General features: G+C 33.2%; 11 protein-coding genes and 1 non-coding gene across 24 annotated transcripts; 6 read left to right on the top strand and 6 right to left on the bottom strand.

Moving 5' to 3' along the window:
• The first annotated feature begins 31,213 nt into the window (after positions 1–31,213).
• Positions 31,214–35,136, top strand: LOC105763010 (DUF21 domain-containing protein At2g14520). Of its 4 annotated transcripts, none has more exons than XM_052625405.1 (11): positions 31,214–31,630; positions 32,010–32,086; positions 32,172–32,255; positions 32,537–32,650; positions 32,768–32,854; positions 33,185–33,324; positions 33,411–33,498; positions 34,103–34,176; positions 34,303–34,424; positions 34,501–34,829; positions 34,906–35,136. In XM_052625405.1, exons 1-11 carry the CDS (start codon positions 31,453–31,455, stop codon positions 34,948–34,950), a joined length of 1,338 nt encoding a protein of 445 aa, XP_052481365.1. In that variant the 5' UTR covers positions 31,214–31,452; the 3' UTR covers positions 34,951–35,136. The 4 variants fall into 4 exon arrangements, with proteins under 4 accessions (XP_052481365.1, XP_052481364.1, XP_012436486.1 ...); XM_012581032.2 differs by having other exon boundaries at positions 31,218–31,630; positions 34,573–34,829; XM_012581031.2 differs by having other exon boundaries at positions 31,218–31,630; positions 34,573–35,136.
• On the bottom strand, positions 35,008–37,815 carry LOC105763012 (proline iminopeptidase). Its single transcript, XM_012581035.2, has 11 exons — positions 37,632–37,815; positions 37,313–37,515; positions 37,116–37,214; positions 36,924–37,034; positions 36,762–36,824; positions 36,557–36,650; positions 36,214–36,311; positions 35,952–36,053; positions 35,713–35,826; positions 35,492–35,566; positions 35,008–35,312 (listed from the first exon to the last, which is right to left on the bottom strand). The coding sequence occupies exons 1-11, from the start codon at positions 37,753–37,755 to the stop codon at positions 35,208–35,210; spliced, it is 1,188 nt and encodes a 395-aa protein (XP_012436489.1). The 5' UTR covers positions 37,756–37,815; the 3' UTR covers positions 35,008–35,207.
• Positions 37,816–38,735: 920 nt separating this feature from the next.
• On the top strand, positions 38,736–39,317 carry LOC105761932 (uncharacterized). Its single transcript, XM_012579865.2, has one exon. The coding sequence runs from the start codon at positions 38,736–38,738 to the stop codon at positions 39,315–39,317; it is 582 nt and encodes a 193-aa protein (XP_012435319.2).
• An 11,793-nt stretch (positions 39,318–51,110) lies between these two features.
• Positions 51,111–53,154, bottom strand: LOC105763011 (uncharacterized). The gene is made up of 3 exons (XM_012581034.2): positions 52,925–53,154; positions 52,494–52,844; positions 51,111–52,127 (listed from the first exon to the last, which is right to left on the bottom strand). The coding sequence occupies exons 1-3, from the start codon at positions 53,033–53,035 to the stop codon at positions 51,309–51,311; spliced, it is 1,281 nt and encodes a 426-aa protein (XP_012436488.1). The 5' UTR covers positions 53,036–53,154; the 3' UTR covers positions 51,111–51,308.
• A 252-nt stretch (positions 53,155–53,406) lies between these two features.
• Positions 53,407–53,480, bottom strand: TRNAV-AAC (transfer RNA valine (anticodon AAC)). Its single transcript has one exon. It is a non-coding gene; the product is annotated as a tRNA-Val (tRNA).
• An 18,358-nt stretch (positions 53,481–71,838) lies between these two features.
• On the top strand, positions 71,839–74,142 carry LOC105763009 (L-galactose dehydrogenase). The gene is made up of 5 exons (XM_012581030.2): positions 71,839–72,256; positions 72,371–72,599; positions 72,750–73,049; positions 73,541–73,669; positions 73,824–74,142. Exons 1-5 carry the CDS (start codon positions 72,081–72,083, stop codon positions 73,953–73,955), a joined length of 966 nt encoding a protein of 321 aa, XP_012436484.1. The 5' UTR covers positions 71,839–72,080; the 3' UTR covers positions 73,956–74,142.
• Positions 74,143–75,444: 1,302 nt separating this feature from the next.
• LOC105763006 (soluble inorganic pyrophosphatase 6, chloroplastic) lies at positions 75,445–77,151 on the top strand. The gene is made up of 6 exons (XM_012581027.2): positions 75,445–75,791; positions 75,881–76,041; positions 76,157–76,257; positions 76,379–76,560; positions 76,679–76,777; positions 76,872–77,151. Exons 1-6 carry the CDS (start codon positions 75,534–75,536, stop codon positions 76,962–76,964), a joined length of 894 nt encoding a protein of 297 aa, XP_012436481.1. The 5' UTR covers positions 75,445–75,533; the 3' UTR covers positions 76,965–77,151.
• Positions 77,152–77,224: 73 nt separating this feature from the next.
• On the bottom strand, positions 77,225–78,275 carry LOC105763007 (peptide methionine sulfoxide reductase B5). Its single transcript, XM_012581028.2, has 3 exons — positions 77,959–78,275; positions 77,650–77,806; positions 77,225–77,570 (listed from the first exon to the last, which is right to left on the bottom strand). The coding sequence occupies exons 1-3, from the start codon at positions 78,273–78,275 to the stop codon at positions 77,412–77,414; spliced, it is 633 nt and encodes a 210-aa protein (XP_012436482.1). The 3' UTR covers positions 77,225–77,411.
• A 129-nt stretch (positions 78,276–78,404) lies between these two features.
• On the top strand, positions 78,405–81,271 carry LOC105763005 (protein RMD5 homolog). The gene is made up of 3 exons (XM_012581026.2): positions 78,405–78,589; positions 78,932–78,961; positions 79,929–81,271. The coding sequence occupies exons 1-3, from the start codon at positions 78,414–78,416 to the stop codon at positions 81,109–81,111; spliced, it is 1,389 nt and encodes a 462-aa protein (XP_012436480.1). The 5' UTR covers positions 78,405–78,413; the 3' UTR covers positions 81,112–81,271.
• Positions 81,272–81,309: 38 nt separating this feature from the next.
• LOC105763008 (uncharacterized) lies at positions 81,310–82,015 on the bottom strand. Its single transcript, XM_012581029.2, has one exon. The coding sequence runs from the start codon at positions 81,866–81,868 to the stop codon at positions 81,395–81,397; it is 474 nt and encodes a 157-aa protein (XP_012436483.1). The 5' UTR covers positions 81,869–82,015; the 3' UTR covers positions 81,310–81,394.
• A 22,394-nt stretch (positions 82,016–104,409) lies between these two features.
• Positions 104,410–108,361, bottom strand: LOC105763004 (uncharacterized protein At1g10890). 10 transcript variants are annotated; one of them, XM_012581016.2, is made up of 7 exons: positions 108,274–108,361; positions 108,050–108,096; positions 107,857–107,956; positions 107,523–107,739; positions 106,340–106,558; positions 105,025–105,244; positions 104,410–104,809 (listed from the first exon to the last, which is right to left on the bottom strand). In XM_012581016.2, exons 4-7 carry the CDS (start codon positions 107,663–107,665, stop codon positions 104,543–104,545), a joined length of 849 nt encoding a protein of 282 aa, XP_012436470.1. In that variant the 5' UTR covers positions 107,666–107,739; positions 107,857–107,956; positions 108,050–108,096; positions 108,274–108,361; the 3' UTR covers positions 104,410–104,542. The 10 variants fall into 10 exon arrangements, with proteins under 10 accessions (XP_012436470.1, XP_012436473.1, XP_012436479.1 ...); XM_012581019.2 differs by having other exon boundaries at positions 107,904–107,956; XM_012581025.2 differs by having other exon boundaries at positions 107,523–107,668; positions 107,904–107,956.
• Positions 108,362–126,015: 17,654 nt separating this feature from the next.
• On the top strand, positions 126,016–127,544 carry LOC105763002 (peroxisome biogenesis protein 3-1). Its single transcript, XM_052625169.1, is given in 8 exon segments — positions 126,016–126,131; positions 126,329–126,347; positions 126,507–126,569; positions 126,798–126,876; positions 126,879–126,968; positions 126,971–126,998; positions 127,084–127,281; positions 127,385–127,544. Coding segments are annotated over 8 exon segments (753 nt in total).
• The last annotated feature ends 1,372 nt before the right edge of the window (positions 127,545–128,916 follow it).

Below are 128,916 nucleotides of genomic sequence, written 5' to 3'. Positions count from 1 at the left end.
GATTAGAAATTTGGATACATTATACCAAAATATCCAACCTCCTTCATTGGTAGTGGATCCTTAATTTTTGCTGAATCACGGAAGTCAAATTTTGTTTCCTAGGCAGACAGATTTATTATTTATATCAAATTTTCATAAATATATACTTCCCTTTGCCACCTAAGTTTATTCAAATTTAAATATTTAAAATAAAATTAAGTTGACGTGGTGTATGATGTAGGAATAGTTATATGAAAATGGAAAGAAACCAGTAACGTGGCACCTAAACTCCATTGGTTTTAAAGCTAAAATAATAATTTTTGTAAGCATTGTTAATTTTTTAATGTTTAGAATCAAATTGATAGAAGTGTAACCATTAAAGGGCTAAACTTCTTATTAGACAAAAAAGAAAAGAGCCCACATTAGCGCTTCTCTCAAATTTGAAGCGGTTGTTAACATTCGTTGACCAATAAATTTAATTTTGATTAACTTAGTGACTAAATTGAAAAAATTTAAATGGGCAATTATATGCTCAAACACGATGCAACAATTCAAAAAAAATATTTTTAAAATTTTTATTAAAACTGAAAAATAAACATATATACACGCCAAAGCAAAAAAGAATATCAATTTCTATGTATTACATATTACCCCCAATGTGTTTCCAACTAAATATATGTATTTAGGATAAAGCTCGATTGAGTGGCCTACATAAAAAAACAAACCCACTCAAACATAAAAACATATACAAATAATAATAATAAAACCAAAAACCAAATTCAAAGTTTAATAGTATCATATTTTAAGTTACATGCCCAAAACATAAAAGAAATGCAACATTCAACCATCTTCGTAGTTCAACTCCGTCTCCACAATTATTTGCATGTACTAACTTGTTTGTATACTCTCTAGATCAAGCGATCTCGTGGTATGAATAACTACCCCTTAGTTGGCCTCGATATAATATTTTAACAATCTAATCATTGAATTTATCAAGATAATTTTGAATTGGCCCGATACACTATTATATTGATCTAAAATACTATCTGTATTAATAAATATTTAATAGTTGAAAGTTTTTTACATAAAATAAGTAGAAATTTTAATTTATGTCAAACTTGACATGCATGATATATGATAATTAAATAAAAATCTATAAAAGGAGGTAAAACCACATGAGTTTTACAATGGTATAATGAATCCTTCCCATTTAATACATACTTAAAATTCCAAATAGTGTGAGAAAAGAAAATGGTGGGCAACATTAGGAATTTTGTATACCCAAATATGTAGCGGTATCCCTTAGAAGTAATAGTTAAAATTTTGGATTATAGCATTAGAAACTATGGTAATAAACCCATGATTATTATTTCCTTTTATTTAAAATGTCGGTGGAATTATTTTTAAAATATTAAAGATTGATAAAATTTTATAAATTCCAATTACTCTTAAGAAAAGCATTGACTCTAACATTAACAAATTTTGTATAAAAAAAAATGTCGAGCTTAGAATTTAATGATTTGATAAAATCCTTCTTTTTTTGGGCCACGAATCATGCACACAATTCATTTGTATCATAAAAAAAAAAACCTGATTGTTTTTCAAGGGGTGCATGAATCTAAAAAGATTATTTTGTTAGCGTAAATAAATGCAGTAACAATGGCGCCCCAAGTCGAGGTTGGAAACGATTTATGCATTTTAGTTATTTAGATTCAAATCCTTACAATTTGGTCATTGAACTATTCAAAAAATTTCATTTTAATTCACTAGGCTGTTAAAATCGGTGTTTTTCTATTCCCACTACCTGCACCAATCAAAAACTCTCTCTCCCCTTCTCTTCTGTACTTCAGTTTCTTTCGTGAAACAACTTTGAGCATCACGAATTTGCGAACAAAAAATCAAACAACTTTTTTTCGATCTCCAACACTGGACATTTGATCAATTTGAATCAAAGGCATGTTTTTCACTCATCTATGGGAAGAATAGTTCAGTGACCAATTTGTAACTTCTTAACTTACGCAAAACAGTATGAAATATGATAGTCTAATTATAAAAATATTTAGGCTAAAGAAGTATATAAACCCTTGAAATTTAGCAAAAAATTCAATTAAACCTCAAACCCTCAAATTGCATCGGCTAATATTTTTCTTTCTTTGACTGTTACATCACTGATATGATAGTCCATGTGAGCAAAAGATGAGCTCTTGAATTGTTTTAATGGCGAAATAGAAATAATAGTTTAAATAAGAAAAAAAAGTTAATAGGAAATAGAAATATAGGTATATTTGAATGGCCACAAAGTTGAGTGCGTGATTAAAGTGGGGATCCTGTAAATGAAAAGCAAATTTGACAAAACTTTCAATAGGATTATGAATTTGGTTAAGTCATAATTTGTGTACTTTATTAAAGAGACGAGTTGTTTGTTTAATGGTTTTAAATTCGATTTAGTTTAGAAGTATTAATGGAATAATTGTACTTATTGGCTTGAAATTCCTTCAAAATCTTACCATATAGTTTAATCTAATTGTAAATTGTTTTGTCTTTAAATTTACCGATTAAGGGATAAACCTGTTTCGCAAAATAAAATTAGTAGGTGGATTATTGTCTGTGCATCACCGTTTCTTAATCTTAATCATACAATTAACATTTTTACTATCAATATGCCAAACAATTATATGACATCTGTATGTTGATTGAATTTTAAAAATTATTATTTGCACTATTGATGAAAATGCTTGAATTTCATCTTCATTTCTATATTTAAAATCAACTATAATCAATACAAATAAGATATGACATGAGAAAAATGATTACGAAATTACAAATATCTACACATCTATGTAATAAAATTTATTATTAGGGCCCTAGATAGGAAAAATTAGCAGAAAAAGTCAAATTAGAAAATTAGGTTGATTTTCTAAATTTTAGAGAAATAGGTCGATTTTGGAACTAACAAACGATGGTTGGTTCACATTGATGTGGTTCGCTAATCCTTGAATTAAGGATCCAAATCACTTAAACTCCCAAAATGACTCCATTTTATCTCTTGGTCTCCGTTCTCTCGATCTCATTGGTTAACCTCATTTGCCTAAATGTTCCCTCGGGTTGTCAATCCTAAGTTTCTAACTTCATTCAAATTAGTCCAATTTATTACGATTTGATCCTTCATCCAAAAAAATCAGCTCACCTCATGTCCATCAACCAACCCCTTAAAGGTTTAGCTACTCATGCTGGAAATAAAACTAACAACAATGAAAATGAAAAGCAAAGAAACCATTAAAGCAGAGCTTGAGAAAAATATAGAAGTTGAGATTTTTATACAAGAAAACTTAAATGGCAAGTAAAGAGAATCATTTAACTAGAAAATCTAAAGCAATAAATATAAAAGGAACAAACTTTAACAAATGTAAAGTAAAAGAAACTAAAATACATTAAACTAAATCTAAAAATGTATTACAACCAAGGTACATGGACTAAAGGTGTAAATAAACCTAAGCTACATTGATAACTAACTTAACTAACATTAAGAACAACTAAAACTAGAAGAAAAATTGTTGGGAAATGTAAAATCTATAGCTAAAGAAATGAAAATAAGAAGACCTAGAAAAAGAGGAAGAAAAGCTGAGAAAACCTAAGGAAAACTAAGCCTAAACTACGGTAATGTGGCCTCCTTTCTCTCTCAGCCAAATTTTCGATGATATAATAGTTATTCTGACCTAATTTATGTGCCAAAAATACCCTTGAACGAGCCTTCAATGATTGGTGCTTCGGGTGGACAAAAACTATCATTTTTGTCCAATTTTGTCCCCTCACGATATCAGTATCGCAATACCTCGAACAGTTCCGAAGTTGGAGGTCTTATTGGAGGGTGGATTGTTATAGTATGCCCAAAGACCAATCATAAGATGATTGTAATTACATGTTTTACCTTGTTTATTAATATAATGCATTGCTATTATTATTTCAGTTTCTTTTTTTGTGTATATAAATAAACAAAATTGTAATAAAGTCCTAAGAAAATATGATCATTCTTAAAAGGTCCTTAGTCAAGTATTATTGTGGGTTTGGACAACAATAATGCATTGAGACTAATGTGTAGTTAATTGATGACAAAGTGTTGTCATTGACATAGGATTGTCAAAATCAATACATTAGTATGTGTTAGAGAACAACATATTGAAATAACCTGCTACGAGTATGTTTCTTGGATTATTATGTAATAGTCACAACATTACTCAAAGTGATAACTATGTATATGATCCTCAAACTTGAGATCATCATTGTCCCAACATTGTGAGTCGTATATTTTGATACAGTCAAACGTCTACCGTAACAGGTTGTACTATAAAGACTGATGTTGGATATACCACAACGCATGTAGTGGGATATGGTTGATCAAGATAAGATTTATCCCTCCTACATAATAGGAGCAATATCTTAGGCCTCTTGATGGAGTGAGACTAGAAATGCATGGCCATGTGCGAATAAGTTGATATGAGATATCACACTTATTTTTTTATTGTAATCTACATAGAAAATCAAGAAATATGAGATTGTACAATACAAATGTGACTATTCCATGACTTGTGTCCAATCTAGATATATTCACATTCATTTACACACAACATTTCCATGTATTAGTCAATTAGTAATAGTTTGAAAACTTAGAAACATGAAACATAAAAGTGGGCTCTATCACTACACATTGGATACACGAATCTCCATCACACTAATGACTCAAAGAGTCTAACATATCCCATAAGTGTAAGTTAAAGCTAAACACTCTCTAACACACCAACATATCCCAATGAATGGAGCTTAGCTCGACATTCCCTTATCTCTCTGATCTGTCTGTAACACCTCAAACCCGACCTAGAAGTTAACACTGAATCTGGAGGTGTTACACCAACACATTGAAAAAAAATTATTTTAGTGATTCTTCAGAAAATCTTCAAAAAAATTTACTTGATTAGTAGTGAAAAATCTTTTCGGAGTTTTAATTTTCTTGATTAGTAGTGAAAAATCTTTTCGGAGTTTTAATTTTCGAAAACCAAAATCCATTTTTTTGACATGAGTGATTTTGTAGTTTCGCGGTTGAGAATACCTGTCACTGACGAATTAATAACAACCCAAAAACGAGTTCAAAAACAGATTATAAACCCAAAGTTCAAACCAAAATAATTACGAAAATCATCGCATTTTCATACTTGCAAAAATAATTCGAGCTCTTACACGTCGTCCAGTCCTAAGTCAGAGGATTACCTGAACAATCGAGAACAAACAGAAGGGTGAACTATAATGCCCAGTGAATAACCCAAATGAAATGAAGATAAAACAAAACACAATATACAAATCAGAGTAACGCAAGTAATTTAAAACGATCATTTAACCAGAGCGAAAAAAAACAAAAAATCACAGAGATTCCCATAACAATTGTATAACAAAATAGAGGATGTATGAGTATGCCAATGCAGTATTCTTCAAAAAACAGAATGTAAGTTTTTCAGAAAACATCCTACCCAACTCCACTACATACCAAAGTAGAGTTTCCCTTGAACTCATCCAACCAAAACACACCAAATAAGTCACTTCGGGTTGCCTGGCAACGATGACCCGCTCAGGTTGCCCGCTAACGATGGCGTATCACATTGCAGTTAAACTGTCAAATTAGATACAAATTTAGTCAAGCCACTATGTTGCAGCCGAGCTACCAAAATAGATATTGTGGATAACCGACCAATTAGTGCAGATCATTAAACTGCCAGAACTACCTCCTTTCACATTATCTCAAACCCCATGCAATGTGTCATGGCATGCAAATACAGAATCAGAATGATAAGCATGTAGGTCATGCTATCATACAATAATAGAATCAGAAGGCATGAGAGTCCATGATTTATGTTACAGATTTATCAAACCTCAATAGACCATATCGGATTTTCCATGAAGTCACATGCATGGTTATAAATAAGAATCAATATCAAACAATTCAACATATTCGAATATCACATACTCTTAATCAATAGAGTAACATAGAGGCGTACCATCAAACTTAACAGAATGCGGATCATATTTGGATAAATCGCATAAATTAAACAAGAGCATATTACACACTAACATATCATACTTACTTAGGTTAAAACATATCATACATACGTATTTAGCAAGATTTTTTCCTAAAAATATCAACTAAAAATCATATTTAAACTATTTATAGAATTTTGACAATTTCAAAAAAATCTGATTTTAACCAGTCAACCACTAATTCTCCAATTCTTTAATTGGGTCCCCACTTTGCTTTTTGTTCCAATTTAGCCTATTTTATTTGATTTTAAATTTTGGCACTCCAATTTCGTCTCTGATAAGAAAAACACAAGTTTAGTAGCATCTTATTAAAAAAATTAGCCAAAAATAAATAAATTAAAAGCATAAAATTAACTTGCTATCATTTATACTCGAAACTTAGGATAGAGGTTTAGGTCACTCCTAAGCTCCTAATTAATACTATGAATCGTATCTATTAGCAGCGATTCCAAACACTCACCGTTCATGCTTTCGCCTAGTCGCCTAAAGCTTAAACTAGCTTTTCCTTGCCTTTCGCCTTACTTAAGGATGGTCCTAACGACTTCGAAACTTCACCAAAGTAAATCACACAATAAACACAATTAATTAGTAGCCATAACACACCTTAAACAAACAAAAACACAGGTCTAAGGCTAGTTCCTCTTAGAATTGAAATTTTCGACTAACAAACTTGAAACTCAATATCATAATATTTACTCATTCCCATTTGCCTATAATCAATTCCAGTCATCTATTTATACATCTAAGAATAATTCTCATCATCTATTTATACATCTAAGAATAATTCTCAACCCTCAAACCACACAAAATTACACAGATTCATGGTTCCAAAATTCTGACATAAAATAGCCATTTTTCATAAAAACTCATTAAAATATTAGATTCTCTAAACGAGACTTTAGGGAAAATTTAGAAACCTTCTAACCTCATCAAAATGAATTGAAAAACACTTTGAAATATCGATTTTATACAAAATCTCGAATTTCACCATTAACGACCCAAATTTTGGCATTTATTTAAAACTTTTGATTCAATAGATAAAAACTCTATTTAAAAGACTAGATATCATCAAAAACTAATAGGAAATTGAATCGTTACCTTCGATGGAAGAAAATCAAATGTTTGGTTGAAAATCTGAAAAACCCAGAAGTGGAGCAATGGTGAAATTAATGATGTTTTTAAAGCTTTTTATGGAATTCTAGGGAAGTTTAATGATTTGGAGATGATAGAAATCAAAGGAATTTATGTTTGAAAAATAAAATAAGTGAAAGGTGATTGGGAAAATCAAGGGATTGTAACAAAAAGGGTGAAGGAAGAAACTATCATAAGTTTAATGTAGATGGTGGGGAAAATAGGGTATTTTTAAAGCTTTAGTATAATTGCTTTAAAACCACTCCTAATTTAAACCCTTTTAGAAAACAATCTTTTTTTCAAAATTGAGGAACTTTCCTACCTTATTTTCAAAAATTGATATGATTTTTAAAAAGCTATAGTCAAAAATAATTTTAGGTTACCAGAATTCAATATTTCCGAACATATTCCAAGCCAAAATCCCTAAATTACCCTCGAAACTACTAAACTCAATTTTGGGGTGTGACAAAATCCCAATGCAACAGTATGGCAAGTTATCGATGATAATAGTAACAACAGTAGAAATACCAACTAGTTTCTAGCATGCAAACAATAACAGTTTAATATTTCAATAATGACAATAGGCACGTGACAACAGTATCTCATGCATGCAACAGTGATTACTTAACCAACTAGCAAAGACCAACATAGAATCACAAGTTATCCACGTTACAACACATTAATACAGATGACAGGCTTCAGAGTAAAGATGGTATGATATCACAACATACATTACCACACACAATTGCAGTTTCAACAGTGTCGAATTTTCAGACTTTCAAAATCCTGAAAAAGGTCGTTACCTTAACAAATTTGGTGTTCTAAGCCAAAAGAAAATGTATTAAGATCATTTAATCAGTTTAATATGAAAAATCAGCTGCATACACACACGATTTGGGGACCTACACATTCGACCAATACATAACACACACAGTTTTGACACTACATCACATGTAAAAACACACACGAAACTAGGAGTGAGCAAAATTCGATTCGACTCGAAAAAATCGAAAAAAATTCGAATTTCGAGTTAAACGAATCGAGTTATTCGAATCAACTCGAAATTTTTTTCGAATTTCGAGTTCGAATCGAGTTGAGTTTTCGAATTGAATAACTCGAATAATTCGAATAATTCAAATATCAAACTATAATATTTTACGCTTTACCTAAACTCCCAAACTTTTTACTTTTCCTCAAAACTTTTACTCCTTCCCACTTTTTCCCCAAAACTTTTACTTCCTCCCTCCCAACCCCCAATCTACCCAAAATTCATTTCCCACCAAAATTTTACTCTTCCATTCATTTTTTTCAAAATTTTACTCTCAAAACCCTCAAAACTTTTATTTTCCCCAAAAGTTTTACTCCTCCCACTTTTCCCCTAAAACTTTTATTCCCTTCCCATCCCACCTCCCATCTACCCCAAACCCTCCCCTCCAATTTTTTTAATATTTTCCTCCAAAATTTTACTCCCTATTTACTTTCCCTCAAACTTTTATTCCCCAAAATTTTTATTTTCCCCTAAACTTTTACTTCTCACCCTTTACTCTCAAATAAAAATCAAAATTATCCAAAAAATCACTAAACATAAATAGTAATAATTTTATTTATATATACTATTTATATTATTAAATTAAATTTCACATTTTATATTATTTATATTATTGAATTGTTTAGTCATATTGAATATTTATATTAAAATTGAATTCTTAATTATGCCATAAAATATTCGTGTTAAAATTTTATATTGGTATCAATTTCAAATTTTATTTTTAAAATAAATTTTATTAAAAATCATATTTTTATATTTAATATATTTTAATTCCAAAATACATAGTGACAAGAATCCGAAGATAATTGAAACAACTAAGCAAACAAATAAGCTAACCAGTATATAAAAAATTAATAAATAAATTATGAGGTGATGAAAGTTAATAAAAAATTTGATTAATGTGGACAAATTTTATTACGATGGTTGACAATGGTTACAAGGACCCAAAATTATTTTTTAAAATTTAACTCGAACAAATATATTCGATTCGATTCGATTCGAATTCCATCTCACTCGACTCGATTCGAGAAAACTTCAAATAAAGTTAGGATGATAAAATGAGATTCGAAAACTCGATTAACTCGAAAATTTTCGATTCGATTCGAAACACACAACATTAGATTCACCCCTACACGAAACACACAACATTAGAATCGGTGGCAAAGATTCCGGATGGATCTAAAAGAAACCAATTAATAAGAAAGAGAAGAGCAACCCGCAACTCAATTACGAATAAGATAATGGAGTCTTAACCAACATAAGAGATTTCACTTGCCGAACTGCAACAAATGGGTACTGAAGTTATCGTCGACAGTCCTACACACCAATGGGGTTCGAATGAATAGATTATGATTCGACAAAGAGGATGAGATTAACAACTTAAAGGTGGTGAAGTATAAGACCAAAAAAAAAGAGTAATACAAGATTGTAGGTTCGGTGGCAGGAAAGAGAAGAGAAAAGAGAAAACAGCGTTAGGGAGGAAAAGAGAAGAGAAAGAAGAGATACGGCATAGAAAAAGTAGAAGTGAGGATTCAGAAAACCAAGATTAGGGGCGACAATAGAAACAAGGGAAGTGGAAAAGTGAAAAAGGAGGCTGACCAAGCAAAAGTGTTTTTAAATACCTAGGGTTTGAGGAGCACAGTAGGAGCATACGACATAACTAAGGTCTACAGCAGAGGAACATGCGACATACTAAGGTTTAGAATACAAAAATATGCGACACACTAGGGAAGAGATGAAAAGAGAATTAGGGTTTTGGATTTAAGGTTTTTTAAAAGCTCTTAACAATCCAATCCCATATAAAGGCCCAATTGCACCCTCAAATAGGAAATAAAACAAATTTGACAGTTACAAATATAACCCAGAAAATTTAACCTACATTTCGGGGTGTGACACTTGGGGTGACGACAGAATACTTTATCAATCGATCAGATTCGTGCATCTCGATTGTTGAAAAAACTATCAATGGCACTTTGACATGCTAGATATTGCAATTCGCCAAAAATTCGACCGAGATGCATTATTGAATTCTTGGATCAGAGACTGACATCTATTCAAACTACAGTATAAAATTGTAAATTTTATTACCTACCTAATATTAAATTTCAAATCCTTACATAAATATTATATATTTGAAATTTTCAAAAATTAACCTCGATTTTTGATTGTTGATCTAACAATAGTTGAATATCTTCGAGCTCGTCCAGTATACTCACATGACTTGCATCATTGTTCCACCTTTTCAAATAATATGTTATTTCAAAAATATGATAACTACATTATTAAATGAATTTTACCTTATTACGAGTGGGAATTCATAAAGAGCGTTTACTCAGAGACGTAAAAATGGTAGGTGGTACCATGCCTATGACTAAAGGAGTATACAACCTCCGATTTTAATTTTTTATGTTTTTAATTCCCGACACATATCTCGATACAATCTCGCTAACATAGTTAATCCTCAATTAAGTTGCCCCACTTCTTTTAAGTCGAGTAGATGTGGGAGCCACCTTATATGTACCAGATTTTGAGATTTATTTGACATTAGAAGACCCTCGTTTAACCTTAGGATGAATGCTTAATCGTATTTTTGTCTTTCAACGGCACTAGCGCAGTTGTTGATATATGAGAAATTATCTTCTAAACATTTCATCTCTATCCGACTATCACTAAACTTGTCTAACACTTTGCCTAATAGTTCTCACAAATTGTGCTCCAATCGCCAACGCCCACTACCCCCGCAATGACTGTCCCATCAACCGGTAAACTGAGTTGTAATGCTACATCCTTGAGTGTAATTGTATACTCACCGCACAGAAGATGGAATGTGCGTGTTTCGTGTCTCCATCTTTCCACCAAAGCACAGATAAGTGCGGGATCCAATTTAGTCCCCCGAGCATACGAGACACGTGCAGGAATCCCACCTCTTGCAAGTGTTGTTCAATAACACGCGGTATTCTCGCACGTAAATTGTGTATATACATCTTGATAATTCAATCTTCGGTTTGATTATATAAACATAAACAAATTATAAAATTAATAATGTTAATAACTTAATAATTATTTTAATTAAAATAAAAATAATATTTTCTTACCATTTGCAATTAGACGCCAGAAATGTGTTTGTCATGTAAATGAATAAGAAGTATTGACATTTTAAAATTATAAAAATCAAGTAAAATCAAAGAAATTACGAAATATAAAATTAAGACAACAAGAATTTGAGAGAAATTGAATGAAAAATCGAGAATAAAATAGTTGAGAGAATTGAGAGAATATGATTTGAATACAAAAGAAAGAAAATGAGTTGAGTATATATAACAAATAAAGTGACTAATTTACTTATAAAGTCCTATTTCCAAGTATATTTACGGAAATGGGCCAATTTCTGCATTATTTACCGGAAAGGACCAATTTTTGCAAAATGCGTCCAAGTAGGAGCGTTTTAGGGTGAAATTTTAGCAAAACGTGCCACTAGGGGAGTGATTTTGCCATGTCAGCTCAAAACGCGCTGACATGAATACGTTTTGCTGATGTGGCAAAATCGCTCCCCCAGGGGCGTGTTTTGCTCCGTGTTTTTGTCCCCAACGGCTATTTTTGCTCTCCCAAGGACAGTTTGAGGGTCCAACGGTAAAAAAAAAGTATAAAACCCCCTCCTACTATTTCACACAATATTTCTTCAAATTTTGGCAAAAAGCTCTCAAATTTCCCCTAAATTTCTCAAAGCTCTCTTTAATTAATTATTTCCTTTTAATTTTTTTCTAAATTAGTATTATCTTTTTTATAATTTCAAAAATATTTGATTGTGTTAGCAATGACCGGGAACTAATTCGTCTCTATCATAAACATATATCCGTGGAACAAATGAAAATAATAAGGGTTAATTTTAATTTTTGAATATTATGTACTATTTTTTTCATTTATGTAATTTTAATTAATTTGTATTGTATAATTTTTTATAACAGTCTGTAGATCGGGTGTTACAATGTTCTACTTGTAATATGTTTGATCCTCCAACACCGTTGATAAAAAATTATTTGAGGGAAGCGGGTCTTTGGCACATGGCCACTGCCGAAACCATTTTTTATTATTTGAGAAATAGAAATCGACTGTTAAAAACAAAAATGGGAGTCGCCACCGATCTTTTATTAAGGTGTGATCGGTTCACCATTAAAAATAAATTTTAGGTCTGCGAGATTTGAGAAAAAATGTCTGGGAGTCAGTTACGCACGAGGAAGGGTTAGCACCCTCATAACGCCCAAAATTGGTACTGAATCGATTGTTTAATGTCTTAGTGTCAAAACTTTAAAATATGATCCTTTTATCTAGAATAAAATGAATTGGATAATAAGGTTCAGTTACTTCAAGGAAATAAATTGTCACACTCAATAAGTTAGAGTGCAACATTTCAAATCCTCAAAATTAAGTTTGACTTTTAAAACCTATGCATTTTGAGAAGGATATTTGATTATTTGGGTCAAATGAGAAAATCAAAACCCAGTAAGTTAGGGTTCGATTTCACAAAATTCCTAAATATCGAAATTGCCTTTTTTTTCATTTGTTAGAAAAATCCTCGTCTCGAGAAAACAACATGCCATATCCAATGCGTTAGGACACAACGTATTGAATTCTCGAGAATGAGCTTTTTATTTATGTTTTGATTAAAAAGGATACTCGGTTTCTTAGATTCACCGAGAAAGATTGGAATCCAGTAAGTTAGGACACAATCCTTTCGAGGATCCCAAATTCCGAGTGTCGCGGCATTTTGAAAGTCTTTTGTATAAAATGATTTTGATATTTAAATAATATGAAACGTAGCCTTTAAAAATAATGAAATAATAATGTACACACGAAATGGTGATTCGTAAATTAAAATGTACGCTAATGAATGACAAAGAACCAATAGATGCGAGCAAGCAATACAATACACGTAAGAGCAATGATTTCACATCATATACAAATTACTAATATTTTAAAAAGGTTAATTGAGACATCAGGTAAATTAACACACATGAAATTGCGCCAATATAAAATCAAAGATGTAATATACAAAACAAGATACATATTAACTTAAGCAAGTATTACGTATTAAAAAACATAATAATAATATAAATGATAATAGAGATATATAATAATGTTAGCAAAAGGGTTGAAATAAACCAAATATGTAAAGTAGGGTTTGAAAATAAATTAGGTAGATTGATTTAAAACATATAAACATATTCGAAAGAAAACTAAGGGTCAATAGTTATAATAATATGAAATCCATAATATATTCATAAAATAAAAATAATTTAATAAAAATTATATACATATATAATGGTATGGTGTAAAAGTTTTGTCATATAGATTTTTTTTAAATATATAGATATAGAAGAGAATTTAAAAATAAATATTGCAAAACTATAAAAAGTGTACAAATTATATTTAGTTAATGTAAAATTAAAATAATAAGTATTAAATTTTAATAATATATATGAAAACTTAGAATAATACACGAAAGAAAAACTTTTAGATAAGGGTTCAATAGATTTAAATAGTATCAATAATGAATTTATACTAATAAGTTTAATTATTAAAATAACATTGGGTCTAAAACTAAAATATATTAAAGAGAACAGAACCAAAATATTTAAATTAATTAAAATAAACAAATTAAACTAGAAATTAAAATGGATTTAATACCTAATCGGAAAAGAAAATAAATAAAAAAAGAAAAAGAAAACAAAATTAATAGGCAAAATGAAGCTTGCGCATTACATGAGGGATTAAATGGGAAATATTCCCTATCCTTCAAAACGCATAGCAGTAGTATGGGCCAAAACAAGACAACGTCAAAAAGACGGGGAAAATTTAGAAAATAAAGGAAAACTAGATTAAAACAATGAAACAAATCAGGAGGATTAATGGCGCAAATATTCCCTCCGAGACCAAAGCACGCGGATCTGGAAATGCACGGGTCGGGTCATCGGGTCAGTGCCAATACGGCACCGTTTTGGAGCCACTGAGGCAAGGCCCAAACGGCACAGTTTTATGCTCAGCATAAATGCCCTATTAACCTGATCAGCAGCCCCATCTCATTTTAAAACAAAGTTAAAGAAAAAGGAACCCTAGGCCCTCTCATGCTCGGGTCAAGCCTTCCGGGGCTCTGTCACTCTCATGACATTACATCATTAACGGTGATCGGGCTGCACCCAAGGGCTTTTAGCTCATTCTCGCGCGGATCTGGAGGCATTACCAGGTATGAGTTCTAACTCCCTCTTTTTTTATTTGCTCTATATATACATGCTTATATATGTGGTAAATAGCAAAACAGAAAGAGGAAAGAAGAGCAATCGGAAAATAAAAAAACTCAATCAAAAAAAGAAAACTTTTTCTTCTGTATTGATTTCCTTTTTTTTGATACAGTATGAGTGTCCCCCCTTTTTTTTACAGATTTTAATTGGCCTTCTTTATAGCCGAACAGAGAAAAAGAAAGAGAAAAAAATAAAATGAAAATGAAATCCCCTTCTCTTTTTTTTTTTTACATTTTCTTCCTATTTCTGCTAGTATTTTCTCTCAATCTGTTATTGTTGCCCCTTTCTTTGCTGTTGCTATCTGTTTTGTTGCTCGTTTGTTTGTCCTTTGCAGTACATGGTCGTGAGAGGCACAGCAAGACGCAGCGCGGAGGCTCGCGTGAGTCTGAGAGGCTTGGCACGCTTGTGACGAGAGAGGCTAGCTGCTGCTACTGGGTTTGCCCTAGGGTTGCTATGTATTTTTTGTGTTTTGGGCTGATTTGGGCTAGGTGTAATTGGGTTTAGTGTTTGGGCTTGGTATTTAGAAATTAGGCCTATTGCATTGGATTAGACTTTATTGTAACCAGACTTTATGGACTATTTTTTATTAGATCTTTAATTTGGTTCTTTAATTTCTGAACTGTATGTGGGCCGGGCAAATTTGGGCTATTACAGCTGCCCCTCTTTGCTCGTTGTCGTGTGACGGGAACGAAGAAAAGACCAAAAAATGGCCAATTTGCCCGGTCGTGCGTGATCTTAGTGTTCTTCTTTATGTAGCCTCATTCCATCCTACTGCATCTTCAGAGGTATAGGAATTGGTGCTTCGACACACTCCACCACAACGTCGGAGAGATAGGATTTGTAACTCGTAACTTTAATCTATTTAACTGTAATTTTGGGGAAGTAAGATTCGCTGTTGTAGCTTCAATCTGTGCCACTACACCGCTAAGGAAGTGAGATTCTCCGTTGTGGCTTTAATCTTTTTAACTGCAATATCGGGGAAGCGAGATTCACCGATGTGGCTTTAATCTGTTCCACTGCACCGCCAGGGAAGTAAGATCCGCTGTTGTAGCTTTAATCTTTTTAACTGCAATGTCGGGTAAGCAAGATTCACTGATGTGGCTTTAATTTGTTCCACTGCACCGCCAGGGAAATAAGATTCGCTGTTGTAGCTTTAATCTTTTTAACTGCAATGTCGGGGAAGCAAGATTCACCGATGTGGGTTTAATCTGCTCCACTGCATCGCCTGAGGAATAAGATTCGTTGTTGTAGCTTTAATCTTTTTAACTACAATGTCGGGGAAGCAAGATTCGTCGTTGTGGCATTAATCTGTTCCACTGCACCGCTTGAGAAGTAAGAGTTGTTGTGGTAGCTTTAGTCTTTTTAACTGCAATGTCGGGAAAGCAAGATTCGCCGTTGTGGCATTAATATGTTCCACTGCACTGTTTAAGAAGTAAGATTCGTTGTGGTAGCTTTAATCTTTTTAACTGCATGTCAGGGAAGCAAGTTTCACCGTTGTGGCATTAATCTGTTCCGCTGCACCACTTGAGAAGTAAGATTCGTTGTGGTAGCTTTAATCTTTTTAACTACAATGTCGGGGAAGCAAGATTCACCGATGTAGCTTTAACCTGTTTCACTGCACCGCCAGGGAAGTAAGATTCGTTGTGGTAGCTTTAATCTTTTTAACTGCAATGTCGGGGAAGCAAGATTCACCGATGTGGCTTTAAACTACTCCACTGCACCTCCAAGGAAATAAGATTTCCTATTTTCAGTCTACCCCACTGTGACTTCAAGGGGATAAGACTTGTTTTCTCAACATATTCCACTGCTGACCAGGGATATAGGACTTGTGGCTTAAATCTGCTTCCTTAGACTTGAAGATAAGATTCGCCGTCTTCGATCTGCTCCGCTATTGCTTAGGGAGACAAGATCTGTAATTTCCCAACCTATTCCACTGCTGACCAGGGAGCTAGGTTTTGTGATTTCACCGATCTGTTATCTGGGAAACATGACTTATATAATTCATTTATGAACTTAATTATGCCTAGTGATTAGAATGTCATGATCAGAATGAATCAAATGCTCCTAACTGGACATGTGTGAATAGTGTTTGCATGAATGCAGAATTTTATTTTTTTGAGAATGATCCCGCTTAGGTCGTCATTACTCGAATTTTATTAAGGCTTTGTCACTGAAGTGCTATAACACCTTCCTTCTCGACTAGCGTTTTCTGAAGAAACATTTAGCCAGGTTGCCCCCCACTGTAAACTTCAAAGTTATATCCATTGGGGCACAAAATTTGTACTATCATTCTCCCACCGTAATCCAAGGGGCAGAAATATATGGCTTTTCCTCAATCCTCTTTTATTACAGGATCCAACTCGTTCTGGTTCCTTAGACCATTCCCAGGGTGTCGTACTAAAGACTTATGCGCAGATAAAGGCTCTCTTCTCCGAGGTAACCTCTTCCTCTTGCCTGATGATTATTGTTTTCTTGTTTATTTAAGCTTTGTCATTAACCCGTCATCTTATCATTTTGTTCAATCAATGCATTTGACAATAAAATTCAAAGAGAGTCCAAATTTAGACTCTTCATTCTCAAATTTCCAACCTTTAAATTTGGCGTGTTCTAAACAATAGTCCTGTTTCAGGTTCCTATATTATTTAGAAACTTTTCAGAGTAATATGCAAAAATTCCTTTGTGAAATTTTTATTAGTCCATTGATCATTATTCCAATACAACATGCTTGAAAAAAAGGGTCATGACAATGGATAAGAATAAAGCTGGCTCTGAGCATAGCTCAGAAGGAATAAATTATCAAAAATAGTAAAGAAAAATAATAAAGAAATTAATTAGGAATATATATCTTGGAAAAGGAATGAAGTAAGAACAAATTCAATATAAATAGCTTGAAAATTGGGTACCCCAAACATCGCAGCTTGAACTTTTCTGTACAAACTTTCTGAAGACCATTTTGAGTTTGACATGTGTTTATGAGATCTACAGTGCTTTGTCGATGCCCTAAGATGTCGCCTACTCTTACCTGTTGATTCAAGTATAGCAAGATCACCACATGCCCAATTTGATCAAAATTCGAGTTGCTTTGATTACCTCATGCCCCATTCTGATCAATATTCTTTTCGGGTTTTCAACTCAAATCCCCTTTGGCCTAAGATGTCATTTGCGGGTTTTCACCTTGGCCTCTCCATTTTTACTTTTCATTTTGACTTTGATTTTGATTTTTTCTTTTTTTGTTTTTGCTTTTGATTCTGATTTTTTTTAAATTGAATTGGATCTGAACTCATAGGATTAGGCAAGTCCTTGTTATCCTTTTTTACCAGAACCAATATTTTTCTTGATAAAGTCTCCCACATAAGATTTTCCACATTCATCTTGTATGCGAAAAACCTTCTTTGGTATCAGATTTCTTTCATAGAGCCTTTTGGGGTGCAACTACGACAGAAAACTTTGGATCTTCCTCTTTAATCAAAGTAAAATCCAACAACATCTTGAAGGGATGGAAACTTGACTTCAAATGGGCAAAGCTATGCTGAGTCAATGAGAGAGGCATTGCCCCGGCAAAGAATGGCATCGTTCATACTACAAATTTTGACATCGTGCTGTTATGCAGATTTCTGTATCAGTGTTTAACCCGGGCATATCCTGGTATGATCCTACAAAGACATCTTTGAACTCTAGAGGTAACTCAACAAGGTCTTGCTTCATTTTTGCGGTCAGGTCAATTCTAATATTCACCAAGCTCACAATTTCTAATGATTCCTTATGAGGTAGGATCTGTCTATCCTCTTGTTCAACTATCCTCAAGAAGTCCGGAGATAAGCTACAATCTTTGTCATTTTCAAAGTTATGAGATCCCTCTAAACACATGCCCCGCTCAAAAGGGAAATCTGGGTCCGTAGCAGAGTCATTCACGTAATTGATATCTGGGGACCCATAATAAGTACTGAAGAATATACAAAAAAATGTATAAATTCATGAATAATTATTTGTACCATATGATTATGAATGAATGAATAATAATTAGGAAGAAAATCCAAAAGAATGAAAGAATCTAAAATTGTTTATAAAGAATGAAAATATTGGCCCAGTAATAATTGCAAAGATGTATTTCATTAAAATAATAACGTTCAGACATGAGCCTATTTCACAAAGGAAATTTCTATCATTTTTAGGCTAAAAACAACAAAAATGTTCTGAACATTACTCTAAATAAGTTCTAAAAACTACAGGGCTTTCTTCCGCAGCCCAATTGCTTAGAACACTCCCAAATTGATAAGGGCAGATATCTAACAAGGTCCCTTCTTTAGTTACTTTTCGTCGATGTGAACATTTCCCACTCTTCTTCATGCATTGCATTCACTCCATTATCAATTATGATTGGGTAACGGATTTTCTGCACTGGGGTCATCAAACTTGACAACACCCATGTTGATGAGCCTTTCAACAAGCTTTTTAAAGATGGTGCAATTTTCTATCGAATGTCCCCCAATTCCCGCATGATAATCACACTGTACATTCGCATCATACCATTTGGGGTACGGAGGTTGCAGGGGTTTTGAGTAGAAAGGGGCAACAAATTTTCCAGGCCCAATGCCTCAACCGAAGACACCCACACCACAGCCCCTTCAGGATATGCCAGGTTCGTATCTTAACCCTTACATGTATCATAATCCTTAAATGTTTCCTTTTTCCAATCCTATGCCAGGTTAGAATACATGGCCAGTGTATCTCCTTTCTCGATAACTCCGTCTGAACCGACAATATATAGGCCATTGTTGCCGGAGGGATCGCACGAGGCACCGTCGAGGAGCTCATCTCATTACCAATCCCCATCGCCTTATGGGATTCAAACACCTCCGCCGTGGGTGATACAAACACCTCCACATTCTTTATTCTACCAATGTGGGTCATTCTCCCAACACCCACAACCGGAGCAACCACAACCCCCGCCAGAAGTTAAACCAAGGAGGAATCCAGCGCGTAATTGTCGACCACCCTCATGTGGCACTGATTCTGACCGACACATACATTGATTTTTTTAATATATTTGTAAAACTATTTTTATATTGTTTCAATTAATAAAATAAAAGTTATTTTAAATATTTTAATAGTAAATTATTTTTATATTTTTAATAAAATAGAAGTTCTTTTGAATAAGGTAATAGAAATAATGCAACATAGTTTCATTACAACAATTATCAACTATTTCAGTTTGGACATGATCGAATTAGATGACCTGGGTTTCTACTTAATAGAAGCACAAAATCGATATTTAATAGAAGAAACCCTCATTGGAGTCATTCTAAAGATTTTGTGCCTAATTCTTTTACGAAATTCTGTCAAATCTATAGTCTGGTTAAAAATCAGTGGCATTGTGCTCTCCGATAAAAAAACAAAACCGTTCTTGGTGTCACGGACCTCACCATCATAGTAAATAACAACACTAATACGTTCACTCATCTTCAATTTCTGTTCTGCTCAGCCTCTCTAATTTTTCTTACTGTAACTTATGCAACCTGAGAATAAAATTTGGCTCATTTATAGCCTAAGGCCAAACATGAACTACTGTAGAAAAAGAGCGTCAACGTTTGAGCTTTTTTCATCAATTTTGCTGACAGTGCATCCTGCTTGAAGTGTTTTTGACAGTATTTGTTCAGAACCATCTTCTTAAAATTATTTTTTCAGGAACTACTGTAGAAAAATAGCGTCCACGTGGGAGCTTTTTTCAGTAATTTTGCTGACAGTGCACCCTTTCTTGAAGCGTTTTTGACACTAGTTATTCAGAAACCTCTTCTCAAAATTATTTTTTCAGGAACTACTATAGAAAAAAAGTGTCAATGTGAGAGCTTTTTTCAGTAATTTTACTGATAGTGCATCCTGCTTGAAGCGTTTTTCACACTATTTGTTCAGAACCGTATTCTCAAATTATTTTTTCAAGAACTATTGTAGAAAAAAAAATCCTTATTGTCAATATAATTTTCTCAAAACCCTAAACCTAAACATAATATTATTTTTTTTAAAAAACTAAACACTAATTTAATGAATTTTCTTAAAAACACTAAACCCTAATTTAATTTATTTATTTAAATCCCTAAACTCTAATTTAATTAATTTTTAGAAAAGAACACTAAATCCTAATTTATTTTTAAAATTTCTAAAACCCAAAACCCTAAATTATTTTAACAAAACCCTAAACCCTACAAACCTAAGCCTAAATTATTTTAACAAAACCCTAGCCCTACAAACCCTAAAAACCCTAAACCAAAAAACCCTAGGGACTAAACATGCAAAAAGCCCTAACCTAGAAAAAAACACGAAGCAAAACGCGTCCTTAGGGGAGCGATTTTGCCACGTCAGCAAAGCGTGTCTACGTCAGCGCGTTTTGTGCTGACATGGTAAAATCGTTCCCCTAGGAGCGCTTTTTGCTAAAATTTCACCCTAAAATGCTCCTACGTGAACGCGTTTTGCCAAAATTGACCCTTTTCGGTAAATAATACAGAAATTGGCCTATTTCCGTAAATATACTTGTAAATGGGCCTTTATAGATAAATTATTCGTTAGATAATCTTTAAATGATTTATTTATATTTTTAATAAATTAAGAAAATGAATTTAGGAAAAAACATGAATAAAGGCACTATTTAAGTGGCTTTTAATATTTGAATATCTTAACTAAACCATTCTATGGTGAACTACAATAACAATAGGAAGACAAACACAAATCTTTTTCTAAGTGTAATCACAATGATAAAATTGTTCAAACACTAAACGAATTCATATATAAATAAAAATCATACAAAAATAATATAAACATGTCAATATATACATAAACTAAATTATTAATAAATGAACAAAATTATATAAAAGTAGAATACTTTAAACACACACATTTTTTTAAAAGAAGAAAAAATCTTTCCTTCTTTCTCTTGTTTCTTTCTTTAAAGGACACCCTTATTGTCCTTGAAAACCAAAGAGATAAAAATTTGTACAAATGTGAAGCAAATATATATTTTTTGACCATTTCTTTTAATCATAGGTATAGTTACTGAGACTTTGCACACCTCAAATTGTTGCAACTTGTAAGCTGGTACTAGGTCAAGGTGCCCACACAAATTACCTCACTAACTTAATAAAATAATGGAAAACGAGAATGTTTAACTTCTCTCAATACTGCCTCTCCCTATTTCTCTTTGCAGCCACCAACTTTGTAGTCACTGTCGTCTGCCCTCTTTCCTTTGCTTTAGGGTGAGTTTGGATGGGCGGTGCGTTTCCTTGCGGTTAGTGTAAAAACAGCGGTGGCGGTGAGATTAGATACTGTAGTGGTACTATAGCGTAAGACAAAAAGTAAGCTAAACGCACCGCACTGCACCCAATTGCCCATCCAAACTCACCCTTAGGTTTCTTCTTTTTTTCCTACTCTTTTACCAAAATAAAGTCCGCACCTTGCCTCTCCTCTTTCGTCGGTCTTAGACCAGGGACATGAGAGGCTTTTCTCCAACAGCTTTTGGTGGCTCCTCCCCCCTTTTCGACGTCAGGCTTGGACCATTTGGCTTCCTCTAGCATCCTTGGTGTTATTGGGCAGAACCTCTTCCACCTTGACCTCCCTGGTTTGAAGTGTGACGGAGATCGAAAAACGCTACTCCAAAACAGTACATGTTGTCGGCTCTTCTCCAACCCACAGTGGTCGAAGGTGCTTCCTGTCGGAGGCATTACAGGTCGGTGATAGATTGCAGGTCTTCTGACCTCCCCGGGCACTATCCTCCAGTGATGATGGCTCAAATGTGTTGATAGCTAGGGGTTTTTTTATTTGCTTGTGGCTTTAGGGTTTGTTGGCTCTACGTCCTAAGCTTTTGACTTTTTGTTCTATTTTTGTAGGCTTTTTTTTTCTACCTTATCTCTTTCATTTATGAATGCCAGATGTTGGGGGGAATAAAACTACCATATCAATACATGGTTACATGATAATAACAATAATAATAGGTAAATTTAACACTGTTGATCCTACTCAATAATCTTCAACAAAGATGATTGCATGACTTGACCTTTTCGTTTTTAGTAAGACCACAAAAGATGATCTTATTTTAAATGAAAACTATTTAGATATATTTATAACTAAATTCAAAATTATTCATCAATTCTATATGCTAGATATATATATATAAAGCTTCGGCATTCCTTTTCTGACATATTAATACATTGGTGATTAAATTTCAATTTTAGTTTTTCTATTTTTATGTTTAATTTTTATACAATTTTATTAGTTAGTCTAAATACTTAAACATTTAACTTAAATTAAGATGATTTTAAATAGCCATTTTTAAGTTAACTCTTATTACTATTTTTAACTCTAGTAAACAAACAAATAAAACCAAATATCCAAAGGATTTTGAACCCTAAACCCTAAATATTAAATCCTAAATCTTACCCAACTTTAAACCTTAATCTCGACCCTAAATCCAAATCCAACCCTTTCCCTAAAATTATAAACTTTAAATTTCTAAAGCCATCATATTATAAACCATAAACCAAATTAAAAAATAAACAAGTTACAAACCTTGAGGTATTATCATTTGTTAATTTTATTTATTTAATCAAACATTAAGGTTAAAATATTGTTAAGGAAAATTGATCTAGTGTTATTGATGACATTAATTAAAAAATTTAAATGAAGTGATACATTTTATTGGATGCCTAAAAAGTGAATTTTTAGGGTTATTCTAACACAATTTAAACTCAATATTTTATTCTAATCAAAATATTGAAATGAATTTTAAGAAATTTTAACACTTTAAAATTTTCTGTTAAGTTCAAGTCTATTATAATATTATTTTTTGTTATATGACCACGGATTAGTATTTATTTTTAATTTCAATATGTTGCACTAATGAAATTAACTGAAAGTAAATAAAATCTTTACAGAGGGAAAAATAATGTAATAAAGGCTTGTCGGATTCGGGTAGAATTTTGTTAAAAATAGTAAGCTATATTAAAGAAAGGGTGAAATAAAAAAAAGTAGGCTATTTATATTAGTACTAGGCATAGCCAGCCAATTTATGGATTACATTTATCTTAGAGAGGCCACTTTCTAAGAACCAAATAATGTTGAAAATAAAAATAGCTTGACAACATGCATTTATATCATATATATGTATATATGTATTTAAGGTACTTTATATTGACATAAATTTTAATATATTAATAAATCAGAAAAAAATTTACCATATCTGGAGGAAGCTAACACCATTGCGTGTCTCTATCCAGGGGTTAATTAGACGAAAAAGCTGCTTTTAAAAATTAATTAGGAAATTAGGTTATTTTTCTTCAAATTTAGAGAAATGAGTCGGTTTTCGAAAGAAAAATAAGACGCGTTTTCGTTCAACGGTTAAAAAAATCCAATGGCTAATTATCAATGGTTTTTTTTTTCTTCAAACGGCTAAATTTTTTTAAACAGCTACTTTATTCGACCAATTTACCTATAAAGGCCCATTTTCAAGTATATTTACGGAAATGGGCTAATTTTTGCATTATTTATCGAAAATTGTCGATTTTGGCAAAATGCGTCCACGTAGGAGCGTTTTAGGGTGAAATTTCAGCAAAACGCACTCCTGGGAGAGCGATTTTGCCATGTCAACACAAAACGTGCTGACGTGGCAAAATCGCTACCCCAAGGGTGCGTTTTGCTCCGTGCTTTTTCTAGGTTAGAGCTTTTTGCATGTTTAGTCCCTAGGGTTTTTTGGTTTAGGGTTTTTAGGGTTAGAGTTTTGTTAAAATAATTTAGGCTTAGGTTTGTAGGGTTTAGGGTTTTGTTAAAATAATTTAGGGTTCTGTATTTTAAAATTTTTAAAAAATAAATTAGGATTTAGGGGTTTAAAATAAATTAATTAAATTAAGGTTTAGTGTTTTTAAGAAAATTAATTAAATTAGGGTTTAATTTTTTTAAAATAATATTGTGTTTAGGTTTAGGATTAAAGAAAAATTATATTAACAATATTAATTAAATAATATTGTGTTTAGGTTCTGAACAAATAGTGTGAAAAACGTTTCAAGCAGGATGCACTGTTAGCAAAATTACAGAAAAAAGCTCCCAAGTGGACACTATTTTTCTACAGTAGTTCTTGAAAAATAATTTTGAGAAGACGTTTCTGAACACATAATGTAAAAAACGCTTCAAGCAGGATGCACTGTCAGCAAAATTACTAAAAAAAGCTCCCACGTCGACGCTCTTTTTCTACAGTAGTTCATGTTTGGCCTTAGGCTATAAATGAGCCAAATTTCATTCTCAGGTTGCATAAGTTACAGTAAGAAAAATTAAAGAGGCTAAGCAGAATAGAAATTGAAGATAAGTGAATGTATTAGTGTTGTTATTTACTATGATGGTGAGGTACATGACATCGAGAACGACATTGTTTTTTATTGGAGAACACAACATGACTGGATTTTAACCAGATTATAGATTTGACAAAATTTCGTAAAAGAATTAGGCGCAAAATCTTCGGAACAACGCCAATGAGGGTTTCTTCTATTAAGTATCGATTTTGTGTTTCGATTGATCCCATGACATATGACTCATTTGATATCAAAGGTGGTTGTAGCTTTGAGGCGATGGTGCAGACTCATCTCGCTAGTGGATCACCCTATCTTGAGTTATATGTACAATTTTCATTTCCAAATAAAACATTTGCGACTTCAACATCTACTGATGTTCGAGAGGAATACACGACCCCTACCCGACACTCTGTTAGTGGGAGGCAGAACACAGAAGTGCCCATGTTTAGTGACAATATGAAATACACAACTCTTGCACAACACTCAGTTAGTAGATAGGACATGCATATCGGTGGATCGATGTTCGATGCTGGAAATACGTATTGGGGGATGACATCAACTTCTAGTGGTTGAGAATCTACATCTGATTGGGGACATTACGAAACGTCTACAAGAAGGGATGATGTACTCCCTATGACATCCACCGACGAAGGGACCTCGTATGTTGTAGATAATGATGGGTTGGATGATGAATCTGATGTGGATCCACTTCAGGAGCCCAACCTCGATGGTGCAGGAGTTACATTATTTTCTGAACCGGAGCTTGTTCCATCCGAACCTGAAAATGTTGAAAGGGGTTCAGATGAAGAACAAAAAGATCCGCGATTCAGGGCGTAATCACCTCCAACCCACATACATAATGTCGATATATCGGTAGATGATGCGTTGAAGTTTCCAGCTCTATCACATAGAAGGTGTGACCATACAAGTTCGTAATTGGATTCGGGTGAATTAGAAGTTGGTAAGGAGTTTTCCAGTAAGGATAGTTTTCTTGGTGCATTGAGACACTATAGCATCAATCACGGGGTTAACTAAAACATGGTTAAATCTAAATCCGTGCAGTTCGAGGCCAAGTGCGCGGTGTAAGACGGTACATGTTCATGGAAAATCATGGTTTCTTTTAGGAAGAAGACAGACTTGTGAGAGATAAAAAAGTATAAATGTCCACATACCTGTGTTTTCGATACAGTATCACTGGATGTTTAAGGTTTTTGAATAATAATGTTATTACTTAATGTTGCATTATTTAACGTACTTCGTTGACAGGTGTTTCACAAGATCATCCCAAGATGGATTCAGGTATGACAGCTAGCTTAATGCTACTGATGTTGAAGGCGAATCCTAAGACTTCTATGTCGGTCTTAATTGCCAATATTCGTAGCCAATTGAGGTACACGCCCTCTTACCGCAAGGCTTGGATAGCTAAGCAGAAGGCATTGGAAAAGATGCATAGTGGGTGGGACGCTTTATATAATGAGGTATGGCAGTGGTGTCAGGTGTTGGAGAGGTACGTCCCAAGTTACATAAAAGACCTTGAAATAGTCCCTGCGTACTACAATGACCAATTGCTCCGTCGATGCCAAGTGTTCAAGCGTTTATTCTAGAGCTTTAAGCAATGTCAGGGTGTATTTGTGTACTGTAAGCCATTGGTACAAATTGACGGTACCTTTATGTATGGTAGATATACCCATTGGCTATTGCTAGCTGTGGCACAGGGTGGCTGTGAGAGAATCCTTCTAATTATGTTTACAATAACACCGTGAGAGTCAGGTGATGATTGAGATTTCTTTCTTTCTAAGTTAAAGAGACATGTATGTCCCCAACCTGATATTTACATTATACCGAATCAGGGCACTAGAATACTAGTCGCAATTGAGCGGCAGAGAAGCCTATGGGATCACACACACCATCGTTATTATCTAAGGCACGTTGCGTACAACTACTACAAGCAATATCGATTTACCATTTAACGACGACAAATAACCAACATGGATATTTAATCTCTATTAATATAACTTTGTTTGTAATATTGAATTTATTTTGAATAGAATAGTAGTAAGTAATTTTCGGTATCAATTTATATTGGTAGGGTACGAGATCAATAAAGACCGTTTTCATGAGATATTGGGGATTTTGCGTCCAGTTAACAATCAATGTGCATACTACCTCTATAACATACCTTTCGAATACTGGACACAAGCATAAGATGGTGACCTACAATATGGTCATATGACCACAAACCTGACTAAATGCATAAATTATGTTCTAAAAGGAACACGTCATTTGCCGATAACCTCGGTTGTGCGAGAGACATATTTTCATTTGGCGGCACTATTTCCAAAACGAGCAGTGAGTTATAAAGGCCAAATGTAGGGAGGCCATGTATGGTTCTGAAAGTAGGGAGGCCATGTATGGTTCCGAAAGCTATTGCAAGAAATTAACAAGGCAAATGGGCGGGCCAACACCATGCACACAGCGTGTCACAATCGCAACAACCTATGGTTTCGTGTGACGAAGTTTGATAGACCGAACCATTGTATTACCGGCGGGCAATATCGTGTACACCTGAGAAATAGGACTTGCGTCTATGGGACGTTTGACGCAGTTCGTTATCCATGCGGTCATGCAACTACAGCTTGTTAAAGTCTCTATTTGAATCCTATGAGATATGTCGACGAAATGTACAAAATAGAATACATGTACAATGTGTAGAGACACGTATTCCCACTGGTCCTAGATGAACGTAAGTGGCTGTCTGTATCGCTTGCTCCGTTTAAGTTGTTACCGGATAGAGAATTGTGTCGCAAACCAAAAAGTTGGCCTTACTCGAGTGGAATATGTGATAATATGGATATCCGGGAAAGAACGAACCAACAGAAGTTGTGCGGATGGTATAGGAACCCAGGTCATACATTTCGATCATGTCCAAACCAAAATAGTTGATAATTGTTGTAATGAAATTATGTTGCATTATATCTATCGCTTTATTCAAAAGAACTTCTATTTTATTAAAAATATACAAATAATTTACTATTAAAATATTAAAAAACTTTTATTTTATTAAATGAAACAATATTAAAATAGTTTGTACAAATATATCAAAAAATTAATGTATGTGCCGATCGAAATCAGTGTCACATTGGGGTGGTCAATGATTGCACGCTGGATTCCTCCTTGCTTTAGCTTCTACCGGGGGTTGTGGTTATTCCAGCGGGGGTTGTGGTTGCTCTGTTTGTGGGTGTTGGGAGGATAACCCACCTTGATAGAATAAAGAATGTGGTGGTGTTTGCATCACCCACGGCAGAGGTGTTTGAATCCCATAAGGCGATGGGGATTAATAATGAGATGAGCTCATTGACAATGCCTCGTGCAGTCCATCCAACAACAATGACCTATATATCGTCGGTTGAGTCGGATTCATTGGGAAAGGAGATGCACCGGGCCATGCATTCTAACATGGTATAGGATTGGGAAAAGGAAACATATAAGGGTTAGGATACATATAAGTGCTAGGATAAGTACCTGACATAATCTGAAGGGGCTGTGGTATGAGTGTCGTCGGTTGAGGTGTTGGGCCCAGTGAATGCGTGGGCGCTGTTGATGGGCCTATACCGTCATCCCTTCTCTTGGATTTAAAAGGCTTCGTCATTCCGTTCGAGATGGATTTGCCAACGCCTCTGCTCTTTTGACAGGAAATATGGCTTGCCATGGATCCTAAATCATGGCATGTAATCCGGTGTGTACGCTAACTCTGGAACGATGATCGGTTCACGAGTAGGTATATAATCATATCAATTTTCCCAAATTTTGATATATTACGAGAAGAATACCAACTAATTCGTATTCATTTGTCGTAAGTCGATTTTGTGCTCTTTATCGAGCACCTCAGGTGCCTTGGGAATCAGTTATTGGAATCCAAATTGCCGCAACACTCTATCCGTCTAGTGCATCTCAACAGTAGCATAGTTGACCAATGGGATCTTAACATGCCAAATGTTCGGATTTTGAAAGAATTCATCCGGAATTACTACCCGAATTGCCGGATCATCGAATGGTGTCCATTGAAACTATATCAACGTGATAAAAATATTAGTTAAATACATAATACTAAATACTAAATATGAAACGACTATTATATGTATATATATTTTATTTAATACTTACTTGTGCTTCCAACCGTTGGTCTAATAGAAGCCGTCTATTTTCAAGAGCGGTAGGTATTCCAACATATCTTGCCAGATTGTTCCACCTAATTAAATAAATTTTTAGCATACAATTTTATTTTAAATCTATGTAATAATTGTAAAATCAAATAAAAAATTTACCTCGTTATGAGTGGGAATGTATATGGGTGGTTCATTTGAGGATGTAAAAATAGAAAGCGAAACCGAGCCCATGATTGTAGTAGTGATAGACAACCTCCAATTTTGGCTTTATTTGGTGGCGTCGTCCCGCACATCTCCCAGTACAATGTTGCCAACACGGCAGACCCCAACTAAATTCGCTAACTGCTCTAAAATCAACGAGTTTTAGCAGCCACCTCAGATGTACGAGGTTTCGTGACAAGTCCAGCATCAAATAACCTCTAATCATCTCAAGGACGTATGCCCGAGCATATCGTATTCTTTCTACTTCAATCGAATCATTCCCCGGCTCCGGAAATGTGTCTCATAACCAGCCCATCTCGATCCGACCTCCATAGATATTATCCGGGATCGCACCCAAAAGATCGTAGCATATGGATCCCCAATCACCAGATTGAATGAACCCGATGAGTGTGGACTCATCCATCGGCAATCCTAATTGTAACTACACGTCCTTCAAAGTGATAGTACACTCTCCGCATGGAAGATGGAATGTGTGCATCTTGAGTCTCCACCTCTCTATTAACACGCTGATGAGTTTCGGGTCCAACTTGCACCCCCGGCCTATAGTGGCCACATGCCAAAAACCTGCTTCCCTTAAGTAAATTTCTATCAATGGTGATGGAGAACTAGACATATTACGAATATAACATTGTAACACCCGATCTAAAGACTGTTATAAAAAATTATGAAATACAAATTAATTAAAATTACATAAATGAAAAATTATTAAATAATATTCAAAAAATAAAATTAACTCTTACCATTTTCATTTGTTTGACGGAGATATGTTTATGATCGAGACAAGTTAATTCCATAGCCACGATCAAATATTTTTTAAATTATAAAAAAATAATACTAATTTAGAAAAAAATTAAAAGGAAAAAATTAATTAAAGAGAGCTTTGAGAAATTTAAAGAGAAATTTGTGAGCTTTGAGAAATTTAGGGAAAAATTTGAGAGTTTTTTGCCAAAATTTGAAGAAATATTGTGTGAAATAATAGGAGAGGGGGGTTTTATACTCTCTCTTTTTACCGTTGGAACCCCCAACGGTCAAAAACTAAAATAGTCGTTGGGGAAAAAAAACACGGAGCAAAACGTACCCCTGGGGAGTGATTTTGCCACGTCAGCAAAGTGCGTCCACGTCAGCACATTTTGTGCTGACATGGCAAAATCACTTCCCTAGGGGCGCGTTTTGCTGAAATTTCACCTTAAAACACTCCTACGTTGACGCATTTTGCCAAGATCGGGCATTTTCGGTAAATAATGCAAAAATTAGCCTATTTCCGTAAATATACTTGGAAATGGACCTTTGTAGGTAAATTAGTCTTATCTAACCTTCTTTTAGGTGAACAATATTAAAGAATTAAAATATTTATATGATTTAGTTATTTTTATTTTATTTAATATATTAAAATTTATATTTTTTGTTTTATATATTCTCACTGAACAAAACTTACCAAAAGTCAGTTTTTGTTACTTTTGGTGACAGTGTTTTTGCAAAACATAAAAAACGTCACGTATGAACTGTAAGAGAAAGTATTTATGACGCTTTAGAAAGCATCTTTTTGTGACAATTCTAGAGGTCAAAAAAAGTTAAAAAGAAATCACAGGATGCATCAAAACGTAACAAAAAATTGAGAACAGAGTCTATTATGATGTTTTAAAAGGGTGAGGAAATAATAGTTTTTTGTATGAAGAAAAGACTGAAAGTAGGAGTACAAATACATAAATCCACCGTACAAAAATAGAAATAAAAATTGATGTTGAAATGAAGATTGAGTGGTACGATCATGAAAACTGACGATGGAATCCGATCAGAGCTCAAACGTTAAATTGATGTAGTCTTATTAGTTTTAATTTAAAATATCACCAAAATGTCCATTAATGTTCCCACAAAATTTTAATAACCGGACACAGAAAGAGCTCAAAAGTCAAAACCCCCGACTGTATAAAATAGACACCGCAGATAGAGTTTCGTAACTCCAGCTCCAGTCCAAAAGCCCAAAGCTATTACCCACACGCCACTCTCCAACTGTATAAATAAGTGGTTTTACCGGCAAAACCAAAAACTATTAAGCTCTTGCAAATTTGGGTTTAACAATGGAGGAGTGTTTTGGCCTCTGTTCATCGTTTCTCTAACAAAACCTCAAGGGTCTTTTTTTAATATATATATATAATATTTTTGACTTTGGAAGGTTGTTTGGGGAGGGGGAGTGAAATTGAATGGCGGTGGAGTACAAATGTTGCGGAACGGATTTCTTTATTCATATATTGGTAATAGTATTGTTGGTGGTGTTCGCGGGTTTGATGTCGGGTCTTACTTTGGGCCTTATGTCCATGAGTCTTGTTGACCTTGAGGTTCTTGCTATGTCTGGTACTCCCAACGATCGTAGACATGCTGGTAATTTCTTCATTTCCTCTTCTTCTTTTTTAATTAAGGAAACCAAATTAAAGAATCAAAAAGTTGATAATGTATCCTTGGGTTGGCAATGGTAATTCATAAATGACGTAATCTGTACTTGAAAAGTTGTATTCTTTGCTTTGATTTTACTTTTTGAGAGAGATTGATGTGAAGTTTTCAGTTTTTCTTCATTGAAATTTATGATTCAAGTGGATGAAAAAAAATGAAATGCTGAAAGTCAGTGAAGTTTGAAGGGTAGACTTACAGATTACATTTTGTTGATGAAATTATTGTCATATATTGCTATGGATACTGCATATTGAACTTAAATATTCAGATTAAATGCTAGCCGTGCTAACTTATTCCCTTGTTGGAACAGCAAAGATATTGCCTGTTGTCAGAAAACAGCATTTGTTGCTTTGTACACTACTTCTATGCAATGCTGCTGCAATGGAGGTATATGTTCAATGGTGTGATCTGTTTCTAGTATTCCTGAATGTTAGTTGATATTTTTATATCACTTTTTTGTTACCTTTATCAGGCACTTCCCATTTTCCTTGATAGTTTGGTTACTGCTTGGGGTGCTATCCTGATATCGGTGACCTTGATTCTTCTATTTGGTGAGGTTAGGCCACCTTACATTATTTGAATTGAAAGTGCCCTTGAATTTGGCGCAAGTAACAATCCTTGTTGAAACGCTGAACATGATATTCTGTGATATGTTTAACTTTTGTGCGTGGTACTTAGATACCATTTGCTATAATTTTGGTTGAGCAACTTTTGCCACTTAGTTTTCCAACCATTCTGGCTTAAGAGTTGCTCTTGGAAAATGAAAGTACATGTAACTGCGGTAAAAAGGAAGCAAGCTCTATGCATGCTCTAATTGTTATTTAATTGTATGTGCAGATAATACCACAATCTGTTTGTTCTAGATATGGTTTGGCAATTGGTGCGAGAGTGGCTCCATTTGTTCAAGTTCTTGTTTGGGTCTGTTTTCCTATTGCCTATCCAATAAGTAAGGTGATGGATGTTACAATAAGAATTCAACCATTTTTGCCTTTTTAACAGTGAGAAAAGCAATCAAACTTGTAAGTTCCTGCAAATTTTCTCTTACCAATTTTTTTCTGTGATTTTCAGCTGCTAGACTTGCTGCTGGGCCATGGACATGTAGCACTTTTTCGAAGAGCTGAGTTGAAAACCCTAGTAAATTTGCATGGCAACGAGGTATGCTTAACAGCTTCTTTATATTTTGAGACTTATTGCATAAAAGCTTTTACTTTCCCCTATAAGTTGTGTATACCATGGTATGCAGTTACTAAGTCATAATTAACTTGGCTGTCGCCATTTATCGAATCAATGTTTGTTTTTGATAATTTGTTTCACCTGCCATTCCACTAGCTTATTATGGTAGTTAGTTTCTGTATATGCTTAAACTGCCTCTGTAAAATTATTCGAGTGTTTTTGCTCTTTGAATCACAATGCCTTACTTCAGAAATCTGCTTCTTTCATAATAACTTTCTGCTTTTATGATCCTTTTGATGGACCTCTAATTAGGCTGGAAAAGGTGGAGAATTGACACATAATGAAACGACAATTATAGCTGGAGCACTTGAGCTCGGTGCCAAAACAGCTAAAGATGCCATGACTCCTATATCTGAAGCGTTTGCAGTTGATATTAATGCCAAACTTGACAGGTTTTACTTTCTGTAAATTATAAAGAAAGACGATAGCATTGGCATCTGTTTTCATTTTTCATTTGGAAAACTACCATTATGGACAGGGACTTGATGAATTTAGTTTTGGAGAAAGGGCATAGCAGAGTGCCAGTTTACTACGAGCAGACTACAAACATTATCGGACTCATTTTGGTAACCATTTTTCCTTGGCTACAACGCAGTTTGTCGAGCGCAATCTGTACTTATTTTCAGCTAGTCTTTTCTCTCTCCGAAACGTTCCCTTTAACTTTTTGGCATGAGATTTTGGAACTGGATGATGCTTTGTGATATGCTGGGCTTTCTAGTTTATGACGTTCATAGCTTAGCTTAACTTAGTAATGTTTTTAAGAAACATTTTTAGGACAAAAAACACTTTTGAGAAAAATTAAAATTTTCTGCTTTTGAAAAACACTTCTTTCAAGCACTTTTAGGGTATCTTCTACTTCTAAAAAGTGTTTTTTTCTCAAAAACGTCTTGCTTAAGAATACTTTTATCCCGAAAGCAATTTTTGTCTTACTTAAGAATACTTTTATCTCGAAAGCAGTTTTTGTCTCAAAGCATTGCTAAACTAAGCTATAGTAACAAATCCAATAGCCGGTGCAGCCTCCTTTTCTAAATAAGTTTTCCCTTATATTGAATATGGTTCCATTCCGAATATTAGTATTTGTACTCATTTTCTTATTCCTTGGGCTTTTCTTTATTCTTTTTAAGTTTCTGGGTTTTTTTTTTTCTTTCTTTACTTCTTTTAATCTTAAAGGTAAATAATTTATTGACAATTCACCCTGAAGATGAAGTACCTGTGAAAAGTGTTACTATACGAAGGATTCCAAGGTATCTTACAGTAAATCAATGAAATTATTTCAAAAAAAAAAAAATGGACCGACTGTATTTGTTTCATTCACTCTTTACCTCTTTAATCATTGGTTGCTCCTATATATTTATTTTTGCATGTTACAGGGTTGAAGAAGAATTGCCATTATATGATATATTAAATGAATTTCAGAAAGGTCATAGCCACATGGCCGTCGTTGTAAGACAGTGCAACAGGACAGATGAATCTCCTAGTAACCGTGATGGGAGTAAGTATCCACCTCTCAATCGATATATTCAGTTCTCCAAATTTCCTTCCGCTTATACCTTGACTCTGCTGCGTAGGAACTAATTTATGCATGGCTTCCATTTTGGTATTTATTGCTCTAATCTCTCTATCTGTTCGCTTAAAAACAGGGCCGCTGCAAGAAGTTAGAGTCGACATGGATGCCGACAAACATCCAAAAGAAAAAGTTTTAAGACGTAAACGTTCACTCAAGTGGAAGAGCTTTCCGGCTACAGGAAGATCTTTTAAAGGTGGTTCTCGGAGCAAAAAATGGACAAAAGGTACTGATTCAGACATCCTACATCTAAATGACAATCCACTCCCAACGCTCCCAGAAGAAGCTATCGGCATAATAACAATGCAAGATGTGATTGAAGAGCTTTTACAGGTACCTCTGACCCTATTTAACAAGTTTCTAATATCAATTTTCTCAACACTTGACTCTTATATGTGAGCTTGAGCAGGAGGAGATCTTTGACGAGACGGATCATCATTACGAGGACTCATAACATATATTTTCCTAGTTTTAGATAATGATGAAAATATATATATACAGTAATACAAACTTTATGTGAAAAGGTGATATTGTTTTTTATTTCCAGGTTTATTTCTCTCGTGTCCTACATTTTTCTCAATATATGCATATGTATACCTATAGAAGCACATGGATTCAACAGTTCTAAGTTTAAACCAAATTCTCTTCAAATGATTATCAAACTGCTTGTGTTTATGAGGCAAATCGACATGTAGACTTAGCTTTCGAATTTCAAGGTTTGTTGTTCTTGGCAAGGCTTTTCAGCTTCTCGTTTGCAGCCACAAGTTCAGCAGCTATTCCTGGTTCGTTGGCTGAATGCCCCGCATTTGGAACAACCTGTGATAATAAAGTTTTTTTTTTTTCATTACGCAAAACGGTTATAAGAAGTCGTAAATTAGTCTCCATGGTTGAGTGATTGCATGCAAATGCAGACTGAACAAGATAAACCAAAAGCATCAAATCTTGATGTGATTATAGGCCGCAGCATCATATTCAACAGATAATTTAGATCTTACCTTAAAATCCGCCTCTGGAAATGCTTTGTGGAGATCCCAAGCAGACATCATGGGACAGCAAACATCATATCTTCCCTGTTCAAAATGGTTCAAGGGGTACCAGATTACACATGTTCATAAACTTTTAGAATGCAATATATTTGTAAGACTCTTATGTTAAAATGTCTTATGAAGAAGCAGCAAGGTTGCCTGCATTGTCTGGGAGGTAAACGTTTACATACCTGTACAATTGTAGTGTTAATATGCCTTATTTTGTCAACATTGTCTAACAAGAACGAATCGGAAGGAAAGAATCCTTTATTCACAAAGTAGTGGTTCTCAATCCTTGCAAAAGCCTAGACACAAACAACGAAGAGACAAATTTATCAAATTTGCAGTAAAACTTCAGCATCTTGTTTAGACTATTCTATAATTTCTAGCTCTATGTCGAACTGTAGGTCTTCTCGGGCATAAAACTCACCAGTGAAAAATAATCATCATCCCCTCTCTTGATGTTTTCATCATTTGGTAGAAGATGGGCAGTCATCATTTCCCATTTGGTCCATGCCCTAGCAGCTGCATACTAAGAAATTAACCAGAGTTAACAGAAAAAACATTTAACCATTTTTACATATAATAGAAAGAAAAAAAAAACCACCGCAAGGTCACAAGTCGTAGGTTCAATAAACAAGACGGGTAGAGGAAGGAAAGCAGTGTATCCAAAACCAGATGATTCCTCTTACTTGTATTTCCAAATCCTCAGAATTCAGTCTCCTGTGGTAAGCAGTAATAAAACTCTCCCTCTCCTTTTCTGGAATAAGATCTCTAAACGGTTCCCAAGCTGCATATTTTGAAGAAATGTTTGCACATCTTGATCAGCATTCATAAGTAAAGATATAAAACAAAATAGTCTCACCACAATACACATAAAAATGGGTTTAAATCATTCAAAATCACTAAAATGTTACAAATCAAACATCTTTTCATGCATCTTGAAATCAAAATATAATGGGAAAAATAAGAACTTATCTTACAGCATTAGAACAACTATTTTTAACATATAGAATGGAAGTATGGAACACATACCATCAGGATAAATAGCAGCAGCACCACCTTCATAAAACCAATCGATCTCTTTCTTCCGTAAAAGGAATATCCCTCTTAGGACCAAGCCAGTAACCTTAAAAACAAACGAGAGAGACCATCAATTCAAACTAAAAGGGGGGAATTATGGGAAGTGCTGATGACCTGATTGTATGTATGAGGAGTTTCAACCAGCAAAATGATGCACCTTGTCAGGATGTGATTCACTGTAAGCAAGAGCAAGTGTACTTCCCCAAGAGCCACCAAAGACCTGAATAAGCAGAAAGCAGATAAAACAATGTACTTAACTTGCCTATAACTGCCAATAAATCTGACATTGGTTAAGCAACTAAAAACAAGATATCAGTACCTGCCATTCTGGAATTTTCAAGTGTTCTCTTAGCTTTTCAATGTCATCAGTAAGATCCCAAGTGGTGTTATTTTCCAAGCAAGCATGGGGAGTACTCTTTCCAGCACCACGCTGGAGCAGAACTCATATCTTATTAGTGGTTAAAATATGAAACTTTTTTAGAGATTTGAACATGAAGGAACAAAGAGTTACCTGATCAAATAAAATGATCCTATAAAATTCAGGATCAAAGAACCTTCGGTTACTTGGTGATGTTCCTCCTCCAGGTCCCCCATGAAGAAACACGACTGGCTGCAAAATATGAACAGAACAGATAACAAAAACAAGATACCAAAAATAGAAAATCCCCATTCCATCCTAAATGATTGAGACAGGGAATGGGTACTGACATGGCCATCTGGGTTTCCTGACTGCTCCCAGTAGATTGTGTGAACATCAGAAACCTTGAGAAAACCTGTGCTATAAGGCTCAATAGGTGGATAAAGATTCCTGATAAGTTGTTCAGTTGGGTTCCCTGACTCCATTTTATCACTTAACTGAGTCTCAGTCTTATATCCGACCCTTTGCACCCACAAAGATAACTTCTTTTTCCCTGGAGAGAGTCAAAGCAAACAAATTTCAGCATACCCATATCCACAAATGAATGAAAAAAGAGAAGTTACCTATTTTCATTAAAAAAAAGTTAATAAAAGAGAGCAAAGAGGGGACCTGAGAAAGTGAAATTTTTGGAAAGTGAAGGGAAGTAGGGAAGGGAAGGAGGAAATGCGGGTGGTAGCGAGGAATGAGTGAAGAAAGTGTTTGATTTTGAGGCAAATTTAAACCCTAATCTCATTCTTACTTTCGGGATAGTGGTGGCATAAGGAGGATGCTTCTTAGGCTAACTGATAAGCATCGCATTGGGCCTTGGAATTAGATTCCTAGGCAGATAAAATTGACCATTTTGGAATATTAGGTTTTTGTCTTTATCAGATTTGTGTTAAATTAGAATCCTAAAATTCTTGCATTTTGAAATAATAGCTCCATTTTATCAAAATGAGGGAACAATCGTGTTTTAGGCCTAAATTCATCCATTGACAATCCCATGGTAGTTTAGAAGTCTATGAACGCAGATTCAACTACTTTTAAACCATTTTTTTATGAGAAAAAGAGCATAAATATATTGAAAATCAAAATAAGGTTGGATATAAAGTATGATTATAGACATAGATTTCATTAAAGTCTCAATACAATCATGATACACAAAAGATTGCAGTTAGAAAAGGTGTCAGAATAATCCTGTTGAAAGCTGCTCCCCAAGCAAGCTAGTTTATCTGCACATTGGTTCCCTTCCTTGAACGTAAGATTAAGAGTGACCACAGCAAATTTAAGCAAGAGGCACCTGCAATCATTAACAAGAGTAGAAAGAGCAATATTATTAGCATTTTCATTTTCAATAAGTTTAAGGGCAATTTCAGAATCACTTTCAATAACAATGTTATTAAAGTTTACTTGCCATGCGAGGACAATCCATCTTTAATAGCCCATAACTTCGCTTCAACATTAGTAGCCAAGGCCAAGGGGATGTCTAGGAATGGCAACGAGTCGAATATCTACAACTTTTAGATTATCTGAATCTGAATTCGAATCCGTAAATCTACCTAAAAATCTAAATCAACAAATTATTTGAGTATTACGATCTAAATCCGAATTCAAATTAAATACCATTATCCGTTAAATATTTGAATCTGCAAAAAATCCAAATTTTATATTTTCAATCATACGTCGAATATCTGAACCTGCAAAAATCCAAATTTGAATCCACAAAATAATATAATGAAATTTACACCTCTTCCAAATGTTGCAATATTGCCGCAGCAAAGTCATCCTATCAGATTGAAAATTCAGCAGCAATCAGTTCCTCAAAGATTTCAGAAGCAGAAGCAATGTACTCAATTTAAGAAGTTTTGGGATGTATTGAAACAACTTCATATCAACATTCCATTTGTGGAAGCCCTTGAGCAAATGCCCAACTATGTGAAATTTAAAAAGGCTATTCTTTCTAAGAGAAGGTTAGGGGAATTTGAAGTCATAGCTCCAACTAAAGAGTGCAACTCATTTTTGCAGGACAAGTTGCCACCTAAGATGAAAGATCCAAAGAGTTTCACCATTCCATACAATATTAAATATTCTTATTGTGGGATGGCCTTGTGCGATTTGGGTGCTAGAACAAAATTGATGCTAAAGTCAGTTTTCAAGCAATTGGGGATTGGTGAAGTCAGACCTACTACAGTTACTCTTCAATTGGCAGACAAATCTCTTGCTCATCCTGATGGGAAGATTGAAGATGTGTTGATCTGGGTTGATAAGTTCATATTTCCCGTTGATTTTATTGTGTTAGATTATGAAACAGATTGAGAGGTGCCTAATATTTTAGGAAGGTCGTTCCTTTCAATTTGTATAACCTTGATTGATGTGTAAAAGGGTGAATTCGCCATGAAGGTCCACGATGATAAGGAAATTTTTAATGTCTTCAAGGTTATGAAATTCCCTAATGAGGTTGAAGAATGCTTTGTTATTTCAATGGTAGATTATTTGGTTTCTACAGAGTTGGAACATAATTCTTTTGATGATCCTTTGGAACATCTCTTGTTATTTGATTCTCTACATAAAGATGATGAAGATGAGAATCTAGCTTGGTTGGAAGCTAATTCGAAGAGATTCAGAAGAATAGCTTGGTTTGATTAATTAGAGTTGTCATCTTGAGAGTTCAATGCACCAAAAGCATTAGTTGAAGAACCACATGAATTGGAATTAAAGGTTTTGCCTTCTTATTTGAGATATGCATATTTGGGTTCATCTTCTACTTTACCTGTCAATATTTCAAAAGAGTTGACAGAAATGTTGAGAAATGTGCCAATATTGTAGTAAACATGTAATTGTTTTTTTTGTAATTGAACGATGAATAAATAAATAAAGTTAATTTCACATTTCACTATTATATCTTTTGTGTTTCTTTCTTTCATATTTTGCAGGCATAGCGAAACTGTGACAAACAAATATTAGCTCATTGATTGTCTAAGTTCAAACTATGATAAGTGGTATTGTAAGAATGTTTATATTGAGAGAAAGACGACTTACATTAGCAGATAATCTAAACGAGTCTGTAATCCCATAAAAGAATCAAAGTGAGCATTTGATTCCAATACTTAGAAGGATTATTATGTCGTCTATAATTCCAATTGGGGAGATGACTAGTCTTGGTTATCGGAGCAGTTGACTCCACAAGTAGAGACATGGATGTATTCATTAGAATAATGATACATTGGACTGGACCCATGATGAATTAATTTTGAATCTGTTTGTGAATTAGTTCACTTGTGACGTTTAATGTGTGATTTACCTAAATCTTGAGTTAGTCACTGACCATGCATATGTAACTCATGTGCTTTGATATAAGTGGAGGCATAACTCTAAAGATGATCGAGCCCATAGCAGATATGTTAGGTACATGACTTGTGTATGATATGGATTTACTAGAAACAATGGAATTCATAGCTTGATTAAAGAGTTAACGATATCTTCTCATTGGCATTATGTGGATTGATAAATATGGAACATGGTCACGGGTTGCTTGTTCTCGAACAAGAAATTTATCACAATCATTTGTTGACAGTGATCATATTAATTATTAAGAAGACACAATGGTGACAATGAGATAAAATAGGATTGTATTGAGCAAACGGATTTAACTCAAATGAATCATTGATATCATGAGGGTAACACACACATAACAAGGCCATTCGACAAAGTAGTTGGATGAATTGCTTTTGTTGAAAGTATACAATAAGGAGTTTCCATTCGTGGTACTTCTTGTGGACTGACTTCATGATTAAGTAAATTGTGAATTATCGAAATGATGCTTCTGGACATAATTGCAATTACTCGAGCCTAATTGTATAGGTCTGATTGGTCCCTCTGTTCACTCAACAAAAGCTCGATCGGACTGCATTTGAATTAGAAGAAAATTATAAGACTTCAAAAATAATTTAATTAAGTTGATTTATTCAATGCGAAATTAAATTGGACGGTTGTGAGAATTGTTCAACTAGAGAATTTGATTAAAGAATATTCTTAAAAAATAATTTGGAAAGTCTTAATAATTTTTTAGAAAATTAATTTTGATCAAGTAAAATTAAATTAATCAAATTGATTAAAATTAATATGATATTTTTAAAATTTAATTTCAAGTTAAACAATTGACCTAATGGGTAATTGAACTTGAAAATTAGACCTAAGATCGAAAATTAGGTCCGAGAACCCAAAAATTGGTTGAACCAGGCCTGGTATGTAAAATTGGACTAACGGTCCAATCGATGGCAGGACCGAACCGGTCAGACCGTCACTAGCCTGGATTGAATTGGCAACAGTCAAACTAGCTAGGATGTCGTAAGGGTGTCGCACCTATGATGGCACCACAAGACACAATGGTGCCAGCAGCGACGACGACATTCCGGTGGCCTACGGGTGGTCCTTCGGTAGTTGAGCAATGGAGGAATCACACTTCTACTATGACTCTGCCGGACAATTTGATTTCAGATTAACTATTCCAAAAATAATATTATTTTAATAGATTTAATATTAAATTAAATTTAATACTTATCTTGATAGTATTTTATTAATTTAATTTAATATTAAATCTGGTCAAATCCAGCCTGGTATGTGAAACCGGGTTAACAGTCCAACCAATGGAAGGACCGAAACGGTCGGGTCGTCACTGGCCCGGACCAAACTGGCAACAGCCAAACCGGCTTGGGGTGCCATGAGGGTGTCGCACCTGCGATTGCACCACCGGACACAACGGTGCCGGCGACATTCCGGTGGCCGACAGGTGGTCCTTCGGCGATTGAGTAGTGGAGGAATCACACTCATACTAAGACTCTGCCATATAATTTGATTTCAGATTAATTATTCCAAAAATAATATTATTTTAATAGATTTAATATTAAATTTAATTTAATATTTATCTTATAGATAAATATTCCATTAATTTAATAGATTTAATATTATATTTAATATAATACTTATATTAATATTAAAATCATTAAGTTTAATCATAGTTGAACTTTTTAAACTCTCCCTATATAAAGAGAGTCACGGGTCATTATTTTCACACACTTGAATTCAAGAGAAAGTTATAGAGAGAAAATTCTCTAAAGAAATTATTTCAAAATAATTCTAGAGATATTTTTCTTATTTACAATTTGGCTTAGAAGTTTAGAGAAATTGCAAAATTGTCTCATTGGTAATTTTTGTGAAAAATTTTCTAATTCGAAGCGAGCCCACACTCGACAGACGTGAGCTTGAGGATAATGGAGAAGACTACTCGATCAAAGCATTCATCCTAGATGAATCAAAAAGGTACAATTTTGATTAAATGCTTATTACTTTAGATATCACAACGAAGTTCTTGTTTTTGGAAAAAGAATTAAAACTCTGGTTTTTCCCTTAAACTTATTTTCCACTACATTTTCTAAACCTGATTTTCCAACAAGAAGACCAATAAGCAAAGTTACTTGCGATTTTGAAAAGGTTGAAGAAGGCTACCGAGTGGACTATTGCATATATTTGAGGTATTAATCATTCTTTGTGTATGCACAAGATATTGCTAGAAGACAGTGAAAAGGGGTCTATCGAAGGGTAGAGGAGATTGAATCCAATTATGAAGGAGGTGATAAAGAAAAATATCATTAAATGGTTAAATGCTGGAATCATTTATCCCATCTCTGACAGTTCTTGGGTGAGCCCTGTTCAATGTGTATTGAAAAAGGATGGAATTACAGTAATACAAAATGATGACAATATGTTGATTCCTACTAGAACTGTCACAAATTGGAGGGTTTGCATGAACTACAGTAAGTTAAATAAGGCCACCAAGAAAGGTCATTTCTCGTTTCTTTTCATTGATCAGATGTTGGACAGACTTGTTGGTTGAGAGTATTATTGCTTCTTAGATGGGTATTATCGGTTCGATAGATGGCCCTTTGATTTCTTACCTCACTTTCTGAATCATTTACTTGAACCATGGAACCCTACTACTAGAGAAGAACAAGAAGAGCCCGACACCAACACCAACAACAATAGTCATCGATAAAAGTAGAGGTTGTTTTCTTTTTCTTTTTCCTTATTTTTAGTTATTTCATTGTTTTTATTTAGTATTTGTTCGTTGTTTTTTTTAATATTTCTTTTACTAATTTTGATTTTTGTAACAATGGGGATTTTTTTCTTTAAGTTTGGTTGGGGAGTATGTTTAAGTTGCTATTTTATGTTTTAATCTTTCTTATTTTCTTAGGTCTAGGATGTTGTTTTAAGATTATTATGTTTACATAACGTCTAGGTTGTAATGTAATTGACTTTTTACTTTGGTTTTGTTTCAATAAGGAAGCTTATTGATAAAAAAATGTATAATAATGATGACTGTTGTGTAGGAGTGAGCCTTTAATACTTGAAGTTTTTTATGCTAACCGAATTGTGGTGCGAATGTGAACCTCAGTAAATGCACATAGTTCAACCATGAAATTTTAATTTCCCAAAGAGTGATAATTCTTGAAAAGAGTTATATTTCATGCCTTTAGACCTAACTAATTTATTGTACTTAGGTACATTTAGTTGCATTGTAGGACATTTTATTCGTATTTTCATCATTTCATTAGGAGTTTGGACTGTGTTTAATTATTAGGTACTTTTAATTACTTGTGGTAAGGTTGTGTTTGGTGGTTTGGCAGGTGTAGGTTGAGTAATGAGAAATAAAGAAGTGAAGGTTTGCCGAGGCAAAAGGTTGGACATTTTTTCAGTACGAATGTCGTCACAATTCCAGTAAGACTAAGTCAACACTCAATGCATACTAGTTTCAGCGCAACTGTACTTGTACCAGAAAAATCTACCTAAAAAAGAGGAAAAGATAATCTTGGGTTGTTGAAAAAATAATTTAAAAAGAGGAGAAGATAATCTTGGGTTGTTGACAAAAGAATTTAAAAAGAGAAGAAGATAAACATAAATTGTTGGATTTACCCTAAGGAAAAAGCTATAAAAAGCCAAATGAGGAAACCCTAAACAACGAACAAGAATGAGAGCCTTAGGGAAAGATAGAGGGTAGCGACTGAGTAGAGACAGAAGAGGAATATGAAAGCAGTCCCTCTTAGCCATCGCAGGATATTGTGCTACAGGAGTGTGAACTGGACACACCAAGTTGTCTTCCCGAAGTCTTCCGTATTTCTTACATTTTTCTTCCATGAATTTAATGATGAAAATGATGTTGGATGTTATTTTGGCTTTGAATTTTATGTGCCAACCCATGAGCTAAATCTCATCGGGTTGGGATTACATGATGAAGCTTTTATTTTCTTTAATGGTTGAAGCATAGATCCGAATCAATTTACTATTTCATTCAATTGTTTTATTTCTAAATTGTATGCGTGCAATCCCTAAACATAGATGATTTTTCAGCATGCCTATAAACTAAATCTAATTCTGAAAAGGTTGGATTAATTGGATTGATATTGAATGATATGAGCAAGTACTCGACTAATACTTGCAGTAAACTCTATACATAGAGCAACATTCATACAGAAGGAAAACAATATAGGGTACTGTATTAAGGCCTATAGAAACGGGCAATGTAACTTGAGGTTTTTGCTCTCAAAAGAAGCAGACCATTTTAGAACTCTTCTGAGCAGTAAACTGAGTATGATTTTGCCGAGGCATTATTGCCAGTAAGGGTAGGTTCTTAGTAATCTCGACCTTCCAAATCAACATCATATATTCTTTTTTTCTTTGCTGTTGTATCTTTACCATATTATTCTTAGTTATTTATTTGTTCATTTACATATGTTCCCATAGTAATTCTCATAATTGCCATACATTTCTACTCTAGCTTTGCCATAGCATTTCCAAGTATTCATTAATTCCACATATTGCATATATCACTATTTTTTTAATTGCAACTGCATACTTACTATATCTTTACCATAGCATTAATTGCATTTTATTATAATAACTTGACCACTTTTGTGCCTCAATCCAATCCTCGTGGGAACGACACTCACTCATCACTATATTACTTGATTCGACGTGTATACTTGCACAATTCGTATATTATTTCACACGCGACAGAGAGATCTAAGCATGCATGAAGGTTTAAGTATTTAGAATTGGCTTGATAATCCGCTTGAGGGGAAATTCTAGGAGGCTTAGTGATTTAAAGAGGATTTAGGCAACTTTGTTGGACTGTTTGAGCTTTTCAAGCCTACTTTATTGATTATTATCCCTAAAAACCCCAATTTAAGATGAATGACCTATTTTTATTGTCTTAACATACATGATTTTATTCTTTTTTTTAGTATTCCTCTTTATTTTCTACCAAATCTTAGATTTAGTTTGTCTTAGGCATCATCTTGCTAAAGTTTGGGAGAGTATAGAGAGGGATACTTTTTTTCTAGTTAAATGTTTCTAGTGTATAAGAATACGCAATTGTATGCTCATCTCAGCTAAGAATAAGTGTAAAATTTTCATTTATATACTAAGAAAAAAACTGTAACACCCCCAACCCAGTCCGGTAGCCAGACCCAAGTTACGGAATACTACTACTGTTACTAGAGCAAATCACACACAATTCATAACAATTAATTTATTTAAACACCTATTCATTTCATAATTCCATGTACAATATGATTTACAAATAAAACCAAGACTCAATCAAGCTTATGAGAGCTCCCAAGTTGACCTGCGTATGAAGAAGGACCATATTAAAAACTTTCCAAAATTTTTGACAATAAGTATCAATACCCACTCCATGTATTGATATCAATTTCAACTTCTATGTTTGAAAATTCAAAGTAAAATTTATAAGAATCGCTACTTGGAATAAGGTGCTGATACCCCTGTTAAGAAGTATCGATACCAAATTCAGAATCGATATTGTTTTTGCATTTTTCCATTTTTCAAAATTTGAATACAAGTCAATTTGCATCAATACCTTTATATAACATTGATCCTTAAGAATAAATATCGATACTTTATACCGATATCGGTACCAAATTGACATACTGTCATTTTTAAAACATGACAATTTGGTAAAGTATTGATACCTTAGTCCATGGTATTAATGCCTTTTTTTTCCAGAAGGTCAAGAATAATGCACTTTGGTACCCTTTTCAGACTCAAAACAAATTCAATCCAAATGGTGCTTGTAGGCACTCATCAAACCTGCAAATAACCAACTTTAAAACATACCAACAACCACAGTTCAACCAAAACCAATCAACTATACTAATAAGCCCCAAATGGAAATCAAACTTGCAGCTTTTATCTATACATTTCATGCCAATTGGACTATGCACAATTCAATACTTACCAATTTCACCTATTAACCAAACATACTATTAACCATTTCCAAGTTCTATCAAACCATTAGACATTAAATAAGTACCTTGCCAAACACATCAACCTATACAATTCACCAATTTCTCAAACATTTAGTACCATTCACATTCACCATGAACTCAAGCATTTCATTGCCAACTTTGTTACTCAAATACTTCAACTATAGATTAACACATTTACAAAATGCACACTTTTATACACAACATATAACCATTCAAATTAAACAACATTCAAGGTCCAAAATCATCATATTTCAAGATGAACACATAAACATGTACATGCCACATAATCGAGTCTAGAATGATTAAAAGACTACCAAATCGAAGGTTGGATAGAGTGAAATCCGAGGTGATTCGATCGACGCATTCCGCAAAATTATCACTACAGAACAGAAAACGAAAAAGAGTAAACATTTTGAATGTTTAGTAAGTTCATAGCTTTTAAAACAGAAAACCTACCTCAATTCACAATTAACATATTGAACTGGCTAACTATACAATTTTTCCTGTTACAATGTTTCACAAAAATAAAGTGAGTTCATCAAATACCAAATCATATAACATTCAATTTGTACATACAATTCAATTCAATTCAGTACCATTTAATCAAAATCATCAATTTTATACCATTTACAACATTCCAATCATATGTAAACATTTATAATCAAACACATATCACTATTTTTGTCATTTCCCTTTTTCATTAACCGTTTAGACCAATGAACTATAATGAATAGATACAGATACGCGGGTAATTACACAACACCAGATTACTCATCAGATTACTCATCAGAACAATAACTACAACACACCAAAGCACGGAATTGCAAATCCCATAGGTACATATATCAAATAACAATACACCCCTCCACCAAACCGAAGTCTCCGTAGAGACATAATTTGGTAATCCACAATAAATGTTGAATTATGGTATAATTAGGGATATTCCTGTACAATCTTTTACTCCATATCATCATTTACACATATCCCATACAACACGTAATTAACCTTATTGGCATGCCAATTGTATCCTATCCCTTCTCACATTCAATCAATTGTTCCTCGTAACCGTAACTAAGTAATAAATCTTTGTATGACACTTTCTGTAACACCGCACATCTGACTCGATCGTCAAGTCTGAGATACGAGATGTCACATTCATTGTCGGAGCAACTATAATTTCATTTACATAATAATTAAATTGTTTATACAAGTCATTATGATCAATACTTAATTACACTATATTATTTAATCAAATACAAGTTTTAAACAAGCTTACGAAAGCTCTTACAAAAAACAGAGGTTGATTGAGGACTAAAATGTAAACTTTTTTGTACGGGGTTAGTGTCGCAACGGTAAGGGAACTTACATCTCAACTTTGAAAGCAGGGGCTTGATGTTAAGACTTCAGTAAGGGAAGTTGCAACTTTGAGAATATAATGGGTGTCGTCGTGACCATGGAACAACAGATGTCGCAACATAATATTTTGGTGAACTTACGTCGCAACGTCAGAGAATTGTGGTCGCAACACCACTTATTGGTATGTTCATGTCGCGACGATGAGGGTCTGTAGTCGCGATGTCACTTGATGGAATTACAATACCTTTAACCAACCTAGTGCATAAATCAATTTCTTATATACGTTCATTCAAAACTAAACATCACTTCATTAACTTGGTAAGTAAAGAACATTTCAAACTCTATTCTTTACACATAGCTCCAACTCATGTTTAAGTTAACAATTTCTATTTAAGATACCAAAATGACAACTTGTAATATAAAACCAACTCAACTTTAGATACATGTCGTTTAATGAAACATAAAAAAACTATACAAACTTTAAGAACCTCGAGATCTATGGAAACCTACACATGGAATAAACAAACTATACGTTGAGCGATAAAACTCAAGTACTTTCATAATTCAAGTCAATAACACAAAAACATTAACATGATAAGGATATAATCAATACATGATCAAATTTCAACCATTTCAATCCACCTATTCATGTCTCATATACCAAATTTATGCACTATCTCATTTGAGAATTTCATATAAACATATCATATCGAGCTTTCTAACAAGTCATATTCACTTTCATTTCTTAACATACCATTTACTCATTTCATTATCTCATTTCTTACTTGAATCTATTAATTCCTTCATAACCAAATCGACCCTCAGGCTCGCATAAACCAGTTCACATGGTCTTTTACATGCTTTCATTTATCACATTGCATTTACTCTAATAGAAACTTCTTAAACATCTAACAATTGAAGAAATTGACATGGACTAGCTAAATCAAGCTCTTGTGATCAAGAATCTATAAAAATTTTAAGAAAAAGACTTGATTACCTTAGCAAATTTTGAACCAAAATTAAAATAGAAAATAATATTTTTCTTCTTTACTTCTTGGTTTGGACGGTTGAGGCTTGAGGAAGAATAGGACAATGTTGTCATCTCCCACTTAGGTTTATATTTATACTTAGTTTAATCCTTAGTTTAACTTAATTAACTATGATTAATGATATATGTATATACATCTTTAATTATAATTAATAATAAATACAATTCATCATCATTTTCCACCATCTCATATTTAAAATGGTTTAATAACCATTTTGGTCATTTGGGTTATTGCTAACTAGGTCTCTAAGTATTTTTGAATTAAAACTCAATAGTGATTAGACTTTTACAATTTAGTCTTTGACCGTTAATTAACGATTTTCTCAATTAAATTAGTTAACTGATCTTTAATATATTTTCCTACTAACTCCATAATTATTCTTATTTTACTTTTACGGACTCAGTTTACGAAAATAGAGTTCTGAAATCTCATTTCTCGACACCGACAAAAGTTGGGTCATTACAATTTATCCCTACATGACCCATCTTCCTTTGCATTGCCTAGTGTATCATCCATTTTCCTATTTGATTTCGAAATGGGGTTCCGAAACCGCATTTTTCGACACCAAAAAAAGTCGGGTCGTTACAATTTCTTCCTACATGACCCATCTTCCTTCACATTGCCTAATGTATCATCCATTTTCCTATTTGATTTCTCAAGCTCCCCCTTTTCCTCATTTGAGAGTTCCTCTCATTTTTCTTGAGAAAACTTCTAGTTTTAAGTAACATAAGTCCATGAACTCTTCAAAAATTTAGAATTTAGTCTATGTACATTTATTTCTAGAAATTTAGTCTGTCTACTAATCAAATTTCTAAGTTCAAGTCAAATTGTTAACGCTATTGAATTTTTTTGTTAAATTGATTGGTAAGACATTTTGAAATAAAAAATACTCATATGGTTGCCATGTAAAAATGGCATTGTAATGAACTTGAATTTAACAAAAGAATTTTAACCATATTAACAACTAGACTTGAATTTTGAAATTTGAAAAGTTGAGGAACTAAATTCCTAAAAATAAAAGTACATGGACTAAATTCTAAATTCACAAAGAGTACAGGGACTTATGACATATTTAACTAGAAATAAAAGAACACTAACCTTAAGATTGCAAGCTTAAAAAGGTTTATTACATAGATTGGCCCTGAACTTGACAACTTTTCTCAAATTAGCCCCTAGGCTTTTTTTACTGACATTAGTCCCTAAGATTGGCATCCGTTACACAAATTGTTCCTTACGGTTAACACTATTAGTTTTTTAATATTTGGATGATGTGGTCAAATTAGGATATGACATACAAACAAAAAAAGAAAACGACACATGTCTTCCTCTTTATTTATTCTAAAAACTATAAGAAAAACCTTAAATTTTTTAAAAAATGTATAAATTTTAGAATATATAGGAAATATATATAAATTCTAAAAAATAATATATATATATATATATATAATTCAAAACATACAAATAAAAAATAGTTAAAATGATAAAAAAATACAAAAATATTTTGGAAAATAAATAAACAGTAAAAATATTTTTGACAGTGCTTAAAACTATGCATAGCCCCTCCCCAACCCATAAATAGGAGGATAATGCATTTCAGCGCAGTCAAACCTACGTCCTCCTATATTTGCTATAATGTCTATGCCAATCGAGTTAAGACTCAATCAACATTTAAAAAAAAATCTGTAATTTTTTTATTAACTATTCTTATTTTTGCATTATACATATTCAATTTTTTGAATTTTTATAATTTACATTTATTTCTTATATCTTTTTAAAAATTGTTTATATTTTTTTAACTTAAATATATAATTAAAGAGGAAGACACATCAATCCCTGTTTGTCCATGTGTCACTTCCATGTTTGGTCACATCACCCAATTGTTAAAAAATTAACAATGTTAACCATATGAACCAATTTGTGCAACAGATGTCAATGTTAGGGGCTAATGTGACTTAAAGAAACAGTATAAAGGCCAATTTGAGAAAATAATTAATAATTTTAATGATGTACCTAATTTACTTGTGATGAAACTTTAATTGTTGAGTACTAATGGACATTATTCTGTATCGGAAGAAGATTTAGTAGAACAGCATAAACCCTAATAATTTTGTTGAAAGGCATCACTAGATTTAGAAAAATCCAGGAACCATGAGATTAGAGGGAGTTTGTGGGGGTCCGTTATTTGAGAGTTCTCTAACGTGGATGAATTTCTTCTTTCATGGAAATAAAATAGAATTGCAGGACAGGCCTCAATTTAACCTAAACTCCATGCCTACCTTGCACTCATCACATGATACCACCAATATTCAGTTGTTCATTGAATTCACAGCACTATCAAAAGAATTGCCGCCCAACACACCAGGTCAAGTAATCATGGGAGTGAAGAGCTCGATGGATGGCAATAAAGTCATCTTCAACTCCATTAGATAAACAAATTTATAATGATTTACAATTCTCATAGATTTTCCAAGCCAAAAAAATAAAAAGTATTGATTCATTCCTCTTCTTTACAGTTTCTTTTTAACTACGCAAAATTTTAGCCCTTTTCCCTCTTTAACAATTTACAAGGTGAAGGGATTGGAAGGTGTGTAAACAACAGGAATGGATGACATGGTTATGTTCCCTGTCACCACATTGGGTGCCACCGTGTCCTCGATATCCACCGGGTTAACCTGCACCACTCTCTCTGGAATAATTTTCTCACCTTCAACCTTGGCCAACACCTCAAAATGCATACTCACCCTTTCAGGCTTTGTCCTCCACTCGGGAAAACCCTCCAAATCAAACCCATCTCCTTGCTTCAACTTCTTCTCCACTCCGAAACCAATCTTCACAAATGTTTGAGCTGACACATCAGCTTTCAATAACTTGAAGGAACCTTTCTTGTTTGCTTTTGGCCCCAGCAAAGATGATAGGAGTGTCTCAAAACCAACCAAATTAGCATTGGAACCATTGATTGAAGCAAGAGGCCACATTGTAGCAAAGTGCTTTGGGGTTAATATTGTTGCAGTTTCTTCTTGTGGATTAATAGTGGAAAGACCATTCATGGCCTTAGTTTTAGACATGGAGGATAGTTCCACAAAGCCAGGTGCAAGTCTTTTAAGCTTCAACTTGTTATTTGGAGTTGCCGATGATGGAACAGTAAGAGAGGTCGGGCCTACAATACGGAGGGAGAGGAGAGGAGCATCTTGACTACGAGAAGCATGATGAAGTTGCTCGGCCAGGGCCATAAGGCCAGACGCAAATCCGTTATGAGTTCGATTGAGAGGTAATGGAAGATCAATAGGATGGCGCAGGCTAACTGATCTCGCACCCGTGACAGTTACCACAGCACCATCTGCTAATATTACCTTCTTCAACACACCAGCATCCACATCATGCTGCACAATCAAAACAAACCAACAACAACATCAACAAATAGACTTCAAAAAGTCATATGATAGACCTCACAGCAAAAAGGGTAACAACCCAGAACTGAGAAAAATCTAATTTCACAAGAAATCATATGAGAGACCTCAAAGCTAAAAGGGCAACAACCCAGAATTGAGAAAAATCTAAATTCACAAGGCAAAACCAAAATATATGTACCTAATTCAATGCCTTGTTTCTATAGGTTCTGATAAGAATTTCCATAATTCTGACATATGCATGATTACTAGAACTGGTTTGCCATGATAAAAACTAACTACAAAACTTAGAAGAAGAGAATTTTTGTTATAAAAAGGGAAAAACAAATTAAAACTGACCGGCAGGGAGATGCGTATATCCTTGGCATCCTGAATCCAGAGCTCCATGGGACCAGCCAACTGAAAGGGGACCAAAACGGGTAGCCCATCGTCCGATATCCTCTTCTGCTCTACCAACCCATTATCAACACCGGGTCTAGCTAGCTCTTCAACCCTCAAAAAGGGCAAATCAACGTACTCCCATCGATTCACATCCTCCAAAAGCTTAACAGGAATCACCTTTCTGTCGATTTCAACGTCGAATTCATATGCCACTGAATGACCCACAAGTGCATCCCTCGAATCGAACCCTGATATCTCAACATCATCGGCTTGGAATCCCAATAACTTCAAAATTCCTTCTTTCAAATCCTACACCCGAAAAATAAATCAAATTATATTTTTACAAAATATCAAAGAATTGGAATATATTATTTATAAAAAAGGCTTACAGCAATGGCTTTTGGGTGAGGAGTCGAAGCCAAGGCGTTGGAAGAGGACAGAAGCGTAAATAAAGCGAAAACCAATGGCAAGATATAATATGAAGATTTGGCAAACGCCATCGTCGTCCGTCCACCGATAACAACACCGGAGAGGGAGAGGGAGAGGGAGAGAACCGAATACAGAGGCGAGCTCCAAAGATTTTGATTCGAGTGGTTCGTTTTCTTTGGATATATCTTAACTTGGGAAGGGGACCTAAATATGGGAGATTTGTAGATGAGTGGTGGAGACTCTGGAAAAGGTGATGTGGCATTGAATAGCCAATCAGGAGACAAGAATTTAAGCGAAACACAAATACTATTGGTCGGTTTTCTTGGCACTTGGCATTTCTTTCCGTGATAAGCGGGTGACTGACGTAAAGGAGAAGGAGAAGTTTAACGACGCCGTTTCGATTTTGCATCGCAAAATTACCAAAAGAAAATTAACATTAAAGTGGCGTCGCCCGGACTCGAACCGGAGACCTTCAGTGTGTTAGACTGACGTGATAACCAACTACACCACGACACCAACTCCTTCACTGTAACAGGGTTTTTTTTCTCAGTCTATTAAAAAATTATAATATTTTATGTACTTATATATAATAAAATATAAAAACACAAGTTCATAACAAATTTTAATTGACTAAAATAATTTTATTTGTTAATTATATTATTAAAGTTACATTAAAAATAACTTATTAGTATATTAGTAATTCTTATGCGATAATAATACAAATAATATTAATTAATGGATAATATATTAATATGAATTTAATTAATTTGGTCATATTTTTAAAAATTCTAATTAATAATTAACATCGTATATTATTAATTAATAAAATTTTTAAATTAATTGGAAAAATTAAAATAATAAAATTTAAGTTTTAATTAAATAAATATATTTTATCTAAAATATCATTTTATTTTAAATAGGCTTAACTTATAAATTGGTTGTAAACTATACCATTTTTCCTCTCTTGGTACCTAAACTATTTTTTTACAAGTGATACTTAAATTATTTTTTTCCCAAGTTGACACCTTCGTTAGTCAACCTTTAAGTTTATTTTTAAAAATGCTTAACCCATAAATTGGTACATAACTATGCCATTTTTCCATTTTAGTACCTGAACATTGTTTGGTCACATGTGGTACCTAAATTATTTTTCCCTCAAGTTGATACCTCTGTCATTAATCAAATTGTTAAGCCTATTTAAAAAAAAGATAAAGAATTAAAAATTATCATGTAGCAAAAAAAAGTTATTATATATATACTGTTCAACATCTATGTTCGTTCTAATTCTTGGTTCAATCGACTGATCTAGTCCGATTCTAAAAATACTGATTTTGGTCGATAAAAGAACTTTTTCAATCTTGTCAAGTTGAGCAAGTAGACAATGAGTTTGAAAACAAAATTAATTGTCAGTGTCTCAACCTCGGGTGGGCCGAATTCTAGCATTACTGGCATTGTCAAATATTATAAAGGAATAAGAAAGAAGAAATGAAAAAAAATAGAAAAATAAAGAGAGAAATAATGTAAAATAAAAGAAAATAATTAAAAATTATTTTTTAAAGTTTATATAATGTCACAGTCGACTATTGGTTGAGATTATTTTTAACAGATATAAAATTTTACTGTAAAAGTAGGTAACAAAAGAATAGTTTAGGTAGCACTTGTGACCTAAAAAAAGTTTAGGTACCAACTTGGGAAAAAGAGTATTGTTTAGTACTAATTTGTGGGTTAAGCCCTTTTTTAAAAATAAACTTAACAATTTTACTAATTGAGGTACCCACTTGGGAAAAAAATAGTTTAGATATCACTTGTGACATAAAAAAAAGTTTAGATATCAAGAAGGGAAAAATGATAGTTTAGGTACCAATTTGTGGGTTAAGTCTTTATTATAATAATTAATAATGTTAAAATCAATTTTCTTATAGTTAATAGAAGTTAAATGTGTGAGATTAACATTATATATACAATATTGATTGAGTATTAACTCGGTTGGCATCGGTATTATTACAATTGTAGGAGTATGTGGGTTTGAGCGCACTAAAATGCGTTTATCATTATATTTAAGATTTTATAAATACTAATTGCATCTAATCAAATTAGTTCAATCCAACATAAATCTAGACTCACAAATAATATAACTTATATTTATTTGAGAAACTAAGATGAAGAAAATGAATCAATTAAGAATTAGTATTTTATATTATCTATGTTTCTCATATTTTTAAATCTATAATAACTAATAGATATGCTTTAAACTTATTTTTGTAATAACTCATTAATATAAAATAATTATAATTATGTTGTAAAATGGATGTCCATATAGCTCTCATAACCCCCAAGAATTCATTTTCTTGTAACTTTTGTAATTCCTAAAATTTATAGGGTACATTAATTGTATTTATTAGTTTTGTAACCTATAATGATTAAGGCCCTGTAAATAGATGGTTTGTATAAGCTTATTTGCATCCTAAGTAAAAGTTGAAGTATCCTTTTATTTTTCTCCTTTGTTCATTTTATAATTCTCTTTGTTTTACAATACGTTATCAAGACGAATTTACTTAAAGTTTTTAGTTGGAATCAAATTTAATTTCTCTTTTGATTCAAAGTAATCCTAAATTATATATCACAAATTGTTTTATACTATTTCCTACTGTCATTCTTAAATACATTATTATAATTATGTTTCTATAGAATATGCATTGGTAAAATTATGTTTATCAAATATTTTTAATATTGTCTTTCCTTCATTTATTTTCAGTATTGTTTATTTAGATGAAATGTTTTATTTTTAATCTTTAATGTTTTAGTTATTAATTGAAATCTGTATTATTTTAAAGACATTCTAGTTGTTTATTCATTTAATTAAATTATTAATTTAGTTAAGGTGTAATGTATTTATTTTAATATTCATTATGTTGCATTATATATGTTTTTGCATGTGGATATTGATTTCTTAATTTTACATTTATGTATTAAATGAAATAAAATATGACACCCCAAATCTGATCGGGACGGACTGACCCAAATTCGAAGCGTTACGTTAGTCACCTAAGTCACTGTCCGGCTAACGACCTCCCAAGATACACCCCGACCTTATTACACCTCAATCTTATCTATTTATTAGTTATTTATTAATGCGAAAGCAATTTGTGAAGTAATTTTAAACTTTTTATAAGTAATTTAACCTAAGGGAATTTTTGTAATTTTACCTTTTGATCTATACATTTACCAACCTTGTTTTATTCAATTTATGTAAGCCCTAAAATTTCAGCTTAATCCGAGTTTATTTTATATGTCTAATTCAAGTTTTATCATTAATAACTAATCCTAACAATTTCAAACTATCAGTACTATACTTGAATATTAAATTGAGTGTGTTTCTAACAAATTTGATCAATTACAAGTCTAATCCTAAAATTTTATCAAGTTTCCTTATCATTTAAGGCTCTAATTAGACTTATCAAGTTACAGGACTAATTTGTAATTTAAACGGACTAGATAACCAATTTAAAAAGACCAGAATTTAAACCCCCAACAGTCTACTATAGTTTTTTTGTGCGAAAAATTTGATTTTAAACCAGATTTTGAGTATTTTAATGGTCAATTTAAACTCGATTTAGCTACAATTAAATATCATACATATTCAAACACATTCAATTGAATTTATTAACACCAATTAAACCTTAATTAAATAGAATTAAACATTCAATTTCATGCATATCACCCACTGGTTAATTCAAACAAGTGGCGTACATTAGTCGCTAGTAAACCATTCCAGGGAAGCTTCATTTAAACAATGGTTAGTGTAAACATCATGCCTCACACACCGTGTTATCAAACAACAATACACCATAAATTATTCAATAATCAAACTCAACCATGCAAATATGATATTATAAAACCATCCAAAATTAAAAATGTCCAATGTCCAAGTTTAATTACAATCAAAATTAAACTAAGTCTCGGAAGTTCCACAATGCCCGATTAACATCTTTAATACGTGTAACCAAATCTCTACCGAGCCTTAATCTCTTGGAACTCTCTTGCTCGACTCCTCAACTCCTCAATCCTGTTGGTTAACTGCACGAATGTGAGGATGTGAGCTTAAAAAGCTCAGTGAATGTTAATAAAATGACGAGTAAATTAGCACCTAAATCATGCTTAAATCGAAACCAATCAAATACAAATTTTCAGTCACAATATCAATCCATAATAGTTCAATGTCATATACTCAACCATGTATCAAAAATCATAATTAATCATGGCATATAATCATCAATTTAGAATATAACCTTTAATACATTTATATTAGGATATACAGCCATGGCTTAATTGGGTGATCATACATCGAATAAACAGATCTCCCTACTCCCAATCAGAATCAAAATCAGTCACAAATTGAGAGGGCCGAGGCCACATGCTCCCTTATATCGCCTTAAATCAGTCCCGTTGAGTGGAGACACAAGCTCAACACTCCATTATCTACTTCAAATTAGTCCACCTAGAGCCTCATTGCTCACAAATAACATATCAACTTGGTGAGTACTCACAAATCCTATGACATGCCAACTATATCCAATGGATCCACCATGCTATAATGCCAATATAATCAATCAATCATAACATAATTTCAGTCAATAATTTGCTCAATTTAAAGTGATAAAATGCATATGTGAATCATGTAACATAGCCATTTTAACATCAAATTAAATCTAGTATACCAATTACCTATTATCAATGTTCATTTATCAATTGAAATATTAACATACCATGAACCAAAAACCCCAGCATACTTGCTTAGTTCACCATTATAATCAATCAAATCAAGCACATAAAATCACTAGATGCTCACTTACCAACACTTAACAAAATTTTCATCACTTAAACATATATTAATAATCTTGAAAAATTAACCAACCAAAACTCAATTAAATATTTGCAATCAGTAATTAATCATCCAATTAACCATAAGTGAGGGTCAATTTACCAAATCGTCCTTTAATAACACTCACCACACAACTAACTAAACCACAACCAAGTGATCAACCAAGCAAATCCAAGCTTCAATTTTGATTAGCTCGATCCTCTTCAAGATTTGGAGCTTCAACAGAGATAAAATAGATATTACCACCTTTCAAAAGATATAGTAAACACAAATTTTTATCAACTAGGCTACACGAAATTTTCGCTCAAAGTTACCTTACTGGATTTGTATCATCAAGTCGAAAACTCGATTCCTCACAAAATCGATCACTCCAACCCTCCTAATCACTTCCGAACATCAATACTAGACCAAATAAACATATACTAAGCATCAATTTCAAATTTAAATCAATTTCACAAAAATCCGGAAAATCAGTTCACGAAGATGATGAAATTCGAATTTCTTTAAATTACCTTACAAAACATGTTTAATCTTGATAAATAAGATAATTAAAATCTTCTAATAGATCCATTTTGAGTTGGAACAACCATTGATTTGTGGATTTTCTCTCAAAATTCAAGATCCACCATTAAAGCACCTTAAGCTTTTGAAGAATATGACATTGATAAAAATCATGTAATTATCACTCAAATAATATAAATATGCTTCTAGTCATAATAAAAATAAGTTTAGAAATAATAATTACCTTTGATTCGTTCTAAATCCTTTGATTGAAAATCTTGTTTCAAGAATCTTGAGAAATTTTAGAATATTTTTTGCTACTTTTTTGAATAATTTCGGGTGAAAAGAGAGAGTATTTTGAGAAGGAAATTTGTTGAATCTATTCCCTGATGATAGATCTTTAAAACCATGCAAAGAAAACGAATTTTATAGCTCTCTAGTCTTATGTAAATGGTGTGAAAAGTAGGCTAGATGCATTGTGTTTAAAAGTGAAACAACCCATCAGAAATTTAAAAATTGAGAAATTTGCTCAATGGCCACTCCCACATTTCCCTTCCTTTACTAATTGATCCTTTCCCTCCAAAATTCTGAATTTAAATGTTTATTTGTCAAATAAATACTCCAAAATTTCCTTATTTTTCAATTAAATTTAATTTAATTAATATTTAAATTTAACTCGAATTAACCCCAATAAAAATTATTTTAAAATTCTTTTTCGACCCAAGTTAATTATTTTCACAAATAATTATTTAATTACTTTAAAATTAAATTTTAAAATATTTTTATTTTTCCAGATTATTGTTTAATCTAATTTAGATGAAATTAACCTACTAAATTAAATTAAAATTACTATTAACCCGATAAATTCCTAAATTCACGCTCGAACCCAAAAAATATACCGAAACTACTAGACTCGATTTAGGGATATTACAAAATAGTAATCTATACACATTGTTTCTTTCATAAATTATGATGTATACATTTTAATTCAAGAAAGCTCACGTCATTACGACTGTATATAACTTAAAATATTTGACAAATAATTGGATTGTTTCACTATTGAGAATGCTTATTATTTTGCTATTTTTTATTTTTTATTTAGTGATTATAATGTCAAATCTTGCCAAACTTGAATTTCCAACCCTAGACATCTCAGGCAAGAATTATTTGTCGTGGGTATTAGGTGTTGAAATTCACTTAGATGCTAAAGGTCTAGGTGAATACTATATTAGCAAATGAAGAAGCATCTAACTAAGACAAGGCAAATGCAATGACTTTCATTCGTCATCATCTACATGAAGGATTAAAAGTGGAATATCTCACTATGAAAGACCCTCTTGAGTTGTGGAATAATCTAAAAGAATGATTTGACCATCAGAAAACGATGGTACTCCTTAAAACTCGTTATGATTGGATGCACTAACGATTGCAGGACTTTAAGATTGTAAGTTAATACAATTTAGAAATTTTCATAATTAGTTTTCAACTGAAATTATGTGGAGAAAACATAACCGATGAGGACTTATTAGAGAAAACATTTTCAACTTTTCATGGTACTAATGTGCTCCTGCAACAACAATATCATGGAAAAGGTTTTAAAAAGTATTTTGAATTTGATTTCATGCCTTTTTGTGGCTAAAAAAGATAATGATTTGTTGATGAAAAACCATGGAATTCGTCCCACTGGTTCTACACCATTCCCTAAAGTGAATGTTGCAGTACACTATAATTATGGAAATGAAAAATATAAAGGTCGCAGTCGTGGCCATGGTCATGGCCATGGACGTAGTGGGGGACATGGTCACTGATGTACTAGAACCGTTATAATGGTGGTCATAATAATGGTACTTTTAACCACCAGAAAAGAATAGCAACGGAGGACAAGAAAGTGGCGGTCAAAATAATCCTTCAAAGATTGTTAAGAATTTATGCTACCGGTGTGGTATGAAGAAGCATTGGTTACGTACCTGCTGTATGCTTGAACATTTAGTAAAACTTTATCAAACATCCATTAAAGGGAAGGGAAAGAATATTGAGACAAATTTTATATCCCAAAATGATGAAATAAAGGCAAAAGATGAATATATTCACTAGGATATTAAAACTGACCATGCTTACAAGGGTGATGAATTTCATGGCCTTAATGATATAACTCACCTAGATGTGGTAGATTTCTTTAACAATCATTAGAAAAGTTGGTGTTATTTTGGCATTTTTATGTTGTTTTAAGTATGTTTTATTTTCTTGCATAAGAATAACTTATATATATTCAATAAATATTTTCAACATTTCTTATCTTATATTTTGTTTATTTTTATGAAGAATATGAATATTCAACAAAACTTTGTTGGACCCAAAATCAATGGAGACATGTGTCTTGCAGATAGTGCTACAATACACACGATACTCAAAGATAAAAATATAATTCTCATTTGACAATAAGTAATGCCCATGTTAATACAATATTAGGTAATTCAAAATTTATTAAAGGCTTCGAAGAGCTATTATATTATTACCTAAAGGTACAAAATATGTCATTGATGATGCTTTATTTTCCACTAAGTCTCAAAGAAACTTATCGAGTTTTAAAGATATTCGTCTTAATGGATATCATATTGAGACTATGAACAAGAAACGTATTGAATATTTATATATTAAAAATGTTGAATGTGGAAAGAAATATGTTTTGGAAAGACTACTTGTTTTTTCATCGGGTTTATATAATACACATATTAGTACAATTGAGACACATGTTACTACAAACCAAAAGTTTGTAGAACCACACACTTTTATTATTTGACATGACCGGTTAGGCCATCCCGGATCTATTATGATGCGAAGAATAATCAAGAATTCAATTAGGTACCCATTAAAGAACCAGAAGATTCTTGAATTCAATGATTTCTCTTGCGTTGCTTGTTCTCAAGGTAAATTGATTATTAGACCATCACTAGTTAAAGTTGGGATTGAATATCCCCCATTTCTAGAATGTATTCAAGGTGAATATGTGGGCTTATTCATCCATCATGTGGACCATTTAGATATTTTATGATATTGATAGATGCATCTAGTAGGTGGTCACATGTATGCTTATTATCGACTCGCAAACTAACATTTGTGAGACTACTTGCTCAAATAATTCGATTAAGAGCACAATTGTTAGATTATGCAATAAAAAATATTCATCTTAATAATGCTGGTGAGTTTACGTCCTAAGCTTTCAATGATTATTGCATGTCAATTGGGATAAAAGTTGAACATCCTGTAGCTCATGTTCACACACAAAATGGTTTAGCTGAATCCTTTATCAAATGCCTCCAACTAGTAGCTAGACCACTGCTTATGAGAACAAAACTTTTATTATAGCTTGAGGATATGTTATTTTGCAAGCAACAACACTTTTGCACTTCAGGCCAACAAGTTATAATAAATACTCCCCATTACAATTGGTTTTTGGTCAGGAGCCAAATATTTCCCATATTAGATTTTTTTGATGTGCGGTATATGTTCCAATTGCTCCACCAAAATGCACAAAGATGGGTTCTCAAAGTAGGTTGTGAATATATGTTGGTTATGAATCTCCTTCTATAATTAAGTATGTTAAACCATTAACTGGAAATTTATTTACTGTACAATTTGTTGATTGTCACTTTAATGAAACAACATTCCTAATGTTAGGGGAGAGAAAGTACAACTAGTAAAAGAAATTACATGAAATTGATCATCATTATCTCAATTAGATCCTCGTTACAAGTCAATGTGAACAAGAAGTTCAAAGGATCATACATTTGCAAAATATCATTAATCAACTGTCAAATTTATTTACTGACCTAAAGAGAATTAAAAAAAATCTTACATACCATCTGAAAATGCTCCAATACAAATTGTTGTCCCAATAGGGCAAACTGCTACTACAAAAGAAAGTAATCCACGCTGAAAAGTGGAAGACCAGTCAGTTCCAAAAATAAAAATTTTTGTAAAAGGAAAGAAACAAGTATTCAAGATGCTTATATTGTGGAGGAAAGTACCCATGAAGAGGCCAAAGATATAACTAATCAAAAAACCCCAAAAGAAGTTCTGAAAATGGTGATAACGAAGAGATCTCGATAAGTTATGTTACTTTGGGAAAAAGATGGAACCGAAAAAATATAGTTGCCGACAACAATTTTGCTTATAAAGTTGCTATTGAAATAGCAAAATAAAATGAGGATCCTAAGCCTAAATATATTGATGAATGTAAAAATAGAAAAGATTTACCAAAATGGAAAGACACAATTCAAGCTGAATTGAATTCACTTTCTAAACATGAGGTTTTTGAACCTGTAATCCAAACACCTAAAGATGTAAAGCCAGTAGGATATAAATGGGTATTTGTGAGAAAATGAAATGAGAAAAATGAATTCATAAGATATAAAGCACGACTTGTAGCACAAGGATTTTCACAAATGCCCAACATTGATTATGAAGAGGCATATTCTCCTGTGGTGGATACAATCACGTTTAGATATCTTATTAGTCTAATAGTACGTGAAAAACTTGACATGCGTCTAATAGATGTTGTTACAGCTTTATATGGTACACTTAATAGTGAAATTTATATGAAAATCTGTGAAGGATTTAAAATCCCAAAAAGATATAGAGTTTCTCAGAAAAATTGCTCGATCAGATTAAATAAGAGTTTATATGAATTAAAAATAATTTGGACATATGTGGTACAACCATCTTAGTGAATATTTGTTAAAAAAAGGTTATAAAAACAATCCAATTTGTCCATATGTCTTTATAAAAAGGCTTGGATAAGATTTTGTGATAATTATTATTTATGTTGATGATTTAAATATTATTGGAACTCTTTAAGAGCTTCAAAATGCATAAATTGTTTAAAGAAAGAGTTTGAGATGAAAGATCTTGGGAAAATAAAGTTTTGTCTTAGCCTATAGATTGAGCATTTAAAAGATGAAATTCATGTTCATCAATCAACGTATACAGAAAAGATCTTAAAGAGATTTTACATGGATAAAGCATATCCATCGAGTACCATAATGGTTGTACGATCGTTAGATGTGAATAAAGATCAATTTCATCCTTGCGAGAATGATGAAGAGTTCATTGGTCCTAAAGTACCATATCTAAGTGTCATTGAGGTATTGATGTATTTTGCAAACAACACAAGACTTAATATAGCTTTCTCTGTAAAATTGTTAACGAGATTTAGTTCTTCTCCAATACGTAGACATTGGAATGAAATTAAAAATATATTTAAATATATCAAAGGAACCATTAATATGAGGTTATTTTATTCAAATGATTCAAAATCTCTAGTAGACTGCTGAGCTGATGCTGGAGATTTATTAGATCCATATAAAAGTCGGTCTCAAACATGATATTTATTTATATGTGGAGGTATTGCCATATCATGACGTTCAAGAAAGAAAACATTAGCTGGCGCCTCTTCAAATCATGCAGAAATAATTGCAATGCATGAGGCAAGCCAATAGTGTGTTTGGCTAAGGTTATTGACCTAACATATCCAGAAGATATGTAAATTGCCTTTACAGGAAAAGATGTTAACTATCTTAGACAAAGATAATGCAACATATAGAGCTCAATTGAAGGGTGGTTACATCAAAGGTGACAGAACGAAACATATTTCACTAAAATTATTCTTCACCCATGATCTTAAGAAGAAAGGTGATATAAAATTTCAACAAATTCGTTCTAGTGATAATTTAGCAGACCTTTTTACCAAGCCATTGCCAACTTCAACATTTGAAAGACTACCACAAAGATTGAAATGCATCGACTCAAAAATGTAATGTGACGTTGCCATTAGAGGGAGTCTAAAACAAGTTGTACTCTTTTTCTTTAACAAAGGTTTTGTTCCACTAGGTTTTCTTGGTAAAGATTTTTAACGAGCTAGCTTGTAATAGGAGCTTCTGTAGTCTTTTTCCTTCATTAGGTTTTTATCCCATAGGGTTTTAATAAGGTATGAGGCACATCTTCATTTGATGGACATCCAAGGGCAAGTGTTGTAAAATGGATGTCTATATAGCTCCCATAACCGCCCAATAATTCATTTTCTTGTAATTATTGTAACCCTTTAAAAATTTATAGGGTACCTTAATTATATTTACTAGTTTTGTAACTTATGATGATTGAGGCCCTATAAATAGAAGGCATGTATAAGCTTATTTGCATCCTAAGTGAATGTTGAAGCATCCTTTCATTTTCTTTTCTTCTTTTTTGTTCATTCTATAATTATTTTTAATAATAAGTTATAATTATTTTTTAATTATGTTTTTTATTGATTTTATAGTTATTCTCATTTAATTTGACTTTGAATCCATATTAAATTACGCTTATTATTTTAGATTAATTATCACTTAATTAGCATTACATCAATATAAATATGTGCATTAGGACGTCATTTTCATTCTAATGGCAGTTAGAAATACAGTAGAATATCATGTTTAATTGTTGTTTGGTAGCTGAGAAAAGTGAGGAGATGAATATTTTTTATTATTGAACTGAAATTCAAAAGAACTATCTCAGCAACTATTACTCAGTGCATATATATTAACTAAGAGGTGCTGGTAATCATGTAAAGCATGCTTATACATATGCATAACAACTTTAACAGAACTTGGCTAACAACTAATCAGTTGAGCTGGATAACAAACTCAAAATGTTCATATTACCATTATATCATTCTCCTATTTTTTTTATCTTGAGAAAAAACTAACGTTGCATCAAGAACTTGGAAACTACACCTGGAGTAAAGCAAATTGACTCGGTGGAATTGGTTTTGTAAACAGGTCTACAAGTTGATGTACGGATGGCACAAAATTGACTTGCAACACACTAGCTACCACTTTCTCACGAATAAAATGTAGATGAATTTCTACATGCTTGATTCGAGCAAGATGAGTAGATTTTGTAATCATAGAGACAGCGGAAGTATGATCGCACCAAACAACAAGAACCTGAGATAGATATATGCCAAGTTTCGTTATCAACTGTTGAACCCACAAGAGCTCAGACACACAGTTGGCAACACTACGATACTCAACCTCGGAAGATGATCGTGAAACCACATTCTACTTCTTAGAACACTATACAACCGAATTTGATCCAAGAAAAACATAATATTTAGATGTAGAACGATGATCTTCTACCATAAAAGCCCAGTCAACATCAGAATAACACATCACAGTAGGTGAACCTTTGGTAAATTACAACCCATGACTTAACGTGCCATTGAGAGACCTTAAAATACGTTTCACTTCCTTCTAATGAACTTCAAGAAGATTATTCATATACTGACTAAGCTTGTTTACACAATATGCTAAGTCAGGTCGAGTGAGACACATATACTGTAAAGACCCTATCACACTTCGATAGAGATGACCATCCTCAAATGGGCTGTCTTCTAATGATGATAACCTTGGTGTGCGACCCATAGGCATAGGGGTGGAAGCAACACCTTTCATACATGTTTTTGTAAGCAACTCAATAACATATTTTTGTTGAGCAAGAAATAACCCGTTTGGGGTACGATAAACTTCAATGCCAAGAATAAAATTAAGAGCACCAAGATCTTTCAACGAAAATGTATTGTGCAACTGTTTCACAACCTCATCATTAGAGGTACAAGTAAGCACAATATCATCAACATATGCCATGAGTAATATAGTGGACATAGTAGAAATATTTATGAACAAAGATGGATCGATTTTAGACGGCTGAAACCTAAGTGTATCAACCAAAAACTTTTCAAGTGTGTGAAACCATGCTCGAGGTGCCTGACACAAACCATACAAAGCCTTGTGAAGACGACATACAAGTTTCTCCCCATTAATACCATCAACTGTAAATTTCTTCTGTTAACTTTCCATTAAGAATAGCTTTGTTCACATCCACCTGGCACAACGACCATCCTTGTATAACAACAAGAGCAAGCTCAATGCGAATAGCATCAGCTTGAACTACCAGATTGAAGGTGTCAACAAAATCTAAGCCGTTATTTTGAGAAAACCCCTTGGCCACTAACAGAGCCTTGTATCTATCAACAGAGCCATCAAGTTTCTTTTCAACCTTAAACAACCATTTACAATCCACTGTGTTTATGCTTGGAGGTAGAGAGCAGAGAAACCATGTATGATTGCATATCAAAGCTTCAAGTTCATCATGAATTGCTGTTTGCCAATAAGAAAATTGCATGGCCTGGTGGATATTAGTAAGCATATTTTTAGGAGAACAGGTTGTCTCAGTAAGATAGACCTTATGTTTAAAAATACTAGTCTTGCTTTTGGTGACCATAGGGTAAGTATTAAAGGTAGGTTGAGGTTGTGAAGTGGAGGGAACCGATAGAGCATGAAGTTGATGCCTTAGAAAAAGAAGGCAATGTGGGGGAAGATGAACCGTGAAAATGGGGACTAGATGATGACCAAGAAGCGGGTATAGAAGGTAGACTTGTATGTGGTATAGAATGTGGAGTGGATAAAGTTGACAAATAAGGAGGTAATGTAATAGGTGATGGTACGATTAAAAGAGAAGAAGACTAAGCATGATGTGACTTGTCATATAGGGATGGAATAGAGTTTGACTGTATAACTTGACAGAATGGAAAAATATGCTCATAAAAGGTCACATGTCTAGAAACATAAATTTTGCCTGTAGGTGACAGGCAGAATAGCCTTTATACACAGAAGAGTAACTAAGGAATATACAATGTGTGGATCGAAAATGTAGTTTGTGGGTATTATAGGGTTGCAAGTTGGGAAAACAAAGACATCAAAACACTCTAAGAAAAGTGTAATCAGGTTTAACGTGAAACAATTTTTATAGGGAGAAAGGCTACCTAAAAGAACTGAAGGTAGCTTGTTAACCAAGAACACTGCACTATTAAATGCATCATTTCAGTATGAGAGTGGCAAAGACGTATGTGCTAACATAGAGAGACCTATTTCAACAATCTGTCGATGTTTCCTCTTAACAATCCCATTCTGTTTTGACATGCGTGGACATGAAAATCTATGTACAATACCATGAGAATGGACATAAGCCTTAAGATCCTGAAATTCAGCCACACTGCCTGTTTGAAGAACCTTTAATTTGCAACTAAGAATATGCTTAGCTTGGCGATAAAGTTGCTCAAACACTGAGAGTACACCTAACTTTTGTTTCAAAAAATACACCCAAGTATATTGAGAGTAAGCATCAGTAAATGCCACGTAATATCGAAATGTTGGAAAAAAAAACAAGTTTGAAAAAGCAACAGAAAATAAATTTAGGGAAAATTAGAGTTTTAAATTTTTTCCAAAATAAGATCTTGGTTATGATATCTAAAGTAATAAACACTTAATCAAAATTGTACCTTTTTTATTCGTCTAAGATGAGCACTTCAACTGAGTAGTCTTCTCTGCTATCCTGAAGCTCATGCCTACCTAGTATGAGCTCGTTTTGAATTAGAAAATTTTTCACAAAAATTACTAGTGGGATAATTTTGAAATTTCTCTAAACTTTTGAGTTAAGTTGTGTAACAGCCCGTTTTCAGTGAAATTGGAACAGTGATTTCGGGACCATAAATTCAAGTTAAAAAGAAATTTATTTTAATATTATTGTATGGTCTGCATTATGATAGGAATGACGTATGAAAATTTCGATAAGAAAATTTTACCAATTTCTTGTTTAATTATAGAAAGGACCAAATTGCATGAAATGCAAAAGTTGAATTCTAGTAGCTAGGAAGATCAAACTATATATGGAATTCAAAATTTAAGGGCCTTATATGGCAATTAGACCACTAAATGGAGTTAGTGGATATTTATGATGATTCATCTATGGAAAATTAGAAAAAGAAAAGGACAAAATTGGAAATTAAATTAATTAAAAATGGAAATAAGCTAATATCATCTTATTTCATCATCTTCCCCAAATTAAAATACATGGAAACCCTAGCTAAGAGAAAGTGAGTTCAAGCAAGTTGTTTTGGCTCAATTAGGTATGAATTCTTGTCCTGTTTTTAGTAATTTTTATATTTCTGAGATCGTAATAACCTAATCTATCTATTTTGAGGATCAATTTGCAAAGTTATCAAAGTATAAAATTTTTGCCATGGATGAGTATGCTGAAATTTTGAAATTCATGGTAGAAAATGAAATGTTATTGATAGATAAACAACTTTTGTAAAGGAAATTTTCATGAAATTATGATTTAGGGACTAAATTGTAAAGATGTAACATTCATGGAAAATTGATTAATTTTATGAATTTCATGGGCTGTAAATGTTATATGAAAAATTTGGTTAGGCTTGGAATAAGGATTAAATTGCATGAATTTCATGTTCCGAGCATAGGGATGAAATCGTCATTTATTAAAAGTATAGGGGTAAAATGGTAATTTTTCCTAGGATGGGAATTGGATGAAATTGAATGTGAATTTTATTAAAAATGAGTTAATTTTACTCATATAGATCAGGATAGACCTAGTTCGGAATTGGATCGAAGAAACTAACACGAACAATTATCGAGGTAAGTTCGTGTAACTAAATTATGTATATTAATATGTTTGAATTGAATATTGTATATGTGAATTGTATAAATGTCTTATGTATGAAAATCAGTCACATATCCGATAATACTCGATAAACGTTAAGTCCTGTTTGAATAAATGAAATTCGATGGATACAGGATTTCCCGTATTGGTTGTGGTCCTGCATATGTTGTGGGCACACTGTAGCTCTTATGAGCATCTTGTTATAAGCTTTAAATTTTATCACTCTCAACTAAGTTTCTTTTTATCACTTTTGTCTACAAATTTTAAATTTTAGTCAAATTGTTAGTCAAATTGTATTTTTTTCAATGGAAAAGTTAATTGAATTGTTAAAATTTTAACCAAGGTTTATAGAAACTGGACTAGCGATCGAATCGATCATGCCACCAATTTATCAATTCGATTGGTTCAGACGATTCAATTAAATAAATCATTTACAAAACATAAAAATAAAAATATTAAAAACTGGTTCAACCACTTTGATTGTAGGCTAATTTTTTTAGCATGGTTCAACCGCTTCAAAATTATTCACGGCTCAATCAGTCTAAAGCCTTTCTTCGGACTGGTATCCTAACCAATTTGGTCTGATTTAGATAAACATAATTGTAATGGCACGAACATGGTGACCCACCATGACATCCTACGTGTACTTCATTGCAGACATGAATATTAAAAAAAAAAAAATATATATATATAGTTTTATGATTTATTTGAAAGTTGGTGAAGTTTTTAATGTTTTTTTTGAATTTTTATTACGTACACATAAATTGTCACACAAGTTGTCATGTCAATACCGTTGAAATTTTAATAGATTAGTCAACATTTCCATCTAAAGAAAATAAATTGACTAAAATTTAAAGGTTTAAGACTAAAGTCATAAAAAATTAGGACCAAATTGAGTAAATGTTAAATGTTAGATTTATCATTATGCCTATCTTTAAGTAGTTTCTTTTAAAGGTTTTACATAAACTATTAAATGACGTGAATACACTTAGGCTTAAGAATTAAAAAATACTTTGAAAAATAATTAAAAAATCGAGGCCCTCGTTGAAAAGTTCAATCAATTGAGCTCTTAATTGAAATGTAGTAATTAATGCCCTTTGAATATGGCTTTATGTTAAAGCCCTTGATGGACCATTAATTGTTGATGTGGTGGTTGACGTGGAAAAAAATGATGATGTGGCGATTGTCGTGGAATTTGACGTGAAAAAAAGCTGACGTGGTGGGCTTAACCCATAAATTAACCTAAATTATACTCTTTTTCCTAAATTGGTACGTAAACTTTTTTTCTTTTGTCACAAACAATACTTAAATTATTATTTTGTTACTCATTTTACACCAAAATGTTATCTCCGTTAAAAAATTCCAACCAAATAATAAAATTTCACGTCATATAAACTTTTTAAAAAATTAATTCTTTTATTTCTCTCTTTATTTTTTTCTATTTTTCCTCTCTCTATTTTTTTTTCTTTCTTTTCCTTTATAATATCTAGCAATATCAACAATGCTTGAAATTTGCCCTCTCGAGGTCGAGACACAGGTGGTTAATTCTATTTTTTGAACTTCACCACCTGCTTGTTGTACCTAACGAGATTGAAAAAATTGTTTCACCGATCAAAACTAATGTTTTCAGAACTAGACCGGATTGATCGGTCGATTAAATTGGAGACCGGTCAAGGTACTAGTCTAGAGATAGGGGTTGGACCAATTGACCTGTAGCCAATACAAAGCGATTGAACAGATTTTATCAATTATTTAAATATTTTTATGAATTTTTTATAATTTATTTGATCAAACTGAACAAACTGATTAGACTATAAACTAGGGCCCGACTAATTTGACAATTAGTCTGATTTTGAAGAAAGAAGAAAAGATATATGTAAAAGAAAAATAATAATTTTTGCCATTTTGTCACATGTTAATTTTAATTGGCTATCATTTTTTAAATAGACTTATCAATTTAACAAATGATTGAACTAACAAATGCACCAACTTGGGAAAAAATAATAGTTTAAGTACCACTTGTGATTAAAAAATATTTAGGTACCAAAATGGAAAATAAAGAATTTAAGGTACCAAATTGTCGTTTAAGTTTTTTATTTAAATATACTTAACGGTTTGACTAACGGAGGTATCAAATTGGGAAAAAATAATTTAAGTATCAATTGTGGCAAAAAAAAGTTTAAGTACTAAAATAGGAAAAGAATATAGTTTAAATACCAGTTTGTGGGTTAAGTTGAAAAAAAAATTATGAAATAATATAAAATTATTGATGTAATTGAATACCTCCCCATATATATAAATATAAATGATATGATTTTTAACCCTTGAACTTCGCAACAACGGGTTGGAGCCATGAACAAGGCTAATCAAAGACAACTTTTGATTTTTGAACCCAAAAGCGAAAGTATTTTTTTTTCAGCTTTTGTTTTTCCAGAAGCATATTTGGAGTCAAAATGGCATCTTTAACCCTTATTTATAATTTATTTAAAATATATAAAAGTATATATTTGCATTTATAATGGTTATATTTTAATAATAGTTAAAATATAGATTATATATTCAAATTAAAATTTACAAATAATTAATATTAATTACTTACTTATAAATATTTAAAATTATATTTTATATATTAAAATATCAATAATGAGATACAATAAATTATTTTTATGTTTATACTAAAATATCATAATATTAATAAATTTGAATATTATTTAAATATATAGTTTTTTTACTTTACAATATTATGTCTAAAATGAACATTTTATTTCTCAAAAATGCTTTTTATAATAATAGTAAAGACAATCTTAGAGGGTTATGTCATCAAAATTTTATAACTTTGAAGTTTAGGGACCAAAATAAATCTAATTACAAGTTCAAATGGTAAAGTAGAAATAGCATAATGGACATAATTGTATAGAGAGGAGAATTGGAAGTAGTTGAGCATAGATGAGAGAGGGGCCATTGTATACAATAGACAACAAATTTTGCTCCTTTTCTTGTGTTCCTTCAGAAGGAAGAAAATCCCATCTCTTATTTGCTCCTTATTTTCTCATCTTACTCTTTTAAGGAAAAAAACAAACAAGATCATTGTCGGCTACACTCCCAAACACTCAATCTCCTTCCTCTCATATACAGTTTTTCCCCAATTCTTCAAGAAAAAGAAACCCTAGCTAAACATGGCTGCTCCCAAACTAGAAATGAGACCTCTCGGAAACACGGGCCTCAAGCTCAGCAGCGTGGGCTTCGGAGCTTCCCCTCTCGGCAGCGTCTTCGGTTCCGTTTCCGAAAGCGACGCTGTCGCCTCCGTCCTCGAAGCCTTCCGCCTCGGAATCAACTTCTTCGACACCTCCCCGTAATTCTAAATTTCTTCACTTTAACTAACTGGGTTATTGTCTTATGTTTAATTTGATGAATTATATGTATGTATGTATGTATGTTTGTTTGTTTGTTTGTTAATAATTTGAAGGTATTATGGAGCGACATTGTCAGAGAAGATGCTTGGTAAGGGACTTAAAGCTCTTGGAGTTCCTAGAAGTGAATATATAGTTTCGACAAAATGTGGGAGATATCGTGAAGGTTTTGATTTCAGTGCTGAGAGAGTAACTAAAAGCATTGATGAAAGCTTGGAGAGGTTGCAACTTGATTATGTTGATATATTTCAATGCCATGACATTGAATTCGGCTCTCTTGATCAGGTTCTTAATTATGTTTCAATACCATTTTCGTTTTCATAATTTCTGTATAACAACCTTTCTTGCCACTTCAGAAATACACCACTAACAAATATATATCCCTTCTCATGTGAAAGCTTAGGCTAATTTGGTTCGTTTTGTATGTGGTAACAGGTTGTGAATGAGACGATTCCGGCACTTCAAAAACTGAAGGAAGCAGGGAAGATTCGTTTCATTGGTATCACCGGGTTGCCCTTGGAAATTTTTACTTATGTGCTTGATAGGGTTCCACCAGGCACTGTTGATGTAATATTATCATATTGCCATTATAGCATTAATGATTCAACATTGGAGGATTTATTGCCTTACTTGAAAACCAAAGGTGTTGGCGTAATCAGTGCATCTCCACTTGCTATGGGACTTCTTACTGAGTTTGGTCCACCGGAGTGGCATCCGGCATCTCCCGAACTCAAGGTGAGACTTTTATCAGCCTCCTATACAATAAGACCATTTGTTCTCCTGCAAAATACAAAGCTATTTATGCAACCTAGTCAGTCTTGTTTGGTGGTTTCTGAAAAATGAAATGCCTTCATATTCTGTTGGATCCAACAGATGTGTAAATGATAGCCTTTAACCTGTAAAAGTTTATGTCAGGACATGGTTTATGTGAATTAAATGGACTAGGTTTTCGAGTGACTATACTGCATGCTGATTTAGAAGTTGCAACACAAATCTTTTGTAAAACATGGATATGATTTGTAGGACTATGGATTAAAAATAAATTATATATCTGGGTTTGTGTTCTGTCCAGTCTAGCTACATTGTGGTTCATTTCACCACAACACACCTAATATTAAATACTTCCACATTTTATGTCACCACGAAGTCATGTTATGAATGTGTCGTTTCCATAGTTTATGTGCTTGATTATAAGGCTTTCATATGTATTCATAACCTCTCTGCAGTCTGCCTGCCAAGCTGCTGCTGTATATTGTAAAGAGAAAGGAAAGAATATTTCGAAGTTAGCTATGCAATACAGCTTGTCAAACAAAGATATTTCGACAGTGCTGGTTGGCATGAACTCGGTTAAACAGGTTCTGGTTCATCATTTGAACTTTATGAAATCTATTTTATGCCTGATAATAGAATTTTGTTACTCAATCTTCATACCTGTCAAAACATGTTTGCATTTTTTTTCATGAGCTTGCTGCTTCGTTTGTTAGTAATGCCGGGGTTGTAAATAACTAGGTTGAAGAGAATGTTGCCGCTGCAACAGAACTTGCACTATTCGGGAAAGATCATGAAACTCTAGCTGAGGTGGAAGCAATCCTGAAGCCAGTGAAGAATCAGACATGGCCGAGCGGAATTCAACGAAGCTGAGCAACAATATCGACCCGTATTTTTATTATTGTATGCATATATTCTCCCACATGGAATGGGGGCAACCATTCTGTTGTTATGATACTAGTATTCAGATGACAAAAATTTCCGTCCCTGTCCAAGTAAACTTGCTACTGTCCGATTAACGAGTATCATTGAAATAATAAGCAGTCTGTCTCATTGAATATCTAAGTGTTTGGGCTTGAAATTGAGTTGTTAATCACCCCACATTAGTTGAGTCTCATTCAAGCTTGGTGAAAACATGAATTTACAATGCATTAAACAATACCATTTGTTGTTGCTTGGATGCCAGCTAATCATTGTTGCTCTAAAATTTCATAAAAGAATCACTAAACTGCATTTTGGTCATTTAATTTTAAAAAGTTATAAAATGGTCTTTGAACTATTCAAAAATTTTTATTTGAGTTATTGAACTATTAAGTTTTTTTTATTATTAAAAGTTTGGCTAGTGAGTTTTAAGCAATAATTTGATGATCAATATGGTGGGTCAATATTTATCGATGAGTAGAAGAATATATCTTAGATCCAAGTCGATCTAGAGATTAGTGTTGGAGATTGTGGAAAAAAGTTTAAATTTTGGTTCATAAATTTGTGACATTTGACGTTGTTTTATGAAAAAAAAATTGAACTACAGAAAGATGGGAATTAGAGCTTTTGATTAGAGGAGCGATGTAAATAGAGAATGTCATACAATAATGATTTTTATAAGATGATTTTTATAGTTCAGTGATTGGATGAAAATTTTAAATATTTCAGTGATTATTTTCTAATTTTTAAAGTTAAGTGACCAAAATATAAACTTATTAACAATTTAGTAACTTTGGATGTAGTTTACCCTATTTTGATTGATATGTTTAGATTGGCAGGTAAAATTTTTTAATTTAAATTTAACTATAAAATAAATTTAAAAGTAAATTTTTCAATAATAAAATAGACCAACAACCGATTTGGTCTTAGAATGAAACTTTCCAATTAAAGTAAGGAGGTGTAGTGGTTGCTACTTCATTTGTTAATAATGTGGTTGAGGATTCAATTCCTATTTATGAGAATGAAGCATATTTCATGTTTAGTTGTTATCTTTTGTACGATTCATAATTTATTTTCTGATTATCGATAGTTTTCTAAAGAGAATTTTCTAATATTTTAACTTTTTAAAAATATATTCTAAGAAATCGTTTTTAAGAATTTTTAAAGAATTTATGATATTTTAATTTTTTAGAATTATTTAAGAAAAAGTCTATTAGCTATACAATTCAAGGGCCAAATTAGTTATTAATCCTTTAATCATTTTGTTAATGAGTAACGGAAGTTAATATATGAGTGGTTAAAATATTAATGATTATTATGTAACTTTAAAAGTTGAGTGACTAAAACATAATTTTAAATAAAATATAGGAATCGATGATGCAATTTACCTTAAAGAATTGAAGGGGAAAAATGGGAAAAGAGAAGGATATAGGAACGAATTTGGAAAAGTAAGGTAAGCCAGTGAATGTAAACCACCAAACTTCCAAATACTCCCGACCCGACAGTCCACCACCAAAAGATACATCAGCCATGGCAGCAGCAGCAACAGCTAGAATAGTATCCGTCGCCGGAAGTTCCACCGTTGCCTCCTCTTCTTGCTTGCTTCTCAAAGCGCCCTTCGCTTTGAAACACGGCCGTAACGCTCTTAGCTTCAACAACGGCAGACGGTTATCCAAAAGGTTATTTTCTTGCAATGCCATTTATAATCCCCAGGTTCAAATCAAACATGAAGGTCAACCCGAAACCCTTGACTACAGAGTCTTCTTCGAAGATACTTCGGGGAAAAAGGTATTTGTCCCAACTTTCTTTTTCCTAAATTTTTTGAAATTGAAATTGTCCAGTATTTGGATGATAATTGAGATTTAGTGGTGTTTTAGATTTCTCCTTGGCATGATATACCATTGCACTTGGGAGATGGTGTTTTTAACTTCATTGTGGAGATACCCAAAGAGTCAAGTGCAAAAATGGAGGTTGCTACTGATGAGCCATACACTCCCATTAAGCAGGATACTAAGAAGGGCAAACTTCGATATTACCCGTAAGATTCTCTGATTTTGAGTATGTTTAATTTCTTACTCACTTATATGCTTTTTCGGCTATTTTTCAGCACTTTGTTTTGGCTTCTTGCTATAATCTCATTACTTGTACCTCAGCTATAATATAAACTGGAATTACGGATTGCTTCCACAAACATGGGAAGACCCTTCTTTAGCAAACTCTGAAGTTGATGGAGCATTTGGTGATAATGACCCTGGTAATTCCCCTTCTTGGTTACAGTATTTGACTGACATTTATTATTGATAAGGTTTCCTTTTTTATTGTTGTGAAAAAGTAGCTTTGCAAGTCTTGATGTTTCCGTTTCTTTCAAATCTTAGTTGATGTTGTTGAGATTGGTGAAACCCGGAGAAAGATAGGTGAGATTCTGAAGGTCAAGCCTTTGGCTGCATTAGCCATGATTGATGAAGGGGAACTTGACTGGAAAATAGTTGCTATCTCATTAGACGATCCAAGGGCTTCCCTTGTCAACGATGTCGATGATGTTGAGAAGCATTTCCCGGTACCGTAACTACTGCCATTTAAGACTTGTGTGTTATTTGTTATTTAAACTGGTCTTAAGCATGGTTATCTCACTTATAATGCCAACTTTAAGAGCACCCTTTTGATGATAATTTCAGGGGACACTAACGGCAATCAGGGATTGGTTTCGAGACTACAAGATCCCTGATGGAAAACCAGCAAACAAGTTTGGTCTTGGCAACAAGGCAGCAAACAAGGTGTGTACTGATTTTGTTTCATTTTCCCCTATTCCCATAGTGCCTATCAGCTTCATTTTTCTTAGGATTTTTATCTGCACTGTATGATGAACAGGAATATGCTCTGAAGGTCATTACAGAGACTAACGAGTCTTGGGCCAAACTTGTCAAAAGATCAATTCCTGCTGGAGAGCTTTCACTTGCATGAGGGCTACCAGGAGCAGTAGGAGAACTGCAATGGTTTCAATTTGTAGTTTGTTTGTTTGTGTTTCTTTTTTTTGTTGGGGGGGGGGGGTGTTGGAGAAATTAGATAACTCTTTTAATTGGAATAGCATTTCACCATTCACATGGTTGGTCTGAAGTGAATAAAAGAAAAAGGCATGCGAGTTTTTCAAGCTTATCAAGCCCCTTTAATAATTCTAAACTTGAACAGCTATTGAAATAGGCAACCAAACTCTACACATGGGGTTCATCTTTTCAGGCTGCCACGGAAATTCCCATGGTTGGTTACCATATTTTGCATATATATTGCATTAAAACGTTCAAGTTCAAATACAACGACGACCATAAGTAGAAAAACTCGAGTTCTTATTGGCAAAAACATCACATTATGCCCATGTCCTATACACAACTAGGATAACTGTTATAATACGATTCAGTCTGAAGAATTTGCAGGAATGAACTTGAGTGATATGCTATTGACACAATGGCGCTCATCGGTGGGTGTTGGAAACCCTTCACCTTTAAATACATGGCCCAAATGGCCACCACAAGCTGCACAAGTGATTTCAGTCCTCATCCCATCCGGGTCCGGCTGGTTAAACATCACACACTTGATTAGTAAAATCTGGAATAGAAGAAAACAAGTTGAGCAAAAGAGGAAGGTAGCTCACATGGCGATTTATGGCTCCAGGGAGACCCTCATAGAAAGCTGGCCACCCACAACCTGAATTAAATTTTGTAGTGGACTTGTAAAGAGAAGTCCCACATCCTGCACATTTATAGATACCTTCTTCGAAGAACTTATCATATTCTCCGGTGCCTGGATACCTTTACAGTACCAACACAAAATGTCAAGAATCAAATTACAAACTTGCTATTTCATCCAAAAGCCATAGAAGCTCAAAATGTATACAATTTGTCAGAAGCTTATGCTACTATTAATCAACACAAAGAATGAATGAATAGGTTAGCAAACTTACTCGGTGCCCTTTTGTCTCAAAATTCGAAACTGCTCTGGGGAAAGAATAGCACTCCACTCTTCCTCAGACTTCTGGACCGAACCAGAAGCAGCCATGGTTAAGACGACACTCCCACGAAACCCACGCTTCCTCAGATGAAGGAAACTCCCATACCCAGATGAAGTAATGGCCTTTGGCGAAGAAAATGGAAATCTCAAGCGGGGATTACAAGGAAGAACAGCAGCAGCTAAAGCGGCGGGTTTTGCAGCGGTGGCGAGGAGTAAAGCTTTGGAGTAGGAAGACGAAAAAGGCGTCGTTTTGAGGATGTGAAGGCCCATTTGATTGAGAGACAACAGTTAAGGGGACTTCTTTTTTCTCTCTCTTTTCCCGAATCTGATGACCAGAGGAGCTCGAAAGTTCCTGGTTGATGAATTCAAAACCGAAATTATCGAAATCGAACAAGGGTATTTGAGGAAATGAAAAAATTTCACACGAGTGTTGGTTTGCTACCGAATTGTTCGCACGTGTACGCTTTTCGAGACTCTCTCTCTCTCTCTCTCTCACTTAGCTTAGCTTCCCTGCCTTTCAGAGACTCTTGCGCTCTCACTTCTCTTCTGCGATTTTCGCTCTTCCAATTTCGATCTCAAATCTGGTATGTTTCCTCAAATCTCTGTTTCATATCTTTTGTCGTTATTTTTTTATCTTCATGATTTTGTTTCACTAGAAGAAACCCAGGAATAAGTATGTCAAAATTATATTTGAGTTTTGCCTCTTACTATTCATCTCCTTTATGCTTAAACCTTTTGCTTTTTTATTATCGGAACTGAGTGAAATAGGTAGATTTTTTTTCCATTCTGTTTTCTCTGTAACCAAACAATTATCTTTGATGCTGAAAATTAGACCTTTGTTAATTATGTTTTTATAATTTAATTATCAGTTAAAATTTTAGTTTGAATTCTCACTTTGCGGTCCTGACTTTGTTTCTCTAATGCAGTAAAAGACTTGCTGAAACTGCCAATCAAAGGTATTTAAATTTTCATTTTCATGATGTTTTTGATTCTATAATTGAATGTTCATATAATTTTTTAGATAGCATGTAGTAACCTTTACAAATTTAGCTTGGTTTGCAAAAGGTTTACTTGAAAATATGATGTGTTATTGCTTATTCCTTTCCATTGTTGATGAACATTATAATGCTTTGCTTGGTAAGAAAGATGAAAAAGGGGGAACGACGGTTAAATTACAAAGTGGTTTCCTTCTTTAACCCTTTTGATCCTTTCTACCAAGCAAAGCGGTTGAAGTTAGAACATTACATCTAGCATGGCTATGCGTTCATTTTGTTCTTTCGGCTAGTATACTGGGCAGCTCTGGGTTTTGGTAGTTTAAACTTGACCCTATTCTTAGAAAAAGAACTAATCCATCAAACCCATTGAAATTTGATACTAGTGATTATTTGGTGCATGATGTGGGGGTTACAACTTTGTGTGTCTGAAAGCCATCTTACTAGTGCTTTTACATCCTTGGGTAATCTTCTAGTTGATTTATACATTCATGTTTAAGAACAAGTTGCTCGTATTTTAGTTGTGATATTTTTGCTTGATAAGATATTGTGATTGTTACATTATGCATTTGTAATTTGTGCCAAATTTAAAGCTTTGATTTGGAACTTCTATTGTTTTAGACTAATCTTTATCAGTTCCATTACTAGATACCTTACAAATATCTTCTCTTGTCACTTCAAGAAGGCCACTCTCTATGTTACCATTTCGTACCTACTGCATATCAATCCTTTCTTCACACTCTATCCACCATAACTTCTAACAAATAAATAAGACTAGAAAAGATAAAAGCATCATTTAGTGAAGCAATATAGGTACATTGTATAGACTGGATCCTCCTTTCTTCAATAAGTTACACTCTTTTGATGACCAGAAGTTTTCTTCTGTTTTTCTTAGTTGTTCGATGTTCTATCACTTGTGTATTTTGTGCAGGAAGCATCAAGTTGAGATTAAGAAAATGGAACTGGACACCCTTAAAGATGCATTTGACCGTGTTGTTAAGAGACAGAAATTGTCCTCCTTTAGATCCCAAGAAATAGTTGATCAAGTTGGGCATGAAATTGAGCAGGCTTTGGCAAAAATCAAGGCCATTAACGATCCCTTGTCCCCTGTTCATCTGAAATCTATTCTTTCTGAGTTAAAACTAAAGCTCAATACTGTTGGTCCACTGAACCTGTTAGAAGGACTGCAGAAGGAGCGTAACATAAACCTCAGCAAGTACCCTAAACTTCTCGAAAAGTCCTTCAGCCCTGACATATCCAAGGCGTATAGAAATGTTGACTTTGACTTCCACCTAGTGAACCAGATAGTTGCAAATCACTTTTATCAGCAAGGCTTGTTTGACCTTGGAGATTGCCTCATAGATGAAGCTGGAGAACCAGAGGCGATTGCGATAAGATCTCATTTCTTAGAAATGTATCAAGTACTTGAAGCTTTGAAGGTTAAGAACCTCGGGCCTGCTTTGAATTGGATCACTCTCAATCGTGAGAAGCTCAACCAAAATGGTTCAATGCTTGAGCTAAAACTTTACAGGCTTCAATTCGTGGAGATTGTAAAGAAAGGAACTAAAGCTGATGCACTTAGTTATGCTAGAACTCACCTTGCCCCGTTTGCTTCTCTGCACATGAACGAGTTTCAGAAGCTTGTGGTTTGCATCATATGGGTGGGAAAGCTCGATAGCTGCCCTCATGCTGAGTTAATGGCTCCTACCCATTGGGAAGAATTTACTCAGGAGATCATCAAACAGTTCTGCAGTCTCGTGGGACAATCGTATTGGAGCCCATTGAGTGTGGCCATAGCAGCCGGCATCGAAGGGTTGCCTACACTGCTGAAGCTGGCTAATGTAATGGCAGCAAAGAGGCAAGAGTGGCAAGAAATGAAACAATTACCAGTCCCTGTGGAGTTAGGAAAGGAACTCCAGTTCCACTCCATATTTGTATGTCCTGTAAGTAGAGATCAAGGCAGCGAAGAGAATCCACCAATGCTAATGCCATGCCAGCATGTCCTTTGCAATCAATCAATCATGAAGCTGTCAAAAAACACCTCTCGGACATTTAAATGTCCTTACTGTCCAACAGAGGCTTCAGCTGCACAGTGCAGGCAACTTCACTTCTGATGGCCTAGTAACATTAAAATGTTAGGCTGCTTTTTTCCTGGTCGTTAATTGAACTTGCACTTTTCAAGCATTTTTTTAAAGATTGTATATACAGTATATATATTACAAAGAAATTCTTTGTACATTCATGGTTTTATATATATATTTGAAGGTTTAATAATTTGTATGAAAGGATGTCATGAAATGAATAAACAAATGTAAAAAGAACAAACATTTAACTAAAACTGAAGAAATTCTAAATTAAACAAGCAGCTTATTACTTATTACAAGTATGTTAAGCAAATTAAGCATCTTTTGACATCCCTAGCATTCTCTTCAAACCAGGAAACATAGGTGGATCAGACTTGTTATCATCTTGCAAATATTCATCCACCATTTCCTTAACTGATCTAGCAGATAAAGGATGAAAATGAACACCCCATTCATCAACGAACTTGTTAATCAAAATCCATTTCTCCTCTTCTCTCATCTTTCTCCATTTCCTGTTCATTTCCTCTTCTTTCAATGACAAATACTGGCACAACTCTGTGAACAGCAACTCTTTGCTTTTCTTCATGGCTTTCTCTTTTTGCTCCAAATGGGTGTTAATCTTTTGCACATTGATTGCCAAATCTAAAGCCAGGGCTGAATCGCTGAGCTTCTTTTTGGTGCATGGAATCTTAGTGTTGGGTCTGTTGTTGGAGATGGAAGGATGGTTTCGGAACTTCCCAACCTGTGGGAGGCAATTCGGGGAAAACTGAAACAGAGAGATGTTCATCGCCGGTTGCCGGGAAATAGAGTTGGTTTTCGATTGTGGGAGAAACGGGAGATTTTGGCTTCTTGCTGAATTTCGCAATTTAATAACAGAAAATTTCAGAAGGATGGAGAGCAGAGCAATACAGGCTTTTGAAAATAGATTTGGGCCTTCTATTATGGCTTATCAAAGATGCTGTTTTACTCGCTTATAAATACTCTGTCTTCATCATAAACTCAAAATTTAAGGATAAATTTTATTTTCTTTTTCTTTTCATAAATTAATAAATATTAAATATGATTACGAGAGTTTGACTTTTTAAAGGAAAATTTATTTCTTAATTAAAATTTTATTATATAATATTTTATATTGTTTTAGATATTCTGAACCAAAGTTGAATAAGATATTTTGAATATATGTTTTTTAAAGAGATAATTTATTCAAATATAATTAAAAAAGAGGTAAAATCACCTTAACAATTTCAAATACGACCAATTCTAAAAATGATAACTACTATATGCTTATTTTATTCTAACATATCTTGAAAAATGTATATGAAGTAAAAATAATAATTTGATTTTCAAAAACATTTAAGATATTAAACTATATGAAATTTTACCCAATATGGTTTTACTTTAAATTAAATCATAATGGAATAAAAATCTTAATATAAAAATTATATTTTTTATTAAAAATTATTTATTGAATGAATAACGGTGTAGTAAAGATTTTTGTGTATAGATTTTCATAAATCTTGATCTTTGGACTCTTAATTATTTCAAGTAGTATTTTTTAATAAATATTTTAAAATTTTATATTAAAATATGAAAAAGTAAAAAAATATCATTGTAATAATATTTAATTTTTTATAAAAATTAGATTTTTTGGTTATTTTTCCAAAATTTGAACCTATTTTCTCTTTTAAAAATGTAATATGCATTACTATTACACCCAATAATATTGTGTTCTATGAGTGGCCAGGTTGGCGATGCTCCATGGTTATTGGGTGGTGACTTTAATGTCACGCTTTCGCCTAAGGAGAGTTCTTCTTTCGATAGTTCTCAGTATTTTACTATTGATATGAAGGATTTCCAAGCTTTGGTTAGGGAGATTGAAGTCTTTGATCATGCTTATTTTAGTCCTATTTTCACTTGGTCTAATCATCAATTGGATAGACCGATTGCGAAGAAGCTTGATAGAGTTCTTATTAATGCAGCTTGGTTGCCATTTCTACCTCATTTACGAGTTGAGTTTGCTGCTTCTGGTTGTTCGGATCATTGTCCTTCTATTGTCCGGTTGGAGCAGTCTATGCAATCCTTGCCAAAACCTTTTCGGTTCTTTAATTTTTGGGCTAAGCATGATAGGTTTTTGCAGCTTGTTGCTGAATCTTGACAGCCTATTGTGGTAGGTGATCCTATGTTGAAGTTATTTACCAAGCCTAAGAGACTTAAGCTTGTCTTGAAAATGCTCAACATTGAGGCTTTTGGTAATATTTCTACTCGATTAAGGCTAAGGCTGAGCAGCTGGAGAGCTTGCAGCTTGCTTTGTTACGGGGTGATCTAGTTAGAAATGGTCATTTTGATTGAGTGAGAGCTGATCTCTTGGTTTTGCAAGAGGCCGAAGCATGTTTTTATCGGCAAAAAGATCGTGTGTAGTGGATTAGGGAGGGGAATCAAGGCACTAAGTTTTTTCATAGTACTGTTGTAGTTAAGAGGAATAAGCACACTATTACTGTAACAGCCCGTTTTCAGTAAAATTGAAACAATGGTTTCGGGACCACAAATTCGAGTCGAAAAGAAAATAATTTTAATATTATTTCATGGTCTGCATTATGATTGAAATATTGCATGAAAATTTCGTAAAATTTTTTTATCGGTTACATGTCTAATAAGATGGAAAGGACCAAATTGCATAAAATGCAAAAATTGAGTTCTAGTAGCTATAAGTATCAATAGCTATGGAATTAAAGATTTGAGGTCCTTATATGGAAAATAGACCATTAAGAGGAGTTAATAGATAAGTATGATGATTCATCCATGGAAAATTAAATAAAGAAAAGGATGAAATTGGAAAGAAAAAGATGAAAAGATGAAAAATAATAAAATAACATAAAATATCATCATATTATCATTTTTCCTAAAAATTAAGACATGGGAACCCTAGTTTGAAGCTTGAAGAAAGACAATCTTACTTGGCTTAATTAGATATGTTTTCTTGTCCCGTTTTTAGTAATTTTCATATTTCTGAGATCGTAATAGCTTAATCTAGCTATCTCGGCGGGATTAATTTGCAAATTTATCAAAGTACTAGGATTTTACCATGGATGAGTATGCATGAATTATGAAGTTTAATGGTAGAAAATGAAAACTTGTTTATAGATAAACAATTTTTGTAAAGTGAATTTTGATGAAATTGTGATTTAGGGATTAAATTGAAAAGCTGTAAAATTCATGGAGAAATTTTGAATTTTGTGAAATACATGGACTGTTATTGTTATATGTAAAAATTGGCTAGGCTTGGAATAAGGATTAAATTGCATGAATTTCATTTTTCGAGCCTAGGGACAAAATCAAAATTAAATAAAAGTATAGAAGCAAAATGGTAATTTTGCCTAAGATGTGAATTGGATTGAATTGAGTATGAATTTTATTAAATTAATGATATATTCATTCATATAGATCCAGATAGACCAAATACGGAGTTAGATTGAGGAAAAGAAAAAGTGTTGGATTAGTATATTACAAATCCACGAACATTTGTCGAGGTAAGTTCGTGTAAATAAATTGTATAATTATATGTTTAAATTGAATGTTATGTATGTGTTTGTAAAATTTCCATGTATAAGAAATTTATTACATATCCGACAATGATCATTAAGTATTAAGTCCCGTTTGAATAAATGAAATACGATGGATACAAGGTTCTCGATTGGTTGTAGTCTTGCATGTGTTGTGGACACACCACAGCTCGAAAGAGAGTCCTATTATTAGCTCTCATGAGCTTCCTGTTATATGGTTATTGCGAGCTTCCCGTTAATAGCTCTTCGGAGCATCCCGATTTGGTTGTGATCGTACATGTGTTGTGGACACACCGTAGCTCTTATGAGCGTCCCGATAAATGGCTCTCCAAAATTTCCCAACATTGGCTCGCTTAAACCTTCCCGACATTGGCTCGTATAAGCTTCCCGATAATGGCTCTCCAGAGTTTCTCGTTACATGGTTCACATAAGCTTCCCCTTTATGTGCTCGTATGAGCATTTTCGAATATGAATTGACAGATTACAGATTTGTACACTTCATGTGTATTACCCGTGTATCCACCGATATTTTCAATAATTCAACAGGAAAAATCTTGATATGAATAAATATGAGCTTGAAATGAATTATTACCTGTATATGCATGAAGTACATGGAATTTTGATATTGATAAGCTCATACATGTTCTTGGAATTTATGTGAAATACATGACTATTTGATGAGGTCATGTGATTAGGCTATTAGTCAAATTGCTTTGGATGTGTATTGCATGCTTACCCTAGATGTTAATGAATGGTAAGTTAAAATTCCCGTTATACGAACTTACTAAGCTTTAAAGCTTACTCTGTTTAATTTTTCCCTGTCTTATAGTACTCAGAGGCTCGTAAAGGTTGGAGGCTAGTTGGAGTTACATTACACTATCCATAGACTCATTTTGGTATAACTATTAAACTACATTTTGGTTATAATGGCATGTATAGGCTAAAATTTGGTCAATGATGGCATGTAAATATTGAGTTGAAACTAGCCATTGGTATGGCTTGGGGTTGGTAAAATTGATTTATATATATATGTGACTTCATTATGTTTGATGTGTGTTTGAATGGATGAATGATAGAAATCATATAGGTATATTGATGATTGGTTTGAAGTGGCATAATTGGTACAAAGATGTATATATATATGTATTAGGTTGACTTGATAAAAATGGACACTTGATCATATGTATTGATATATCATGTATGATACTTGGAATTGGCTTGATTTGAATGTATTATATTGGCTTGTGAGTGTGTTTAAGTATGAATGTACGTGAAAGACAAATTGGGTGAGAAATAAGCCTTGAAAATGACCTATTTTCGTCCACACGGGCAAAGACACAGGCGTGTGGTTTGGTTGTGTGTCCTCTATATCTTAAAATTTGAAAAACAGAATGCTCAAAAATTTTCATACGGCCTAGCACACGGGGGTGTGGCTTGGCCGTGTGACCCAAGCTAGAGAGTTACAAGGGTATGGACACGGGCTGGGACATGGTTGTGTGTCCCTATTTCAAATACCTACATGGCCTGAGATATGGACGTGTGTCCCCTGCACCTAGGAAAAATCTTGAAATTTTGTGAAAAGTTCTCTAAGTACTCGGATTAGTCCTGACTTATTTCTATTGTGTATTTTGGGTCTCGAGGGCTCATATAAGGGACAGTATGATTGATTATGATTTATTTTTGATATGAATGAGAAATGATATGAAATGTTTGTACTTGATCTGTAAACTCTGGTAATACTCCGTAACCCTGTTCTGGCGACAAATACCGGTTAGGGGTGTTACATTTATTGGTATTAGAGCTACGGTTTAGCTGATTCTCGAAATAACGTAGCGTATACGAGTCTAACTATACATGACATTATATAACCTGTGATAGTGTGATATGTCCTGAGCATTTTAAACATGTTTTTCATATAGTAATGTCGTCCAACCAAGCTGAACTCGAAGAAGCTGATAGCAATGCTCAAGCTTCAGTTTAAAAAGCTGCCTCAAGTAGTAGAAGGTCTGTATCTGAGGGTCGATGAGGAGAGGCTAAAGAAGCTTTCTTCCAAATGATGAACGAATGGTTTACAGAATTTGTAAGAACAAATCCGATTGTACAACAACCTCCACCCCCTCCTGTTTCTCAACTGGTTCCTGCCACAAGGTACATAACTCATTAGAATTGGTAAGCCTCCTGTAGATAAAATTCATAAATATAGGGTAGAAGAATTCAGAGCTACAGCCGAAGATGATCCAGAAAGAGCTGAATTCTGGTTGGAAAATGCTATTGGAGTTTTAGATGAATTATCTTGCACACCGGTCAAATGTCTGAAATGTGTTGTATCCCTATTAAAAGATTTAGTTTATCAATGGTGGAAGACACTAATTTCTGTTGTACCGAAAGACAGGGTTACATGAGAATTTTTCCAAACTGAATTAAAAAAGAAGTATATCAGTCAAAGATTTCTGGATCAGAAATGGAAGGAATTTTTAGAGCTTAAACAGGGGCATATGACGGTATCTGAATATGAAAGAGAATTTGTCCGATTGAGTAATTATGCTAGAGAATGTATATTGACTGAAATCGCAATGTGTAAATGATTTGAAGAAGGGTTAAATGAAGATATAAAGTTGTTAGTTGGAATTCTTGAATTAAAAAAAATTGTTATACTAGTCGATTGAGCACATAAGGCTGAAGTACTGAGCAAAGAAAAGAGACAAGCTGAGATGGAAGCCAGAAATTCGAGTAAAGATTTATAGGAAAGTCATAACAGACGGCTTCAAAGAAATCAAAGAAATGCCATGAGTGTTCTGCTACCTCTGGGGATACTCAGGAAGAGACAGAGGTACCCGATATTCTAGTGCAAGATCTCAGACTACATCTGTAACAAGTGCAGGTAGTGTCAAAAACACTAAACCCAGATGCAAACACTGTAATAAGTTTCATTTTGGTGAATGCCGAATGAAAAGTGGATTCTATTTTAGATGTGGTTCTTTTGACCACTATCTGAGAGACTGCCCGAAAAAGCCTGAGAAAAACACTGTTCAAACTTCAGGGCCGAGCAACCCTAATACAAAAGGGTTAGAACAAAAGATTCAATCGTGAAATCTGACGCACGAGTACTGGCCAGAACATATGCTATTTGTACACGTGAGGATACCTCTGCAACCGACGTTATTACTAGTACTTTTTCTCTATTTAATACTGATACAACTGCTTTAATTGATCCCGATTCAACTCATTCGTATATCTACATGAATTTAGTATCTAATAAAATTTGCACTGAATTCGTGGTTAAAGTATTAAACCCCCCAATTCGGTATGTGATGGTTGATAAAATTTGCAAGAATTGTCCGTTAATGATACGGGGTTACTGTTTCTCAGCCAATTTGATACCATTTGATGAGTTTGATGTAATTCTGGGCATGGACTGGTTAACTCAGCATGATGCTGTGGTAAATTGTAAACAAAAACATATAGTGTTGAAATGTCAAAATGGTGAAATGCTTTATATTGAATCTGATGATTTGGATGGGTTTTCTAATGTGATATCAGCCATGTTAGCACAAAAATGTGTCAAAAAAGGATATGTTTCTTATCTTGCTTATGTGTTGGACACTAAAGTAACTGAATCAAAGATTAAATTAGTGCCAGTAGTCTGTAAGTATCCTGATGTATTTCCATAGGAGTTACCCAGATTACCACAAGTCAGGAAAGTTGAATTTTCTATAGATCTTGTTCCGGGGACAACACCAATATCTGTAGCACCCTACAGAATGACTCCTGCTGAATTAAAAGAGTTGAATGTACAGTTGCAAGAACTGACTGATAGAGGTTACCTTGGAGTGCACCAGTTTTGTTTGTTAAGAAAAAAGGATGGATCTCTGAGATTATGTATTGATTACAGACTGCTCAACAAAGTTACAATTAAGAATAAGTATCCATTGTCTCGTATTGATGACTTTTTTGACCAGTTGAAAGGTGCTACAGTATTTTCAAAGATAGATCTCCATTCTGGCTGCTATCAGTTACGAGTGAAAGACTCAAATGTACCGAAAACAAGTTTTAGAACCAGGTACAGACATTATGAATTCCTTGTGATGTCGTTTGACTTGACTAATGCACCTGCGATATTTATGTATTTAATGAATAGAATCTTCAGACCATATCTGGATAGATTTATGGTAGTATTTATTGATGACATTCTGGTATATTCTCGAGATAAAAATGAACATGCTGATCATTTGAGAATTGTTCTGCAAACTCTGCGTGACAAACAACTATATGCTAAATTCAGTATATGTGAATTTTGGCTTTGAGAAGTTGGTTTTCTTGGACATATAGTATCTGTTGAAGGCATCAGAGTGAATCCGAATAAAATTTCAGCAATTGTTAATTGGAAACCACCGAAAAATGTGTCTGAAGTCTGAAGTTTTCTGGGATTAACTGGTTACTATCAGAGATTTGTAAAAAGGTTTTTGATGATAGCTTATCCGATAACACGGTTGTTGCAGAAAGATGTGAAGTTTGAGTGGATCGATAAATGTCAGCAGAGTTTTGACAGATTGAAAACCTTGTTGACTGAAGCATTAGTTCTAGTTCAGCCTGAATCGAGTAAGGAATTTGTGATTTACAGTGAGGCATCATTGAATGGTTTAGGCTATGTCTTGATGTAAGAAGGTAAAGTAATAGCCTATGCTTCTAGACAACTAAAATCATATGAAAAGAATTACTCGATATATGATTTAGAATTGGCCACCATTGTATTTGCCCTGAAAATTTGGCGACACTTTCTGTTTGGTGAAAAATGCCATATATTTGTTGATCAAAAAAGTTTAAAGTATTTGATGTCGCAAAAAGATTTGAATTTAAGACAGTGCAGGTGGCTTAAATTGTTGAAAGATTATGATCTGATTATCGATTATCATTCGGGAAAAGTAAATGTGGTTGCAGATGCTCTGAGTAGAAAGTCTCTGTTTACTTTGCAAGCAATGAATACCCGATTGTCACTGGCAGATGATGACTCAATCTTAGCTGAGGTAAAAGCTAAACTGATGTTTCTGTAATAGATCTGCGAAGCTTAGAAAAGTGATAATGAGTTACAAGCTAAATGACTACAATGTGAGTCAACTCTCGATTTAGAATTTCAAATTAGACCTGATGATTGTCTGTTATTCCGAGGCAGAGTCTGTGTACCAAAGAATTCGGAGCTTGTACAGAAAATTTTGTATAAAGCTCATAATGGTACCATGTATGTACATCCAGGGAGTAATAAAATGTACAATGATCTGAAAAAGATGTACTAGTGGCAAGGAATGAAACGAGATATTTTTAAATTCGTATCTAGATGTTTGGTATGTTAGCAAGTTAAAGCTGAACGTTAGGTACCTTCAGATTGTTTCTGAGATTGTCAAACTGCATGGAATGCCAGTCTCCATTATTTTAGACAGAGATCCACAGTTCAAATCCTGATTCTGAAACAAGTTGTAGGCTCTGGGTACGCAATTACATTTTAGTATTGCATTCCACCCTTAGACTGATGGTCAATCCGAACGTGTGATGCAGATTCTTGAAGATATGCTTCAGTGTTGTATTTTAGAATTCGAAGGCAATTGGGAAAAATATTTTTCGTTAGCTGAATTCACATAGAATAATAGTTATCAGTCAAGCATAAAGATGACAACGTACGAAGCTCTGTATGGTCATAAATTTAGAACTCTATTGTACTAGACAGAGCTCAGTGAGAAAAAGATACATGGAGTTGACTTGATCTATAAGACTGAAGAAAAGGCAAAAGTGACCCGGGATAGCTTGAAAGCAGCCTCTAATTGTCAGAAATCCTATGCAGATCTTAAGCGAAAAGAAATAGAATTTCAAGTTGGCGATAAAGTATTTCTGAAAGTTTCACATTGAAAGAATTGGACCTTTTGCATATTGGTTGGCCTTACCACCAGAATTAGAAAAGATTCACTATGTTTTTCACGTGTCTATGTTACGATGGTATCGGTCAGACCCTTCACATGTTATCTCCCTAATAGAGGTTGAGATTCATCCCGATATGACTTATAGTGAAGAACCGATCAAAAGTTTGGCACGTGAGACGAAAGAGTTAAGAAATAAAAAGGTAGCTTTAGTAAAAGTCCTCTAGCAACAACACAGAATAGAAGAAGCTACCTGTGAACCGGAGCAAACTATGAGAAAGCAATATCCAAACCTCTTTACTGGTAAGATTTTTAAGAACAAAAATTTTTAAAGAGGGAGATTTGTAAATATGAGTAAATATGAGTTCGAAATGAATTATTACCCGTATATGCATGAAGTACATGAAAATTTGATATTGATGAGCTCATACATGTTCTTGGTATTTATGTGAAATACATGACTAACATGTTTGATGAGGGTATGTGATTAGGCTATTAGTCAAATTGCTTTGGATATGTATTGTATGCTTACCCTAGATGTTAATGAATGGTAAGTTAAAATTCCTGTTATACGAACTTACTAAGTTTTAAAGCTTACTCTGTTTAATTTTTCCCTGTCTTATAGTACTCAGAGGCTCATAAAGGTTGGAGGCTAGTCGGAGCTACATCACACTATCCATCGACTCGTTTCGGTATAATTATTAAACTATATTTTGGTTATAATGGCATGTATAGGCTAAAATTTGGTCAATGATGGCATGTAAATATTGAGTTGAAACTAGCCATTGGTATGGCTTGTGGTTGGTATAATTTATTTATATATATGTGTGACTTCATTATGTTTGATGTGTGTTTGAAATGGATGAATGATAGAAATCATATAGGTATATTGATGATTGGTTTGAAGTGGCATAATTGGTACAAAGATGTATATATATGTATTAGGTTAACTTGATAAAAATGGACACTTGATCATATGTATTGATATATCTTGTATGATACTTGGAATTGGCTTGATTTGAATGCATTATATTGGCTTGTAAGTGTGTTTAAGTATGAATGTAGGTGGAAGACAAATTGAGTGAGAAGTAGGCCTTGAAAATGACCTATTTTAGTCACACGGGCAGAGACACGGGCGTGTGTCTCAACCGTGTGTGACACACAGCCTTACACATGGGCGTGTGGTTTGGCCGTGTGTCCCCTGCATCTTAAAATTTGAAGAACAGAATGCTTAGAAATTTTCACACGACCTAGTATACGGGTGTGTGGCTTGACCGTGTGACCCAAGTCAGAGAGTTACACAGGTATGGACATGGATTGAGACATGGTTGTGTGTCCCTATTTTGAATACCTACACGACTTGAGATACAAGTGTGTCTCTTGACCGTGTGTGACACACGGCTTGGCTACACGGGCGTGTGTCCCCTGAACCTAGGAAAAAATTTGAAATTTTACGAAAAATTCTTTGAGTACCCGGATTAGTCCCAACTTATTTCTATTACGTATTTTAGGCCTCGAGGGTTCATATAAGGGACAATATGATTGATTATGATTGATTTTTAATATGAATGAGAAATGATATGCAATGTTTGTACTTGATCTGTAAACTCTAATAATGCTCTATAACCCTGTTTTGGCGACGAATTTAGGTTAGGGGTGTTACAGTTACTTCTCTTTTTGAAGTAGTAGGTAATCGATTGGAATCTTTTGATCAAATTTCTTTAGAGATTTTGGGGTTTTATCAAAATCTTCTTGGTGCAATTGATTCCAGTGTTATTGACTACTCAGATTCTTTGCTTCAAGAGTTACTGCCTAAACTGTCTAACGATGATCATCGTGTGTTAACTAGCCCTATTACCAATGAAGAGATAAAGTTAGATCATTTTGGGCAGGGGAATGAAAAAGGCTCTGATCATGATGGTTTTACAGTTTTCTTCTTCAAATCTGCATGGCGTATAGTGGGGCCTGATTTTCTTGAGGCTATTTAGTATTTTTTTACATCATCCACTCTCTAGGCTACCTTTAATGCTACTTCAATTTCCTTAGTTCCCAAGTGTGATAATCCTAGCTATGTAAAGGATTTTGGGCCTATTTCTTGTTGCAGTGCAGTTTATAAGTGCATAACCAAGGTTTTGGTTAATAAAATGACTCTTTTTTTGCCTGCTTTGATTTTTAATAGTCTGAGTGACTTTGTTAGAGGGCGTAGTATCACTGATAACATCATGTTGGCTCATGAGCTAATGCAAGGGTATGGTAAGAGACATATTTCTCCTAAATGTGCCTTGAATGTTGATTTTCAAAACGCATTTAATTCTTTGCACCGAGGTTTTTACTTTTAATACTTAGAGCTTAAGGGTTCCTGAAAAGTTCTTGAAGCGGATTAAAGTTTGTTTAACTACTCATCGGTTCTTTATCTCTCTTAATAGAAACCTTGTGGGGTTCATTCGAGGGAGGAAATGTATTAAGCAATGAGATCCTCTTTCTCCTTACCTCTTTGTGCTTGCAATGGATGTGTTATCCATGTTATTGGATTTTCCTGCCATAAATTCTCTCTTCAAGTATCATCTTAAGTGCCCTCGACTGCGGTTGAATCATCTAATGTTTGCCCATGATCTTCTTATTTTTTCTATGGGTACTATTGATTCGGTGGCTGATGTTTATTGTGTTCTTAAGCAGTTTTATTTACTTTCTGGATTGCAACTTAACATATCCAAAAGTGAATTGTTTGTTGCCGAGGTGTCTCAAGAGTAGTTGGCTCTCATGACTACTTGTATAGGGTTTAAAGTTGGTAGGCTATCAGTGAGGTACCTTGGTGTTCCTCTTGTTTCTCGAAAGCCATCTCAATCTGACTGTGTTACTTATTAAGATTGTGATCTTTAGTGTACAAGCCTATTGGAGTCGTCAATTTCTAGTGCCTAAGAGTGTTCTTAAGAAGGTTTATCAATAATGTCTTTGCTTCTTTTGGAAAGGGAAAGTTGGCTCGGGTTGAGAGGCTCGTGTTTGTTGGAAGGTAATTTGTTTACCTAAATCTGAAAGGGGCTTGGGACTAAAAAATGTGATAAAATAGAATCAAGCTTGTATTTTGTAGCTTATCCGTGCCTTGCTTGCAGAAGAAGGGTCTCTTTGGATTGCTTGGGTTAGTGAATATGTGTTAAAGGGTAGGGGTTTTCTAGATGTGACTCCTACTTCAATGAGTAGCTGGAATTAAAGGAGGATGCTTAAGTTGAAGCCTTTGGTTACTTTCACTTCTCAACAGTTTGATAATGCTAAAGTGAGTACTTCTCGTTTGTGAGAGGTAATTAAAACTTGTGGTATGAAGGTGGAATGACATCGTCTGTTATGGTTCCCTTTACATATTCCTAAGCAATGGCCCTATTTTGGCCATTTAGTGGGTTTAAGCATGTTGTTATTGCTTGGATGGTCATTTTTAATAGACCCCAACCCAAGATCGTTTGCTTACTTTTGGGGTTTCGATTTATACTTATTTTTTTCTGTATAGATGCTACAAAGAGACGTGATCACATTTTCTTTGAGTGCAATTTTTCAAGGAAAGTGTGGCAGTTAGTTTTGTGCCTTTGCTTTATTCATAGGGCTGCGGGAACTTGGAGGCAAGAGTTAGCTTAGGCGATATTGAAACTTAAAGGAATATTCTTTCTTGTTGCTATACTCAAGCTTGCTTGGAGTGCATATTTGTATGTGATATGGAGACAGAGGAACAAGAGGTATTTTGGTGCATCTTTCTTGACTGAAGATGCTCTCTTTGTACAAATTAAAGAGCTTGTGCAGGTTCCCTTAAGAGGAAGACCAATCAATAGAATTGATATTGTTAATGCTTCACTTTGTGCTTCTTATGGTATCATTGGTTAATTTGTTTGTATAGTTTAAAGTTACTATACAAAATTTTTTATTCTTTTGTATCAATTTAACTGCATTCTTGGATTATGAATTTCATATTTCATCCAAAAAAAAACATTTATTGATAATTTTTTTAAAAAAAATCCCTCCAAAGAAAAGAAATGGAAGAAATGAAAGGTAAAAACTTTCAAAAATGGTAATATAGAAATGACAAAAGGCTTAAGTTAAGGCTGAATACTCTGCCTTCTTCCACTTGGTTACTAATGCAGGAAAAGGCCAAGCTTTTTCTTAAGAGGATTTGGAGTTGTCTAATAAAAAGGATTAATAGGGTAACTTTGAAGTATATGCTAATTTTTTAAAAAAATTAGGGTTTTAGGCCGATTTTACTAATATTTAGAGAAATATGTCGATTTTAGAGGACGCATTTTCTGTTTCTCTCCAAATTTTTTTTTGTGTGTATGTGTTTGTGTTTGAGGTAGAAATTGTGATAGTTTTAAGGTATATTTGAGTTCACAGTGATGCGATAATGATAAAAAACATACACATTTCATCTGCCGTGTTGGGATGGAACCATCACCTTAAAAGCCCATCGCATTGTAACTTAAGCTCCCAATTCACGGTGCTAATACGGTCACGGGTTGAAGTATAACTAGGGATCCTAGTTGACGATGGTTATGCGATCACAAGTTGGAGTATAACTCAGAAGCCCAGTTTAAAGTAGTTATGTGGTAAAGGGTTCAAATATCATAATACCGAAAGAGGATGCTTTATAAACCTCATACATAAGTTTGAGACCATAATCATATGGAAAAACAAAAGGGGTTTCCAGTATAATGAACTTATTCTTTTTCTCCATCTCTACCAAAAGTAATACCCTTAACCTAACTGTCAAAAAACTGTGACATATTTGGATGCAAAAAGACTTTCAAGGGGGAGTGACTGTTGCAGTGGAGAGAAGATAAAACTCGAGTCGAGATGACAGTGGTTGTAGTTATTAATGAGTTCTTTAATCACAATCAAACAAAAGATAAGGGAGTTATCTTCTTCATTTGGCTATTCCACAAAAAATCAACATGGTTGTGAGCTTTGGAAATTCAACTAGTTGTACTTATGCATGTAAGTGTTTTCTTGATCCATTTTCTTAATGAAATTTGTATTTTTGTGATCGTTGTTTTGGCATCTAACTAGTTTGAGGACTAATTTGAGATGTTGTCAAAATTTATAAATTTTTCTGAATATGTTTTGGAATGTTCTTGATAGGGGTGAGCAAAAGTCGGTTCGACTCGAAAAAATCGAAAAAAAATTCAAATTTCGAGTTAAACGAATCGAGTTAATCGAGTTATTCGAATCAACTCGATTTTTTTTTCGAATTTCGAGTTCGAATCGAGTTGAGTTTTCGAATTCGAATAACTCGAATAATTCGAATAATTCGAATATCAAACTATAATATTTTACATTTTTACCTCAAACTCCCAAACCTTTTTACTTTTCCCTCAAAACATTTACTCCTTCCCACTTTCCCCCCAAAACTTTTACTCTCCTCCCCTCCCAACCCCCCAATCTACCCAAAATTCATTTCCCACCAAAATTTTACTCTCCCATTTATTTTTTCTCAAAATTTTACTCCCCAAAACCCTCAAAACATTTTATTTTCCCCCAAAATTTTTACTCCCTCCAACTTTTCCCCTAAAACTTTTATTCCCTTCCCATCTCACCTCCCATCTATCCCAAACCCTCCCCTCCAAATTTTTTTAATATTTTCCTCCAAAATTTTACTCCCCTATTTACTTTCCTCAAACTTTTATTCCCCAAAACTTTTATTTTTCCCTAAACTTTTACTTCTCACCCTTTACTCCCAAATAAAAAATCAAAATATCCAAAAAAATCACTAAACATAAATAGTAATAATTTTATTTATATCTACTATTTATATTATTAAATTAAATTTCACATTTTATATTATTTATATTATTGAATTGTTTAGTCATATTGAATATTTATATTAAAATTGAATTATTAATTATGCCATAAAATATTCGTGTTAAAATTTTATATTGGTATCAATTTCACATTTTATTTTTAAAATAACTTTTATTAAAAATCATATTTTTACATTTAATATATTTTTTAATTCTAAAATACATAGTGACAAGAATCAAGATAATTGAAACAACTAAGCAAGCAAAGAAGCTAACTAGTATATAAAAATTAATAAATAAATTATGAAGTGATGAAAGTTAATAAAAAATTTGATTAATGTTGACAAATTTTATTACGATGGGTGACAATGGTTACAAAGACCCAAAATTATTTTTAAAAATTTAACTCGAACAAATATATTCGATTCGATTCGAATTCCATCTCACTCGACTCGATTCGAGAAAACTTCAAATAAAGTTAGGATGATAAAATGATATTCAAAAACTCGATTAACTCAAAAATTTTCGATTCGATTCGATTCAATTTGATCGAATGCTCACCCCTAGTTCTTGATGTTAAGTTTTGAACTTGAGGCTTGATGATGGTTTTGATTAAGTTTGTAAAATGATTTATGCTGGTTTTTACATTTGGGGATTAAAATAAAATAAAATTAAAATACGCATGGTTTTATTGAAAATTCCAACATCAGTGGACTGTACGTGTGTATAAATAAATTCGACTAACATATATTTTGGGTAGAAATGGTAAAATTGCAAGTTTTGGATTTTAAGGACTAAATTGCATAAAAAGAAAAATGTTGGAGTAATATTGTAAAATGGTGATAAAATGATTTAATTGAATAAAACTGATTATTTAAGTGTTGGAATTGTATTAATTGAATGGAAATTATTTTTAGATCAAGTTTCATCTAGTTGTCGACTCGTTTTAGCAACCATTTTAATCGAGGTAAGTTCGTATAAGGATTAAGTTATTATAAGTTATTTTGTATGTCATTTTTATAATTACTATGCTATAAATGATTATATTTACAATTATACAATATCCCGGTAATATAGACCAAAATATGATGTTAATTAAATTGAATGACATAGTGCTTTGGTTTGGATAAAAAATTAAAAGAGGAATTATGGTGGGAAATGTATATTGGAAAAAGGATATAATAGAAAGCAAAATTAAGATAAATGGATTTTGGATGGATTATTATGTATAACATGGATGATGGTATTGTATTTAATAATTAAAGTGAGTTATGATGAAATTATGAGCATGTAAATTTCATGAATGGTTATAAGAGGATGAAGGTTAAAGATAAGGAATTGAAAGAGACCCGTTGAACCTAGAGAATGCTTAGGATATAAATGACATGTCATTAGAAAGTATATGTATTGGGTGTTGGTCCTGGAGGTCTTACCGGTGGTTGAGATCCAGCATGTGTTGTGGATTCTCCACAGCTCGTGTGAGTAGCATCGTGTAGCTATCGTCCTGACCCACAGCTCGTATAAGCAGGCCCACTTCACAGCTCATGTGAGCATTATTGAAAAGGAAAAGGAAACATTACATTTACATGAAAAGGTATTCCATGTATCCGATGTTATTCGAAAAGGTTGAACGGATAATAAAAGGTCAATGAAAAGGCATGTATAAAGACTTAATGTTCATATGATATGGAAAAAAATGAATATGCATATACGAGATGAAAATGGATGATAATTTATCAAATGATCGATGAAATATGCATGGAATCTATTTCTTAATATATGTAATGTTTCATAGATGTATTGTTTACTTACTATCTATTAACCATATAATTCCAATGGAAAGTATGTGTAAAGGATACATGTATGGCTGATGGATTATGGATAAAGCCTAAATGTTTATCATGTATATGCCATGAGTTAATTGGGATTTATTTGTAATGATATATTTACTAACTTTATGAGGTGATGTGTATAGGAAAGGAAGTTTGGCATATGACATGATGAGAGTAGGTTTGGTTGTTTAATTTAATATATTTGGTAAGTTTAAGTTTCGCTTATACGAATTTACTAAGCATTAAATGCTTACGTAATCGTTTCCTCTGTCTTGTAGATTATCGGAAAGCTTAGCTGGTTGGAATCTCGTCGGAGTATCGTCACATTATCTATTCGACATATTAGTATTTATGGTTATTTTGGTTAATGGTTATAAATGACATGTAATAGGGTTGAAAGGTTAATCAAGTGAAATTGCTTATCTTGAGTTGTGTCAAGCTTGTCGTGGTTAATAAGATAAATGATGGCTTGAATAATAGTTGCAAATATGGGTGAATGAACCCTCATGCATACTCCATAGATTCTAGATAGTATATAGTATGATGGCATGTTTTAGAATGGTTATTTTGGCATGGTTGGCATAGGGTTAAACTAGATTTTGTGCTTGAGATGTGGCAATATAGCTTTGTTTTGATTGAAGTTGTTTTGGTGTAAATGAGGCCCCTTTGAATGGCATATTGGTTAGCAGAAATAGGTTGATTGAATTAGTATGTTTATATGTGTTTGAAGTATGTTTAGGCCTATTGAATTTATGCACTAATGAAGTAGATTGTTTGGAAAGTTTTGGACTTTAAATGGCTTGTTTTAATGGACCAATTATGGAGCACACGGCCTGGGACACGGGCTGTCACAAGGCCTGGCTATACGACCGTGTGTCACTTATTATTTTAGGTGTGAGTATCACACGGCCGTGTATATCAAGTCAGTGAGTTACACGATCTAGCACATGGTCTGCAACACGGTTGTGTGACACAAGTCAGAGAGTTATACGGTTTATGACATGGCCTGGGACACGATCGTGTGTCCCATTGTTTGAATACCACACGGTCTGGGCTTTGTCACACGGCTGTGTGACACCTGTTTTCAAATTTTTTAACTTTTTCCCAAATTGACGTAATTGTTTTAAATTAGTCTCGAATTGTTTCTAAACTATTTTTAGGGCCTTTAAGGCTCGATTAAGGCCTAAATATATATGTGGGCTAGGTTTGTAATGAGTTTTAAGTAATTAATGTTAAATGACATTATTGTTATGATTTATACAGTAATGCTCTATAACCCTAATCTGATGACGGAGACGGGTTAGGGGTGTTATAATTATGGTCTCAAAATTATGTATAGGGTTTATAAAGCATCCTTTTTAGGTGGCATGAAACTTGAACCCGTGATCGTATAACTATCGTCAACCAGGAGCCATAGTTATACTTCAACTCGTGACTGTATGACTACCGTGAACTGGAGCCCAAGTTGCAATGTGATGGGCTTTTAAGGTGATGGTTCGATCCCCACATTGTAGATGAAATGTGGGGGCCTCTGAGCGCCACTGTATCGCCGTGAACTCAAACACACCTTAGAACTATCACATTGTCTCCCTGAAACACAAACAAAAATAAATCTTTCTATCCAAAAATTTTAACACTAAAAAAAACAATTTATGAGATAATTTTTTCTTTTATAGGGCATGGTGGCCAAGAGAGTTGATGGAGTAGGGGAAGAAAAACCCCATTTATATAGGCAACCAAGAGGAAAATTTAAAAAAAAAAATGTGGGAGCCCAGTTTGAAAATTATCCCAGGATGTCTAAAAATTATCCCAGGATTTTAGAATTTTTTCACGGGTTTGGGTTAGGGCTGAAAATGCAATGGAAGAAAACATGCCCTACAGGACGCGTTTTCGATTGAGGTGGCAGAATGTCTTCTAAAAGCACACCCATGTAGGATACACTTTCGGCCTGCATGGCAGCCAAGTTAGCTAAAAAAGTATCCTAAAGAGTGCATTTTCTTCCTTCCCACTTTCAACCCTAACCCATGAAAAATCCCCAAAACTATAACCCTAACCTTAAATTAGAGATTCTTAGGCTAGAGAATCTCTCGAATAAATTTCAGACATTACATCCAATTTTTTTAAAACGCTTCTAATAAGACGCGTTTTTTAAAAAGCTACTCAGACTTGTCATGTCCAATATTTTCCAACATTTTAAAGTTATGTTTGATATCCAGGGGTAGTATTTGCTATAAAATGAGCCACCATCTATTTGAGAACTTCTATACTGAAATTTCGAGCAAATTGTTTTCATAATGAGATTTGCATACAGAGAAATTTGTTTATGTGAAAGACCTAAACTTCAAAAATCGGCCTAACAAACTATATTAGTTCAAGTAAGTTTCGTTGGTATTTTTTTTAGATAATTCTTACTCTTTTTTTCTATATAATGTTTTCGATTTAAACATGTGAAACAAGTTATTTGATTGAAGATTAGTAGACGAATTAGAGTTATTATTTATTTTGATAGTGAAATTTGTGACACTAAAATTGGAGTCATTTTTGCATTAGCCCAATCCACGGAATTGGCTTTCAACCGAAGCATAAAATTGCATGAGCTTCGATCAAGAATTAGGAGGAAAGTGGCGAGTTCAAGCCAGAAAAGAATTTTGAGCTTGAAATATAGATATCTAACATCACTGAACCCAATTAGATATGATATATTTGAGCTCAGAGGCAACATGAAGCTCGAGGAGATGCTCGATTCACATTGCTTTAGTGGATTAGCTATATTAAAGTTATATGTCCACTTTGTTGATGTTGATGAAGGTGCTTCGAATTCAACAACAGTTTCAATTAATGTCGACCTCCATGCTGAAGGTTGGTTAGAATTTCTAGAACTCTCTTACAGAAGGCTGAGCCATGAAAGTTCTTCATTAAATGTCAATAATTTAAAATATGGAATGGAGTTTTCCTCAAAAGGTGATTTTTTTGTTGTAGTGAAGTAGTACAACATAAAGTATGGGATCAACTACCATGTTAGAAAATCCTAATAAGAAACATTTGAGGCCAAGTACGCAATGCGTGACATCAAATGTTCATGAAAAATCATGGCATTTGTGAGAAATAAAAAGAGGTTCTAGACAATAAAAAAAATATAACGCTCCACATACTTGTGTTGTCGCAGGTATGTCACATGATCATCTAAGATTAGATTCTAGCCTCATATTTGAAATTGTCTTACTCATTTTGAAATACTTATGTTGTTGCTGGTATGATAGAGGATCATCCCAGATTACATTCTAATGTGATCTCTGACATTATCTTACCTATGGTGAAAGCGAAACCTAAGGTTCTTATGTCGGTTTTGATTGCCAATATCCATAGTTAGTACGATTACACTGTGTCGTAGTACAATGCATGAGTCACAAAACACAAGGCTATGGAAAAGATGCATAATGGGTGAGATAAATCATATAATGATTTGTAGCAATGGTGTCAAATACTGAATTGATAGCCCCAAGTTCCGTAGCCGATCTGTAAAAAGGACCTGCATATTTTCGCGATTGTTTGGTTCAAGGGAAAAGAGTTTTCCATCGTTTTTTTAGACATTCAAGCAATGTATCACAGCGTTTTGGTACTATAACTCATTAGTATAAATTGACGACACATTTATGTACGAGAGATATGGTCATCGATTGTTGTTCGCTATTGCACAAGATGCTAATCAAAAATTCTGCCAATAACTTTTGCAATAACAGGAGTAAAATCCACTAATGATTGGGATTTCTTCTTAACTAACTTGAAAAGACATGTTGTGTCGCAACCCAATATATGCATCATTTCCAATAGGCGACACGTAATACAGGTCGAAATTGAATGGCATGGAAGCCTCTAGGGTCGTACACACCATAGGTATTGTATACAAAATTTAGGTTCTAGCTACATGGGTTGATATCATAATGATATTGTATTAGGATTCAAAGGACAAAAGGGTGCCACTAGAGGCACGATCGGGGGTGGAGGTTGTCCTTAAGGTTGTAGAGCTGAAGGGTTAGCTCTCAAAAACTACTTGGATCGATTGTTCATCATTTGGAAAAAGGCACCTCTTGCCTCACTTCTAGGAATTTGTGGGAACAGAACACTGTGACTGGCTCCCTGATCGAAAGTTGGGATATTACTATCTACCTCGTCAAATACGACATGATTTGTTTTGGTCGACATGGTTATTTATAAGAAAAATAGAGTTAAATTGGATCAGAAAACATTAAACTATCACAGGTTATTGTGGAATGTATTTCTAGACTCGTACGCGTTACGTTTTAGTCCTAGAATCGACTAAACCATAACTCTGATACCACTAAATGTAACACCCCTCGCCCGACTCAATCGTCGGGTTCGAGTTACGGGATACTACAGTTGTTGTCAAAAAAACTTCAACCAATTACATCGTAAATAAATCATTCAAACATTCCATCATATCTTAAACACATTCACATTATGATATATAATTAAATTCAAGCATAAATCGAACTTATGAAAGCTCTTTTATAGACTCGAGTATGAAAAATGACCAAATTGTAATGTTTTAAAAGTTTATAGAATAGATATCGATTCCCCATAAAGGTGCCGATACCATTTCGAATTTCGATGTTTTAGAAAAATAGGGATAAACACGAAAGTATTGATACCAAAGCTAAAGTACCAATATGTTAGAAAAAATCTGGTTTGAAAACGGTTTTTTTGCACAACGGAAAATTAAAATTTTGAAAATCAACCTGGTTTGTGATATTATTTATAGCAATAAACCCTAGACCGAAATCATATATATGTTTTGGATAAACAGATCCTTGTCGTTCCCGGCTTTCAATCAAACTATCTCCTATGTTATTCTTGTAACACGAATTGCTTCAAGTGTGAGTTTAAACCAATTGAATCAAAACACGGAACTAGAAATTCTTTTTTTATGTGGAAATTCTCTTCTCGAATAGACACCGACAGAACCATTATTCATGAAAATATATTTAATTATAAGAGAATTAAAGTCTTTCTATTTTCTGGCAGAATAACGATATCTAAAAGTTGTGTAAATAGCTCTACCAGTGTCATCTATTTATAAGAAAAGAATGTTGAACCCCTGTTGAATTTTAAAAGTGTATTTCAACTAAGAAAACAAACTACTTGTAATTGCTTCAAAAATCACTTGTCATGAGAAGATCCCATCGCCTTTTGCAGCAGAAGCAGTGGCTTGCACAGTGGCCATAAAGTTGTGCTTAGATTTGGGTTTAAGGAGACTGGAAGTTGAAAGGGATTCCCTCACAGTGATTAAAAAAAATGAAAAACAGTGAGGATGACAGGTCTGAAATTTTAGCATATATTGAAGACATGAAAAAGATGAGTAGAGATTTTCAGGTCTATACTTTTATGCATATTCAGAGATCAGCAAACGGAGTGGCGCACCAATTAGCGAGTGGAGGGCTTAAACTGAAATTGGAATTTTTGAAGTTGAATGGTGTTCCAGAATTCCCAAAGGAGTTGGTTGAACAAGATCGATGCTAGCTCGAGGCACCAAACTGAAACTTTTACTGTTTTGAAAGAAGGGGAGCAGAATATTGGTTTGTCTGCTGGGTGTTTTTTCTTAGAAACTGAAGGGTTTTTCTTCCCTTAATTTTGTTCTTTTTAGATACTGGTATTAATTTCATAGCTTCTAGAATTCCTAATCTCTATGCTTAATGAAGCGCTTTAGAGTAAATAGTTGGGTTTAATGTTTTGTCCCTTGTGTTTTCGGTGTATTGGGTGGCCCAAAGGCCTTGTCTTGGGCTTCTTTTCTATAATCTAGCATATATAATAAAAAAATGAACTACTTGTCTAATTAGGAGTATAGATGGCGGCAATCCAACTTAATATTAACTACATGACAAAATTTCTTTAATAAATTTTAACCTTTTTTTTCTACGTGTCAAAATATGAAACCATAACATGCCATCATGTTATTGGCCATCAATACCACATTAAATTTATTAGTTAGGTACTTAAAAAGTTCATTAAATTGACTTATAATTTCCAAATTTAAGTACCAATTAAATCCAAACTATTTAACTACCAAATTATCAAGAAATTATCAAGTTCAATTACCTCGGTATATATTAACAGAGGGAATGTAATTACAGGAACCCACTGGTTGAAGCCTTGCTTCCTCGCTGGACCAATCTTTGATTTTTATATTCTTCTCTCTTTTCACATCTTTCTATTACTCTTCTTATGGAGGAGGCAAAGATTTCTCATACTTCCAAAAACTACTTCACTAACAAATATTAGTATCTTCTTCAAATTACAATGCAAAAAAGCAAAGTTCGAAAGAAACAAAAAAAAACATATTACAACAACTAACACCACCTTCTCCAAACCAATCATTTGGAGCCAAGCGCAAATGACAACTTTGGCCGTAATTTGTTCTTTCCCAACAATTTCATTTGATTTAATCGTTCTTCCTCTTCCTGTTGTTTCTTCCTCTTCATTGCCTCTTCCTTTTGTCTTTGCAGCTCTTCTAGTTCCCGATATCGTTCCTCTTCTCTCCGCTGCTGCTCCATTGCTTCTCTTATTTGAGTTTCTTCTACCCTGTTTCTGTTCTCTTCCAGCATCTTCTCCAACTCTTCGTTCTCTTTTCTAGCTACCTCCTGTATCACATTATCAAACAAGGTTCATTACAAAATGACACCAAACATGTCCCACAACCAAAACAGTCTTTCCTTCACTCAAAATTAAAACCATGTTGTTTCTTTTTAGACTAGAGCTTCACCCTACTCTATTCATTGCATAAAAAAGAATAACAGAAACAAACAACAGACCAGCATTCACATGACTTTTTTTTTTCTTTGATATTTAATTTTACCTCTTTTTGCCTGGCTTCAAGAATAGCGGCTTCCTTTTCTTTCTCAAGTTGTGCAGCAACTTCATCATTAAGTCTTCTCCGTCCTTCCTCTAGTCGCTTCTGAATTTCCTGCTTGATTTCTTCTGAGTTCAATCTCTCTTCAACCTTCTTCTGAATTGCTTCTTCCACCCTCTTAGCAGTCTCTTCTTCTATCAGTTTCAATTCTGCTTCCTGTTGACGCCTGGGAAAATAAAATATAATGTCAAGCAAGAAATTGACACATGCATTCTGCAACTATCCATTACAAACGTCTTTCCAAACCAGACAAACACTACATAAAAACTGCTTACAAAGTCATTTTGATTTTATTTTCTCTCACACTAACTTACTTTCCTGATTCACTATGAACTATGATAAACGGGCAAACTAACCTTCATGATGAAAAAAGCACTAAAATATGCTATGCTTTTAAGGCATACCTCTAATCGAACCTGATCCAAACAAAAGAGTTTCAAAACTGGTGAACATTAGATGCATCCAATCAGATCATCAAATATAACAAGTTGACTTATAGCAGTATCTTCCTTCAGAAAATCCTGTGGAGAAGAATGCCAAGTAACTTACTGCAATTTTATAACTAATCACCGTAGTACTTCAAACCTTGCACCAAAATACATTTTTTACAAGACTACATCTTTTCATAGATATCCTCACATTTTAATGGATGGTGAATAAAAATGGTTCAACTCAAAAACATTTAGTCAGAATGGCTATCCACGTAAATGTCCAAACCAACAAAGTTAAGACACTCAGACAGGGCAGATATTTCTTTTTTCATGTTCTACAATGGTAAGCAGATAAATTCTCTCTCTCTCTCTCTCTGGTATTTCTTTTTATTTTCCTCTGCTGTACAAAATAGTCCATCAACAGGTAACATGCAGTATCAGAGGGAAGGAAAAGGGGTTTGTGCACATGCAACTGAATACTCTTTTCCCAACAGGACCAAAATAAAAGCCAAAAAATAAGTTTTGATTTCCACAAGTGACAAGACCTGACAACCCAAATAGGATCTGACTTTCATGGCTTCCTATATCACCTCAGCAGAGGAATTATCATAGGGCAATGACAAAAACTATCCAATAATATAGAAGCCTCCGATAAATTAGAACTGTAGAGAATCTAACCTCAATGTGATTGTGACCCAAAGATAGTAAACTCAATATATTTAGAAAATGTTGCAAAAATCAAGTAGACTTGGTAGAAATCAAGATATCTAAAAGAACCATGAAAAGAAAAACAAAAATAGTCTGCATAAAGAAGATAATATTTTATATACCTTTTCCTCTCTTCCTCTTCTTTTTTCAATTTCTCACTAGCATTTTTGCGCTCTATTGACCCGAGACTTGGGCTAGATGATTTATGAACAGGAGACAATGAAGAACTCCTACTTCTTAGCCTCTTATAACGCTTTGGAGTAGGAGAACGGCTTTTATGACGCCTTGTAATTGGAGAACGACTTTTGCGGCGGCGTGGACTAATAGAACGACTCTTCCGTCTGTACAACAACACAACTTATTGAGCCACAGCATTAGACTTTGGGCATCACTAGCTACATTAACTAAGAACACGGACAGCTCACCATCTTGCAGAATAAATACAAAAGCATATACAGTTACCTCATACATTGTTAAGATAAGCATTGAGCTCCATCTTTTATGACAGGAAGTAGATAATGTCAGAATCAAGCAACGAAAGGAACCCATCGACACCCATCACCTGCTCATTTCCCATCTCAAGTAAAGGGAAGAAACTGTCTTTAATTTCCTAAAGAAGGGCATGCTTCCTATAACTCTCATAGAACTCTATGTTTTGCTCCAAATGTACTTGTAGTTAGCATATTTCCATTTTAACAAGCAAAAGTACAGTTCCTCACATGTCAGGTGCCCACTGAGATGTTGATAATTTCATGGAAGAAGTTGAGCAATACACCATCAACTTTAAATATTCAGCAACACTTCACAATAAGAATGGTGGTCATTAAACATAAATCTATAATCCTGAAGGTCCTCAAGGATGTCAAGCCGTGATGCCATCTGAACATAAAAAATCACACGCATGCCAAAATGTAGACAACCAAAAGGTTCAACTGCATGGTAAAAGTGAAGCCAAAAGCACCTTGTGTACAAATTGCCAACACAATCCTCAACTGCAGCAGCAACTTCAATTTGGCACATTCAACTAACTTAATTGCACTCCTTACTGGATTCTTGGCTAGGATGCGATTCCATAACAGAATATAATTGTAAACAACAAGCAAACTAGATATTCTTTCCAGTAAAGTTGAGGGAACACCAAAATATATGCAAATAAGTATGGGCTGTGTACAGATAAACTTGAAGTATTTGTATTTCCAATCCGCATGACAACTTTCAGAGTCCCAATCTTTCTTACAATAATCCTTACAGTTTCTTTTATGTTAACAAAATTAACATAAATAGTATTAATATAAACGGGATCACCTGCTAAAAGAATAAGACGAATATGGCGATCGGCTTCTGTCCCTTCGGCTCCTCCTCCCATACCTATGCCCTGCGGGAGAGGGCGAATGTCTACGTCGATAAGAGGGTGAACGAGATCGTGATCTTGACAAGTCTCTAGGCATCTCCTATCAGTTAATTACCACAAAACTTGTTATATATGTGGTGCAAATCACACAAATTATAGCAAATGCTTCTCCTGCAAAATATAAAAATTTAAATTAAAAATTGACTTGCTAAGTCAATACACTAAACCATTTAAAGGATTTTTCTTAAGAAAAAGAGTACAACTGTATTAATCCTAAATCATATTGACCTGAAAATTCAATATTGCTGAGCTGAAAAATCAAAAAATCATCTTACTAGATCTTGTTATCAGCTTAGCAGATGAATATTTGTTTGTCAAGATCCCTTTCCTGCTATCATTTGTCCCCGTTAAACAAATAAAAGAAACCAAAAAGCAGTAAATTTAATTCATTAGAAGCAGCCCTAGAGCAGGCGTACCTTACCTGCGGATGAATATCAACGACCTCAAAAAGCCAAGCTTCGCATGAAACTGGATAGAACAAACCCCAAAAGCAAAGAGCAAATCAGAATGAAACTCAAACCCTAAATTGGAGAAATTAGACAAATACTGTGAACTTAAAGTCAAAAATAGCGAGCGAATTTTTTGATTAACAATTTAATTCCATTAATTAATTAGTCAAATTAAAGGAATAAAAAAAGTTCGTACCAGAAATTTTGTAGATTATGATGATACTATCAATTATCATCCAATATTTTCTTCTTCGCCTCTTTATTTATATCCTAAGACTAAAACCTCAAATGAAAATATTATAGCCTTTGATTTACATAAGTTTATATTCTTTATTAGGTAAAACTATCATAATAATCCTTGTATTATACTATGGATTTCATTTTGATCCTGTTACTTAAAAAATGATTAAACTAGTCCTTGTACATTCGATCAATTAGCAAAATAGGTCCATCCATTATAATTGGGATAGTTAAAACTCCTCTCCAGTCCTTCTCAATTTCAAAATTGAGCAAATTGCTCCCTCTCAAAAAAATTGGAGCAATTTAATCTCTATCAATTTCGAAAGTGTGCAACTAAGCACAATATTAATGTTTTTCGTCAATTGTACATAATATTGATTGGTATAGTAATAAATTTAGCCTTCGATGGTTACATATTTTGTCATTTTGACCTTAATTATAAAAAAACTCAACAAATTTAGCCTCAACATTTACACAAATATTGCAAGATAAATTTGTTAAATTAGAATCAAATTAACAAAATATGTAAACTTTGAGGGCTAATTTTTTATTATTATACCAATCAAAATCATGTACAACCTGATGAAAAATATTAATATCTTGATTAATTGTCTTTAATTGCTCACTTCAAAATTGGCAGTATTAAATTACTTTGATTTTTTTAAAGGAGTCAATTTGCTTAATTTCAAATTTGAGAAGAACTAGTGCAAGCTTTTTTACCAATTGCAACATTAAATTCTTATTTTGACATTTTATGTATAAGCCAAAATAGAAAATTAACCCAGTTATTAGACGTGTCCAATCAAAATTTTAAGCCCATTTGTTAGGCCCGAGCTCGGTCAAAAAAATGGACCTAAAACTTTGTCCAAGTTCGGCCCGAATAAAAATACTAAAACTCGGGTCTGGGCCAGCCTACCCGTATTAGTTTTTATATTATTTTTAAAAATATAATACATCAAAAATACTAAAAACATTAAAATAAATGTTTCCCAACAAATTAAAAAATAACATGTATATTTAAATAACACTAAGATAGGTGCAACTTAACAAGCAAATGGCTCTAAAATAATAACAAAATTAACAATAAAATAAGAGCTATACAATATCCAAACAATAACAACAAAATAGTAGCAACATAATAGTGAAATGGTAACAAAATAGTGAAAAAAAAAACAAGAAAATAGCAACAAAACGATAAAAAAAGCAAGAAAGTAGTTAAAAAAAACAACAGTTTTTTTTTTTTTTTTGCATTTTCGGGCTGAGCTGAGCCCAAGCCAAAAAAGCCTTACCCAAGGCCCGACTCATTTTCTAAACGAGCCTTATTTTTTTTGCCCAAGCTCATTTTTCGGGCCTATATTTTTACCCAAACCCTCCTATTTTTTGGACAGGCCTTCGAGCCAGGCCGGGGGCTCGACCCATGGACAAGTCTACATGTTATGAATGCTATTAAGTGATGTTCATTATAATCAACCTTTCACCTTTCATATTCATTAACTCTTCACATTTCATCTCCTTGCAACTCATTTGTTATTTATGTATTAGAAAATGAGGAGTACTACTTGTAATGATGATGAAAAAGAAGAGGAATGTAATAGAAATCCCCCTTATTCTCATCTATTATTCTTGAGTTCTTTGTATTATTATTTCATAATATGTTATTAGCATGAGCTTGCTCGATAGTATTCAATATTTCGTTGGAGAACAAGTAATTCAGACATATAACGTCATTGTTGAAGCAAGGCTCCTAAGGTATGTGATTTCTATGCATGCTTGAAAGATTTTTGAGATTTCACTATTCTTAATGAAAAAAAATTAAAAATGATGCTCATTTTTTTCGTATTTAAGTATGAATTTATATCTTATATATTTCATGGTATGCTTGTTTATGATCTAAGATTTTGAATAAGATTGAAGTATCAACAAATTGTAGTCATTTTAAAATTTTTATTTTATTTGGTAACATTTACCAAATGTACTACGTTGCCTATTAGATTATTTCTAATAGAGTCACGCATGATTTGTGATTATAAACGAATTTGACTTTTACATAGACAAAGCAAAAACCATTGTTTTGTCTAGCATTATCTACATAAAGGATTAAAAGTGAAATATCTAATTGCGAAAGATCATTTTGACTCTTGAATTGCATAATAATTTGAAAGAATGATTTGACAATTAGAAAACGATAATACTCTCTAAAGTGTGTTATGATTGAAATATCTTATGTGCTCCTGCAGTAGCAATATTATGAAAAAGACTTTAAAAAGTATTTTGAAACGATCTCATACTTTCTAGTAAAAAAGTCTTTATTGCTTGAAATGAATGTAACAATATATAACAATTATGAAAAATCAAAATATAGAGATTGTGATTCTCGTAGTAATTGAGGATGTGGTTGGAGACGTACTAATAATTGTTATCATGGTGGTTATAATATGATGTGAGCATGGGAACGACTTTAGTTCCAAACGTGAAGGTTCCAATACTTGGAGATGCATTGCACGTACCTATGGGACCAATTACGAGGGCGAGAGCTAGAAAGCTTAAGGAGGCGCTCAATGTTTTCATACAAGCCATTTGTGTCAAATTGGAACAATCTATATTTCAATCTGAATTGAACAAGAAGCATTAACTTTGCAACATTTTATCCATTGCTCAACAAGCATTTTAAGCCTATTTACTTTTTAAGCAAATTTGCATTCATAAATAAAGTTGTTTTTTATTTATTTATGTTTCATTGAATGTTTTGTTGCATTCATAAATAAAGTTGTGTTTTCTTTACTTATGCTTCATTGATTGTTGCATTCATAAATAAAATTGTTTTATTTATATTTCATTGATTGTTTTGTTGCATTCATAAATAAAGTTGTTTTATTTATGCTTCATTGATTGTTTTGTTGTATTCATAAATAAAGTGGTGTTTCTAATTATGCTTCATTGTTTGTTTTTGTTGCATTCATTTTTTTCGGTTATGTATTTGTTTGTTTAAATTATGAATTGAATCTTTATTTATAGTGTTTTGCAGGTTACTTTTTGTTGAAGACCTTTCATCTCCAAACCAAAATTCAATGGGGGAAGATTAAAGAATTCATCATTCAATGGAGATTAAATAGACCAATTTAATAAAGCATTCAAGATGGAAACTGAACATGACCTTTGGAAAACAAGTGACTTTTCAGCAACCACGTGACTTTTAGAATTCCAGTCTTGAACAGACGCATCAATGGAGAGGAGATTTAAAGGCACAAGCATTCATTGTCTGAATTTAGTAGAAGGAAGACCTAAGGATTCACATATTTATTTTTCAGATTTAAGGGACGAAATATCAAAGGGTTCACATTCATCTTAAGTGACCATTCGGCTAGTCAGAGTCCCTTTAATTGCCAACATTTAATAGTTTTGTGACTATTGGTGTGCTTCATGCATTCATGCATAATTAAGGAATTTAACTTCATGGCTGGTATTGACTGTTCTATGCCTAAGAATAGACTATAAATAATTACTCAATTTGTACTTTGGGGATTGATGAATGAATTTGCATATTGTAAGATTTCTCTCTTGAGTTCACTACACCAAAACAGACTTTTAGCGGCATATTTTGTGGCGTTTGGACGGAAAACACCGCTAAAAATCGAGCATTAGTGGCGCAAAAAATAAAACGCCGCTAAATATCTGGAATTAGCGGCGCTTTAAGAAAAACGCCGTAAAAGAACATAAGTAGCTGCGTTTTCGGTTATGCGCCGCAAAATCTCAAGACCAAAACACATCGTTTTTGTATTGATGTATACAACAATTAGTGGCGATTATGATAAAACGCTGCTAAAGCAAGTAATAGCGGCGCATTGTAGGAAGCACCGCAAAAGTCTTAACGAAAACGCATCGTTTTGGTATCGATGTATATTAGAATTCGTGGCGCCTACAAAAAAACGCCAGTAAAACAAGTATTAGCGGCGTTTACTAAAAGCGCCACAAAATATGATAACCAAAACGCAGAGTTTTGATCTTGATGTATATTAGAATTAGTGGCGCTTAATAGAAGTGCCGCAAAAAATGTTAACCAAAACGCAGCGGTTTGGTCTCGATGTATAGTACAGTTAGTGGCGTTAGGCAAAAACGCCGCTAAAGTATAAAATTAGCGGCGATTTTTTAGAATCGCCGCAAGATATGCACACCAAAACGCAGAGTTTGGTCTTGAGGTATATTAGGATTAGTGGCGCGTTTGTAGAAGCGCCGCTAAAGAGTATTATTAGCGGCGCGTTTTGAGAAGCGCCGCTATATTTCTTAACCAAAACTCAACGTTTTGGTCTTGATGTATAATATAATTACTGGCGCTTACAACAAAACGCCGCTAAATATCAGTATTCGCGGCGCTTTCAGTTAAGCGCCGCAAGATATGCACACCAAAACGCAGGGTTTGGTATTGAGGTATATTAGAATTAGTGGCGCGTTTGGAGAAGCGCCGCTAAAGAGTATTATTAGCGGCGCGTTTGGAGAAGCGCCGCTATATTTCTTAACCAAAACTCAACGTTTTGGTCTTGATGTATAATATCATTAGTGGAGCTTACAACAAAACGCCGCTAAATATCACTATTAGCGGCGCTTTATTTGAAGCGCCGCAAGATATATTAACCGAAACGCTGCGTTTAAATCTTGATGTATACTGGAATTAGTGGCGTTTACGAGAAATCGCCGCTAAATCATAATATTAGCGGCGCTTTTTTATAAGCGCCGCAAGAGATCTTTACCAAAACGCACAGTTTTGGTCTTAACCATGCATTAATATAATGTAGGCTATTATATATTTAGTTTATCGTATTTGGGTTACGTTTAGGGTATTAGGGATCATTATACAATGTTTATTATTTTAGATTATAGTTTAGGGTTTAAGGTTTACTATGTAGGTATATTGTTTTTGGTTTAGGGTTTGAGAGTTTAGGGATTAAGGTTCAGTGATTATTATAAGTTAAAAAGTTTATCGTATATATAGTTTAGGGTTTTAGGGTTAATCATTACATAATGTTTAATCTTTTGTGAATATTAGAGTATTGAGTTTAGGGTTTATGATGTGGGTTATGGTGTTTTGGGTTCAGAGTTTAGGAGTTTGGGGTTTAAGATTTGGGGTTTGAGGTTTAGACTACTTTAGTCATGTTAAGAGGTTAATTACTGCTTTAGGGGTTTATGCTTGTGGTTAACGGTTTGCAATTTATAATTTAACGTTTACAATGCATGGTTTTGGGGTTTGGGCAATTTAGGGTTTAATGACTTTTTTTGTACCAATTTGAAAAAAAAATGACAAATACGTATTGTTTTTTAATTATTATTATGATACTATAGTTCTAAGTGACACAAATGACTAGTTTACTAATTAATGATTAATGACATATTTATATGTTATATATGATGAAACAAATTATTTTAATATTGTGTTATTTACATATATATATTAATCATTTATATATTCACTTAAAAATAGAGTATATATAATTTTAAAATTATAATACATTAATTGAATAATATAAATAATTTATAATTTATAATTTTAAATATTGATAATATTTAAATTATACTGATTTATTTTAAAATTTATAAAATTTTAACAATTGAAATTAATAAATCTATCTAAATTTTTAAATAATATTATTAATAATATTAATAATGTCATAATTTTAATGTATGAATTAAAAATAATGTCTACAACAATGTAAATAATTTACAGAAAGCTAAATATTAGTAGCGTTTGTTAATAAAACACCGCAAAAATATATAAAAAAATGAAGTAGTACGACACCGTTTCGTTGACGAGTTGCAGATTAGTGGCGCTTTTTTTGTGAAACGCCGCAAAAGTTGTGAAAGTAGTGGCGTTTATGCGTAAGCGCCACAAACATTATAATATAAAACGATGCCGTTTTCATAGCAATGATCGATTAAGTTTTCGAAATGCGGCGCCGTTTCAGTGTTGGCAAAAATTTTATAGTGGCATTTTTGAAGGGAAACGCCGCAATAATTAATTAAATTTCCGGATTCGGTGCCGTTTCTGTTCTGGAAAATAATTTAATAGTGGCATTTTGTTATAAAGCGCCGCAATTATATATAAACTTCGCCAATGCAGCGCCGTTTGTGAGCTTCATAAAATCCAATAGTGGCGTTTATTATAAAAACGCCGGAAAATGCAACGCAAAACGTTGCTGCTTTAACATCGAAAATAATTTTGGGGTATACCCCTGAAGCAATCTTCCCCCAGCCCCAAATTCGTCGCCCCCAAATCCCTAAATCGCCTTCTCTCTGTGAAATTCCTGCGTCCTTCTTGGCCAATTTCTTGAATTCCCAAATTCGTAAATCGCCTCCTTCTTGCCGAATTTCTTGAAATCCGAAATCCTTCCATCACCTCCTTCCAAAGAAGACGAACGTCGCATAATAGGCCTTCAAAGGTTCGATTTTGTTCCGATTCTGCGTATGTAATCTTTGGGTTTTGACTTGTTTATTAAATTTATTTTGTTTTTTATTCGTCAAATTTATTTTGATGTTCCTTACTTTAAAAATTTTCTCTTCTCTGATCTGTATAGGGTTTTCGTTCGTTTCAGTTCATCGTCCTACAGGTACGGTACTTGTTTGTTTTTACTTTTATTTCAGAATGGTTTCATTATTGGGTATGCAACTGATGTTATGTTGTTTCAGTGATAGTTTTTAGGTTTATTTCATTTCGCCGTTGACAGTGGTTTTCCTCATCGTCCTGCAGGTACACTGATTTTCTTTATGTTTGAAATTGTTTTTCTCGAAATGGTTTCGGTGGGTGTCTTCATTTCATTTCATTTAACTGGTGGTAGGCAACGTTTCACACACCATTGTTGTTGTATGTCGATGTGTTACTGTTTTTTTGCATTTTTAGGCATCTTGATGCATTCTTCGCTTTTCTATCGATGTCATAATTGGTAGAAATCTTAAAGTATGCAAAAACATGAAGTATCTAGCAACAGAGCCTGAATTTAATCTATTTTATTTTTATTAAATTATTACATGTACTTAGGTTAAAATTTTTTTTAGTATAATGTGTGATAAGATACAGAAATTGAAGCTAAAATTGGTAATTTAGAATTGCCAAAATTAACGGATCATGAAATTGAGTATGTCATGAGATTTGAATTGCTTGAAAATGTTGTCATGTTAAGATTTGTTTGAGTATTTACATATGGTTAATGTTGTGAATGGATTACTATGAAATGAGCCTTTGTATTGAATGGTAATGATGTATCGTATTTGTACAGTTATGAATAAAGTAGTATTGCTTACAATTGAATTTGTTAAGAACATATTTGGCCAGAAATGTGGTATAAAAATGTGAATGGGCTGATTATGTATTTGCAGGTTGGTATCGAAAATTTGGTCTTTTGGGGCTCCGATTTTGTATACATTTTTTTGCTGGTTTTCCTTTCAAATATTGGATGATTTTACTTACTTAAAATTGCCATCTAGTTTTCTGCCTTATATTTTCTGCTATAATCTAGCATCCAGTTTGCCATGTTTTGGTATTACATTTTTTTGGTCCTTCACAAATCAAAGACGGTATATTAATGTTTAGGGACTAATTGATGATACTTTGTCTAAAGGAATCTAAATATGTTCTCATGTGTCCTGCCATCACCATTGCCGTTAATTACTGACATAAGTTCTTGCATAGGATTCTAATGACCCAAATATAATACATTTCGTAAATTACATAATTAGATAAAATTGAAAGTATTCTTTTTAATCTACTTTCTTCTCACATTTAACTTTCATTAATAAATAATTAAATCTTCTTCCATTTCTCAAGTAATTCATTTCCAAAATCCCATTTGAAATGTGTAAATAATATTAACATAGATAAATAAATTGCTCCAAACTATACAAATATTTATATGTTTTCCTTTTTCATTATCTTTTTATTTTAATTTTATGCTATTTTAATCACGAAAAATATATTTTGCTTTAGAGGTTTCGGATGCTTATGTAAAGAAGGCATTGGGAAAAAGATGGAGAGACAATGAAAGTACTTTGAAGAAAAATTATTATAAGATAAAAACAACCCTCGATGAGAAATTGCAAAATGTCCCGCCGGGTATGTTGAGGTACCAATGGGAAGATGCGGTTATATTTTGGCATTCTCGTAAAGGCGAGTCTGACGTACTTCAAACTATTGTAATTATTTTGGTTTATAGTATTTACTATTTATGTACTAAAAATTTTATAACGTAGGATCGTGAACGAGTTGGAAAAAGCGGTAAATGACAACAAAATTCACTCACACAAAGGTTGAGAAGTTTTGCATGTGTAATGAGGCGGAGGTATTTTAATTTTTAATATTCTCAAATATGTATAACTTTCTATTAAATAATATTTTACTATATTGTAGGAACGGTCGTCCGGTCAAAAAGTTAGACGCCTTCAACTTTTTGAAATTACACATAAGAAGAAAGATGGATCTACTATGACTCCTGAAGCTGGTGAAATTATGGTACGTTTACTTAATACAATTTGACTTGTTTTAGTTATTTATAGTGTTTATTTTCTAATGGTTTAATTCATTGCTTGTAATGCGACTATTGTTATATTGCATTTGTTTTTTTAATATATATTGCGTTCCTAACTATGTGATTTATTTATTAGGAAAAACTAAAGGAAAAAAAGTCGGAGTACGAAGCGATTGCTTCTAGTGATAGTTCTGTTCATCTTAAAGACATTGATAACCAGATTATTACTGAAGTTTTGGGTCCTGAAAAGTATGGTCGGGTTCGATTTCAAGGATCTTTTATCAGCCCAACCCAATATTTTGGATCCAGCTCGCACCAATACATGGCTTCGGGGAGTCAATCTCAAGCTGAAGTTCAGAGGTTAAAAGACCAGATGGCTCAGATGCAAGCGACCACATTTGAGGTTCAAAGGAAATATGAAGAACTTCAGCAACAACTTCAAGCAGAGGCGGCAACGAGGGAAGCAGAGGCTGCAACGAAAGAAGCAGAGGCCGCAGCGAGAGAAACAGAGGCCGCAGTGAGAGAAGCAGCGAAAGAAGCAGTGAGAGAAGCAGTGATAGAAGCAGAGGTTCAAAAGAAATGTGAAGAACTACAGCTACGACTTCAAAAAGATGCGGCATCGAGAGAAGCAGAGCAGAGCAAAAAGTACGAAGAACTTCAACAGCAGCTTCAGATTATGATGAATATGTTTCAGTAGTCGCAACTTCCGCCGTCATAGTATTGCATAAACATTTTTATCATTTTAACTTTTAACGTTTTTGTGAAAAAAAACATGAATTCACTTTTATTTATATCAATTAATATTATTTTAGTTATTTAATTTGAAATATTATATAAATTTATTGTTTTTGGTTGGTTTAGATCTGGTTGCTTTTGATTTGTTGTGTAGGAGGGCTGAAAAAAACAGAAAATTTTATTTTAAAAAAACACCAAAATTAGTGGCGTTTTTTAAAAAAGCGCCGCTAAAAGCCATATCAAAATAGTGGCATTTTTGAAATAAGCGCCACTAAAGAACACTAATTTTAGCGGCGTTTTTCACCAAGCGCCGCTATAGAACATTACTTTTAGCGGCGTTTTCTTCCTAAGCGCCGCTAAAGAACATGATCTTTAGTGGCGATTTTTCCAAACGCCGCTGAAGAACATGATCTTTAGCGGCGTGTTTTACTAAGCGCCGCTAAAGAATATGTTCTTTAGCGGCGTTTATTTCCTTAGCGCCGCTAAAGAACATGTTCTGTAGCAGCTTTTTTCCTGTAAGCGCCGCTAAAGTTAGCGACGTTGTCGTTAGCGGCATTTTTTGTGGCGCTTCTTAAAGCGCCACACATGCCTTTAGTGGCGTTAAAAAGTACCGCTAAAGGCCTAAAAAAACGCCGCTAAAAACCTGTTCTGGTGTAGTGGTTCTTTAGAACAGACAAACCAAACTTATCAAAGTTTTTTGCTTTGTGGCGTTCTTCTTCATTTCCTATACCTTCGGTTCTTGTTTCTTTCATAAACAACGGGTCGAGGTCTGTTTGATTCTAATTCTTGTTTCCAATTGTTTGTCGTTTAGAAAATCAGTCACGTTCTGTAACGTAGGTTCTTTTCTCGTATAAACCTTTGTTTCCAAGATTCCTATTTTATTTCTTCTGTAACAAGTACCTGTTTAGAAATGATCGGGCATTCGAGTGACTTGTAATTCTAAACCGATTGCGAGCTCACATCATAATAGTGATACTTCTAATCACTAGAAAAAGAATAACAAGGAAAAGAAAGAAAATTATGATTAAAATATTCGAAGGTTATTGAAAATTTATTCTACCAATGTGGTATGAAAATGCATTGGTCACGTACCTATCGTATGTTTAAGCATTTAGTGAAACTTTATCAAAGCATCCATTAAAAAGGAGAAACAATATTGAGATAAATTTCGTTATCCCAAAATGATGAAATGGAGGATAATTATTTGGCAAAAGATGAAAATTTTTACTATGATGCTAAAGTTGACCATGCATACAAGGATAATTAATATGTTCTTAGTTTGTGTCAAAATTTCGTTGGGATCCAAGCTTTAAAATTGAATTGTTTGGTTTAAGAATCATTAGAATCAATGACTACTTGTTATTAAAAAATATGTTTATAATCGCTGCTTATCATCCATGATAACTTAAGCGCTTTAATCAACTTCTTTTGAAATTTGATTTGATTTCTATTAAGAAGTTTAATTTATATAATTCTCTATTTGTAACTCTATGAATTTTAAAACTCTTCACGCATTTAGTTAGTGGGATTTTATGTGGAGATAAATGTTTTTATTTTTTATTGGTTCATTTTAATAGAATTGATTAGTTTAATTTTAATTTTGATTAAGATATATGATTATTGCGAATAGAAGTAAAAGTACTTACTTGTCATGAACTTTGGGATATTCACCCACTTTGGATAATTTTATGATTGAGGTGGAGGTTAGAAAATGTTTATATTTGAACATTTATAGTTGTAAAGTTACTAACATTATAATATTTTGCATTTTTACGTTAAGGTATATATAAAAAAATTATCTAACCATAGTGATTTATTGGTAACATGAATTTATTATTTGTTATATATATGTTTTATTTATACCTATTCATTTTACTTTTATATGAATAATAAAGTTTTGAAGATCGAAATTTTATCATTCATGTTGAAAAAAGTGCAAAAGTGTATATTATTTAAAATAAATTAAGCATTCATTGAGATTATATAATAAAATGATTACATATTCTGAAGAACTAATATTGCATCAAATTGTAAAAAGCTCTTTAAGAGCTAATATTTTACCTCATTGTGATGCAAAATTTTGTAAAACAAAATATTATTTTTCAGATCAAGAAGATATATGTTGAAGGAAACCTTTATGTGTTATACATTAAAACCATAGATAGAAATAACATGAGATACTCATGTATTTGTATTATATATATTCTCCGAAGGAATATATTACACTTATATGATTGACCTATGAGATAGTGAAAAGAAGTTCATAGTGTTGGTATGACCGGTTAGACCGTCCCGAGTCAAAAATGATGCAAAATAATTTGATGAAAATTTAGAAGATTTTATTGAAGAATTAGAAGTTATATTTTAATAATTGTCATCAATACTAGTTCTTTGGAGAAAATATTGAACTAACACCAGCTAGAGTTAGAGGTCGATTGCATTTTTAGATAATAACCAAATAATATATGAGCTCATGTATCACATGTGTGCAACCTGAAATTTACGATGTTATTTCTTAAAATAATTTGATTGTGCAAATCTTTATAGTATGCAATTTGTGCTAACAACACTGGTGCAATATATCTCAATCTTTATTTTCAAATTTTAGTTGGAATAATATTAAGTTGTCTATGATTATATATGTTACACTTAATGGTTAGCAAAACTATGCCTCCATTTAATTGTTTAACCATTAATATAATAATAGCTTTACAATACGCATGTAATTTTATTTGTATCAAGCTAACATATAAGAAATATTTGTCTCGTGAGAATTGGCTTTCATTTATAAGCCAATAGATTTCATCTAAGAATATTTGGATGTGCAATATCTATTTTATGTTCCACTATAATGTACTAAGATGGATCATTAAGTATGAAGTTGAGCAAATTTAGAATTTTCATTATATGTGAAAAAGTTAAAGGGTGGTATATTTATAATTTTGAATAAGTATTGTCATGTTGCAATTTTTCTCAATGTTAAGGGAGACAAGTTGGTTAAATAATTATGTCATCATTTTTTTGTTTTCATCACTGATATTACGTGTACAAAGTTTGAAAGATAAATTTATTTGCCAGACATGTTTAGTGATGACATTTAGAGATTGTATATACCAGCTTATACATATACCAACTAAAATGCTCCAAATAATTATATGTCCCAGAAGGACAATGTAATAAAAATAAGTCTTGGGCATGCTAGAAGCATGGTAAACCAGTTGATTCCATAAAATGAAAAACTCTTGAAAGAAAGGAGAAAGAAATGAAGATGATCACATGCTAAAGGAGGTGGATACTCATGAAGAGACCCAAGACATAACTTTTGATAAAGTCCCATATGAGGTTTAGGTACCTAAAATTATGAATATACTGAGACATCTCAATTAGTTAAGTCATAACCAAAGATGAAAGAGCTGACAAAAGGATTTTTTTGTCAACAATGATAATATACATAGAACACTTCAATATTACCGAAAAGTGAGGATCTTCAATGAAAATATACTTGAAAGCATTGAGGTGAGAACAAGTTATCAAAATAAATAAACACTTCTATTATAACTTATGAAATGTATCTCAGATACAAAGTCCAAACAGCCAGAAGGTGTAAAGCCAAGGGGAGTACATGTTAGCATAATAGTGAAAAAAATAAAAGTCATAATATATAGAATTTACTTGTAACACAAACTTTGACAAGACACTTGGCTTTAGTTATGAAAAATGATTAATTTGTTGTGGATGCAATCGTCTGACACTAAATAAAATTATTTATTTAGGTTTAGTGAATTTGTATTCAACTGATATAAATTATTTGATAATATTGATACCAAGCATAAAACTCAAGTTTAATGAGAAAATTATTAAATATGAATATGATTTTGTTCAGAGTTTTATTAATTAATGTATTTATACATATAGGTTATTATCATCATTTTTATATTAATGTGTCAAATATCATTGGAGTTCTGAAGAATTTTCAAGAGCAATAATTATTCAAGAGATAAACTTCATAATAAATATATATTTAAAAATTAAATTTTGTCTTGACCAAAAGATTGAATGTTTAATAAGAACAAATGATCATACAATGATGTTATAAAACAATGGTCCTGAAGTATCAATTATTTGTGTGTCCAATACACTCATTATATTGGTAATAGTGAATGATACAATACATCATGTTTTATAAAGTTATTAGCGACATCTAAAGCATAAGAACGCAATTGAATTTTATTGCTATATTGATACGTATCAACAAAATTTGTTGTTGATGATTTAGTATTGATAAATAATATTGAATGCCTCAAGATTGAGTTATAAAATGATGTGCAAATAAGGAGAAACAAAATATGCACTGTTGTAATACCCCTCACCTGATGCGAAGAATAATTGAGAATTCAATTAGGCACTCCCTACCGCTACATTTGAGAAGTCAATTTTCAACATTCGATTATGTTGTTTCAAAGATCTTAAATAATATTTACACGAGGGAGTAAATTCGCACTATATTTCTTTTAAGAAGAATAATAAAAAAACTTTAAATTTCAAATTAAAGCTAATTACACATAGTCGGTTGCATGCATGACCTCATCATTGGTCGAATTTGAACAGTTTTCAAATGTAAATTTTGATTGGCTTAATCAGTTCATGGTGTGAAGTGTGAATGAAGTTCTTTTTTCTCGCGAGATTCTTACTACGTTTAGTCCTTTAATGCTATGGTTGAATAAAATTAAAATTCGCTCCATTATTTGTTGTTATTTAAATATTTAAGATTTTATTTAGAATCACTATATCTCGTAATGATAAAATTTTAATGGTTTAATTCACAATTTAATGCTTAAAGTATATTTACTTTTCACTTTAGTACTTAAATTTTTTTATCTCAATTTGATACTTAAAGTATTGTTTTATAGTTTTTAGTCCATTTTTGTAACAGACCTTAAGAAAAATTATCGCCAATCAGATCATGCCGCTTGCCATTGTTTTTTTTTCATTTTATAATATAATTTAAATTTAAATTTTTTACTAAAAATAAATATTATATTATTAATTGATTTTCTTAATTATTAATTTCCTTAAACTAATATCGTGTTTTTTCCCCCAAACAAGTGTTTCTTCGTCACTACAAACAATGAGCAAGGTAACTTGTCGCACCATTGTCGTCACTCCTGCGGTGATCTCCTCCGGCAAATATCGCCACCAAACTCTTCCCTTTCTTTCCTCTACTCAAATATTCACTTTATTTTATCACTAGACCTAACAAAAACCATAGATTTACTAAATTTACTTACAAAGTTGCAACGCTCCAACCTTCGGTGTCTTTCTTTTTATCATTCGAATCGAATTCTCAAATGGAGAATTGAGACCACTAAACCTAAAAACCCAAACCCAAATAAGATGGGTTGTCTTCTTTGTGTTGATTTTTCCCTTTTTGATTTTCTTGTGTCAACAACAAAAGGGTGTTGACTAGCTTTAGCAATTAAAGATTTGAAAAAAATAAAGCATATGGATAATTGGATTATATTCTCTTCTTCTTCAAAAGAAAACCTTTTTCAAAGTGTAATCTAGACTCTTTTTTTAAAATTAAAAATAGTTAATTATTTAATGGAATTAGTGGCACTACACCAAAACAGGCTTTTAGCGTCGTTTTTAGCGGTGTTTGGATAAAAAACGCCGCTAAAGATCGATCATTAACGGCGCATTACGGAAAACGCCGCTGAAAATAAGCATTAGCGGCGTTTTTGAGAAAGCGCCTCAAAAAACCTAAGCGAAACGACGTCGTTTCACGAGCTTTCGGGGATTTAGCGACGTTTCTAAGAAAGCGCCGCTAATGCTCAGGGCTTTAGCGGCGTTTTTTGGAAAGCGCCGCAAAAAAACCTAAGCCCAACGACAGCGTTTTTTGAGCTTTCGGGGATTTAGCGGCGTTTTTGGAAAAGCGCCGCAAAAAAACCTAAGCCCAACGACGCCGTTTTCTGAGCTTTTGGGGATTTAGCAGCGTTTTTAAGAAAGCGCCGCAAGAAACCTAAGCCCAACGACGCCGTTTTCCCGAGCTTTCGGGGATTTAGCGGCGTTTTTAAGAAAGCGCCGCTAATGCTCAGGGCTTTAGCGGCGTTTTTGGGAAAGCGCCGCAAAAAACCTAAGTCCAACGACGCCGTTTTCTGAGCTTTCGGGGATTTAGCGGCGTTTTTAAGAAAGCGCCGCTAATGTTCAGGGCTTTAGCGGCGTTTTCTAGAAAGCGCCGCAAAAAAACCTAAGCCCAACGACGTCGTTTTCTGAGCTTTCGGGGATTTAGCGGCGTTTTTGGAAAAGCGCCGCTAAAAATAATTTATCTTAATTGGTTTATTCATATTAAATAAAATTCAATTTATTTCTAATTGAATATTTAAAATATTCAGAAAAAAATAATGACACGTAGAAATAATTTGAAATAAAACACATGGAAAAATTAAAATATTATTATTTAAAATAATTGTAAAAAAGATAATAATAAATTTGTTTAGGGTTTTTGGTTTAGGGTATATGATTTATTTAATATTTAAGGCCGGTTTAGGAGTTCATATTTTAAAGTTTAGGGAGTATGGGTTTAGGGATTATGGATTAGGGGTTGGGATTTAAGGTTTAGGGGTTAGAGGGTTAAGGGTTTAGGGATTAAAAGTTAGGGATTCAGGGGTCGAGTTAGAGTTTTGGGTTTAGATTAATTATTTTTTAATTTATATTTTAAATATGTTCTTATATAATTGTAAAAGAGATAATAATAAATTTGTTTAGGGTTTTTAGTTTAGGGTATATGATTAATTTAAGATTTAAAGCCAGTTTAGGAGTTCATATTTTAAGGTTTAGGGAGTATGGATTTAGGGATTATGAATTAGGGATTATGGTTTAAGGGTTGGGATTTAAGGTTTAGGGGTTAGGGGTTAGATGTTAGGGGTTAAGAGTTAGGGATTTAAGGTTTAGGGATTCAATTGTCGAGTTAAGGTTTTGAGTTTAGATTAATTATTTTTTTAATTTATATTTTAAATATGTTCTTATATAATTGTAAAATAGATAATAATAAATCAAATATATTGAAATTATGAGTATAGTTTAAATTATTTAAGAGATATATAATAGATAGATTTTATATGTATTGAATGGTTAATTTAGAGGTTTAAGGTTAAGGTTTACTTGAGATTTGTTAAATGATAAAATTTTATACAATTAATTAATGCATTTATATTTAAAAAATGTAATCTAAACCATTTGATATATTTAAATATTAGTTTAAATAGAATTAATAAATAAGTTAAAAAAGTAATAGATTGATATGGATATTTATGTATAATTATTTATTTTGGAGAGGACCAAATTATAAGAAAAAATACAAAAATAAAAATGATATGGATATATAGGTAATTATTTAATTTAGATAATTCTAAATTAATAATTAATTACAACCATTTTATCATTTGTTTTCTTATTAAAATATACAATATTTATTTTGAGAGTACTTTTATTTTATAAAAATTCAATTTATAAAAACAAAATAAAAAATTTTTAGCATAGCAAAACGGCGTCATTTTGTTCAAAATGAAATAATATTTTGCGGCGTTTTTATGAAAAACGCCGCAAATAATAAAAACCAAAATAGCAAAACGACGTCATTTTGTTCAAAATGAAAAAAATTTTGCGGCGTTTTTCATAAAAACGCCGCAAAAGATAATCAATAGCGGCGTTTGCGGCGTTTTTTTTATAAAAAACGCCGCAAAAAATAAATCAATTTATAAAAAATAAAATAAAAAATTTTTAGCATAGCAAAACGGTGTCATTTTGTTCAAAATGAATTAGCGGCGTTTATAAAAAACGCCGCAAAAAATAAATCAATTTATAAAAAAACAAAATAAAAAATATTTAGAATAGCAAAACGGCGTCGTTTTGTTTAAAATGAAAAAAAATTTGTGGCGTTTTTATGAAAAACGCCGCAAAAGAAAAAACGCCGCAAAAAATAAAATAAAATAATTTTAGCATAGCAAAACAGTGTCATTTTGTTCAAAATGAAATAGCGGCGTTTTTTATAAAAAAACCGCAAAAAATAAATCAATTTATAAAAAAAATAAAAAAATTTTAGAATAGCAAAACGACGTCGTTTTGTTCAAAATGAAAAAAATTTGCGGCGTTTTTCATAAAAACGCCGCTAAAGGTAAGCAATAGCGGCGTTTTTATAAAAAACGCCACAAACATAATTTCACTTTAAAAAAATGGCACCGTTTGGATAGAGATTTATTAGTGGCGTTTTTCTAAAAAACGCCGCAAAAGGTAGACATTACCGGCGTTTTGATGAAAAACGCCACAAATATTTATTGCATTTAAAAAAATCGCGCCATTTACCCCAAAATTTCCCCCCTAAAATCCTTAATCTTCCCATTTAAAAAATCGCACCATTTCCTCTCTCTGGTTTTTGGGCTTCTTTTCACCCTCAGAGGATGACACTGTCCACATGCTTCTCTACCACCACGGTTGCTGATCCCATTCCCACTTCAGATCCGCATCCACCCCATTCATCCGACTCTCAATCACTCATGGTCGTTTCCTCCTACAAGTTTGCTGATTTCCCAGGCCATTCATCCGACCATGCTAATTTCCATTTTGACATTTTATTTGTTCATATTGCATGTAGTTTATATTTGCCATCTTGAAAACAACTCCAACGAAAATTTCAACAGTCTTTTTATATTTGTATTTTTTTTTCAAACGCCATTTTTCAAATCTTTTCCTTTGAATTTCTGATCCCTTCAGAGTGCTGAAAAGTATTCAGGTACTTCGGTATTTTTCACTTTCGCATTTTATTTTCTCCAATATTTGAATTTAGTTCCAATTTCGCATTCCATCAGGTGCTGGAAAAGATTACCCTTGTTTATCTTAAAATACAGGGTAGGGTTTGTTTTCTCTTTTTTGATTTTTTCCTCTTCCATAGTTGCTTACTCCAAATGGATGTTTCGCTTCGATAGCCAATAGTAGCAAATATGCTTTATTTAAGGTAAGTTTTTCCCTATTATTTGTTTATTTCGATTTTATCTCCGGGTTTTCTGCTCGTAGCTTGTTTTGTGCTTCAATTACATTTTTTACTAAGTTGCATTCGTTAATATTATGCATCGATATCGTTGATTGCTAATTTTCGTTGTTGTCATTTAATTACTACTTTATACTTTGCTCGCTTCAGTTTTAATATTGGGTTTTAGATTTTCTTTTAGTGTTTTTTCAATAGTTTGTTGATAAATTAGTCCTTTTTTATCTTGTTGCATATAGGGATCTTTGGAGAAGGCATAGAAGGAAGGTTTTGGTTACAAAGGTGTTTTAGGAAGTGGGTATTTGTTGTATAAACTATATGATGCTCACAAACGTAGGCTTATTGATTTGGAAAGGCAATCGGCAAACGAACGGAAAACGATGAATTCATTAAAGCTCAAGAAGACCGATCAAAATCATTATGATCTTTTATGGAAAAATTCTCCATTTTGTTCTTATAGTTTCGGTTTTCATTACGTTGATAGAATGCAACTCCATTTTGAGAACATTCAAAGAATTGCTGATACAACAACATTACCTCATGCAATGCCCCATTTAAGTTGCCGGATAGCTGAAGATTTGAACTTTTCACATCTAATGGAGAGACTAGTGAAAGGGAAGGATCAGCCTAACAGTTTGTCTTCTTTAGAGAAACTTGAATTATGGGACAGTCTCAAAATTTTGAGTATGAAAGTTGTTGCCTTTTGTTTTCTCTGGATTTATAAATTGCAAGTTCTTATGGCATGCTGCTGAATCTAATCATTCATAATTGATACTTTTTTTTTCAAGTTTTACAAGAATGGTGATGTCAATATGGGCAGTAACCATTCTTAGCTTATATATTAGAGTTCAAGTCAACATTCTAAGAAGATATTTGTATATTGATATTGCACGTGGTCTTGGAAGCTCTTATTTACTTGTAAGCGCTCTACATTTTTATCTGTAATGCCTGATAAATATGTCTGATTCATCTGTTGTTAATTAGAATTGATTGTTGAACCATGTCAACTTAGCTTTTACCTCTCCATATGGTGAAATTTCTGAAGAGTATTATTTTAGTCTAAATTTCCCTCTTCTAGTGACAGTTGGCATATCCACCAGATTCCATTTTAGTTGCCTCTATTGTCAATAACAGAGGACCTTTGTAATGATTTTTCTTTTTCATTCAGCTGGTTTATTGAGGTAGACTAATACATGAATTTGGCTTATAGGATGAAGGTGTTAGTTGATGCAAAATAATTGTGGGATATGCAAATCATGTAGTCAAATGTTGCCTGTATTTAGAAAGAAAAAAGGGGGGGTTCAGGGCTTTGGAAGAACAAAAGTAAATTTAGGTGCCTTTTTAACCTAACTGATACCACCATATTATTGGGAAACATTGCAAGCTACCTAAATAAAGGGGTTAGTTGATTCTTGGCTAACCCTTCTTGAATATTTGTTTTGATTCAGTCAATTGTGAAGGCATATCAAACATTATTAAGATGGTTCACATGGAATCAATGACCTTGAAAACTTTTATGTTACAATTTGTTTTCTTGTAAGGTGCATTAATTTTTAAGCAGCTAGCTTAAATAGTTAAATGATTTATAAAGGCATGTCCGAATTTTTATAGCCACTTGATGGATAATGTCGGTTCTCTTTTCCTGTGATGTAATTTTGGTTTTGATGCTAAAATTCTAACCTTGCGATGGGCCGTGGTTTTTACTGCAGATGTAATTTATAAAGGCATGTTACCTCTTCTTTTTTCTTTATACAACTTCTCATGTTTGTATTTTGCTACCGAATGTGTTGGTTGGTATGTTTTTGAACTGTTACGTGCATGATAGATCAATACAATTAGCGGTGGTGCCATTTTTTTCTTACTTGAGCAGCTCCTACACAAAACTGATGCTATGTTGTGTCATTACTAAAATTAGATTAGAATATATGTGGCAAAATGATTTGATAAATGAGTTAGCCTTAAACTGGGAGAAGATAAAATAAAAGGAAAGGGGAACATGGAAATCGTCATGATTTGTTTTTGGCTATTTTAGCATGTAATAGACAGAGCTATATTTTTAGAATTTCTTTCTGGCCAAACTATTGTTCTATTTCTGTAAGTGAAAAATTGGAAAAGGTTAATAATTTAAAGATTAGTTATCCATGTGAGTCTGTATAAAAAAATTATATATGTAAGTCAAATTTTAAGAGATTATGAAATCAGTAAAATATTTGGTGAAGAAAGGAAAATCGTAACAAATGTAACAAAATCATAGTTGATCCCAAGCTGTTAAACTTTTATAAGTAGGCATCAACTCTTCACTGAGTTTCTCTTGAGT

The sequence above is a fragment of the Gossypium raimondii genome, chromosome 12 (assembly GCF_025698545.1).
Source record: "Gossypium raimondii isolate GPD5lz chromosome 12, ASM2569854v1, whole genome shotgun sequence".
Lineage (NCBI taxonomy): Eukaryota > Viridiplantae > Streptophyta > Magnoliopsida > Malvales > Malvaceae > Gossypium > Gossypium raimondii.
The sequence above is the reverse complement of the archived record's forward strand: the minus strand, read 5'-3'. Positions and strand labels throughout refer to the sequence as shown.

Coding starts and splice junctions, on each gene's coding strand:
- LOC105763007 (XM_012581028.2), bottom strand. CDS start 78,275: ATGGGCCTTCACATCCTCAAAACGACGCCTTTTTCGTCTTCCTACTCC. Junction 77,807..77,958: donor TTGAGACAAAAGGGCACCGA/GTAAGTTTGCTA, acceptor GGTACTGTAAAG/GTATCCAGGCACCGGAGAAT. Junction 77,571..77,649: donor CTGGAGCCATAAATCGCCAT/GTGAGCTACCTT, acceptor ATGTTTAACCAG/CCGGACCCGGATGGGATGAG.
- LOC105763011 (XM_012581034.2), bottom strand. CDS start 53,035: ATGGCGTTTGCCAAATCTTCATATTATATCTTGCCATTGGTTTTCGCT. Junction 52,845..52,924: donor CTCACCCAAAAGCCATTGCT/GTAAGCCTTTTT, acceptor TTTCGGGTGTAG/GATTTGAAAGAAGGAATTTT. Junction 52,128..52,493: donor ATATACGCATCTCCCTGCCG/GTCAGTTTTAAT, acceptor TTGATTGTGCAG/CATGATGTGGATGCTGGTGT.
- LOC105763009 (XM_012581030.2), top strand. CDS start 72,081: ATGGCTGCTCCCAAACTAGAAATGAGACCTCTCGGAAACACGGGCCTC. Junction 72,257..72,370: donor AACTTCTTCGACACCTCCCC/GTAATTCTAAAT, acceptor AATAATTTGAAG/GTATTATGGAGCGACATTGT. Junction 73,670..73,823: donor GCATGAACTCGGTTAAACAG/GTTCTGGTTCAT, acceptor GTAAATAACTAG/GTTGAAGAGAATGTTGCCGC.
- LOC105761932 (XM_012579865.2), top strand. CDS start 38,736: ATGAAATTTACACCTCTTCCAAATGTTGCAATATTGCCGCAGCAAAGT.
- LOC105763010 (XM_052625405.1), top strand. CDS start 31,453: ATGGCGGTGGAGTACAAATGTTGCGGAACGGATTTCTTTATTCATATA. Junction 32,256..32,536: donor TGATTCTTCTATTTGGTGAG/GTTAGGCCACCT, acceptor TTGTATGTGCAG/ATAATACCACAATCTGTTTG. Junction 32,855..33,184: donor TAAATTTGCATGGCAACGAG/GTATGCTTAACA, acceptor ACCTCTAATTAG/GCTGGAAAAGGTGGAGAATT.
- LOC105763012 (XM_012581035.2), bottom strand. CDS start 37,755: ATGAGATTAGGGTTTAAATTTGCCTCAAAATCAAACACTTTCTTCACT. Junction 37,516..37,631: donor CAAAAATTTCACTTTCTCAG/GTCCCCTCTTTG, acceptor GACTCTCTCCAG/GGAAAAAGAAGTTATCTTTG. Junction 36,651..36,761: donor GTGAATCACATCCTGACAAG/GTGCATCATTTT, acceptor TTTGTTTTTAAG/GTTACTGGCTTGGTCCTAAG.
- LOC105763006 (XM_012581027.2), top strand. CDS start 75,534: ATGGCAGCAGCAGCAACAGCTAGAATAGTATCCGTCGCCGGAAGTTCC. Junction 75,792..75,880: donor AAGATACTTCGGGGAAAAAG/GTATTTGTCCCA, acceptor GTGGTGTTTTAG/ATTTCTCCTTGGCATGATAT. Junction 76,258..76,378: donor ATTTGGTGATAATGACCCTG/GTAATTCCCCTT, acceptor TTCAAATCTTAG/TTGATGTTGTTGAGATTGGT.
- LOC105763008 (XM_012581029.2), bottom strand. CDS start 81,868: ATGAACATCTCTCTGTTTCAGTTTTCCCCGAATTGCCTCCCACAGGTT.
- LOC105763004 (XM_012581012.2), bottom strand. CDS start 108,313: ATGATAATTGATAGTATCATCATAATCTACAAAATTTCTG. Junction 106,559..107,522: donor TCGTCTTATTCTTTTAGCAG/GTGATCCCGTTT, acceptor GTTGTTGTACAG/ACGGAAGAGTCGTTCTATTA. Junction 104,810..105,024: donor TTGAAGCCAGGCAAAAAGAG/GTAAAATTAAAT, acceptor AATGTGATACAG/GAGGTAGCTAGAAAAGAGAA.
- LOC105763005 (XM_012581026.2), top strand. CDS start 78,414: ATGAAAAAATTTCACACGAGTGTTGGTTTGCTACCGAATTGTTCGCAC. Junction 78,590..78,931: donor CAATTTCGATCTCAAATCTG/GTATGTTTCCTC, acceptor TCTCTAATGCAG/TAAAAGACTTGCTGAAACTG. Junction 78,962..79,928: donor GCTGAAACTGCCAATCAAAG/GTATTTAAATTT, acceptor TATTTTGTGCAG/GAAGCATCAAGTTGAGATTA.